At 37.7% G+C, this 144179-nt stretch overlaps 13 protein-coding genes across 17 annotated transcripts in view; 6 read left to right on the forward strand and 7 right to left on the reverse strand.

Moving 5' to 3' along the window:
* The window catches only part of LOC109162647, a 2601-nt gene extending 723 nt beyond the window's left edge, over positions 1-1878 (reverse strand). Inside the window, exons 1-5 of the mRNA XM_019311334.1 lie at positions 1282-1878; positions 718-1119; positions 557-628; positions 289-429; positions 1-180 (exon numbers count right to left, since the gene is read on the reverse strand). The exon at positions 1-180 is cut by the window's left edge and continues 723 nt beyond it. Coding sequence (XP_019166879.1) covers positions 1-180; positions 289-429; positions 557-628; positions 718-1119; positions 1282-1878 — 1392 coding nt within the window. The remainder of the gene's footprint in view (positions 181-288; positions 430-556; positions 629-717; positions 1120-1281) is intronic.
* A 7542-nt stretch (positions 1879-9420) lies between these two features.
* On the forward strand, positions 9421-10653 carry LOC109162648 (putative F-box protein At1g47790). The gene has a single exon (XM_019311335.1). The coding sequence runs from the start codon at positions 9421-9423 to the stop codon at positions 10651-10653; it is 1233 nt and encodes a 410-aa protein (XP_019166880.1).
* Positions 10654-32361: 21708 nt separating this feature from the next.
* On the forward strand, positions 32362-33286 carry LOC109162649 (uncharacterized mitochondrial protein AtMg00810-like). The gene is made up of 2 exons (XM_019311336.1): positions 32362-33127; positions 33201-33286. The coding sequence occupies exons 1-2, from the start codon at positions 32362-32364 to the stop codon at positions 33284-33286; spliced, it is 852 nt and encodes a 283-aa protein (XP_019166881.1).
* A 503-nt stretch (positions 33287-33789) lies between these two features.
* LOC109162650 lies at positions 33790-35640 on the forward strand. Its single transcript, XM_019311337.1, has one exon. It carries the CDS (start codon positions 33790-33792, stop codon positions 35638-35640), a length of 1851 nt encoding a protein of 616 aa, XP_019166882.1.
* Positions 35641-51285: 15645 nt separating this feature from the next.
* On the forward strand, positions 51286-58973 carry LOC109162616 (senescence/dehydration-associated protein At4g35985, chloroplastic-like). Its single transcript, XM_019311300.1, has 5 exons — positions 51286-51937; positions 54423-54550; positions 56444-56610; positions 57695-57779; positions 58698-58973. The coding sequence occupies exons 1-5, from the start codon at positions 51365-51367 to the stop codon at positions 58855-58857; spliced, it is 1113 nt and encodes a 370-aa protein (XP_019166845.1). The 5' UTR covers positions 51286-51364; the 3' UTR covers positions 58858-58973.
* Positions 58974-60308: 1335 nt separating this feature from the next.
* On the reverse strand, positions 60309-61004 carry LOC109162651 (uncharacterized mitochondrial protein AtMg00810-like). Its single transcript, XM_019311338.1, has one exon. It carries the CDS (start codon positions 61002-61004, stop codon positions 60309-60311), a length of 696 nt encoding a protein of 231 aa, XP_019166883.1.
* Positions 61005-72826: 11822 nt separating this feature from the next.
* On the forward strand, positions 72827-73600 carry LOC109162652. Its single transcript, XM_019311339.1, has one exon. It carries the CDS (start codon positions 72827-72829, stop codon positions 73598-73600), a length of 774 nt encoding a protein of 257 aa, XP_019166884.1.
* Positions 73601-75631: 2031 nt separating this feature from the next.
* On the reverse strand, positions 75632-76203 carry LOC109162654. The gene is made up of 3 exons (XM_019311340.1): positions 76162-76203; positions 76063-76108; positions 75632-75906 (listed from the first exon to the last, which is right to left on the reverse strand). The coding sequence occupies exons 1-3, from the start codon at positions 76201-76203 to the stop codon at positions 75632-75634; spliced, it is 363 nt and encodes a 120-aa protein (XP_019166885.1).
* An 8932-nt stretch (positions 76204-85135) lies between these two features.
* Positions 85136-90599, reverse strand: LOC109162835 (probable methyltransferase PMT25). 2 transcript variants are annotated; one of them, XM_019311535.1, is made up of 10 exons: positions 90493-90531; positions 88883-89843; positions 88644-88793; positions 87812-88082; positions 87617-87727; positions 87359-87533; positions 86376-86648; positions 85761-85955; positions 85314-85666; positions 85136-85283 (listed from the first exon to the last, which is right to left on the reverse strand). In XM_019311535.1, the coding sequence occupies exons 2-9, from the start codon at positions 89795-89797 to the stop codon at positions 85438-85440; spliced, it is 2319 nt and encodes a 772-aa protein (XP_019167080.1). In that variant the 5' UTR covers positions 89798-89843; positions 90493-90531; the 3' UTR covers positions 85136-85283; positions 85314-85437. The 2 variants fall into 2 exon arrangements, with proteins under 2 accessions (XP_019167080.1, XP_019167079.1); XM_019311534.1 differs by having other exon boundaries at positions 85136-85666; positions 88883-89810; positions 90493-90599.
* LOC109162655 (uncharacterized mitochondrial protein AtMg00810-like) lies at positions 90101-98432 on the reverse strand. The gene is made up of 2 exons (XM_019311341.1): positions 97186-98432; positions 90101-90149 (listed from the first exon to the last, which is right to left on the reverse strand). Exons 1-2 carry the CDS (start codon positions 98430-98432, stop codon positions 90101-90103), a joined length of 1296 nt encoding a protein of 431 aa, XP_019166886.1.
* Positions 98433-100178: 1746 nt separating this feature from the next.
* LOC109162656 lies at positions 100179-101054 on the reverse strand. Its single transcript, XM_019311342.1, has one exon. The coding sequence runs from the start codon at positions 101052-101054 to the stop codon at positions 100179-100181; it is 876 nt and encodes a 291-aa protein (XP_019166887.1).
* An 11955-nt stretch (positions 101055-113009) lies between these two features.
* Positions 113010-113720, reverse strand: LOC109162657. The gene has a single exon (XM_019311343.1). The coding sequence runs from the start codon at positions 113718-113720 to the stop codon at positions 113010-113012; it is 711 nt and encodes a 236-aa protein (XP_019166888.1).
* A 19837-nt stretch (positions 113721-133557) lies between these two features.
* LOC109162618 (gamma-glutamylcyclotransferase 2-3) lies at positions 133558-141006 on the forward strand. 4 transcript variants are annotated; one of them, XM_019311305.1, is made up of 7 exons: positions 133558-133935; positions 135689-135742; positions 137507-137563; positions 137657-137697; positions 137793-137864; positions 139494-139573; positions 140885-141006. In XM_019311305.1, the coding sequence occupies exons 1-7, from the start codon at positions 133756-133758 to the stop codon at positions 140959-140961; spliced, it is 561 nt and encodes a 186-aa protein (XP_019166850.1). In that variant the 5' UTR covers positions 133558-133755; the 3' UTR covers positions 140962-141006. The 4 variants fall into 4 exon arrangements, with proteins under 4 accessions (XP_019166850.1, XP_019166851.1, XP_019166848.1 ...); XM_019311306.1 differs by having other exon boundaries at positions 133560-133935; positions 140888-141006; XM_019311303.1 differs by having other exon boundaries at positions 133562-133941.
* Positions 141007-144179: the final 3173 nt, after the last annotated feature.

Raw genomic sequence — 144179 nt, forward strand, 5'->3', positions numbered from 1 at the left:
GTCTGGGGTGGTGCTCAACTCCCCTTGGCATCTATAGCCATCTTTAACCGTATATTGTCCCCTGATATCCCCTTTCCAAAACCAGTCATCCTTGAAATTAATACTCACAGGGATTTGTAATATTAATTCAGCATCCCTGGGATCAAACAACTGAGAAACCAACTCATGGCTCCATCTCCCCTGATCATGATTCAACAGATCAGCTACCATGAGATCCAGGTGTTGGGCAACTAGATCAGTTAGCACAAACGGATTCTGGGTGTCAGGCAACTACGGGTGTGACCATACCTTGGTTGTTCTACCATTACCAATCCTGCGCCTGCAACCACTGCGAATCAGGTTCTGACTTACCATAATGCTCCTCCATACATAACTCGGATTACCACCCAAGGAGGCCTCATAGAAGGTAGTATCACGATAATATCTTGCCTTAAAAATTCGGGCCATTAAGGAATCCGGATTGGTTAAAAGTCGCCAACACTGCTTCCCTAATAATGCCAAATTAAATTCATGCAGCTTCTTAAAACCCATACCACCATGCTTCTTAGGCACACACATCCTTTCCCAGGCCATCCAATGTATCCCATCCACTATGGTACTCTTTCCCCACCAATATCTGTTCATCAATCTTTCCAAAGAAGCACATAACGATACAGGCAACAGAAATATACTCATAGTGTACGTAGGCATTGCCTGAGCAACGCTTTTAAGTAATACCTCTTTACCTGCCATAGAAAGCAGCCTCTTATTCCACGAACCAAATCTTTGTCTCCGTTTCTTCTCCACATAGGAAAAAAAAAATTTCATGTTCCTACCAACAACTGAGGGGAGCCCCAAATATTTTCCAAAATCCTCCGCCTGCTCTACCCCTAAACCCATGGCAATAGCATCCCTATCTAACAACGCAGTATTTCGACTGAAAGAAATGTTAGACTTATGAAAGTTGACAGATTGGCCCGAGTATTGCTCATATACTTCCAAACAACGTTTCACCTCCATAGTTTCCTGCATGTTAGCCTTGAAGAACAGTAGGCTGTCATCTGCAAAGAAGAGATGAGAGATGGGAGGGGCCCCACGTGCCACCCTGCAGCCATGGATCTGTCCTTTAGCCTGGGCATCCTGCAACAATAATGACAAGCCTTCCGCACAAATGATAAAAAGGTAGGGTGAAAGTGGATCACCCTACCTTAGACCCCTCGTGGGCAAGATCTCCTCACTTGGTTTCCCATTGACCAGGACCCTATACCTGACTGTCCGCACACATAACATGATTAAATTAACCCTTTTAGCATCAAAACCAAGCCCCAACAACATACGTTCCACAAACCTCCATTCCATTCGGTCATAAGCTTTGGCCTTGTCTAGCTTCAGGGCTGCCCAACCCACTTGGCCCAACTGTTTCCTTCTCAGATAGTGACCTACCTCAGATGCAATAAGGATGTTATCCGAAATAAGCCTACTTGGAAGAAAAGCACTATGCGACTCTGAGACAATACCATCCAATAGTGGTTTCATACGGTTATCTATCATCTTAGCCATTACTTTATACACAACATTGCATAAAGCAATAGGCCTCAAATCAGTAACTAACTCAGGGGCAGCCTTTTTCGGGATCAGAACAATATTGGCATCATTCAATTCGGGGGGAAAAGAAGATTGAGATAAACATGCAAGAACAAAATCAGTAAATTCCTTACCAATGAGATCCCAGAGAGACTGATAGAACTCCGGATTCATTCCATCCGGTCCTGGCGATTTGTCTTTACCCATGGCGAACAAAGCATGTTTCACTTCAGCAGGCTCGAAAGGGCGAAGCAAGTCATGATTCTGAGCACGAGTGACACGGGGAGATAAGGTATCCACTTCAAAAGTACCCATGTCTCCATTTGTCTGAAAAATCTGCTTATAATACTCCGTCACTAAAGAAACAAGCCCAACACCCTCCTTCCATACCCCATTCCCATCATTAAGCCTCACAATGGAGTTTTTTCGTTTACGGTGCGTGGCATACTGATGAAAGAACTTCGTGTTCCGATCCGTCCCTTGCAGCCAGTGTTGATTTCTACTTTCCCATTCGTACAATAATTCTGCGTTAAAATTCTATTCTAATATTATAAAATAGTGTAATATAATCTATATCTATACTATATATAAAAACAAAATCTTTAAATTTTAACTTCCCGCCCAATTCCTAAAAAATCTCTCTTCATAATAAAATATATTGATTTCTACTTTCCCATTCGTACAATAATTCTGCGTTAAAATTTTATTCTAATATTATAAAATAGTGTAATACAATCTATATATATACTATATACAAAAACAAAATCCTTAAATTTTAACTTCCCGCCCAATTCCTAAAAAATCTCTCTTCATAATAAAATATATTGATTTCTACTTTCCCATTCGTACAATAATTCTGCGTTAAAATTCTATTCTAATATTATAAAATAGTGTAATACAATCTATATCTATACTATATATAAAATTAAAATCCTTAAATTTTAACTTCCCGCCCAATTCCTAAAAAATCTCTCTTTCTAATAAAATATATTCATTTCTACAATAATTCTGGGTTAAAATTTTATTGTAATATTATAAAATTGTGTAATACTATTCCTATTCTAATCTATATCTATTTTATATATCAGTGTTGCAAAAATCGTGTCGCTGGCCGCGGCGAGGAAGGCCGGAATCGGCCTCCTCAGTGGCCGCCTCGCCAGCTGAACCGGCCTTTAATTTTTATTTTTTTTTAAGTTGTAAAGTGTCAAAAGTTCGGCAAGGCATAACTTTTGACTCCGTTGTCCGTTTTGGACAAATGTTTTTTTGAAATCGCGTATTTTTTCGAGATCTATCCACCGCAAACTGCCGTAGGCGGTTTGGCCCTCCAATTTCTAAAAAAAAAAATACTTTATTAAAGAGTTTCTAAGAAAAAACTATGAGAACCTTATGTTTTATTAATGAATTTTTAAAATTTTTAATTAAACAATTGTCCCGTGCATTATTTAATAATCTTTCTTTATAATTGGTCAAATTATTTAATTATGGTAAATTTGGGAATAATTAATGATGGTAATAGAAATCCTAGTAGAATATAGAATTGAACAATATTTAATTATTGTTATATTATTATTGTGACTCACGGAATAAAAGAGTTAATGCCATTTTTTGTCCTAGACTTATTGGGGCATTGACACTTTTCATCCTCCATAATAAAATTGCCACTTAGTAGCCACTGTTATTGATCGTTGGACAGTTTTGATCCTCTGTCAATGACGCCGTTTGTTGACCGTGAATTAGAAGGGTTTTTCTGTCTTTTTATGTTCTAATCCTTGTATTTCTCCATCCCTTGGTCATTGCTACATCCATTTCTTCAAACTGAGGTTATCCGCTTCAGTCCTTTCTAACATTAAGAAACCATCTTCACCCAACTAACAATCACGAATTTTACATTTGACATCAATCTCAAGATAATGGAAACAAGTGCAGTTGGAATAGAAAGGGCGTTAGTCCATGCCTGTGGAAATTTTTTCGAGCATACAACATAACTAGCAAAGTCAGGAATATCACCCAACCCCTCCCTTAACCTTTCTGCATCAACTATAATAGGTATGCCCCTACTCTTTGCCTCCTGCACTACAATCAAAGCAGTCTCATGCAGCCTTCCATCTAAGTAGACAATATTTACTCCAAGCGCTGAAGACAATTTTGATTTGGGTATGTAGACCCTCAGATATCATGGGTGGATATCCTGGAGTGAAAATGCACGTGCGAGTTTTTTTTTTTTTTTGGTTGTCAACAATGACATATGTGAATGGTGAGTTTCCTCCTTTGGACACCACCATAAAAGATGTATCAACACCATCCCTTTCAAGCTCATCAAGTATTCTTTCGTCATGCGAGTCATCAGCAACCTTAGATATGATCCTTGGATTAAGACCAAGACGAATTTTATCATCCGGGTTTTATCAAAGCATTGCCAGTGTTACCACCTCCTTGAACCTCAAAGCTGGTGCTCCGAATTTTATCATCCGGGTTGGGGAATGACGCTACAGCAGCCAGGAAGTCAACACCGGCCATTCCAACACCTCAGACAATGCAATTTTTGGGGAGTGGCGGATTCCACATTTTCTGCTTGAAACTTCAATGAATTTCAGGTAGAATAACAGAGTTTTTGAGGTTGTGCACCAAGTAGTTGTGGTCAGAGAGAGAGAGAGAGAGAGAGAGATGGGAAGGATATTTGTGGTCAATATGGAAGGGAGGACTTACAGGTGCAAATTCTACATCACGCCATCTACCACTACAACTGCTATTTACCATAGGAGGGTTCGCCGACCTGCTGCCCTCTCTGCTTCGCCGAAACCAAAAACCACCGGTGAAAGCCCCAACCTCGCCGGATCTGTTGCTGCACCGCCAGATCTGCCTTACTGGTCCGTCGCCGGAAGGAGTTACTGCCTCGTATGCTCGCCGCCGTACCCACAACTCGCCGGAGAAGAACCTCGCTGCTACTCACTACCGACGGTTACTACTTAGCCGCCAAGTCTCGCCATCTCGCCTCACAGGAGTCATAGCAGCGCTGGTCTAAACAAGATTAGAAGAATAAAACATAAAAAGACAGAAAAGCCCTTCTAACTCACGGTCAACAAACGGCTTCATTGACGGAGGATCAAAACTGTCCAACGACCAATAACAGTGTCTACTAAGTGGCAATTTTTATTATGTAGGATGAAAAATGTCAATGCCTCAATAAGTCTAGGACCAAAAATGACATTAACTCCGGAATACAATACAAGAATATTTAATTATGATTATATTATTATTGTGCCTCACGACCATTATATACTAACAGTACTTGAAAAGAAACTAATAATAATAATATAATAATAATAATATAAGTGGTAATAATAATATCTACAAGTAATTAAGTGTTAATAATAATAGTAAGAATATTAACGTAAGAGTTGTAACATAGAATAAATTGTAATAATTAATAACTATAGTCTAGGATTAAATTTGGAATTGTCAGGAAAGATAAACGACCTCTGGTGAAATTAACTCTTAAATAATTATATATCGATTTAAGTATTCTTAATATATTACAACAATTACATTCCGTGCATCGCACGGGTGAAAATACTAGTAATTATTAATAATAGCCTTGTTTTGACAAATTCAACAAAATTTTAACAAATCCACCATTTTAACATTTTGTTTTTAATCAAAACACCAAAAATATTATTTAATAACTCAGCAATTTTCTCCAAACTGCTAAAAACTAAAACTACAAATATACATTTTGAGTTAATGTTTCCCAAACACCCCTAATAAAAAATTTAAAAAAAAAAACTAAAATAAGAAGCAATTAAACTAAGACTTCTTAAATAAGAGCCTTTTGGCTTTCTCAATACTGGCCTACATTGATGGACAAGAGGAGCAATATAGAGGAGCTCAAGAGCTCATCTTTCCCAACATTTTTGATGTGATCCCACATCATTTACAAAGGGGACGGGCTCCCCTTTGTCTTAAGTAAATAATTTGACCAATACAATGAGTTTTGGCGGAAAAATGTTAGAAGAATGATTTTACTTTTAATTATAACTAGTATTTTCACCCGTGCGATGCACGGAATGGAATTGTTGTAATATATTAAGAATATTTAAATCGATATATAATTATTTAAGAGTTAATTTCACCAGAGGTCGTTTATCTTTCTTGACAATTCCAAATTTAATCCTAGACTATATTTATTAATTATTACTCCCTCCGTCCCATTTTGTTTGTCTGGTTCGGTTAACGAGGCTTGACTGAAGCTATTTTTACTTCAATTTTTAATAATATTAAGTTTATTTTTAATATATAAAATTTATATATTTAGAAACTACATTAAAAGTACTATTAAACATAAAAAATCAAATTTAAAAATAATTAAAAATTACTAAAGAAAATAAGCAACGAAGAAAGAGTTGGATTGACCAATGAATAGTTAACAGGACAGGCAAAATGGGACAGAGGGAGTACAATTTATTCTATGTTACTACTCTTACGTTAATATTCTTACTATTATTATTAACACTTAATTACTTTTAGATATTATTATTACCACTTATATTATTATTATTATTATATTATTATTATTATTATTATTATTATTATTATTATTATTATTATTATTATTATTATTATTATTATTATTATTATTATTATTATTATTATTAGTTTCTTTTCAAGTACTGTTAGTATATAATGGTCGTGAGGCACAATAACAATATAACCATAATTAAATATTCTTGTATTGTATTCCGGAGTTAATGTCATTTTTGGTCCTAGACTTATTGAGGCATTGACACTTTTCATCCTCCATAATAAAAATTGTCACTCAGTAGACACTGTTATTGGTCGTTGGACAGTTTTGATCCTCCGTCAATGAAGCCGTTTGTTGACCGTGAATTAGAAGGGATTTTCTGTCTTTTTATGTCTTATTCTTCTAATCTTGTTTAGACCAGCGCTGCTGTGACTCCTGTGAGGCGAGATGGCGAGACTTGGCGGCTAAGTAGTAACCGTCGGTAGTGAGTAGCAGCGAGGTTCTTCTCCGGCGAGTTGTGGGTACGGCGGCGAGCATACGAGGCAGTAACTCCTTCCGGCGACGGACCAGTAAGGCAGATCTGGCGGTGCAGCAACAGATCCGGCGAGGTTGGGGCCTTCACCGGTGGTTTTTGGTTCCGGCGAAGCAGAGAGGGCAGCAGGTCGGCGAACCCTCCTATGGTAAATAGCAGTTGTAGTGGTAGATGGCGTGATGTAGAATTTGCACCTGTAAGTCCTCCCTTCCATATTGACCACAAATATCCTTCCCATCTCTCTCTCTTTGACCACAACTACTTGGTGCACAACCTCAAAAACTCTGTTATTCTCCCTGAAATTCATTGAAGTTTCATGTTGAAAATGTGGAATCCGCCGCTCCCCAAAAATCGCATTGTCTGAGGTGTTGGAATGGCCGGTGTTGACTTCCTGACTGCTGTAGCTTCATTCCCCAACCCGGATGATAAAATTCGGAGCACCAGCTTTGAGGTTCAAGGAGGTGGTAACACTGGCAATGCTTTGATAAAACCCGGATGATAAAATTCGTCTTGGTCTTAATCCAAGGATCATATCTAAGGTTGCTGATGACTCGGGATGGTGTTGATACATCTTTTATGGTGGTGTCCAAAGGAGGAAACTCACCATTCACATATGTCATTGTTGACAACCAAAAAAAAAAAAAAAAAAAAAAAAAAAACTCGCACGTGCATTTTCACTCCAGGATATCCACCCATGATATCTGAGGGTCTACATACCCAAATCAAAATTGTCTTCAGCGCTTGGAGTAAATATTGTCTACTTAGATGGAAGGCTGCATGAGACTGCTTTGATTGTAGTGCAGGAGGCAAAGAGTAGGGGCATACCTATTATAGTTGATGCAGAAAGGTTAAGGGAGGGGTTGGGTGATATTCCTGACTTTGCTAGTTATGTTGTATGCTCGACAAAATTTCCACAGGCATGGACTAACGCCCTTTCTATTCCAACTGCACTTGTTTCCATTATCTTGAGATTGATGTCAAATGTAAAATTCGTGATTGTTAGTTGGGTGAAGATGGTTTCTTAATGTTAGAAAGGACTGAAGCGGATAACCTCAGTTTGAAGAAATGGATGTAGCAGTGACCAATGGATGGAGAAATATAAGGATTAGAACATAAAAAGACAGAAAAACCCTTCTAATTCACAGTCAACAAACGGCGTCATTGACGGAGGATCAAAATTGTCCAACAATCAATAACAGTGGCTACTAAGTGGCAATTTTTATTATGGAGGATGAAAAGTGTCAATGCCCCAATAAGTCTAGGACCAAAAATGTCATTAACTCTTGTATTCCGTGAGTCACAATAATAATATAACAATAATTAAATATTCTTCAGTTCTATATTCTTTTAGGATTTCTATTACCATCATTAATTATTCCCAAATTTATCATAATTAAATAATTTGACCAATTATAAAGAAAGATTATTAAATAATGCACGGGACAATTGTTTAATTAAAATTTTTAAAAATTCATTAATAAAACATAAGGTTCTCATAGTTTTTTCTTAGAAACTCTTTAATAAAGTATTTTTTTTTAGAAATTGGTGGGCCAAACCGCCTACGGCAGTTTGCGGTGGATAGATCTCGAAAAAATACGCGATTTCAAAAAAATATTTGTCCAAAACGGACAACACTTTACAACTTAAAAAAAAATAAAAATTAAAGGCCGGTTCAGCCGGCGAGGCGGCCGCTGAGGAGGCCGATTCCGGCCTTCCTCGCCGCGACCAATGACACGATTATTGCAACACCGATATATAAAATAGATATAGATTAGAATACGAATAGTATTACACAATTTTATAATATTACAATAAAATTTTAACCCAGAATTATTGTAGAAATTAATATATTTTATTAGGAAGAGAGATTTTTTAGGAATTGGGCGGGAAGTTAAAATTTCAGGATTTTTTTTTATATATAGTATAGATTGTATTACACTATTTTATAATATTAGAATAGAATTTAAACGCAGAATTATTGTACGAATGGGAAAGTAGAAATCAATATATTTTATTAGGAAGAGAGATTTTTTAAGAATTGGGCGGGAAGTTAAAATTTCACGATTTTGTTTATATATATATATATATATATATATATATATATATATATATATATATATATATATATATATATATATATTGTCCTATTGTATTACGAATAGGAATTCTAGTGTAGAATTATAGTACGAATAGGAAAGTAGGAAATAATATATTCTATTAGGAGTTGTATTACACTATTTTATAATATTAGAATATAAATTTTAACCTAGAATTATAGTAAGAATAGGAAAGTGGAAAACAATATATTTTATTAGAAAGGGATATTTGTTAGAAATTGGACGGAAAGTTAAATTCATGATTTTTTTTTATATATAGTATAGAAGTATAGATAGTATAGTTTTAGTGGTTAATTTGGACTTTTTCCTAAAAAAGTTTTTTAAAAAATAATTGGATAGCGCGCAATAAGTTGCCCAAATTAAAGAATATACGTTGAAGGCTAGTCATTTTCATATCTTATCGTTTTTAAACATACCCATTAATTAGAAAGTCTTAAATTTATAGATTACAACTAACATTAGCTGTATCGGAATGAATAGGAGTAGGGATCTGATAGTTTTAGTTTAAGTATAACTCAAATCTGAGACGACAGCCTTTAGCAAGGTACCTTAAAACCTTAAAAACTCCATGCATCCTCCATCTAGCTAGCTAGAACGAGGATACTCAAAATTAACCGTACCCACCACCCTAAAACTCCTGCAAATTAACCTCGTAGGATACAATGAGCGCATCGGAGAAGACGACAACGATGGGTGTTTCAAAGCTACCTTTTCTTTTTCTCCCCAAAGACATTCTCGTGGAGATTCTCTCCAAGCTTCCTGCTAAATCCCTAGTACGACTCAGGTGCGTTTCTAAATTCTTTTCCGCTCTCATAGCTGATCATGGCTTTGGCGTTCTGCATCGCAGCTTGTCCTTGAAGCTTCCCAATAGGGCGGGCATCCTCATTGTTATCATACCTCGAACGCCCTACCACTCCCGTTCCACCCCTGTGTTTTACACCATAAATTTCAGCGAAAAAAACCCTCAGCAGCTCCAAGCCAACCGTGCCCGCTACTTGGACGGTCAACCCTATGTAGTAGACCATCTACGCTCTTCCTCTGACGGCCTGGTTTGTCTGCACAAAAACAACAGCTACGTTGACGTTTGCAACGTTAGTACCGGACAGCGTATTTCCCTCCCAAGAATCCCATTCCACGTCGAATCTCCATGTGCACTATTAGGGTTCGATTCAGAATCTAAAAGATACAAAGTTTTGATGTCAGCCTCAACTTCTATTGATCGAGTAAACGGCAGGAGGGATGGAACCATCTTTTTCAAGTATAAGCATTGGGTTTTGACGGTGGGAGTGGATAAATCGTGGAGGGAGATCAATAACAACAACAGCAATTCCCACCTCCTTTACACCTTTGATGGCTATCGCTGCGCTAACTATTGGGCTAGCTTTTGGGCTAACTATTCCGATACCAGTGTCTACATTGATGGCGTTATCTATTCCTATAAGTGCAATTGGCTGACTAAAGTTCACCCTCTTAGCTTTGGTATAGTGGCATTTGAAGTCGGGTCTGAGAGTTTTTTTGAGATACCTCTTCCAAATGAAATTTCATTACAGTATTATTATACACATGCATTTGGGTTGCTACAAGTTGATGGAGGTCGACTGGCTATTGTTCTTGTTTTCGAAATAAGCTCATCCTACATGGGTGTTTGGACTTGGGAGAAATTTAAGAAATGTTGGGAGAAAATTATTACTATCATTCCATATAGAATCGACGAAGTTAGAGCCCTGCGCTTCACTACCAATCATGCTGGGGAGATTGTGTTGTTATCTATAAACAGTAAACAACTTTCCATATTGGTTTATAACTTGAAAAGTAAGGTTTGGAGAAAATTTGATGTAGGTGGAGTTGAAGAATTTCCAATTTTTTGCCATAGTGATGTTAGAATGTACAGGACTATGGACAATATGTTTTCCTTGGAGTAATAAGATTGTGTTGTTATCTATAAACAGTAAACAACTTTCCATTTTGATTTATAACTTGAAAAGTAAGGTTTGGAGAAAATTTGATGTAGGTGGAGTTGAAGAATTTCCAATTTTTTGCCATAGTGATGTTAGAATGTACAAGACTATGGACAATATGTTTTCCTTGAGTAATAAGATTTAACAGAATGCTATGTTTGAATTATATATGCATGTTTGAATTATATATGCATGTGAGAAAAGTAGGTTTAATTTGGAGTTGACGAGTAAGGGGAGTCTGATTTGGGATCATCGATGATAGGAGTTCGTTTTCGTTGTAAAGATTGGGCAAAATGACAACTTCAATTTAAGGCAAAACTTGCTAATGAGAGAGGGAGGGCTTAATTTGGTGAAAGACAAAATTAAAGATTTAACTATCTTAATTATTAACCCTGTTTAGTAGTGCTGCGCTTATTTTAAAGTTTTGATTTAACTATCTTAATTATTAACCCTGTTTAGTAGTGCTGCGCTTATTTTAAAGTTTATAATTTATTTTAAGTTACAAATTAAATAAAAATTAAACTTTGAGAAGGTTTCCTTTTTATATATTAGCATGTTATGGAGTAATATAATTTTAAATTTTAAATATGAATGTGATTAGTAAGTTCACTATGAATATCTAACTTTAGATGGCAAACGTACCCCTTCCAAAGACTATTAGAATCTAAGTCTTAGTTTATTCAAATCTAAGGGTTTGAATGCCTAGTTAAAATTCTATTGATTTTTTTTTTCTTTGCCGAAGAACTAGTTTTTGGATTATTAAAAAAAAAAATGTAATTGAGCAGCACACAAGTGATTAGCGATGACAAATGCGGATCAGATTGCTTAAGGGTGTTTGATAGAAAATTACCGCGGTGCATAATCGATTATGCACTGGGCATCAAACGACGTCGTTTTATTTAATGAAAAGAAACAGAATCCGTTTCGCGCCGTTCCGTAAAAAATAACTCTGTTCTTCAATTTCATTTTGTATACACTGCAGTTTCAGTTCAACACAACTACAGTTTCATTTCGATATACTACAGTTTCATTTCGATATAACTACAGTTTCATTCAATATTTATACACTCAAATATGTGAAAATGTTATTTAATTTTATTTTATATACACTATAGTTTCATTAAAACACAACTACATGATCATTTCGATATAATTACAGCTTCATTGTACAATATACACTCAAATATGTGAAATGTTATTCAGTTTCATTTTATATATACTGTAGTTTCATTTCACCACAACTACAACATCATTTTGATATAACTGCACTTTCATTTGATAATATAAAAATAATACGTGAGGCAGTGTCGGTTTAGATACACTGTAGTGTCACTCCGTTAACACTAACAGCGCGCTGTTTTGATGCGCGGTGCATAATCGATTATGCACCGCGCGGTGCATAATCGATTATGCACCGCGATCCACGATATAACAATTGGTGTTTGATAAATAGTTGTTAACTGATTGGATTAGTGGATTTTACTACTTGATTTCACTAGATCAGGGTGCGGCATGAAGAGTCAGTTATAGTTCATGGTACAGGATGACACTTTAGCCAAATATGTTGGGTAAATTAGTTGTTAGCTGATAGCTTATTACATACAAAATAAGCTTATCGAAAAAGCTACTTTGAGCAGCTTTTTGAATTTTAGTGTTTTGGAGCAATAAATTGACCAAACACTCATATTTGTTGTTTATAGACTAACTATTATACCAAACATAACCTAAGTGTTTTGGAGTAAGATTTAATCTATTTGAGTGTTTTTCTTTTTGTAAAGTTTAATTGTTTGAATTTTTATGTTAGTAAAATTAAGAATTTGTAAGTGTTGCTTTTATTGTTGTAAGATAAGATTTAAACTGTACTGTTGGAGTGTTTTCATCTAGACTGTTTGAGTATTTTTGTTGGATTAAGATTTATAGTTTGAATGCTTTGCCAAACACCTTGTGCTCATATGGCACTTATGTGGCTCTCCTTGAAAAAAGATTACAGGATCAAACCCTTTCGGCTCTAGTACTTTAAGAAAGTATAGAATAGATACTATGTTTGAGTGCTTTTTAAATGATTTTTATAAAATCAATTAACTATACTGCATGCCCTTCTATAAAATCAGCTAATTGTGCTGCAACTATGCTGCATGGTAAATTATATCGTGCACCGCGGTGCATAATTGATTATACATCGAACTTCAAAACGACATCATTTTGTTTAATGAAATGAAACGGCACCCGTTCCGCAAAAAGTAACTCTGTTATTCAGTTTCATTTTGAATACACTGCAGTTTCAGTCCAACACAACTACAATTTCATTCGATATTTATACACTCAAATATGTGAAAATGTTATTTAATTTTATTTTATGTACACTATAGTTTCATTAAAACACAACTTCATGATCATTTTGATATAACTACAACTTCATTGCACTATATACACGCAAATATGTGAAATGTTATTCAGTTTCATTTTATATAAACTGCAGTTTCATTTCACCACAACTACAGTATCATTTTGATATAACTGCAGTTTCATTTGATAATATATAAAATAATACGTGAGGCAGTGTCGATTTAGATACATTGTACATAGTGTCAGTTTAGATACACAGTAGTTTCAGTTGATAATTAACACACCAAAAAATACGCGCTCCGTTAACAGTAACGGCGCACTGTTTCTTTACTTAAAGAAATGGCGTCGTTTTGACCACGGTGCACGTGCACCGCAGTCCACGATATAACGACGGATGTTGCATGCCCATCCAACTAACTTAATTGAGATTGACAAATAATAAAAATAAATAAATTGAATGTTGTTATAGTTTGGCCTATCAACTAGCTCAGTTCTCACGTGATGTTTGCACGGTAACTCGCCCGGAGGTTCATATATATGTATGCGTGTATACGTAAAGAAGAGAAAAAGGAGGAGAAGAAGAAGAACACCAAATGTAGGGCACAACAATATGTGTGTCATTTCATTAGCCTTCACTCCATTATATAAGGTTTCATACAACCTTTCACATACTCAACATCAATACATGATTAAAGGCTAGGCTATTGAAATGTCTAATGGTTTAATGGCCACTAATAAAATATTTATAATAAATGTTTGATTTTGCGGAGTTAGCCGCGAATATAATATAATCCCACTTTCTTTGACGGACTCCTTTTATCACTTCTCAAAGAAATTCAAGCATTAGGAATCTCAGCCCTTTATAGCTCGCTATATATCGGCAAATTATGTTGTGGAAACGTGGGCACGATTTCATATTCATAATTTTTATACTATAGATTCATAATTATAGAGCTATATGTTCATAATTTTCGATGTTCATATTCACAATTGTTGAACTCTGTTTTCACAAATCACAGAACTATATGTTCATAATTTGATAACTATACAGTTTAGAAATTATGAATCTATAGTACAGATATTATGAACTTGTAGTATAAAAATTATGAATCTACTGTATAGAAATTATGAATTTACTGTATTTAAATTATGAATTTACGGTTTAAAAATTATGAATCTAAAGTATAAATTTTATGAATCTACAATATAGAAATTATGAATTTATAGTATAGAAATTATGAATATGGAATCGTGTCCACCTTGCAAGGTGAGCACGATTCCACAGCATAACGTTCCCTATATATCTTACCACTTCATCTTTGTTGACAAGTTTGTCAAATTCTAGACAAAAGGGGATCATCAAGTCAAACAAGGATTAGGAATTCAATTCCTAATCTAAATAGGATTAGCAACCCTATTCCCATTCAATCAATAACTCTCGGCTTATAAAAGAAGATGCATCACAACTCCTCTTCTTACGCTTTCAGCACCTAATCGTGAGCACGAGAGTAATTGAGAGAGATACCCAAATCCCCTTGAAAAGTAGTACAAGTGTTTAGGTCTCAATAGCTTGATAGGAAATCATATTGTGTAATCCCCGTTCCCTAAACCAAGTGTACTTTAAATATTGAGCTTTTAGTGGATTTAGGCTAATTCTCAATTTGAGAAGTGCCTCGCAGATTAGGGCTGTTTGCCCGAAACTGCGTTATAAATATTTGTGTCACTACGTCTGTTTCAACGTTACCGAATTCAAACATCTATATTAATTTCAATTGGTATCAGAGCGGGTCTGCTCAAGTTACCAGCAGGATCCAAATGGAGTTCCCAAGAGAAGGTCTTTCAAACAATAGACCCCCAGCTCTACTTGGCACAAACTTCTCCTACTGGAAAGCTCGAATGCAGATATACATTCTAGCACAAGGAGAAGGCGTCTGGAATGCAATAGAAAACGAATGGAAAACTCCAGTTGATGATAAAGGGAATGCAAAACCTAGAACTGATTGGAGCGAAGAAGAGAAAACCGAATATGATTTCAACTCAAAAGCTATGAATGCAATATATGGGGCAGTAAGCGAAGACACTTTTAAACTAATTGCATCAACACGCATAGCCAAAATTGCGTGGAGTATATTGTGCGATCATCATGAAGGAAACACAACTGTAAGACAATCGAAGCTTCAGATGATACAAACCGAATTTGAAAACCTGAAAATGGGGGAGGAAGAAAGCATCACCCAATTCAGTGCCAGAGTCTTAAGTATATCTGGAGACGCATTCAACTTAGGCGAACCTATACCCGAACATAGGATCGTCAAAAAGGTTCTACGCTCACTACCGGGAAGATTCCAAATGAAAGTCACCGCTATTCAAGAGCATAAAGATCTGAATATATACAGAATAAGTGACCTAATCGGAAATCTTCAAACCTATGAACTGGAGATGCTATAAGGTCAGAAAAAGAATGGTAAAGGAATAGCATTACAGTCCAGACAAGAAGAGAACTCAGAAACTGATTCAGAAACCATGAAACAGTCAATTGCACTACTAACAAAGAATTTTAACCGAGTTCTCAAGAAGTTTAACAAGTCCAGAAATAAAAACTTCTCAAACAACCCGGTAAATTCTACAAATAAAAAACCATCCAATCCAAAGAGAAGAGATAATACAATTACTGAAGGAATACAATGCTATGAATGCAAAGGCTTTGGACACATTCAATCAGAATGTGCTACATACTTGAAAAGGAAAAATAAAACATATATAACAACTCTGAGCGATGACTCAGATAGTGAAGAAGATGATAACAACACGAACTTCGTAGCATTCACTGCTAGTCATGAAGACAACAATAGTGATGACATGCAAGAGTTACTAGAGGCATACTCTCAACTAAATGCCAAATGGGAGCAAATCATCAAGAAAAACTTGGAACTCATGGAAGATAATCACTATTTAAAGAATGAAAAAGAGCGAATAGAGAAACAGTACAAAGAAGCCCAGAACGAACTCCTAGACCTCAAGAACAGAGAAACAAAACTGCTACAAGAAATTAAGGAGCTTATCAAAAGACCCGGGACTCCAAGCACGGACACCAGTGAGAATAACCAACCTGAAATACAGGAGGTGTCGCAACAGCACTTCCGACATCGAAGAAGAATAAGGTGCTACTATTGTCACAAACTAGGACAGATCAAAGCACATTGCTACAAAAGACAAAACGACTATTACTACAGACAAAACAACAGGGTATGGTCACCACACAACAGAAATAATAGCAAGAAAATCTGGGTAAGGAAAGACCAAAATGTTGCATACACTTCCAAAACAAACAAGGAGCAAGATATATGGTATTTTGACAGTGGATGTTCCAGGCATATGACTGGAAATCCAGAAAATTTAGAGAACATACACTATAAAGATGAAGGATATGTTACCTTCGGAGATGGAGGAAAAGGGAAAATCGTTGCAAATGGAATCCTGAATGTACATGGACTACCAAAACTGTCAAAAGTCTTCCTAGTGCAGGGGTTAAAAGCAAACCTGATTAGTATAAGTCAACTATGTGAAGATGAACTTAAAGTGGAATTCACAAAAAATAGTTGCAATGTTCTCAATCATAATCATGAATGTGTTATGATCGGAAGAAAATCCACAAATAAATGCTACACATGGGACGGTGATCTATCTTGCCTACAGACAACTATCAATCAAACACAACTATGGCACCAACGGATGGGCCACATAAACTTTCATGACATGAAAAAGGGTTTAAAGAAGGGAGTCTATGGAGGAGTTCCAACACTTGACATAGATGATAGCAAAAAATGTGATGCATGCCTTGAAAACAAGATAACCCGAACAGCCCATAAGAAGACCTCAGGATTATACACTTCTAGAATCTTAGAACTACTTCACATGGACTTGTTTGGACCAACTCAGACAGAAAGCATAGGGGGAAAAAGATATGTCTATGTAACAGTTGATGACTACTCAAGATTCACATGGGTAAACTTTCTTAGAGAAAAATCAGAAGCATTTGAAACATTCAAAACCCTCATCATCAAAATTCAGAATGAAAAAGAAGGAAGAATAGGAAACATTATTCGCCTAAGAAGTGATCATGGAAGAGAGTTCGAGAATTCAAAATTCAAAGAATACTGTACAGAAAATGGAATTCATCATGAGTTCTCCGCACCAAAAACACCCCAACAAAAGGGGGTAGTTGAACGAAAGAATCGAACCATCCAAGAAATGGCAAGAGTCCTCTTAAATCACAAAAGGCTTCCATCAAAATTCTGGGCAGAAGCAGTTAACACAGCATGCTACCTGATAAACCGAGTATTCATTCGAAAAGAAATCAACATGACACCATATCAAATCTGGAAAGGAAGAACACCAAATTTAAAACACACACATGTGTTTGGAAGCAAATGCTATATTCTAAAAGATAGAGAACCATTGGGAAAGTTTGATATCAAAGGAGATGAAGGGATCTTTCTAGGATACTCCTCAAACAGCCGGGCATACCGAGTATATAACCTTAGGACAAACACTGTCATGGAGTCCATCAATGTTGTGGTCAATGACACAACAGAAGATTTTCCCAAAGATGATGAAGAGATAACTGGTGTTGAAACAGCAGTTCCAACATCACACAATCAGAAATCAGAACCAGAAACATTAGAAAAAGAAGAAGCTGTAGACCTTGAAGAAAAAAAAAGAAATCCATACCACTGATGAAACCAGGGTACAGAAGAATCATCCAATAGAGAACATCATAGGAGGACTAAATGAAGGAATCAGGACCAGAGGAAAGAAACGAGACTATCAAAAAAATGGAAGAAGGAGACTATGACTATTGCTACACCTCAAAAATTGAACCCAAAAACATCACAGAAGCCCTAAAAGATGAATTTTGGGTAGAAGCCATGCAAGAAGAATTACAGCAATTCAACAGACACAATGTCTGGGAGCTAGTCCCCAAACCGGAACATGCTAATATCATAGGGACAAAATGGATTTACAAAAATAAAACGGATGAACAAGGAAACTGTAAACGCGAAAAACTTGAATTGTATATGTTCAAAATTCAAAGTATCGGTTACAAGTAGTATCAAGTATATATCAAACGGGAAGGGGTACAATCTCTGTATAGGAGAAGTCCTCTGATTCTCTACTACAAATATACCTATTGGAAGTGTGCCAAATTTGGAATATGCCAAATTAGAAGTGTGCCGAGTTCAGAGTATGCTGAACTTGAAGTAGTTCCTTGTTCCTTGTTGGAGGTGTGCCGAGTTCAGAGTATGCTGAACTTGAAGTATGCCGAGTTCAAAGTATGTTGAACTGGAAGTATGCCGAGTTCAAAGTATGTTGAACTGGAAGTATGCCGAGTTCGGGAGTATGCCGAACTGGAAGTATGCCGAGTTCGGGAGTATACCGAACTGGAAGTAGTTCCTTGCTGAAGGGCCTCCGGAGTTATGTAGCTTGTTCTTCAATGAAGGGCTAATATGCAGCTTGATCTTCAAGGAAGGGCTTCCGGTGTTCAAATGGCGTATTCCTCAGCGCAATATACGCAGTATATATAACTGCGGGCGTGTTCCAGATGAGATCCTGGCGAGATTTCGGCAGAGCTTCGATGTGCAGATTTCCAGAGCTCCCATTCTTGAAAATAAAACCACTATTTATAGTGGTGAGGGTGAGAGAAAATCTCCAACCAACTCTTAATTCCTTATTTAATTTAATTTCTTTAATTAAATTAAGGAATGTATCGGGACACCATTGCGTCCAGGTTCATGATTTCATTAAATTTCCAAATAATATCAAATATTCAAATTCCTCAAAATTATATAATCCACATATAATTTTAGTGGGCCAAGACCAAGTCAAGCCCGCTAATTATGCAGTCCAATTGATTCAATAGCCGTCTGGTCCAACTCGATTAAATATTTCGTCATCTCGGGCCGAACAATCCAACATCCAATTACATTTAATTAAGTAATTAAACTAATTAATTATTCAATGGGCCATTTCATTAACCCAATTAAATAAATATTAGTCCAATTACCTCAATTAAAGTAATTAATTTAGCAACCAATTATCCACCACGGTCCAACAATATTATTTAAATTTTCAATGCTTACAAATTGCCCCCTCGAGACTTGCTTGACGTGCCTTAGATGCAAAGGGAAGAAAGTCTCGAAATTAACCGTTGTCCGGATGCCCATATTTACCAATTGCAACCCAACAATGACATTTTGACCACAATGGCCCAACAAGCACCGTATCCAAAAGCCCAATTTGCTACAATATTGTTAAAGGCCCATTTCATTTTTGAGAAAATTCTACCCGAACTGCAATTCTGATTTTAAGCCAAAAAAAAAAAAAAAAAAAAAAAGTCTCTTCCCGTAACTTGAAATTTGGACCTCAGCGATGTTTGCAAGCTTTCGTGTTCCTTCTCTTACGCACAGATTTACCAGCTGCTCACAACCCATAAATTAGTTTTAGAATCCTCATCACATTATAGTTTGCACCACACGGTTCACAATCCGATTTGGATTAACCAACAGAATCTGAGTCCTAAGCACATCCAAACTCATACAGATTTCAGAACTCTGCACCTATAAATAGCTCTCAGGAATTTACAATTTCTCCACACCAAGAACTAAAGCTGCCTGCAACTGATCTCCACTTTAGCTGCAATCCCGTTCACCAGTGATAAGGTAATTTTAACCTTTGCACTAGACTATTTTCTTGTTTTTTTCTTCATTTCCTTTTGACAGGAGGGAAAGAAGGGACCAACATATGTGCGGCATTGAGTAGGAAGCGCCTGGAAATTTCCTGAGGTGTATTTCACCTTCGTTTGAACTCACCGCAGCCTGGAAGTTTTCCGGAATGGTTTGGTTTTGCACCGTCAGTCGGAGATGAAAGCCATTGGGTACTCCGGGCACGTGCTCCGGCGAGTTTCCGTCGGTTCATCGACGGAGAAGATGGAACCACTATGGGAGTTGCTATTCATAGAGGAGGCTCTGGAATTGAAAGGCTCATACTTTGCTTTTGGTGTATTCCAGGAGTTTGCCGTGCACCGTGGGCCCGTGGCCGGAGGACCGATTGCTTGGAGAAGTAGGGTGTCGCTAGTGAATTTGACGGAGAAGAAAGCTCGTTGAGGTTCCGCCGTGCTCACCAACAGAGGTACCAAAAGAGCGAGAGCTTTTCGCTGGAGCTTTCGCTTCTGCTTTGCATTTAAATAGAGACTCATTATGTGCTTGCCTCCGTACTTAACCATTGAGTCTTCATATTCTCAAAAACCATGAGTCTTCATGGGGACATGTGCAGATGTGCTCTGCCTTTTTTGGTTTTAACGTGTCTGCTGGGGATTTTTATTTATTGCGTGTGTCAGTGTAGAATCACGCCTCTTGCTTCTTTTAATACTCCACTTGAGCATGTATGTATAATATATACACATACACCGTCCACATATATGAAGTTGTCCAAGACTCCAAGTGTAGTTGCTTGCATTTGCATGTAGTTTAGGTATGCATATAGTATGCCACGTGTGGTTGCCTATGATATATAACATATATACATATATTATATAATATATTCAATTCATACAAGGTTTCTTTGGGCAGTGTGTATGAAGTATGAACACATTACACACATATACGCAGCATGTGTTTTGCTTTGCACTGGTCCATCTGATAATATATATATATAATTATATATACATATATCTTTGGCTTCCACCTTGCAACTCATATATATGCATGCACATAATATATTTTAGTAACGTACGTGCCCATATGTACATAATCCATGTTTGCTTCTTATATTTTGTGTGTATCACGTACATAATATATATATATATATATATATATATATATATATATATATATATATATATATATATATATATATACACATAGCATAATTAATGTTTGCTTGTGAATACCATATATAACATATGTAGCATAGGCATTTTGCGGCAATATATATATATATATATATTATTTTTGGCACTGACCTCAAAATTGTCTTATATTTTTGGACTTGGCCTCTTGGTTCTTAATGCAGATTCATACATCGCAAACGATTTTTGAACAATGGTAGTGTTTGGGGAAACTGTGGGAGCCGATCAGAAGAGAAGGCTCAAAGTATCAAGCGATGAGACTGAAACAAAAAGCATGTCGTTCATCGTTTACCCACCAATGACGCCAAGAACCCTCCTTGCCCCAACACTGCCTTATCGAGTGGAAGAATGGACCCGTAATGCCGAACACCAGCCATCCAAAACATGGGTTCTAAAAACCGGGCTAGGTCATACAGAATACTCAGACCCACTCCCGACCCTAGGGAGACGGATCCTTAGGGGTGAGGCTTCATGGAACCAACATCCCATCTTCAGAGCCGAGTTCAGCTTCACACCGGGATATTGGGAATGGACTGAGACTATACTCAGTATGCACCGTGAGCTCCTGGAGGCCGTGACGATCTACGATGGCATATACGCCTCGTTGTTCACCTACGACCGCTCGACGCATATCATCCAAGCGTTCTGCGAAGCGTGGTGCCCTATGACCAATACACTGCTTACATCCCTCGGTGAGCTCTCAATCTCACTTTGGGATGTGCATGTGCTCTGTGGTCTACCAATATCTGGCGACATCTATGACGAGTATGTCCCAACCGCCTCAGAATTAACGGGGGAAGACGCCAACCCTAACTCCACTCCTCAAAGTTGTAAGTACTTGTTCCAAGCATATTGCTACATTAGTGACCGAAATAGGCAACGAGGGAGTCGTCGTGAAAGAAACAATAACGACCGTTCAGTTCACATTGTTGACTGAATAGAATTTTGGAGTAGAAGACCGCCAGTTTATGACAGACCAATGCCAAGGAAAGAGGACAAGAAGAAAACTCGCCCAAGGAACACCCAAAATCCAAATGGCAAGATCCCAGCATTCAAGGGATGGACTAAAACGACCAAAGCACCCTTTGCCGAGCTTGGAATTCCCCCTGAACATGAAAATGAAACTCACTTAGCGGCATTCTTGAGTTGCTGGCTGTGCGTATTCGTGCTCCCCATTAAAATGACGCGAGTCATTCGCTTTCAGACATTCAAAATGGCTTGCTTAATGGCGACAGGCAGAACATTGAACCTTGGGATCCCCGTGCTTGCGAGCATCTACACCGGATTGAACGTGATATCCCAATCTAATACCCCGGGGCTAGCCAATAGTCGTTTCCCCATTCACTATGTGTATGGATGGTTGTCGCTTTATTTCGACACTCATTTCGCAAAAGACCACATGTCAGCTTCTCCGTTAATGATCGCTTACTCGGGGGAAGGTGGTGCGAGATATTACGGACCAGTGGAGGCTCGTCGCAAGATTTTCAAAGCTGACAGTGCCAACTGGCTTTGCACGACACGCCACTTAACTAAGGATCTTCACTTCCTTGATGACGGGAATGCCCACGACACCGATGACGATTACTTCATGTGTCTCCGTTCTAACTACCTCGTATTACGATGGACAGATACATGTCTCGCCGAGCCTTACACTCCCCATCGGTTTAGCCGACAATTTGGGTACTATCAGGATGGCAGTTCTGGCATATTGGGCAATGACGAACGTGAATTCACACTTTCGGAGGGTTTCCAACGTTGGCGCCACTTTACACTTAGGGGCTCAGGGTCGCGAGTGACATTCCCCGCGACTCGAGTCACTGTCACTATGAAAAAGTACTTCTCGCGGAGTTACAAGGATTGGTGGGCCCAAGTCCATGGGGACTACCTTGAGCGCAGCATTAACGATTTAGTTCCTGAGTATCCAGCTGATATGCAGCATGAAGTCGGTACCTCCCAGAAAGGCAAACGTCCAGTCCAAGAAAGTAAACCGTCACCCAAGAAGAGAAAGGAAAACATTATTCCACGAAAGGAAGTTGATGTGATACGACAGGACTCGGATGATGAAGATAGCCGCGACCACCACTGGAAACGGCGACGAGACAGACGTTCGCCTTCCCCAGTGGAGGTAAACCACTGTTCTCGCTTATCCCACTTATTATTGATAGCGTTTAGTTTACCCCCCTTTTACTTCTTGATAGGAAAATGTGGCGATACCCGCTAGGGGAGGAGCTGAGTCATCGAATCAAGGAGGGGCTGCAAGCAATCTTGGAGAAAGCGGACACTCAAACAATGCCTCAGCATCGAACACGCTCCAGTCAGGGAATTCCTTCGACGAGCCACGCGTAAGTCAGCAAGATAGAACCGAGGTCTTTGATGGAAAAGACCTCGTACTGGAAGAATTTAAGGTAGTCGTCATAAATGTCTGGAACAAGCTTCGCAAAAAGCTGGACGAAACCTCGGTAGAGCACGTTTCATCTTTGCAAGAGAACTTTACGGATGCTTTTGCAAACCTCCGGAAGTTAGACCTTGACATCTCCCCTTTAGAAACACGGGTTGAAGAGATTTTCACAAAAGCTCAAGCCTTTGATAACCTAAGGTCCACAATTTCTGACAAAACATCAAGCGAGTCCCAGTCTTTATCTTCGGCGAAGGATGAGCTCAAGAATGCAGAAGACGAGTTTAAGAGACTCAAGAAAGATCTATTGGGCCAACATAAGATGCTTAAGACTGCAAAAGATCGGGAAGAGGAACTGGAGAAAGAACTGAAGTTAGTTCGCGCCAAGGTGGAGGAATGCGACACTGCGGTTGCCAAAACGACGGACGACCTGGGCAACGTCAAGACTGCCATTTTGGAGGCTAAGGCTGAGGTCACTCGTATTAAGGAACTAATTGTACTGACGCCAGAGGATGAAGCGAGACTAAAGGAGGCAAAGAGAGGCTTAGAAGCATGCAAAGACGATATGCTTAGCTTTAGGCTTTTTTGTTGACTGATGCTCTTTGTCCTTTAGTTTCTCTTTTTGATTGCAAGAACTTTTGTAATTTCATTCTAACTTTTGATAACTAAACGTTTCTCGTTTGTACGCTGGTCTTCTAGCAATAACATCTTTACTTTGATTTATTGGATGATTGTCTTGATACAACATTCTTGCAACATGAGTTGGATTTGTTTTGTTATGACTGAACTTAGATAATTTGATTTCTAAGCTGCCTACGTACTCCTATCAAGGAGATCAAGTCAAACGTAGTTCAAATGATTTTTTTTTTTTACAAAGTAGAGCCGTTCACAGTTTAGACTCATGCGGGCCAGGAGCGTCTATGATTTGAGCCCACCCATAGACAAAGCGAGATGCATTAGCAGTTTAACCACGTGCTGCATATTTGGTGGATGAGTCGTTCATCATATTTCCACGACTTGTGTTGACACCCCAAGTTTAAGGGTGGTAAAGCTTTAGGAACCTTCCATTGATTGGACCGATCTTCAAACCATCTTCACTAATCAACTTGTAAGCCCCACCGGTGTAAACTTCTAGAATCACGTAGGGACCATCCCACCTTGAAGTGAACTTGTGACCAGTTTTTCTCATGACGATGATGGGCCTGCGAACAGCTAGGACCTTGTCCCCAATTTGAAAGGAACGGGTCCTTACCCTTTTGTTAAAAGCTCTAGACATGCGAGCTTGATAGCACTCCAGGCTTTGTTGCGCTTGCAGCCGTTTCTCATCCAAGGCTTCTAACTCAGCCAAGCGTAGCTTAGCATTTTCTTCATCAGTAAGACCCTCCTGTATAGCCAACCTTAAGGAAGGTATTTGACGTTCTAGAGGCAGGACCGCTTCTATACCATACACCAAAGAGTATGGAGTGCTTTGAGTAGGTGTGCGGTATGTGGTTCTATACGCCCACAAAGCTTCTTCCATTCTGTCATGCCAGTCTCTTTTCGATTTGGAGACCACTTTCTTCAACAAATTGCATTGGGTCTTGTTAAAAGCTTCAGCAAGTCCATTTGCAGCTGCATAGTAAGCTGATGAGTTTCGCTGCTTAAAGTCAAAAAGCTTGCAGATCTTGTCCATCAACTTGTTGTCAAAGGGCTTCCCGTTATCTGTTAAGATATATCGCGGGATACCAAATCGATAGACGATGTGGACACGGAGAAAGTCTGCAACATTTTCTTTCTTCACCTCCTTCAATGCCACGGCTTCCGCCCACTTTGAAAAGTAATCGGTGGCAGCTAGTATGTAGGCATGCCCTGCAGATGACTTAGGCGTAATTGGGCCAACCACATCAAGTCCCCAAGCATCAAATGGCCAAGATGCAACTGTTGGGTGCAGAGGTTCTGGTGGTTGATGGATAAAGTTTGCATGATATTGACAAGCTTGGCACCTTCGAGCATAGTCTATGCAATCCTTCACCATTGTAGGCCAATAATATCCCATTCGCTTAATGTGGAAATGTAACTTGGGACCGGATTGATGTGCACCGCAAACCCCAGAATGAGCTTCTTGCATAGCTTGTAAAGCTTCCTCTTCCCCTAGACATCGGAGAAATATTCCATCAAAGGAACGACGATACAATGTTTCTTTATAGTAGATGAAGCGAGGAGTTCGACGCTTTACATCCACCCTTTTACGGGGATCTTCAGGTAACTTTCCATCAGTGAGGTAGTCAATTAACAGTTGCCTCCAGTCGTCTTTGCCTATATCATACACTGAGGCAGTAGGGAGTTCAACGGTTTCATCAACTGAGCCGTCTTCATTAAAGATTGGTGGAACCACCCACCTTTGACATACTTGTATTCGGGCTGCAGGATGAGCAATAGTTGAAGCCAATGCGGCTAAGGCGTCAGCTTGCTTGTTTTCTTTCCTCGGTACATGTTCAATTGTGACGTCCCCTAACCATTGCATGAGTATCTTGGCATAGTTGTTATATGGGACTAACTCCGCCTTTTTCACTTCATATAGACCCAATACTTGGTTTATGATCAACTTTGAATCTCCATAAATGTTAATTCTTAGTTGCTTCATGTCAGCCGCTATTTCGAGCCCAAGTATCAATGCTTGATACTCAGCAACGTTGTTTGAACATTGCTCGGTCAAGGTGAATGAATATGGCAACACCTCGCCTTCTGGAGTGACGAAGACAACTCCAGCACCTGCCCCTTCTCTATGCGAAGCTCCATCAAAGTACATTTTCCATGGGGGTAGGACTTCAATGACAAGCACATCTTCATCAGGCAAATCGTCAGACAACTCCCATTCAGCAGGTATTGGATGGTCTGCTAAGAAATCGGCTAAGGTTTGCCCCTTGACAGACTTCTGCGGCACATAGATGATTTCAAATTGTTGGAACAATAAGTACCACCTTGCAAGGCGGTCAGAGAGCACGACCTTCGCCATAACATACTTCACCGGGTTCGCTTTGGAAACAAGCCGGATTGTATGAGCCTCAAAGTAGTGCTTAAGTTTTTTGATGGCGAACACAAGTGCCAAACATAGCTTTTCAATTGGGGAGTACTTTAACTCGTTCGGGGTCATCATTCTACTAAGATAGTAGAGAGCATTCTCCTTCCCTTTGTCATTTTCTTGAGCAAGCAAGGCGCCCACAGAACAATCTTGGGCGGAGATATAAAGGATCAGCGGGCGACCATGGGCAGGAGCGGTTAGCACAGGCGGCTTCATCAAGTATGACTTGATACTCTCAAATGCGCTCTTGCATGCCTCGTCCCATATGAACGGGATGCCCTTTTTCATCAACCGACTAAAAGGTTGACATCTTCCTGCTAGGTTTGATATGAACCTTCGGATGTAAGCCAACTTCCCTTGTAAGCTTTTAAGCTCATGAAGGTTTCTCGGCTCAGGCATCTTCATTATGGCGTCAATTTTGGCTTGTTCAATCTCGATGCCCCTGTGTCGAACAGTAAACCCGAGGAACTTTCCAGCAGCAACCCCAAAAGCACATTTCAGGGGGTTCATTTTCAGTTGAAACTTTCGTAGGCGGTCGAAGACTTGCCTTAAATGCGCCAAGTGATTTGTGCGCAATTTCGACTTCACAACCAGGTCGTCTACGTAGCATTCGACCATTTTATGGAGCATATCATCAAATATTGTCTGCATAGCCCTTTGGTATGTAGCACCTGCATTTTTCAAACCAAAGGGCATTACTTTGTAACAGTAGATGCCTTTCGGCGTTCGGAATGCAGTTAAGTCTTCATCTTCCGGCGCCATGCGGATTTGATTGTAGCCGGAGGAGCCATCCATGAATGACAGGATCTCATGCCCAGTCACGGCATCTATCATTAACTCCGTGATAGGAAGCGGGAAGTCATCTTTCGGGCATGCCAGATTGAGGTCCCGAAAATCTACGCAGACGCGGATCTGGCCATTCTTCTTGCGCACGGGCACAATACTGGATATCCAGGTTGGATATTTAACTTCACGAATGAAGCCAGCCTCAATAAGCTTATTAACTTCTGTTTCAACTTCTTTTAATTCGTCCACCGCGGCTCGTACCCCTTCTTCTAACTCATGGGGTGCCTCTTCCGCATCTTCTCCCTCAATCGGGGTTTCATCACATAACGTGATATGGAACGACGATGCCACCTCTCCCTGAGTGGTTGGTGGTACGTCATCACTTGAGCCTACGCTTTCCTCATTCTCTTCTTTATATACACGAGTGTGTACAATGGTCTTCGGTTGGACTTTCAACACTTCACCACATGAAACGTGAATATATGTTTCTCGTCTCATCCGAGAAGGAATCATGCTTCTAAGCCTTTTGGGAGGCTCCACTTCAGCAGGAACATTGGCACTGTCTTTAATAACTTGGACAACTCCAAGTCGATCATGCATTAACTTTCTCTTTAGGGCTTTAGGACTTGACCCAAGTCTATCAAAGACGGAGCGTCGAGAGTTCACCATACCGATTCGGTCGAAGACTGACTTCTTTTTGTCTTGCCCATTATCATTGGTAGGAGTGAGGTTTGGGTCATACTCGCTTCCCTCCGCGGAGATACAATTACTTGTAGCCCTGTTTATAAGAATTCGCACTGGTTTAGAGGGAACATAGCCCAACCCTTTGCGCGTTTGAGGTTCTTGGTGATTTGGTTTGCCTTTACCACCGGCTTCTGGGATAAGCTTTCCCAACTTCTGTGGCTCGTTGGGGTTATAGCCAGCCTTGGCTAGAAGCTTATAAGCGTTAGGGTCAAAACCCTCGGTACGTTTGGCGGGGAATATTTGGCCCACTTTATCACCACATTTCTCTTCGGATGAGTTTGCTGCATTTGTTTTGAGCGTATCAATCCTTGCAAGCGGGAAGATGAGTTTTGTGTTGTGTTGATCTCTCTCTACAACTTGTTTTCCCTTTGACTTTGATTGGGAAGGTGGATCGTCATTGCTTTCCTCAATATCTTCAACAATAACTTTCCTTTTAATGTAGAACTTTGCATCCGCAAAGTAAGACTCAGCCTCTGTGAAAGGGCTTTCATCGGCGACAACCTTTTCAACTATGCCGTTCCTTTCAAACATAAGGCATTGATGCCAAGACGAGGGTACCACCCCATTTTCATGTATCCACGGCCTTCCAAGTAACAAGTTATAAGATGTCCTCGCATCTATGACATGGCAGAGGACACCTGAACTTAGGCTCCCAATTCTTAAGTCAAGTCTGATGATGCCGATTGCTCTTTGCCCTCCCTGGTTGAAGCCTTGTATCATTAGACGACTTTGGGCAAGCTCATCTGTAGATATACCAAGGTCCTTCACAGCTCGGAGGGATAGGATGTTGACAGCTGAGCCTTGATCAACCATAATTCTTTTGAGTTTTTGCCCACGGGTGTAGCCTTCAACAAATAATGGGCGATTGTGTGGCGTGCCTCCAAGTAACAAGTCTTCATCCTTGAAGGTAATTTCTGTGGAGTAGGAAGTAGCCTTATGCATTAACACTTCCTCATCCTCGATGTGTTTAGGAGATGAACATTCACCTCCATCTTCTGGCTTGTCATTTGTATTTAGGCAGGAGCTAGAAGTGCCTGCCCCTTGAAGATCAAATCCTTTTGGCATATATTGAGCCAAAGAAACTGGTGCTCGTGGTTGCTTGACATGCCCCTTCGTCTTTGATTTGCGGGCATGAGTACTTTTTGAGGTTTTCTCAACCCAACTTTTCACTATGTGCTTTTGATGCTTCACAGGCTCGAATTTCTTCTTTCTATGAGTGACAATCACCCATTTACCTTCGGATGCGTTATCATTCCGCTGCGGTTCTGAACTTTGACCGACAGCGTGCTTAACAATGAAGGGGAGTGGACGCTTCCGTTGTTTCCCATCTTCCTTTTCAGTACACAGCGGAGCGAACCGTCCGGGTGTAATCGAGATTTGATTTGAGCTCGCTTTGGCATCGGCAAGCTCGATTTTTCCATCTCTGGCCAGTGCCATTACTTTATCTTTGAAGATAAAACACTTCTCAATCGGATGACCAAGAAGACGATGATACTTGCAATAATATGGGTCATCCACCCTTGTAGCTTCATCGGGACGTTTCATTTCAGGCAACTCAATGAGCCTAAGTTTGAGTAGCTCATCAAACATGGGAGATACATCGGAATCCATGAAAGGATAAGTCTTCTCCTGCCTTTCTTCAATTGTCGGCCTTCTACCACCCCTTGACGGGCCAGAAAATGATCTTGACCTAGGCCTTTCAGTTGCCTTAGTGAAGACTGTCATAGGAGTAGCCTTCACATTCATCACTTCTTTCTTTTCCTGCTTTGGAAAAGGTTTGTTCCACTTTTTAACTTCTTGTTTTCCAGGTGCATTGGAGGAGCTAGGCAAGTTCAATATGTTGTGCCCTCCGCTGGCTTCGATGCTCAATTCCATGTCATGAGCACGACTGGATAACTCCTCAAAGGACTTTGGCTTAATCCCTTGTAGGATATAGGAGAGTTCAAAGTGCATTCCTTGGATGCACATCTCAATTGCAGAACTTTGGGATATTCTTTCTTTGCAATTCAGGCATAGTTCCCTCCACCTTTCGATGTAGGTACCGGCGCATTCACCCTTCCATTGGCGAGTAGTAGTGAGTTCCAAGAAGCTGACCGTTCTCCTTGTGCTATAGAAACGAGTTAAGAACTCACGTTCCATATCATGCCAGCTATCAATGCAGCCGGGCGCGAGGTCAGTGTACCAATCAAACGCAGTTCCCTTTAATGAACGGACAAACTGCTTTACCAACAGATCGCCATAAGTCCCTGCATCATTGCATGTTTCCACAAAGTGGGCAATGTGCTGTTGGGGATTTCCCTTGCCATCGAATTGCTGGAACTTAGGAGGTTGATAGCCGTAGGGCATCTTCAACTCCTCAATTCTTTGTGTGTAGGGCTTAGCATAGGAATATGAAGGTTGGCCTTCATCCAACTTGCCTTTGATGGCCCCCATTATGTAGTCCTTCAACTGATCCACCGGTATCATGCCTTCGGTAACTGGAATAGTTTTCTCAGTTACAGGTAAGTGGGAAGCAGCTTCTCCTACCACATGGCTAACATGAGGTGGTGGTGATTGCTGACCAACCTCTTCTTGCCCTTCAGGTTGCTTTCCTGGAGCACGGCTTCCTTGCTCCTCCATGATGCTTCCTACCCTATTATCGAGGGTGTTAAGCCGTTTCTCTTGATTTTGGAGAGTGACAGCCATTCCTTCCAGAGACTTAGCAATTCTAGCTAATTGCTCCTCCACAGACTCTGTGTTTATCGCCATGGCCGGCATGACATTGTAGACATGCGACCACTCAGGTGCAGCCTTCCATAATGGATGTGGCGGAGTTACGGGGGAAGTGCTCCCGCTACTAGCGTTCCCTTGCATAGAAGTTGGACTACCACCATCGGTAGCTCCCTTGGGAGAGGGTGGACTTCCAGCAAAAGCAATTGCCTTTGAGGCAGCAGGGGCCTTGTCGAGCCTTCGAACCACACGTCGTGCCATGGACTGAGGTTCAGGCACTTGGACCCCCAAATCCTTTGCGCGGTTCCTTGTCAGCGGACCTTACGTTTTCTGGGTTGTGCCAGGGCTAGCTACAGGCGTAGACTTGGACTTGGTAGCTTGGGCATAGGTCCTCCTGAACATGGGATTGTTCGATGCCATTTGATGCGCAGGTAGAGGTATAGTAGTAGAGAGATGAGAGGCAGAGCTGTCCCACTAGGCGTGCCAAAATATGTAAACGCGAAAAACTTGAATTGTATATGTTCAAAATTCAAGGTATCGGTTACAAGTAGTATCAAGTATATATCAAACGGGAAGGGGTACAATCTCTGTATAGGAGAAGTCCTCTGATTCTCTACTACAAATATACCTATTGGAAGTGTGCCAAATTTGGAATATGCCAAATTAGAAGTGTGCCAAGTTCAGAGTATGCTGAACTTGAAGTAGTTCCTTGTTCCTTGTTGGAGGTGTGCCGAGTTCAGAGTATGCTGAACTTGAAGTATGCCGAGTTCAAAGTATGTTGAACTGGAAGTATGCCGAGTTCAAAGTATGTTGAACTGGAAGTATGCCGAGTTCGGGAGTATGCCGAACTGGAAGTATGCCGAGTTCGGGAGTATACCGAACTGGAAGTAGTTCCTTGCTGAAGGGCCTCCGGAGTTATGTAGCTTGTTCTTCAATGAAGGGCTAATATGCAGCTTGATCTTCAAGGAAGGGCTTCCGGTGTTCAAATGGCGTATTCCTCAACGCAATATACGCAGTATATATAACTGCGGGCGTGTTCCAGATGAGATCCTGGCGAGATTTCGGCAGAGCTTCGATGTGCAGATTTCCAGAGCTCCCATTCTTGAAAATAAAACCACTATTTATAGTGGTGAGGATGAGAGAAAATCTCCAACCAACTCTTAATTCCTTATTTAATTTAATTTCTTTAATTAAATTAAGGAATGTATCGGGACACCATTGCGTCCAGGTTCATGATTTCATTAAATTTCCAAATAATATCAAATATTCAAATTCCTCAAAATTATATAATCCACATATAATTTTAGTGGGCCAAGACCAAGTCAAGCCCGCTAATTATGCAGTCCAATTGATTCAATAGCCGTCTGGTCCAACTCGATTAAATATTTCGTCATCTCGGGCCGAACAATCCAACATCCAATTACATTTAATTAAGTAATTAAACTAATTAATTATTCAATGGGCCATTTCATTAACCCAATTAAATAAATATTAGTCCAATTACCTCAATTAAAGTAATTAATTTAGCAACCAATTATCCACTACGGTCCAACAATATTATTTAAATTTTCAAACATCATACGTAACAAAGCCCGACTAGTAGCTCAAGGATACACTCAAGTAGAAGGAACAGACTTCGAGGAAACATTCGCCCTAGTAGCCAGAATTGAATCAATTCGGCTACTCATAGCAGTAGCTTGCATACTCAAAATAAAACTCTACCAAATGGATGTGAAAACTGCATTTCTGAATGGATATCTAAAAGAAGAGGTTTATGTTGCCCAACCAAAAGGATTTGAAGACCCCCATTTTCCACAAAGTGTTTTTAAACTCAACAAAGCACTATACGGTCTAAAACAAGCACCACGGGCTTGGTACGAACGCCTCACTGATTTCCTAGTCAAAAAGGGTTACACAAGAGGCAGCGTGGACAAAACCCTATTCGTCAAACAACTTGGTCAAAACATAGTCATTGCCCAAATCTATGTTGATGACATAGTATTTGGCTCAACACTCGAGGACCACAAAGACCAATTCATCATCAACATGGAAGGAGAATTTGAGATGAGCATGGTTGGGGAATTAACCTACTTTCTTGGTCTACAAATCAGACAACTAGACAATGGAATCTTTATTTCTCAAAGCAAATATGCCAAAAATTTAGTCAAGAGATTCGGTCTAGAAGAAAGCAAAGTTGTCAGAACACCTGTTCCAACAACAGAGAGAATATCAAGGGATACAGAGGAAAAACCGGTTGAACAAACCCTGTATCGAAGCATGATAGGAGGGTTACTGTATCTAACCGCTAGCAGACCAGATCTAAGCTTTGCAGTAGGAATTTGTGCAAGATACCAAGCAAATCCAACCGAGCAACATTTAAAAGCGGTCAAAAGAATCATTAAATACGTAAAAGGGACATCTGATCTAGGAATATGGTATTCATTTGACACCAATCATCATCTCTCAGCTTATTGTGATGCTGATTGGGCAGGTAACATAGATGATAGAAAAAGTACGTCAGGAGGATGTTTTTTCCTAGGTACTAATCTAGTATCTTGGATCAGCAAGAAACAAAGCTCTATTTCCCTATCAACAGCAGAGGCCGAATATATTGCAGCAGGAAGCTGTTGCACACAACTACTTTGGATGAAACAGATGCTAGAAGACTATGGAATGCAACAGTCAACCATGACAATCCACTGTGACAATAAGAGCGCAATAGATATTTCAAAAAATCCAGTCCAACACTCAAGGACAAAACACATAAACATCAGACATCATTTCATAAGGGAATTAGTTGAAGATGAAATCATCAGTCTTACTCACATAAGTACAGAAAGACAACTAGCAGATATTTTAACCAAAGCGCTAGATAGGAATAGATACACAAAATTAAGGGCTGAAATGGGCCTGTGTATCCTATAATACTCACCAATTAAAACAAATAACACATGGGCCCAATCCACAAAACAAGTCCATCAACCCATAACCGGCCCATGTCTTACCATCACTCCGCCCCTTCACAAAAGCTCAAACCCGAATCCATACCTCAAAAGCCCCAAATCCAAAACAGAGTCATCACTCTCACCCGATTCCACTCAACCTCCACCTAAGAAATCACCATCCATCCTCAACCTTCATACAACAGTAACCATGGTGAGAACCATAAATCAGAGAATAGGAAAGTTACCTCGAAGAGGAACAACCAACAGCACCTCAAAACACACCGGCACTGGAGAATCATCGAACCCTGTGTGTGTCGAAGAAGAGGATTCCGCCAACATTGCGATGGACCCTGTTCCGATAGCCAGAGTACCGTTCGGAAAATCACAAGAACAGAACACCAATTCACCAGGTAACCAAAATCTTCCCCTAATTGATCCTGTTGAACAACCTGAATGCATGCCCATTGCGGCTGACTTTGGGGACAATCGAATTGTCGACCCAAACAACCTTGTAGTGCAACTTAGGTTTGCCATAAATCGCGGTTGGGAACCCGATTTAGGTTCTTATGTCAGCTCCGTAGAAGAGGCAAACTCCGAGGAGACAAACCGTTCCCCCACACCACAGAACGAAGAACACACCACACCCATTGAATCACCCATTGAATCCCCTGTTCCAATTTCTCCAGTAAATGAAAACCCTAGAAAAAGGAAGAAACCCGACCCGTTTGAAGGAGCTGATCCTAGGGCAAAAAGGCCAAACGACTTCCCAATACGGGTAGTTCCTCCTCAACGAAAGCCAAACATCCCATCTATGCCCTCAACAAGCAAGAAATCAAGAAGGATAGCAACAGAGGATGAACCAGACTGGTCACCACATGAAGAAAATGAAAGCCTTATTAGAGTAAAGACCCGAGCCCAAATGAAATCCCAGGTACCTGCCAGAAAAGATAAACAACAAAAGAAAACACCTAAACTGTCTAAAAAGGAAAAAGGGAAACAGAAGGCAGTTACTAATGCTGACATGTCAAACCTGCCAAAACCCCACAGTACAGTCTTTTTGAAAAAAGAATCAGCAAGTCTACTGAAAAGAATAGTGGGAAGAAAGATTATAAGCCAAAAACTGCTTGACATAAGAAAGCTAGAAAACCAAGAACAGATTCAAGATATCTTAGTCACAAACCAGCTTCTTGGAACAGTGACTAATATTGAGCCCTATGAAGCAAAGATAGTACAAGAGTTCTACTGTAATCTTACAAAAACCATCTCTACACCTAGCAGTCCTATGTATGGAAAGGCATACTTGAGAGGTAAATTTTATAAATTCACACCAGACACTATCAACAAGTACCTAGGAACCCCAGAAGCAGAACAAAACATGGAGATAAATAATGAGGAAATTGCACACGAACTCACAGCTGGAAATGTCATCTTTGAAAAGAACAAGATCAAGGCAGCATCTCTTACAAGCAAATATGCAGTCCTCCAGAAAATAGCACTTGCCAACTGGATGCCCTCTCTACATGAATCTACTGTGAAATGGACCCTAGCTGAGTTACTGTACAAGATAGGGAAAGGGATTCAATCAAATATGGGTAACATTATTCACTCTCAAATCATAAACCTAGCAGAGGACACCAAATCCAACACCTCCCTGATTTTTCCAAACCTCATCTTTGCCATCCTGACAGAACAATGTCTCAAAACACATGGTCCAAAAATCAGTGTCAAGAACATCAACACCACTATCAAGCTGAGAAAGGGGAACCATCAAAATGATCTAAAAACCACAGCTCCAAAAGAAAATCCACTAGCCTCCAAGACATTGATCAAATATTTTGAAAGAAGACTAACAGAGTTAGAAATCTTAGAAAAAGAACTCCTAAGAAAACATATGAACATCAAGGAAGAAAAAGCAGAGATATCAGAATGGCTAACAGTTCTAAAAGATGATGATGAAGAAAAACAAGAAGAAGAACAAGGATCAGAAGAAGGAAGCCAGGAACACTCTCAAGACAAGGATGTTGAAACTTCTGTTTCAACATCAGAAAACAGACCTTAAACCTTTTAGCAAAAAAGGGGGAGACAATGTGGAAGCAATGGCATCAGCAGACTGAACAGTCCCCTTATTTTTGTGAACAGTCCCCTTATTTTTGGTCTTTTATTTTTGTTTCTCCTTGGTTCAGGCAAATCTGTTACTATGAAACACAAGGAAGTTTTTTTTGGTAAAGCAGGCAGGCAGACAGAAGCTGAAACAGAACAAGTCCTTTTATCTCTATTTCTGTTTGGTTCAGACAAATGACACTATGAAAAAAAAAAAAGGCAAACTTCTTTTGTGAAAGCCTAGCATATTATTTATGCAACCCCAGTCTTTGGCATCAACTCAAATCATTTCCCTGAAGACAAGAATCCAAAACCATCAACCAAAATAACCCCACAAATTAAGGGGGAGAAAAATTGCTTAGACAACCCATGAGAATAATCAAAATTGAAGAAGAGATCCACAAATTAAGGGGGAGACAAATCACACGTGGCAACTCTTGAGAAGATTCCAGATGGATCAATATTTTTGCTAAAATTTGACAAAGGGGGAGATTGTTGACAAGTTTGTCAAATTCTAGACAAAAGGGGATCATCAAGTCAAACAAGGATTAGGAATTCAATTCCTAATCTAAATAGGATTAGCAACCCTATTCCCATTCAATCAATAACTCTCGGCTTATAAAAGAAGATGCATCACAATTCCTCTTCTTACGCTTTCAGCACCTAATCGTGAGCACGAGAGTAATTGAGAGAGATACCCAAATCCCCTTGAAAAGTAGTACAAGTGTTTAGGTCTCAATAGCTTGATAGGAAATCATATTGTGTAATCCCCGTTCCCTAAACCAAGTGTACTTTAAATATTCAGCTTTTAGTGGATTTAGGCAAATTCTCAATTTGAGAAGTGCCTCGCAGATTAGGGCTGTTTGCCCGAAACTGCGTTATAAATATTTGTGTCACTACGTCTGTTTCAACGTTACCGAATTCAAACATCTATATTAATTTCAATCTTTGTTCCAAAATAACATTCAAAGATTTCGTCAGAACTTTCGCTTCCTATCCAATTCAACCATTTCTTGCTAAGTTATGAATTTTTCTCGACATTATATTGTTTTTGCGAGTATTCTTGCAACTTTCCTAGCTACAATATTAGTATAGATAGAGATACTACTGACGAGAGCACTAGTAGTGGATTGAAACCCGGATTTGGAATGGTGGGGTGATTCATCATGAGTCTCTTGTTCATTCTTGATTTATTCTATCAAATTTTTATGACTGTTTCTTTGCTTATATTTAAGGAAACTATGATAGCCATTTTCTTTCTCTGAATAATTAAATTGAAAAAAAAAGTACTATTTCAGAGAATGGAGTTGCCAACTATATATATGAGCATCGCATCCCTCTTTGCTCAAATCCATCAAACAGTAAATGAGACTAACACATAAAGAGAGAAGAATGTTAATTATATTATATTGTGCATATATACTCAGAATCAAGAAATTAAAAGAGTTCTGAGTTGCTGGGCTGAAAAAAAAAATGATATTGAAGTTTTTAAATTTTAGTCATAATACAATACTTTTTTTACAGTAAAATACAATACTTGTTGTTGTTATTATTATTATTATCTTTATTACTGTCCAATGAATTTGTAGGTGAAATTGCCTCACTATGCAAGGTTGAAAAAAGTTCATGGTCAGGTATTTTTAGCCAGTCATGTTTCTGAAAGTAACATGGTTGTCATTTAATATATATATATATATATATATATATATATATATATATATATATATATATATATATATATATATATATATATATATATATGTGTGTGTGTGTTGGAATTGTTAATCTGCTCTTTTCCCACTCCGGTTGCTTGTCCATGGACTCAAAATGACCTTGCTCTTTTGGCATAGATTGCGCTGAAGTTTGAGGCTGTATTCTGGATTTCTAAACAAGTGTTATTCCGACTTCTTGAAATTTTAAATTTGGAAGTTTGAACAATGTAATGAATGCACATACATTTTAGAACATATTTATAATTTATAATTTATAATTTATAATAATAATAATAATAATAATAATAATAATAATAATAATAATAATAATAATATATAGCAATAATTTTTTTATTTAAATTTTAGAATTTGGAGTTTTAAACTTTTGTTTTAGATTATTTAGACTCATTATTTGACTTTAAATTTTTACATTACTGTTTGTTTAATAATTTTAAAATATAAAAAGTTAGTCGATTCAAAAATAAGGTTGCATCACAAAATCTTTAAAATATAAAGAAGGCACTATTAATTTATGATAAGCTCTCAGCCAATTTATATAAGAATCGTCAAAACATATAATTATTGATGTAAAACTAACCAAGTGGATAAAATGGATTATTTTATTCAAATATTTTTATCTAAAAGCTAAAAGAAGCCGAAGAGTCATTGGTTTGATACTTTGATCACAGGACTTCACATTTCGAGATAGTCTTTGCCCGGAATTTGATTGAACCCTTTCGCTACCAGTCGAGCCTTATAACACTCAATGGTGCCATCGGACTTCCTTTTGACGCGAATGACCCACTTGCAGCCGATGACGTTCATGTCGTGCCGGGGTGGGACCAGCTTCCAAGTTTGATTGTGCAAAAGGGAGTTAAATTCCACGTCCATGGCACTGTGCCAATGTGGAAGCTTGACTGCTTGTGAGTGGCACATTGGCTTGTCATCATCGACAGAAGCTACCATTGTTGTCGGCTGTCGACTATCGGCGTTGAGTGTTGGTATTGGTACGCATCTCCATTGCATGTGTGCGGGTGGTGGAGCATTGACGCCAGCGTGTACCTGTTGTCGTTGAGGAAGTGGATGGGTAAAAGGAGGATGTTGCAGCCTTCGCTGTTGATGAAGACGTAGGGATAGCGGGCTGGTGAGTAGCATGGTGGTCACCAGGTGATTGCAGTGGGCTTGGTAGCAGCGGTGGAGCTTCAAGCGGTTGTGCGGAATGACGCACTTGGGCGCATGTCCAAGGCAGGGAAGGAACAAGAGTCATGGAGGGCACTTAAGGAGTCTTCGAGAATGGGAAAACCCCTTTATTGAAGCGAACATGTCGCGCAATATAAACTCACCCGAAGGCCCTATCTAAACACTTGTAACCACTGAAAGAATCTAGGTATCCCAGAAAGACACAGGAGGTAGAGCAGTAGTCCATTTTGTGAGTATTATAAGGCCGTAAACACGAGAAGCACTCACATCCGAACACTCGTAACATTTTATAATTAGGGGATTTATGAAAGAGATGGGAGTATGGACTAATACCTTTGAGGAAGTTGACCGTGGGCTAATAAAGCGAGCCCGGTTTCAACCATATGACGATGTCTGCGTTGCACACAACCGCTTTGCTCGTGCGTGTGGGGACATGACTGTTTGTGTGAGATCCCTGCAGCGGTGAATACCAAGTGCACTTTGCGATATTCAACCCATGTCAGATTGTATGCACTTAATAGGCCAGGAAAATTGTTTTTCCAGTAAAGCACGAAACATAGTATTCTGTATGGAGATAGAATGAACGATGCATTTCACCAAAAGACAAAGGAGGCTTAAATAGCCAATAATACAACAGAACCACCTAAGTTTATGAGTTGTTAACAGACTTATTCTAATCCTACAACTAGGAGGGACTAGTTTATATAGTAGAGTAATCATATTATGTCTTCTTACGCCCCCGCAAGATGGTGGATCCAACAGAGTAATGCTGCGAAAATTGCGCCTAGGCGCTAGGTGCTCGGCCTCCTATACTAGGCGCATTAGGCGCCCTAGGCGGTCCCCAGGCGCCTAGCGATTTTTTCAACATTGCATCAGAGACACCCAGCTTGGAGCGAAAGCCTTCATAAGAGCGGCGTGGAAAAGACTCAACGGCCACATTCGCAAGAGCATGATATTCGGCTTTGGTAGAAGATCGTGCAACCGCTTTCGGACGAACCAAACGCCAAGAAATAATGTTAGCACCCAAATACACAACATACCTAGGCGGTCCCCAGGCGCCTAGCGATTTTTTCAACATTGCATCATAGACACCCAGCTTGGAGCGAAAGCCTTCATAAGAGCGGCGTGGAAAAGACTCAACGGCCACATTCGCAAGAGCATGATATTCGGCTTTGGTAGAAGATCGTGCAACCGCTTTCGGACGAACCAAACGCCAAGAAATAATGTTAGCACCCAAATACACAACATACCCAGTCGTTGACTTTCCTCCATCATGAACGCCACCCCAACTTGCATCTGAAAAGGCAGCGAGAGTCAGACTCGACCCGCGACGCAAAAACAGGTCGTGGCACACGGTGCCCTTGAGATAGCGTAACACACGTTTCACCCATGCCAATGTACCAAGGTTGGGGCATTCAAGAACTGCGACAAACGGTTGACAATGAAGCCAACATCAGGTCTAGTGATAGAGAGGTATTGCAAAAGGCCCATAGCACGATGGCACAGAGCGCCATCCGCCAAGCCTGAACCATCATTACTATGTAGCTCAGTAGCAGACCTAGGGGTGGAAATCGACTTAGCATCCTGCATGTGAAATTCTTTAAGAATATCCATAATATACTGAGCTTGAGAGAGAAAAATACCCGCGGGAGTGGGAACTAGCTCAACATCGAGAAAGTGACGCAAAGGACCGAGATCCTTGAGAGAAAATTGTGCTGCCAAGGATTTAACAAACTGAGTCAAGAACGCCGGTGAACTCCCTGTCAGTATTATATCATCCACGTACACCATAAAATATGCCATAACGTCATCAGATTGATAGATAACGAGAGAATAATCTGCACGCGATTTCCTGAATTCAAAAGAAATTAAGAATGTCGATAATGCCATATACCAGGCACGGGGAGCCTGTTTGAGACCGTAAATGGACTTCTTCAAATGATACACATGAGTCGGTCGTAGTGGATCACAAAATCTCGGGGGCTGTTTCATATAAACCTCTTCCGTAAACGTTCCATTCAAGAATGCATTATTTACGTCCAGTTGCCGTAACGGCCAATTTCGTGCCAACGCAATAGATAGCACAATCCATATCATTGCAGGTTTAGCAACTGGACTGAAGGTATCAACATAGTCCTTGCCATGTTCCTGTAAATACCCTTTCGCCACTAATCTGGCTTTATACCGATCAATAGTCCCATCCGTTTTCCGTTTAATGCGGAACACCCATTTACACCCAATTGGAGGTTGAGACCCAAGGGGGACAATGTAACACCCCACTTTTCTTAAACTTATTTAACAAACTAAAACCAAATTAAGTTTAACCAAGCAGCGGAAAAGAAACAACTAAAAGATTTAAGAGAGGTGTCACCGCCCAAGGTGACTGCACAGGCTACAAAAGGGATCTAAGAGTCAAGCTCAAAAGTAACTACAACCAAGTAACTAGGGGATGAAACCCCAGTGTCCAGCACCAAACAAAAAGGATAGTCAACTACAACCCATAAAAACAAATAAGAGTTTAGACTACAAGCTATCTAGCTAAACTAACCTAACTCGTGCTCTCATTCCTACGAACTGGGCAAACCTGAAAGGGGTTAACAAACAACAAGTATCAAATAAAACCTGTTAGCACGAAGCTAAGTATAACGCCACTCAACCCTGTAAAGTAATACAATATATGCTTTGGAAAACAGAAGTTTCACATACTTGAAACAATCAACTTAAAGCACTTAAATCATACTTTGACGTTAGCTTCTAGATGCTTGCAACCTAAATAATAAATAGGCATGCTTACAACAAATAACTCTTCACAATCTCTCTTATAACAAAACTCAGCTTTCTCAAGTACTCAACAATTTCATGCTTTCTCATACAACTCATAAGGCAAGCTCAATCTATCAAATACTAATCATGCAATCTCGTGCAAGTCATATAACTCATGAACTAACTCGAGCTACTAATCATGCAATCTCGTGCAAGTCATATATCATAAGCAAACTCATACTACTAATCATGCAATCTAGTGCAAGACATATAATAAGCAATCTCGTGCTACTACTCATGCAATCTCGTGCAAGATATATAATAAGCAATCTCGTGCAAGATATATGACTCGAAAGATGATGTTATAGTAAGTATAGATACACATAACACTCTTTCAAAAAGAATACTTTTCTGTGGAGATTTCTTGTTGTCATAAATGACTTTCTTTGCTCTTCTTTTCTTTGAGTCTCAAATCTCAATGACTCGCTTTCTTTCTCTTGAGTCTCTTGACTCGCTTTCTTTCTCTTGAGTCTATTGACTCGCTTTCTCTTTACTCGTGGGCAAGGCAGAACTTCACCAAAATGTGAATGAACCCATTGGGCACGGCGTCTAGCTGGCCAATCTCTCATCCCGCCCACAGAACCAATCTCGTGGTTCCAAAACTCATACTCTGTGGAATCAGGTATCGAATTATCAGTGTACACACCCCCTGACCAGGATTCCAAGCCTAGCGGGCAGTTTCCAACCTCGTAACGTGGGAATATGCCGCGTTACATGATATTGGAGCGCAATGTCCATTGCTTTCTATTTTACTCGTAAAGGACATAGTCCAAACGGGTCCTCCAAAAATACTATTTTCCTCACTATATATATATATATATATATATATATATATATATATATATATATATATATATATATATATATATATATATCACTCATGCAACACTTTTCTTATGCAAAGATGCACATAACTTCTCAACTCGATCTCAAATGGCAAGATAATGACTCTCCGAAGGGGATATGAGATTTTAGAAAATAATACTTAGGCTCAAATTCGCCACTAATGCACTTTTAAAACATGGAATGCTCAAAGATGCCATTTACTGTAAAACATGCTTCTAACTTCCATCCACTGTGAAACTCAATAATTTCATAAATCATGCTTGAAATTCACAATTTGATTAATCTTCTCTATAAACACTTAGCAATTAGTTGACATGCTATTGGAACTCAAAAATACTCAAGGGAAATCATTTACTGCAAATTAACTTTCAAGATATGCAAACTTGCACATTTCATGGCAATAATAACTTGGCAATAAACTTAGTAATTCATAGTATACACTTTAGGCATGCTTTTCTATCAAAGTTTTACACATTGTGTTCATGCTTTTCTATTTATCAACCAAAAGATAACATACTCAACAAATGAATAATCTAAGTCTGTTGCCTCACTTTGCTATTCACTGTAATTAACTTCTGCAACAATTCCCTTTTTAAAAGCTAACACAAATAGCTCAAAACTTAACCAAATTCAACGAAATCAAAGCCAAAACGTGCGTCAAGACGGCCCCGAGTTACTGAGCCACAAGGGCCCGCGACACCTCGTCTGAAACGAAACGTAGCTGAGCCACAAGGGCCCGGCCACTGCACAAAGAAAACTCAACGGGGCTAGGGCGGGGCTCAACTAGGCCCGCCGCACCAAACCGCCTAAAACGCGGCTCTAGGCAACGACCCTCTCCTAGGGCCGGTCTACCAAGGTGCTAGCTAACGGTCTCCTTGGTGAGCCGTTGGCTAAGGCCGTTAGACTTACTGGTGCACAATGTCTGTGCACCAGAGGTCTTCTTCTCATCTGCAAAACATCTCAGGCAAATTCTAACTCATCCAAACCATCAACAACACATCATAAACCAACAATAAATCACTTAATAGCTCAAACACTTCAAATATCTAGCATATCTACTCATTTATACATCAACAAAAGACTTGATTGAATAGAGGAAGATCGGAAAACTTACTGTGAATTCTTCTTTGATTTTGCAGAGCTTGGGTTTGGCAGCCAAAGATGGGAATCAGGAGAAAAATGAGAGGATACTATTCCTTTTATATGGGTTCAAAACCCTAGGAGGATTTCATATGATTGGTGGATGGCAAAAGTGTAAAAAGGATTGGCTAAAAGGTTGCATCAGATAACATTTGGAGTAGTGTGGTCCACCATGCTCCATGAACCAAAGTTAGAATTGCTATTTAAAATAGTTTGGGGTTGAAAAAGGAATTTTCCCAAAATGATTTCTAGATGAACACTTGGTTTAGGCTTCTCAGAATTCTCCCGGTTTCACTCGGATAGATTTCTCAGTTCAAAACTTGGTACGCAAAGTACCCGAGAATCTAGGATATTGGCTTTAGATCAAGTCTTGGTGTTGAATTTATTTAAAAGTGGTTCAAAATACTTTATTCAACACCGATTTATTCGCAAAAATTTTTATGGAGTGAAAAAGGACTATTTTGAAATTTCTTAAAACCGAATTTATAAAATTAAATTTTGGGTTGTCACAGACAAGCTCCCACGTATCGTTTCTGAGTAACGCCTGAAACTCTTCTGTCATTGCATTACGCCAATAGGGCGACCGTTGCGCTTGGCTCACAGTGGTCGGCTCCAACAGAGGAGTTAACGTATGTGTAGACGTGAGATTAATAAACATAGAATTATAATATTTATGATTGGGTTTTTTATTGCGCTGTGACGGTCTGTTTACTAGAGGTTGTGCGACCTCATCAGCTTGGTTTAGAGTAGTGTGGGCGGCTATGGGACAGACCCAGTGGACTCAGACGAAGCCGGCGGTAGGATTGCAAATTTGCAGCTGGCTGGGAGGCAGTTTCTTGCGTCAAAGAAGCAGTTGGCTGGGAAGAGTAATTTGGCGACGGGATTTCTGTAGAGGTAGTGTGTGATGCCGGGACAGCAGTTGGTTGGAAAGTGGACTGTGGCGTCGGATTGTTTGTAGCTGGTTGGAGAAATGAAGTATTCGGTGCTGAAACACCAACTAGCGTGGGAATTTTTGCAGATGGCCGAAGAGAGACAGTTTGGGACGTCAAAACCTAGAGAAGCCTGGGAGGAGGATTAACATATGGAAATTTATGCTGCATGGGAATTAATGGCACCTGGAGAATTTTGAGTGGAGGAGCTAATGGTGGTTGACTGAATGGGCGTTAATGTAGTAGTAGGTGAAAATGTAGAGGCTTCGTAAATTTGGTATCGAATTACCTATTTATTTTGTGCAGCGACTACTTTAGCTGGGGAGTTACGTGTCCGTAATTCCATATCAGTGCCTGGAAAGAAAACTCACTGGGTACAAATCGAACATGACGCGACAAATAAACACGACTCATAACACAATCTAGACATTTAAAAGCAGATTGAGTAGTGGTGTAACCCAAAAATATGCACGGTTTGGACCTGGGTTGTATCTTTGAACTGGTACAAGGCCGTAACCACGGGTAGCATAGGCACCCAAATGGTTTTAGTTTAGCGTACTTTGGCGTTATACCGAACAACGCATGCAGAGGCGTTGAACCATTGAGTATAGGAGTAGACAGGCGATTAATAAGATAAGCTGCTGTTTGAAACGTGTGTGACCAAAACTCTAAAGGCATAGAGGCATGATGTAACAAAGCTAATCCCGTATCGACAATGTGTCGATGACGGCGCTCGGACACTCCATTGTGTTCAGGCGTATGCGGGGGACTAGTAAAATGAGATATGCCACATGAGTTTAACAATGGTTTTAACTTTAGAAACTTGCCCCCATTGTCTGAGAATAGAGTGACAATTTTGTGTTTGAATTTATTTTCAACCAGATTTTTAAAGTGACAAAACATGGAATACATATCAGATTTTTTGACTAGGGGAAATAACCAGATATATTTGGTAAAATGGTCTACAAAAATCACATAATAATTAAAACCATCAACTGACTTTTGATTAGTACACCAAACATCAGAGACAATAATTCAAGTGGTCTTGTGCTGGTCATGAAATTATTAAAAAATGGCAAATTGTGACTTTTGTTACTTAGGAAAGACTTACAATGGAAATCAGGGTTAGGCCGGAGGGAAATATTGACACTTCTGAGCACATTAGCAAGTGTTTTATTGGATGGGTGACCTAGAGTGTGATGCCAACTTGTAAGAGAAGACTTAATAGCGACATTTATTTGTGGTGGAAATGAAAGTGGAGCATTGTACACATAATGCACGTTCCTCCCTCGCAGAAGTAGCGCCCCTGTGGATTGATCCTTCCCGAAAAAAAATGTGTATAAAAAAAATTCAACAGAAACGTGGTTAGACTTGCAAAGTTTAGAAATAGAGACAAGGTTTCTTTGTAATTGGGGAACACAGAGAACATTAGACAAGGATAAACCACGCTTAGACGTAGGGAGGATGGTTTGACCAGTATGAGATATTGATAGGGACGTACCATCACCTAGATGAATCTCGTCTAGCCCACCGTATTCAGTAACAGAGTGTAGCATTATGGGTTTGAAGTGGTGTGATGGAATGCACCAGAATCAAACAACCAAGGTTGTTGATGATGAGCAGTAGAATGGGATGTATCAAGAGCCATGGTTGTATTCACCACTGGTTTGGTGCCAAACCTTGCTTCTAGGGAGACATTATTATCTCGTAGGAAGCATTGCCGACACTCACGGGTCTCATGACCCACAAGATTACAGAATTTACACATTATATTCCGACGTTGTTGGTTGAAATTCCGGGAATGAGGAGACTGCCCATTATTTCCTCGATTTGATTTAGGACCGTTCCGACCAGAATTTGAAATCCATATTGGTTTTGTGTTGCATTTACCGTAGCAACTATAAATTGTCTCGCAAAATCCTTCTTTCGTTGTTGCCTTTCAAATTCAACAAGCACGTCTTTCAATTTGGAGAAAGTAATGTGTTCCGATCACACACACAGGGCAGGAACAACGTGATCATACTCCTCATTTAGTTGAGTGAGAATATGAACAACCAGGTCTTGCTCACTAATTGGATGTTGAGCAAGTACCAGCGATTCGACAATGGTGAACATTTCATCAACATACTCTTCAACGGGGCGACCATTTTGGGGATTGGAAGCTAGCTTAGTTTTGAGAGACACAATGCGAGCTGGTGAGGAACTAGCAAAGGTGGTCGTTAAACGGTCCCATGCAGCTGCCGAGGATACTGCCGATGAGATCAACGGTTGAATTGTAACACCCCAGATTTTCAAGACATTTTAAGCTTATATAATAAAGGTGATATCTCATTACATCCCAAAGTATATCATAAGTGTACGGGGTGCTATGCCACACCTGGGCTAGAGAACCAGGTGCACAGGCTGTCTAACTAATATCGATTGAAACACAATGCATAATATGGCACGCAGGCCGAAAGGGAAACTACTCTACTTCTACGCTCCAGTTCTAGCGCGCTCCAGTGCTCTAGTCCTCTGTACCTGAAAGCCAAATATATCTGTTCAGCCAGAGATGCTGGTAACCCACTCCAACGCGTTGAAATACAATACATATAGAGATATATATAGATATACGAAAACCATTTTGAGCATGAAGATATATCCTACGAACTCTAGCTTTTAAAACCGGGAATGACTCGACAGATAAGGTCAGACACAAGCAACAGTTATAACGAGCATATGCAGTTCACAACAGACAAGGCAGATAAGGCAAAGCATAAACAATGATCATAACCCAACATGAACAATCCCCAATATAAACCCCATAGTCACATCCCCCAAGACACTCGTAATCACAACTCGTCCATGTCACAACACATAACACACTTTGTTGGCGCCACAGGACCAATCGCATGCCCATACATGAGGGTCAGCGCATATAGCTCTGACACGGCCCCGCAGCACCCTGCCCCGTATCGCAACACGGAGGGGTCGATCGCAACCGACCGATGAACCGCAGCTCATCATAGTGTTTGATCGCAACCAAACAGTGGACCGCAGCCCAAGAGAATGTCATCTGACCGCAGCCAGGAAAAAGGACGAACCGCAGCTCGTATAGAAACGTTTGATCGCAACCAAACGGTGGACCGCAGCCCAAGAGTATCAATCTGACCGCAGCCAGCTTCTGAACCGCAGCTCAGGATAACCAATCCGATCGCAACCGAATTGGGGTAACACACACATAACACATAGCAAGCACATGCAACCCACATTACACATTAGGAAGGGGGAGAAAACGTATAACAAAGCCTATGCGTGATCCATCACTTACTAAGAATAGTCCTAAGGGGTTCATACTTCTTCCACCTAGGTCAACGGGATACCAATTCAACTAGCATGCAATATAATAGACTCATAAACCTACGAACGGTACCCGAAACATCAAACTAGACATAGGCACGATAAACGGAGTCCGTTGGGACACCACGGGGAACGGGGAACATCAAACGGGGAAGCCGGGATCCCGGGTGGGATGAATTCCCAGCGGGTAGCCGGTGGGTGGGGGGCCACCCGCCGGCTGCCCGCCGGTTTTACTGTTCCGGGCAGCGGGTCGCCGGCGGGCAGCTGCCCGCCCGCCGGCCACCCGCTGCCAGGCGGTGATTCTCGGCACCGGGTAGGTGGCGGGTCCCCTACCCCCCACTGACTCTTTTTCATCAATTGCGCCCCGGGAACCGTTGTGGAACCCGAAACCATGCTTAGACGCTTTACAACGCAATTAACGACAACACGTAGACAATTAACGGATCAATTACGAGAAACGAACGACACATAACCTATCATACTTTTCTAAATATAATCAACACCCAAACATGCGATTTCCCCACCCGATAATCCAAGAATAAGATCATACGATACAACCTAGGGTTCTAATCACTTTTATATCAACAAGAATACGGTTCGTCTTCTAATTGCAAGATTCGGTAAGAATAACACATAAACATCAAGAGCATCACATAATTATCAAGAACAACGCATAATCATCAAGAACTCCATATAATTACCAAGAACACTATAATTATCAAGAATCTCCCAATATCAAGATTATCAAGATCCCCCATGGGATCATCACATCAATTACCAATAATAATCATCATAACTTGCCAATACACAATAATATGGGGAAACCCTAAGGGGGAATTATAACTATGAAAATAGGTTTTGTTGAGACATGGGTTACCCCTTAGCCTTAATTAATTCCTTGGCTATGAAGGATCTTTCTTTAAGCTTCCTTGCTTTCTTGATTTCTCCTAAGGGGATTCTTGGAGCTCTTTTGGGGTGGTGGGGCGTTATTTTTTGTGGGAAGTTCTAGGTGCCTCCTAAGTCCCCTATTTATATATTTAGGAGTCCTAATTAGGAACTAATATTATAGGCTCGCTAATTCTATTCCTTTTGGAACTAAGGATTGGGTTTAGGGGTTGGGTTTATATATGAGGGCCCAAGGACTATGGTGGGCCTTTTTCCCTAATTAATCATTATGATTCATTCTTTCTCTTGGGCTATTGATTAATTAATTAAATGGTTTTAGGGTCCGTAACACGGTGTGTTACATGAATCGTGTCGGAACAGCTCCCTAAAATAACATTTAGGATCGTTTGATCTTCTCTAAACCAAGTGGTGTAAGCAGGGTTGATTTCTTTCCGAGCAGCGTCAGAGAACTGAGTAGGGGCCTAGGTTGTGCCATCAATATAGCCAAGTAACTCCAAGCCAATGAGAGAAGCTTGAATTTGTCTTTTCCAAACTTGGAAGTTGGAGGATGTTAACTGAATAGGAAAATTAGTGGGAGCATTGAGTTGGATGACATGAGTGTCTGAGGAAGAAGCCATGGGAATAGAAGAGAGAAAAAAAATGATAATTTATTCTCGCTAGAGTATGGCTCTGGATACCATATGGAGATAGTGTTAGTGTTTTATTTTTTGAGGAAAACCCCAACATATAATTGACAATATTATTATGGCAAATTAAGATAGGGTTTAGCTTGGTGTCTGACCGTCTTTGAAGACTCAAGAAGACTGATGGATCAGTACAAACATCAGAAGCATCTCTGGGTCAAGCCGTTAAAGTTCTGTTTAAGGAAAGTTACTATAAGCTGAGACGCGTTTTTTTTTTTTTTAGAATATTCTAGAAAGAATATCAGCGGATCATGTCCTTAGGTATGGATGAAATCTCCTTAAAGATTCAAGATTATTCTTCTACAAGTCATACATTTTACAACCAGAGTTATATATGGAGAGAGGCCAAGTCAAGAAGAATATATACACATATACTTTCAGAAGTTAGGGTTGCATTGATTGAAGCTGCAGCTCATATTCTAAATGATACACATCTCTGGTTTTATGTCTCTTCTCAAGACCTAAAGTTCATGATGCTTACGAAGATGAACTTGAGAAGAATCAACACTGCTTAACCTGTGGACGTGAAGATCACTCAGTTGTGGAAACAACATAGGACTGCGTCAGTGAAGCGGACTACATCAGAGTTAGCTCTCCATTGAAGAGATATTTCATTGGATTTCTGAATGCATGGCTCTCCGACTTCAAGAATCCACTAAACCTTTGTAGACTGGGTACATACCTTGTGTGAGGCACTTGGGTGAGATCATTTCTCTCTACCTTTGTACACTGGATTCTGAGTTAATGGATTGGACGCATTGGTGATCGTCTCCCAGATGTAGATACACACTGTATCGAACTGGGTAAACAAACATATGTGTTGATTTACTTTTTGCTTTGATCTTCCATTTTATGCTATATCTGTATATCTATCTGAATGATTGTCTGATCATAAGTCTGATTCAATCAGTTCTCTATCCAATTGGCAAAAAAGTAAATCGAATATCTTAGATTAAGAGAATATGTTAAATTACAAATAGAATAAACTATGCATTTCACCAAAAGACAGAAGCTTAAATAGCCAAAAAAATATAACAGAACCACCTAAGTCTATGAGCTGTTAACAGACTTATTTTAATTGTACAAATTAGGAGGAACGACGAACGAGTCTTATAAAGTAATCATATTATGCCTTCTTATTCGGTACTGTCATTTTACGTGAAACGAGGCAAGGTTGATTTTTGATAACTTTTCAGAAATTTACACCCCAATTTTCAAACACTTTTTCCGATCAGAACAAAAATTTAACTTTGAAAATTTTGCAACCGAAAGTAATTATGCTTTAATGGCTACTTAACCATGAAGAACAGAATAAAGCGGCAGAAAATAAATAAATAAATAAATAACCGGCAGAAGGAATAATAGAATCCAACAATAACCAGCACAACTCTTTCTGGAAGCCATTATCATAGCTTCAAGATTCCATCTTTTTATCCGATATGTATACTGTTTTCTTTTTTTTTTTTAGTGAATAAGGATATTTGATGTCAAGTTTAGAGTTCCAATCAAAATACATCCACAATCGCTACTTATAAATATGTTTTGGATGAAGTCTAACTTGTGATCTTAATCGATGAAAAATCACTAAGAGATAATAATTTTCAAATTATGTGTCTACAATTGACATATTTTGCATCTGCAACTGCACATTTTATGTTCTGCTGCAAGTACAACATATTATGTTTTGTGATTACAATGCACATAAATGGTTAACTACAAGTACAAAATATAACCTTCCATGTAAGAGTTCAACTTGGTACCATTGAATCCCAAGGTCCTTGGTAGAATTTTCATATTTTTATATGAGTTATTAAAATTTAGGTAAAACACTCGCAGTCTAAGATGGTAACTTGTACCCATTGGATTCATGTAAGCATTAAAAGGTTACATGTATAACAATGAGTGAAAACTTATCACTTTTTGAAGGGAAATTTGAAAAGATATCATATTTTATTTCTTTTTCTAAAAATCTAATCTTGTCCAAAAAAAAAAAAAGGTATATATGCTTACAAAATATGAGGGATGAATTCGAATTTATGCCCTTCCATCATCCATCAATAATTCTAGCTAGCCTGAAAAACCACTGAAGAAGCTAAGTAAAGAACATGAACTGTTTTAGGCCTAAGACACCCAAAACCCCCCAAATGCCTCAGGTACCAATAACCCAACAAGAAAGCAGCAGCCGGGCTGTAACGCATGAACTTCTCCTGAGCATCCCGGGATCCAAGGTCCATCTCGTGGACGCCGGCGAAGCCATAGAGCTAGCCAGCGGCGTCTTCACGGTATGGCGAATAGCGGAAGACGGCGTGTCGGTGGCCACCACCGTGAAAGTGGGCGACGATGTGCAGTGGCCGCTGACGAGAGACGAGCCGGTGGTTAAGCTCGCTGCTCTCAACTACCTGTTCACCATTCCGGTGGTGAGAGACGGCAACAGTTTGAGCTATGGGGTGACGTTCTCGTCGGAGGGGGAGTACTTGAGGTCTCTGGATTCGTTCCTGAAAGAACACTGCCTGTTTTCGAGCTCGAAGACGGATAGGAAGAAAGGTAGTAGTGTTGAGTGGAAAGAATTCGCGCCCAGGGTTGATGACTACAACAATTTTTTGGCGAAGGCTATCGCGGGCGGAACGGGTCAGATTGTCAAGGGGATTTTCATATGTAGCAATGCTTATGCTAATCAGGTATTAATTCTCTCATCTCTGATCTTCTGCATGTGTTACCCCAATGTGTTCTTAAATTATTAAGTACACTAGTTTTTCTGTTCAATATCTTGAATTGTTTCATTCTGTAAATCTCCTGTTTAGTTGGAAGGAGAGAATAATTAGAAAAAATAACATAATTTATAACGGTAGGGTTATATAGTACAATCTTTATAATATAATGTATAAAATAAGTAATGAAGAAAATAAACCTATATGAAGAGTATAACTTTCATTTACAGTTGTTAGTTTTTAGAGATATAAGATAGGAAGGGAAAGATAGAGACAGCTATCAGCTGCCTTTGCCTTCACCTTTCCTTTTCATCGTTAGTCCGCTACACTATAATTTGCCAACCTTGATAAAGGTAGATCTTGTATTTAAGATTAGGGGTGGGTATTTTGGAATTTGGTTGGATTTTTTCAATTTCGGTATTTCAGTATTAAAAAAATGATACCATTCAATTTAACATTATAATTCGGTTCGTTTTGAAAAAGTTCGGTTTCGATTCGGAATTGGTTTGATTCGATAATCGGTTCAGTTTAAGAACCCCAAATTTTAATATATATTTCCTAATTTTACCAACACACAGCAAACAATACATATTCACATAATCCAAATCCAAAGTCTAAACATTATATAACAAAATAGCAATCAAAAGTTCAAACACACTACTAAGTACTAATTAAGTACTAATTACCAAACATCAGTTGGCTTTTATGCACAACCAACTCTTCGATCGGTCGTCCCACTTGGAATATTTTAATGACAAGATGAATAATCATATATCTGTATAGTTAATATTTGGAGAACAAGTGTCAAGTACTATATAGTTAATTTTTGGACACAATCCGTCATTGCTAGAGCACTAGAATATTATTTTTCAGGAAAATATATTCCAGTACTAGAAAATAATTCTAGTGCACTAGAAATCAAAATTATAATGATGTTAATGCACATTAATTTCATAGAAAGATGAAACTAAGGAAAATACTGGATATTGTAAGAATAACTCAAGTTAGATATAATTGTGATGTAAAGAACAATTGCGGCAAATAATAAAAGTGCGAAGTAGAGAACAAGCCATAAAGAAACCAAATAAAAAATTTAAGTTAGATACTAATGAGAATAAGAACTTAACGGTGGGGCCGGCATCGACAGACTTGGATTTACATTTACTTTTTATTATTATTATTATTGTTGTTGTTGTTGCCCACCACTATTTAAGATATTCATTAAGAAAGGTAGTAATAGTACGTGATGTCATCAAATTAAACTATAAATCACTACTACTTTAAAGATCAATTTTTCACTCTACTTTCTATTTCTTAAAACCAATCTATTGCTAAACGTAGTTATGCTCATGAAAGAAGTCTCTTAACGAACTTGTTTGATATTATTTTTATAAACTGTTACGTTCTAAGTATCGTATCAAAATTATTTAAGAAAAAGAACATTTTTTTAATTGCCTACGTACACTTGAATGTTTGTACTAGACACAATGTGTGTATGTACGCTTTTGTTTGGGGAACTATGGGATCATCATTATCAAGTTGATACAAAAGGAAACATGTGTATTTATTTATTAAAGTACATATTGTGATTGCTTTTGATATAATTAAATACTCATTTGTTGTTTAGAGTGTGTTTGGAAACTAGGAAAATGAATTTTGAAAAATGAGTTATTTTTAAGAAAATATATTCCTTTTCAATGTTTGGTTAATTTCTAGAAAATTGTCTTGGTATATTTTGTTCATTTAATGAGTAGAATTGTATAATTAAACATTTTAATTATTTTATTTAGAATATGAAAATATTTATAATAATATTAAAAATAATATTATTAATTAAAAATTGAAAAAAAAAAAAAAAAAAAAAAAAAAAAAACCTCTTGTTTCCGACAGAAATCAGAGCTGTTCTGGTTGCCGCTGTGGAAACCAGAGCCGTGATTTCTGGCCAAAACCAAACCTATGGTTTCCGCCGGAAATAATTGTTGTCAACCTATGAAAATGACTTTCGCCAAATTTTGACGGAAGTCATTTTTCTCAAAAATAACCTCATTTTCTCAAGTCAACGGAAAATGATTTCTGTGGACTTGATTTTTCAGACACATACATCTAAACATTGGAAACTTAAAAAATGATTTCTGTTGACTTGATTTTCCAGACACATCCAAACTTTAGAAACTCAAAAGATTTTCAAAAATAATTTTCCTTATTTCCAAACACACCCTTCAATAAAATCAAGAAATAATATGGAATAATTAAATATGTAATACTAAAATTATTTGCACGTAGAATTAACAGGACAGAGGGTGAACATTTTATTAAATTTTAACAAAGGAGTAATTTGTTCAAATGAATTGCAATAATAAATTATGTGCACAGTATATACTTATGAATATTTGTTATGAATTACTTTTTATTTTAAAGGATGAATTACTTATTTAGTTGAACAAAAATAAAATAGGTATATAAAGGAGGAGAAACAATTTTGAGTCCAGCTGGACAGGAGAAAAGTTGTGTCAATGCAATTGAAAGGAAAAGCAGTGTGAACGGTGCTGCCAAGAAAAGTGCCGTCAACAATTCTCTGAAACGGTATCTTAATTATAACTAATCATTTTTATAATATTTTTTTTAAAAAAAAAAACATTTTATTTTTATTTAACAATGAAATTTAAATTCTTACATTATATTTTCCCACAAAATTACAATTCATTTCTCTTCTAATACCATCCTTCAAACTAAACGCCTGGTAACTTTTTAAATTATAAAATATGCAATAAAGAAAAAGTGGTTTTACTCTTCTAATTATTTGTATCTTGTTATTTTGGTCTCTAGATTTCTAATCAGGTGAAAACTAACATTAACTTGTAAACTGCGAACTTGTGAAGGATTGTATTGCAACTACTATATAATTGCACTACTACAACTTCCAGGCATGCCTGAAGGGTCTTGCAGTGCAATCGTATCTGAGTGTAGTGCAATTATGTAATAAGTACGATGTAATTCTTCACAAGTTCGTAATTCGCAGATTAAGATTCATTACACCTAATTAGGTACCTTTGTCTCTAATTGTCAAATGATGCAAATAATATTACTATCTGTTTTTATGTTTCTTTTCCAATTTTATTTTTTTTTTACGTATGTGGTATGTTAAAATATTTATTTTTAATACTTTAAAAAAATTTTACTCATCATAAGTTTAAAACAGTTTCAATTTTCGAACTTTCTCTCACATACATACCAATATGTAAGAAGGTAAAATCACACCAACTTATGTTTGGTGATATATTGTTAGATTTTTCTTATTTTCTTATATTAGTGCCATCAAATTAATTACTAGGTGTCTGAAATTTTCAACACTAGCTAGACATAAGAAATTTGATTTTGAAATGCAAAGTCTTCTTATTATGTAGCCTAATATGCAGAAATCGTTCTTTCAACATAAGTGTTTTTTTTTTTTTTTAACACACTTTGATATGTCACAAAAATTGAATTTTTTGGTAGTGACAATTAAATAAAAGTTTGTAACACGTCAAAATGCTAAAAGAACTATAAAGGCCCGTTTGATTCGTGGAAAATATTTGAGAAGAAATGGAATTGAAATTTCATGTAAAATAAATTACCAAGAAGATGGGTTCCATTGTTTGGTTGGTAGAATAAAAAAAGAAATGGCAGAGAATATATATATATATATATATATATATATATATATATGTATATGTATATATATATATATATATATATATATATATATATATATATATATAGATTGTTTGGTTGTGTTTAAAAAGGTAATGAATAATCCAACATAGTAGTTTAAATGGCAAATGAGCTCTATTCGTGTGTGAGAATTTCAAGATAACCAGAGTTTTTCCTTTGGGCCATTTACACCAAAATAAAAAAATAAAAATAAAAAAAGGTAATAAATAATAATCGAATATAAAGATAATCAATATACCTCTAAAAAGATGAATTAATAACTTGAACTTTGCTATTTATACCCTAGTCTGGTCATGTTAATCTTTTTCCCAAGCCCTCTGGAAAACAAAAAACCACTCCTTTGCTTAGAATTTATTTTTCTCAACTTTGAGAAATGAATTCCATGAACCAAACAACATAAAACTACATTTTCCTCAACTCTTAGGAAAATACCAAACACGGTGGAGTCAAGACCGCACATGCTTAGCTTAATGGTTCAATAGATAGTATTTGAGAGAAAAGACCAAAGTTTGAATCTCGGCGACGGCAGTAAGGGACTTCTGCTCAAAGTGGATTGTTCCCTTGTGCGCACCTTGTCATTGGGTCACCGTAATTTACATCCTTCCAAATGATGTTCTATTGGGTCAGGGTTTGGGGGTCCTTGGAGTTGGGGATCCGGGAGAAGAAGAAGGATGTGGAGACAAAAGAAAATGTGATTTGTGTGTGTGGTAATTAAAGTCAAATTAGAGCAGTAGAAGTTTGAATATTTTTTGTTGAATTGTGCAGTGCAAGGAAGCTGTCCCAAATGACAGAAAAGATGAGCAAAGCTATGCTTGATGGTGTAGGGGTAGCCACTGGATCAATCATGGGTCCCATGGTTAGGTCCCAAGCTGGAAAGAAGTTTTTGTCTATGGTTCCAGGAGAGGTCCTCTTAGCCTCACTTGATGCTGTTAGTAAGTAATTAATCAATGTATCTTATACTTTTACTGGAATTTTATTGTGCCATCATAATAAAATAACCACTCTCAGTATAGTTTGTTTGGTCAATGACATAGAAAAATATACAACAATTCTAATTAAACAATATGTTTTTTAAAAAATTATTTTTTAGTTTTTAAGTTATATTGGTAAGTGTAATTTTAGTCTTCAATTGGCATGTATTCAGTTATTATACAAATGTTATACTTAATTAATCATTAAAGTAATTATTTTCATTCGCTAGCTAGGGTTGAAAATAATCATTTTGGTAATTAATTAATGGATACATTTGTAATGACATGTCAATTAGATACACTTGTCTTATAACACAGGTTAGAAGAATAGAAGTGTTCGTTTTTTGGGTGAAAGCCAGAACTAATTTTTTAAGACATAAATAAATACTAATGTTATGCCCCACAAATTATATCGGGTTCAATTTAGGGTTTGTTTGAAAAGTATTAAAATAATATCTGAAAAATGAGTCATTTTTCAGAAAATATTTTTTTTTCTGTGTTTTGTTGCACAGTAGAAAATTATTTTTGTATGTTTAGTTCATTTTCAGAAAAATGAGTAGAATTATATAATTAAACATTGTAAATATTTTATTTAAAATATAAAAATATTTATAATAACATTAAAAATAATATTATTTATTATTTTAAAAAAAACTGCTTTTCACCGAAAACCTTGTTCTGAGTGTTGCAGAAAATGACTTCCGCCAAAATGACTAGATTTTCCCCAGTCAATGAAAATTGTTTTCCGTTGACTGAATTTTTCAATTGCATCCAAACACAGGAAATTCGGAAAATGATTTCCCGAGTTTCCAAACACAATCTTAAGGAGTTTGGTAATTCTTGAAAATTTGTGATCCTTTAATCTAAGTTAGTTAAGGTGAAAGTAACTATTATATATTGTAATGTTGGACATGTTTAAATTGATTACTCTTCATCAAAACTAATATAATTACGTTAGATATTCATTTTATACCAATTCTTTAAATTAATTTTTCATTTATTAAATTATACAAAAAGTCTTACTTGTTTCAATTTGGAATTGTAGACAAGGTTTTGGATGCAGCTGAAGCTGCTGAGAGACAGGCATTTTCTGCTACTTCTGGTGCTGTGACTAAAATGGTGTCTCAAAGGTATTATTGCTACTTTTACATGCACTTATTTTGCATAGGAGTAACTTGAAATTTAGTAAATTTATTTCTCAATCAACCTCTTGAATATAATTAACTATAAGTCAAATTGAGTATTTGCATATTCATGATAAATCAATTATTAGTAAAGAATTAATGAATCAGTTATTTATGTATTATAACTTTACTCGCCATTTTTTTAATATTTTATTATTGTGAAATGCATATTAGTTGTTCTGTCTCATTTTACGTGTGTTGTTTACTATCATGGGTTAAACTAACTCAATTTTTAATGTAATTTTTAAATATATAAATTTTATATGTAAATATTTTAATACTAAACTTAATGTTAAATTGAATTCAAAATAACGAAATTCAGTCAAGTCTCGTTAACTGAACCAGATGTGTTAATGCTCAATTTAGTCCTCGGCTATAGTGCTTATTTATTTATTTATTTATTTAACCCTAGACAATTTTTTGTGCTTAAATAGGTCCTTGACTTCGATGATTTTACCTAATTGAGTCCTCGGCTGTTAGAATCAAGGATTAAATCGATAAAAGCCATTATAGTCGATGACTAAATTAAGTAAAACTATTAGAGTTGAAGACTAACTTGTGTAAAACTACTATAGTTGACTGAATTGAGTAATAGAGGTGAAATTACCAAACTATCTTCACAAAGGACTCAAATGGATAAAATTATCAAAGTTGATGGGTGATCTAGCTAATTAAGCACAAAAAGTCATTTAAAACTAAATCGATAAAAATCATTATAGTTGATGACTAAATTTGGTACTAATTTAAATCAGACACAAAAAATGGGACTAAATGATTAGTAAAGAAAATCACTTTTTTTTTACCTAATTAATTAACTCGTCAGACTATTTATGAAATGTATAATATATGGTGTGTTGGTGATAGGTTTGGGGAGAACGCAGGGGAAGCAACACAAGATGCACTTGCAACTGCAGGCCACACTGTAGGCACCGCTTGGAATGTCTTCAAAATACGAAAAGCCATCACCCCTGGTTCATCTGTCACTTCTGGAGTGCGAAATGCTGCAAAAAATAGTAGAAGATAAACAACAAAATTAAACCACTAAACCTTAACCTTTTAAAACATCGAAAAACTATGGTTTGTGTTGGTTATTGTATGGTTTATTCATTCTACCTCTATTATGAATGATACCTTTTTTTTTTTTTAAAGAATGTTTGATTCACTAACATCTCAAGAGCAAGGGGACATTGGTAATTAGTGTAGGAATAAGGGTCAAATAGGCCACTCAATTACACATCAACGTACAATTAGATCATCGAACTCAAAAAAGATACAATTAGGTTCCTGAACAAGACAAAATCATGCAATTAGGTCCAAACTTATTTTTAAAATCGGTAACCGTCATTTTAGATAAACAGGTCATTTTGGACCTAATTGCATGATTTTGTGTTGTTCAGAGACCCAATTGCATCTTTTTTGAATTTGATGGCCTAATTGCACTTTGGTGTGCAGTTCGGTGACCTATTTGACCCTTATTGCATTAGAGTATTTTATATGTTACTACCACAATCATAATTATAAGTTGAAAAAAAAAAGATTAATACGATGAGAATATAATTGTGTTGTATTGATTGATCAATCTGAGAGTACAGAGAGCGAATATATAGATACTAGATAGAATCCTAGTCTAACACGAATAAGGTAGTCCCAGTCTAATGAGTTAATTCTAGCAATGGTCCTCTGACTATACTGATTTTTCAAAATTAGTCATCGACTTTTAATTTGGACACTTTAGGTCCCTTGACTTTCAATTTCTTTCCAATTGAGACCCTTTCGTCAGAATACGATTAATTAGACTTTAAATGAAGGGGTAAACTCGTCCTTTCACCTGCCTATGTATTATTCTTCGTATTTCTCCCTTCGTATTTCGTTGTTATACCTTGTAAACATCTTAATAATGGAGAAACGCACGCATGAGCAGTCAATAAATGGGGAACGGCGAGGAACATTCTAGGACTTCGACTGAGATTATCTTCATATATATCGCTTATACAAGGGAGAAATATGAAGAATAATACATAGGCAGGTGAAAGGACGAGTTTACCCCTTCATTTCAAGTTCAATTAATTGTATTCTAGCGAAATGACCTCAATTGGAAAGAAATTGAAAGTCAAGGGACCTAAAGTGTCCAAATTAAAAGTCGAGGTCTAATTTTGGAAAATCAATATAGTCAGAGGACCATTACTGGAATTAACTCCAGTCTAATACTAATAATATAGTCCTAATACTCCTCCTCAAGCACAAGCTAGGTTGGCTAGCCAAAACATTGAGCTTGCGACGGAGTAAATTAAAATGTAAGGACGAAAGAGGTTTAGTAAAAATGTCTGCTATCTGATCTTTGGTAGAAATAAAATGAACTTGCAACTCCTTCTTTGCTACTTTGTCACAAACAAAGTGATAGTCGATCTCAATGTGCTTCGTGCGAGCATGAAACACCGGATTAGCACATAAATAAGTGGCTCCAAGGTTGTCACACTAGAGCTTAGGCGCAGAAGATGGTGCAAAATCAATTTCCTTCATCAGAGAAACAAGCCAAGTAACTTCTGCAGAAACATCAGCCAGCCCTTTGTACTCAGCTTCAGTTGAGGAACGAGCCACAGTGCGCTGTTTTCGACATACACATGAAACAAGATTGCTCGCCAGAAACACAGCGAAACCACTAGTTGACTTTCGGTCATCCGGATTGCCGGCCCAATCCGAATCAGAATATGCATGAATATCCAGAGAGGTAGAAGAGGAAATATTGAGACCAAGATTGAGTATCCCATTCACATACCGTAAAACTCTCTTCAGAGCCGCCCAGTCCGCCGTAGTAGGAGAGTGCATGTGCCGACACAAACGATTAACAGAATAAGAGAGATCAGGACAGGTTACCGTAAGATATTGCAGAGCACCTGCAAGGCTGCGGTACTGAGTGGGGTCAGCATATGGAACCTCATCACCTGTCACGGCTTTTGTGGTGGAAACTGGCGTGGCACCGGGCTTGCAATCCACCATACCTGCTCGCTTGAGAATATCCTTCATATACCGTTGCTGAGACAGAAGCATGCCTCCAGACACCGGAACAGTCTCAATACCCAAAAAAAAAAAAGGCATACCCATATCACGGATTTTAAATTCAAGAGCCAATTTGTCAATAAGAGCAGCCACATGAGTTGAATCAAAACCCATAACCAAGAGGTCATCCACATAAACCAAAAAATAAATTAAAATTGAATATTTCCACGTGAGTAAATAAACAAAGAGACATCGGTTTTGGAAGGCGAGAAGCCCACAGAAACCAGAAAATCATGCAAACGTGTGAACCATGCACGAGGGGCTTGTTTGAGACCATACAGAGAACGTTGAGTAGACAGTAGACACACATGCCCAGGCATAGATTTGTCCTCATAGCCAGGCGGCTAGCGCATATAAACTGTCTCAGCCAAGTTGTCATTCAAAAAAGCATTGTGGATATCCAACTGTCGAATAGTCCATCCACGAGAAACTGCTAAAGATAAGAGAAGACGTATCGTAGTCGGTTTAACCACGGGACTGAAAGTCTCAAAGAAGTCCTCACCAGACACCTGATTAAAACCCTTGGCAACTAATCGAGCCTTGTGACGCTCAATTGAACCATCAGCTTTCCTTTTGGTTCTAAACACCCACTTGCAACCAACCACATTCATACCTGATTTATAAGGAACAAGTTGCCATGTATTGTTATGTACCAGGGCATTAAATTCCAAGTCCATTGCATCACGCCACTCAGAATATTTGACCGCTTGAGAGTAGCACGTGGGCTAAATAGTAACATCAGCAGACAGTGTGACATGATCATGTGGCCCCGTGCTCCGTGTAGCCATACCGTGAGACCGAGCACGAGTTGGTGAAACGGGATAACGAGACCGACCGCGCGGACGCCCACGCGGTCGAGCAGTCGACTGGTCCGTGACAGTCCGCTCGGACTCGGCCACGGTCTCGGGACTGGGCTGGCTGGGCACGGCAGCAGGTGCAGTTAGCGGTTCAGCAAGCGGCTTGGCACTGTGGTCATGCGACCGGACCGCATCATCATTGGCAAAAATAGGTACAAGACCCACGGTTCCGGGATCGATGTGACAACCTGCGAATCAACACGAGCAACAAACGGAAAAACAGTCTCATCGAATCGCACATGGCGACAGATATAAACCTTGTTAGTGTTAGTGTCCAAACAACGATAGCCACGAAAAGACGGAGGATATCCAAGAAAGACACAAGGAGAAGAACGAAATTGTAGTTTGTTGCGGTTATATGGACGCAAGCTGGGGAAGCATAGACACCCAAATACCCGGAGATAGGAATAGGACGGAGGGGAACGATGTAATAGATAATGTGGAGATTTATCAGACAAGACACAAGTGGGCATTTTATTAATCAGGTACACAGCGGTTTCAAACGCATAATCCCAGAAACGAGACGGGACAGATGTCTGGGCCATTAAGGCAAGACCTGTCTCAACCACATGCCGATGCTTGCGCTCCACCCTCCCGTTTTGCTCATGAGTATACACACAGGATTGCATGTGACGAATACCAAGAAATGCCAAAGTGGAGCCAAGCTTTTTATACTCTCCCCCTAAATCAGATTGAAAAGAAAGAATTTTGCGGGAAAAGGATCTTTCAACAAGTGACCGAAACTTATCAAATATGGTATATAACTCAGATTTAGCACGCATGGGATAATACCACATATATCTAGTGTAATCATCCACCAACAAAACAAAATATTTAAAACCATTCGCAGAGATTAATGGCGCAGGGCCCCAATGGAGCAAGGCCCCAAATATCATAATATATTAATTCTAAAGGTTGCGTACTAGTGGTTACAACACGAGATAAAGGAAAGCGAGATGATTTTCGCAATTGACAAGACAAACAAATATTGGGAAGATCATTGGAATTAAAAGTACTAAGAGACGAAGACCCTAAAATTTGGCGCAGAACCCGGGAGTGAGGGTGCCCGAGACGCATGTGCCAAACAAAAGACGACCGTGCGTCAACAAAAGCAGCTGGAGCTGGACGCGAAGTAGGCCAGGAATAGAGACCCCCTGATGCATGCCTTTTAAACAGAATTTTCCTGGTGATAGTGTCCTTCACAAAAAAACACGAAGGGTGAAATTCAAAGAAAACATTATTATCTTTAGCAAAACGCTGAACAGATAATAACGAAGAAGATAAACCAGGGGCATGCAAGACATCACTCATCCTAAAGGACCTAGAATCAGTAGCTAACGAAGCGGAACCAACATTAACAATTGGCAAACATGTACCACTGCCGACTCGGAGTGTCTTCGGACCATCATAACCTGTCGCAGATGTCAGCAAGGAAGAATCAAGGGTGACATGATTCATAGCACCAGTGTCCGGAAACCACTGATGAGGGCCATCTGCAGAACCATCATCACCAGAAACAGCCACATGTGCCTGAGGAGCCGGGGAATCAGGCGCAAAACGCTGCCAACAGGAAATAGCAGAGTGACCTTACTTGCTACAAATCTGACATTGAGGACCCGAACCAGATTGCCCCCGGCCACGACCATGGTTCCCTAGACCACGGCCTCCTCCTCCACGCTGTTGAGAACCACCGCCCCAGCCACCGTGACCTCCACGGTTGACAGCCATAGCGGCCAGTGCACCAATAGGGACGCCATCATCGGAGCAGATCCACTCTTGCGATACTAGAAAGTCCGCTACCTCCATTAGCGGAACAGGAGCTCCACGCGCCAGGGTCGCAACCAATGTCCGAAACTCAGGGCGTAGACTACAGAAGACATATAAATTTTGGTCGTCTAACTCAACCTGACGACGACGAGAGCCAACTCATCAACCAACATCTGCGCACGGCCAAGATAGTCGGAGATAGAAGAATCACATTGCCTTAGCACTTGTAGCTCGCCGAGTAGCCGTAGGGCCCGAGACCGCCTCGATGAGCCTAGGGTTTGCTCAATGGTCTGCCATAACTGCCGTGATGTGTTTCGGCCGACAGCGAGGTGCAGAGTCTCCTCGGACAAGGACAGATAAGCATCGAAAGGATGGCATTGTCCTGTCGCCGCCAAGAAGTTTGTCGTGCCGAGAGGTCCGTAGCCTCCGCGCCGGAGCTGTCGGCAGTCTAGGTGGTCGCCGAGACAGTCGTCGGAAACAGCACGGTGCCACCAATAAAACCAAGAAGCCCTTGTCCTTCGAGGAACGGTAGCATCTGAGTTCTCCAGAATAAATAATTCCGGGAAGTTAATTTCAGGGGGACGAAGTGATTAGAGCCGTCAAAATGGGCTTAGCCCGGCGGGCTTTCCCGCCCCGCCCGCCAAAAGGGCGGGGCGGGCTGGCGGGTAGCCCGCCAGCCCGCCTTTTTTTTTTTTTTTTTTTTTTTTTTTAGTTTTTAAGTTTATATATATATATATATATATATATATATATATATATATATATATATATATATATATATATATATATGTTACTGTAAATCTGTGTATATATATATATAACTATATATTAGTTATATATATATATACACAGATTTACAGTAACACTGTAAATCTGTGTGTGTATATATATATAACTAACTAATATATATATATATATATATATATATATATATATATATATATATATATATATATATATATATATATATAATATAAATAATAGGGATAATTATACTTACCCGGTTACCCCTATTGGTGTCATTGTTGTCATGTTTTGATGAACGAATTTATGTTATTTTCTTATGAATAAGTGTTTTAAGTAGATAGCAATTAAGTTATTAACATAATCACATTAGAGTTTAGATTTTAGAGACACATCACACATGATTAAAAAAAAAAAAAAAGAAGAGGCGGGCTTTGGCGGGGCCTGTGGGCCTAAGGCGGGGCGGGGCGGGCTGCCCCTACCTAGGCCCGTATTATTGGCGGGCTTTTTAGCCCGCCCCGCCAAAAGGCGAGCCAGCCCGCTTTGACAGCTCTAGAAGTGATGTGCCGAGGAAAGACTATTACTGGCGGACACCGGAGGAACGTCGGTAACGGTCCGTTCAGAAGATCCAAGAACAGAGTCGTCATCACAGAGGGTTTCCATGAGGGAAAACCTGGATAACTAATACCAGATGAGAATATAATTGTGTTGTATTGATTCATCAATCTGAGAGTACAGGGAGCGAATATATAGATACTAGATAGAATCCTAGTCTAACACGAATAAGGTAGTCCCAGTCTAATACTAATAGTATAGTCCTAATAAATGCGTCTTATAGATAAAACTATTCTTATAATTTCAAAAGTATGTGGAGATGGTATTCGAATTTTACTTATCTTGTTTTACCTCACTTTGTTACATAACCTACATTGAATTATATCAAAAGTCGGTTCAATGTAAATACAATAAGGTTCTTCAAAAATATTGAGTGACCAAAAGAGTTAAATGTTTCAAAAATTCCAAGACATACCATGCATATACTTTTCATTCATAATCTAATAGACTAAATACCAATTTTAGTCCCACGAGTATTAGCACAATGATAGTTTTGGTCCACATGTTTAATTCCTATCAAAACTCATCCCACAACTATTATTTTACTACCAAAGTGTTGGGTAATATGGTTGAAAATCCCAAAAATAATAATAATCCTACGGAAAGATTAATATTATATGGGAAAACAGAAAATTGGGAAGGAAAAGGTTGAGTGTTTGGGTATAGGTTTAGCACGAGTTCGAACACAAAGTTCTTTTCCTTAAAACCTTATTTGCTACCTCCCACAAGTGCTAGGAGCGTTGTAGCCTAGGTTTCCCAGGATAAAACGTGCTACGATTCCTTGTTTAAGCACCTAAACAAGGAACCCGGAAAACAAAGCAAAGCTTAGAACACTGGTTGGCTAAAAGAAGAGAGTAGAAGCAGAGTTTTGAGATGAAAAGCTACTGGATTCCTTTGTTTCTCACTATGTGTAAAATGCTACTGCTCTACCTCTCTTTATATAGGAATGTTGGAAGGGATAGCATTCAACATGGCCATTAAATTGGTGTTAAAACCAATTGTGTAACACCTGTAACGGTCACCACTAAGTAGGATTAAACTCATAATTTAAAAAGTGGAATTAAAACAGTATTAATTCCGTAACAGATGAGTTTAATCTTCTGCACTTTCGAGTTTCAGACCGTTGGGGTGCACGAGAGTACACACTCTCGTGCTGTGGTACACCACGAGAGTATCGTGCTATGGTGCAATACGAGAGTACACTCTCGTGCTCTCTGTAGCACGAGAGTGGTATTCTCGGTTTCAGTGACTATAACAGATGGAAAATGATACCGAAGTTAGGCATAACTTAGCCCGCAAGGCCAGCCTATTTCCGGACGACATTCGTGGCCGCAGGTGCCGGCGCACGCGAGCTTGATTTCAAGCCTTTTCGATGTCCTCTAGTTGGATTTTGATTTGCACCCCCCCCCCCCCCCCCCCGCGCGAGAGAGCCTCTATGCTATACAATTCTACAAGCTTGAAAAGAGCTCATGTATATAAGGGGGGCAAATCTTGTTTCCAAACCAATGTGGGACAAAGTCCTACATTTTCCCTTCATTTCCCAACTTAAATGGGTCTACTTTGAGAATCAATATCTCATTCACTCATTACCCGTTTTGAGCGTACAATATATCAATCTCTTCGTCTCACTACGAAGAACCCGAATCCACTTTGACCCGACCCAAATCGGAAGTGGACCCCACTGATAATTGTACCACAAAATAGCCACTTAATATGCCATTTTAAGCTAATTTTTCCAACACAAAGTTCATCACTCCGGTCACCGGAGAGATTAGAACATGCCGGATTCTTAAAATAGTAAGGGTATTTTTGTCACTTTGACTATTTTCTAAATTGCCATTAAACCTATTGGCCAAGACCATATCTATATCAGAGTGAATTTTGTTAAATGTATGGTGATGTTTATTATGCGAATTTTGTTCTAGTGTTCATGTTTATTATGTGAATTTTGTTCTTTGATGTTAGAATTTTGTTCTGCTTCCTGATGGCATATCTGTGTATTTTCTTGTAAGAAAAAATCTATACCAAATACCAATTGCTCAAACTGCACAAACAAACCATTACATTTGCCATTGATCTTGTCATCATTCATTTGGTTTTCTGTACAACCTGCTAGCGTATTGGGGTCCAAGGAAGGTGATTCATCAATGCATCTTGTAAAATCATCTAATTTAGCTGACTCAAATGCAATGTTAGGAGGAGTACTGCTCTCTATTTTAACACTGGTTGTCTCTGATCACATAAAATTAACGAATAATGGGGTCGCAATTAATATATTTCGCTAGTCGTAATAGTTTGATTAGGTTTCTTTTGCATTTGCAGATCAGGTTTAATTACAAGGCATTGGCCAATATTAGGTTTAATGGCAATTTAGGAAATAGTTTGATTTTAATTACAAAGTGAAAAAAATATCCGTATTATTTTAAGAATCCGGCGTGTCGTAACCTCTCCGGTGACTGGAGTGATGAACTTTGGTAGTAAAATAATAGTTGTGGGATGAATTTTGGTAGGAATTAAACATGTGGACCAAAAATGTCGTTTTGCTAATACTCGTGGGACTAAAATTGGTATTTACTCTAATCTAATATGTGTCCTGAAATGGTCCAAGCAAAACTTATAAATTTCCTCCATTTAGGGAAAGATTGTGTGCGGCGTAACTGCGTAAGCATGCAGGGCGAGGCTTGGATCACCGTTCACGCACGCCACTAGGCACGTTCGGGCGATCGCCGCTTGTCTCCTGATCCGTTTTAAATTTTAAAATTTTCTCGCCGCTCGCCATCTATAAATTAGACGTGAAGGGGGACCCATTTCATGCTTCCTTATCCTGCATACTCGAGAGTTTCCCAAGCACAATTGTTTGCGGAGATTCCCTCAACGCCCTTCCGTCTTTTCCGTCTTCGGTGCACATCACCAATAAGCGCTTCATCCCGAGCTATTTACTATTTTCTAAGTTAATTTCAAAGAACACACTCACCCATTTAGCTTCTCCATTCTAAAATGTCTTCCCCTAACCTTAAGGAGAAGACACGTCGGACTACAATAGCCAGAACGCCTCGGTTAAGGACTACGAGGATAGGGTTGAGGTTGGGTCCTTCTCAATCTCCTCCTACGACTCGACCATCCGAGAGATCGACGACTTCTCGGTAACCAGGCGGAGTCGGCAGAAGCCCACGAGGGACGTCTCGAGCAACGTCTTTCTACCCCGCCGTCATCCGACCAAGAAGTGGGGCCCTCTGGCCGAGAAACCTTCTCCCGGGTTCCTTATGAATCGTTTCCTTTTTCTTCCTGACCTCACATTTCTTATACTCTTCAAACTTCATCCCGGGCTACCGCGACCCGCCCAGTCACCTCTTTTTCTGGTGGCACGTTTCTTCAGATTCATGTTCCCACTCTTGTTAGTGGGAAGCACATGTACCTTAGCAACGAGGCCATAGAATAACATTTCCCACTTCTCACCTATACTTAGCTTGAGGAGATATCCTCACCCTTAACCGGTAGTGTAAATTTTGACACCAGGCGAATCTTGGGAAATATTATTGAGCGACATCGGGGGGATTGGGTCAGGATCCATCTCGACTCGCTTAAAGCCCAACTCACTTTCCCGTTCTCCATTTTTCTTCTCTCATTCCTAAGTTCTATGAGGTTCACCCCAGCCAGTTTTGTCCGAACACCCATCGCATTTAGGCGTGCTTTCCCAGATCTGTGCCCGACATGAGACACCGTGCATCATAAAACTATTTCGTTTTTTTTTTTTTTTTTTTTTTTTTTTTTAGTTCTAGCCCTACATTCCAAGCACCAGGGGGGTTTTGTAATGGTTCAATCTCGGGGCCACCATTGCAGCATAAGCCACCTACCGGACAATAATAAAGGTCGAAGAACCAGATACTATCCGTTAAGTATCCTTGAAGTCTTCCGCTCCGCTATATCTGGCCTTTTCAATTTTAGAAACATACCTTCCCGACCAGGTCTCGGGCCTTGACATCTTCCGCCGCAAAGATTTCCTTGGAATTCTATGACTATAGAATTTTTCGATCTCCCGAGGACTATGCCGCGGCCAACCTTCAGAGGCAAAGATATGACTTAGAGATCTAGATATCTCTGTGTAATGATCTACTGATCTTTATTGTGGATATTATCCATTGCAAAAGCCTTGCTTGGGCTTCCGGTTTAGGGAGCATTATGTTTTTTATCCGATCTATGGATCATTAACGAGGACGCTTATCCCCCAAGGCCTCTGGTCGGGTTAGGTCCATTGACCAGTCCTTTTGCCGATATAACGGTCTAGGATAAATGGCGCTTCTCCTCTGCCCTTGTTCCGGCTTTACGGTCTTGGACCATCCTTCAGGCTTCACTACTCTGCCTTTACACACGAGTGATCATAAGAAATTGATACATTAGATTGAAATTGTTATACGATTACAAAACACTATCCAGTCGGGGAATCCCTACCCGACTAGTTACATGAATACCAATTACACTTCAAAAATTACAATACTGGTTGATCGCAATCGTTATGCGTTGGACCCGTGTCCAGCATGCTTGCTGGACACGGGTAACAGTACCGTTAGGCACTGTTATCTCCCTTTTTTTTTTTTTTTTTAATTTCAGACCGCTTCGTTATAGGAGTATATGTTCATAATTTTATTACTATATTATTAATAACTGTACATTCATAACTCCATAATTGTACGTTCATAACTCTATAACTGTACATTCATAACTCCATAACTGTACATTCATAACTCCATAACTGTACATTCATAACTCTATAATTGTACATTCATAATTTTCGAAGCTCTATGTTCACAATTTTAGAGCTCTATGTTCATAATTTTATCACTATATGTTCATAATTGTAAGTTCATAATGTTAGAGCTCTTTGTTCATAATTCGATCAATAACTGTACATTCATAATTCCATAATTGTAGATTCATAATCTCATAACTGTAGATTCATAACTCCATAACTATAGATTCATAACTCTATAACTGTACATTCATAATCTTCGAAGCTCTATATTCACAATTTTAAAGCTCCATGGTCATAATTTTATCACTATATATGTTCATAATTGTAAGTTCATAATGTTAGAGCTCTGTGTTCATAATTTCATAATTGCATAACTGTACATTCATAACGGCATAACTGTACATTCATAACGGCATAACTGTACATTCGTAATCCAAAAAAAAAAAAATAACGCCGTTAACGGCAAAACGCGCGCGAATTTTTTTTTTTTAACTAAATGACGCGTTTTTTTTTAAAAACGACGTCGTTTTGGGCCCGTGTCCACAATTCACTGTGGACACGGGTCCAGGGCATAATTTGCCGGTTGATCGGGGCTATTGCCGATCAACTTTTAACCGCTTATTACAAGAAAAACATCTACTGATAAAAGTGCACTAGATGCTCGGAATTCTAGATCTGATCCACTAGCCTTCCCGTCGTAGTATCCAATTTGTATGTTTTGGGCCAAATCACAGTCGCAATTTGCCTGAGGTGTTGCCATTACGGTTCAGGTCGTGTGAGTTATGGGAGTTGCTGGATCTTGAACGAGCCATTCTTTCAAATGCTTAGCTTGCTTGAGATTTTGATCTCCTTCTCTCAACGAGAGCACCACAGACCGAGGCCACGACGCATTTCGAAACCTAGGCCCGCACCTAGGTCAAAAAAAATATAAATAATGATAAAGAAGAAGATAAAAAAACTTACCAGACACAAGAGTTTAACAAGGACTGATGAAGGAGTGATCAAAATTACTTTACGTAGGTTTATATTATGGAGGTGGTATAAAATAAAAACGAAAAGACTATATTTGAAAATATTGTGAGGAGAAGAAAATATTTGCAAAAATAAAGAATATATATATATTTGTAAAGAGAATCCCAGATTCCATATTATAAGGATTAAATTCCTAAGTTATTTAGGAATCTTTTTTTTGAAAGGTACTTAGGAATCTTTAATACAGAATCTTGATACAATTATTATTGCTAAGCCAAGTCAAACACCATCATAGACTCGGGAGTAGGGGTGGTGACAGAATAATGGGACAAGCACCCGACCCGCAACTGCCCCAAAGAAGCCAAAGGTCACATAACAGAAGCATTTACTAAGCATCAGCCTATTCAAGACAGGACATAATGTAGAGTTGTTCATCCATTACTATGGTTAATAAATATAAATTGGCTCCTCATTATTAGGGGATCGTTACATAGGAAACTCTTCATTCAGAAGAGGACACACTCAATACTTGTACACAGACTCTAGCAATACAAGTACTACGCTTAATTTATTTCTTTCCAAAATACATTCCGGTGACATATTTACCGTCACTTTCCAAAGCCGCATTGTGAGACTTGAAATTTCATCAAATGGATGTTAAAATCGCTTTCTTAAATGGCGAGTTAGATGAAGAAATCTATATAGAACACCTCAACGTTTTGTGGTTTTAGGCCCAGGAAAAAAGTCTGTAAATTTGTGAAATTGTTGTATGGTTTGAAACAAGTGCCTAAACAATGGCACGAAAAGTGTGATCATTTAACGGTGACTAAATGAGTTTAATATAAACGAAAGTGACAAGTGTGTCTATGTAAATGACACGATAGACGGTTATGACATTCTTTATTTATATGTGGATGATATACTCATCATTGGTACCAACAATCAAATGATCGAACTATCAAAAAACATGTTAAATTTGATATTTGGCATAAAGGATATGGGTTTAATACGTGGATTTTTAATCTTTAAGATTAAAACCATATCATTAGAAGACCCGATGATTTCTTGTTAAGCCAACAATTCTATGCTAAATCCTTATTGCTTTTTGGACGTCGACACATTATCCAAAGTAGATACATTTCTTTTTTGGAAAGTTTCTTGAAAGTCGCATAAAATCAAATTTATGGACAAGTTACAAGCAACTATTGGACGACATAAATACTTGTTGTCAAATTCAAGCAAATTATTTTAATGACAAGCGTGGGAGATTCGAATTTGTTTCTCTCTAAATAGAAGAAATACCAATGAAAAGAGACGGATCGGAGAAGATACATTAGTTAAAATCAAGCATTCAAATTAAAAGTTCTATACGCCATTCATATATCAAGTTCTCAAGAGACTTAAAGCTCAAAGACGATCTAGATCTTTAGTCTCTTAGTTGAGAAATCATTCAATATTTCAACCTTTCTATTTATTTTGTTATTAATTTCTACAAAAGAGTAGATAGAGGCCGGGGCGAGTAGTAGGAATTGTTCTAATATAAAATCTTAAGTACACTAAAAATAAATATTTATCAATTGTACATTTTACAAGGTGGATCATGTGATCCACGGTATAATTTCATTAATTTGTCAACGACATACCATGTTATCAACTTTTGAAGTTAGTGGGAGTAGTGGGTGTGTCAGCAAGACAAGTCAATAATTCTATATATCTTACTCTTTACTTTTTAAAGTGATAATTAATTGTGAATTTTATGAACAATTCACTTGTTTTTATATTTTTTTTTCCTCAATTAATACATATTGCATGATGAAAAAAATTATTTGAACAATTCACGTGTGTCCTTTATTAATCGGATGTAAAAAAACAAAATTATAAATTGTCTATTACCCATGTATACATACAAGATTAAAATTGGAAGTACATATAAAAACAACCATAACATTAACGCATTCAACAAAAAGTGAAAACCCATCATTCTTGGCCCCACATAACCGTTACGCAACGGAACCATGCCCGGCAACAAAATTCAATTCAATAATTCAAATATATCTGAAAAGAATGTTAAACGAAAGCAAAAGCTTTCCCATTCCCCATCTTTTTACCAAACAATTAATTTCATTTTCTTTATTATTTTTTCTTCTTGTAATTAAACTGTGCATATATTACGACGTGACAAAACTGAAAACTGATTCCCCATCGGACATTCATTCTCCTTTCCTTTCATAATGGGTTCTTGCTTTAGTAAATGCAAACCCAAAAACTCATATCTTGGAGAAGTGGAAGAAGACGGCGGCGAGCATGTAAAGCAGCAAGCAATATCTCCGGCGGCGGTGGAGAAACCGGTGTCTCCGTCGCCTTCCTCCGCCTCCCTCACATCCCTCTCCTCATCTTCCTGCTCCTCCGCCGCCTCAAACAGCAGCTATTCTCTCTCCTCCAGAGATCGCTCCTTTTCGAACGAGTTTCTGAGGTCTTGCGCCAAGGAGAACCAACATGTGATTCACATGAAACCCAACAAGGGAAACCTCGAAAGGACAAGCAGCCTTCGACCATTTTCGTTGTCGTCCCCGAACGCCGTGGCGATGAAACCATCGAGTCCTCGAAGGCAAGTCGGCGGCGGCGGGTCGACCCCAAAGAAAAGGCCCCGTTCTAATTCCCCGACCATGGTTCGGCAAAAGAGCTTCAGAAAAGATAATCCCCAGAGTGTGATGAACACTTCCCCCGCCGCTTGCCATTTTCCAAATAGAGCCCTCAGGTCGCCTTCTCCAAGCAGGAGGTTCTCGGCGGATGGGCAGGTTAAAATGGACATTTCACCTTTCAGACACGGCGGTGCTTTTAACGGCGTCGGAAAACACAACTTCAAGCCCGCAAGTCCCAACTGTCAGCCGCGGACGAAGGGTAATATAGTAAATTCAAAGAGGGATGGAGAAGTGCAATCAAGCCAGGAAATGGAGGACATCTATAATCCTCTCATTGCATTGGATTGTTTCATTTTCCTGTGAATTTTTATAGAAAACTTTTAGGTATATTATTTTTTCTCTCATTCTCTCTTTATTTTTATTTTTTTTTTACATTTTTTAAATTGTGTAGGAGTGAAATTACAACTTAGTGTTATGTTAGTGATAAGCAACTTGAAGGTTGCTATATAGGGACAGGGACTCGGAGGTTTTTGGCTTTAGGAAACAAAATACTCTCGAGCGTTGAGGTGAGGATAAGATTGGAATATCCAGCCTTGAATGTCCATTTTTGTATTTTTACCTTCAATGTTGGGAAGAACATTGTCATCTACATAAGATGAAAAGGGGGTTGCATTGATTAATGTTGTATTTTGTAAATCCCTGTCTCTTGGGATGAGACATTATGTATAATGGTATATTTTATACTTTCTAAATTTAATGATTTATTCCCATGTAGTATGTAGTAATAATTGTCTGTGGAGCACGAACAATGATGCCTAATTGCCTAGCATATGCATGTATTCAATAGTAAATTAGTCTTCATTATATATTAAACTATCAAATTTTCTAGCAAAAAAAAAAAAAAAAAGTCACGCCCGTATAAATAACTTAGGGTGTGTTTAATTCATGAATTTACATACTATGAATAGGAATAAAAATTATAGTTAGTTAGTGTTTGGTTAACAAACAACTTTTTAAAACTCAACTATGAATTTGATTATCCCTTTAGTTAAAAACCTCATTCTATTTCTTCATTAAAAACAAATATCAATTCATCTTATTGATAATATGATTTTTAAGTTTGGATTAATGCTTTTAGATTTTTTTTTTAATTTTTTTTTTTTTCATATTGGTACTTTGGATGTCATTATATTAGGATCAATTGTATTTGATTTTTTGTTTTTTTGTATTTTTAAAACCTTTATTACCATTATAGGGTCATACATAACAAAACATCAATATTGGTAATTGTTCCAATTCCATTCTACTACCAAACATGCAAATACTTTCACCAAAACTCATTACAATTATATCGAGTATATATTTGATTCACATTCCGATTTCGATTCTGATTCCCATGTGCGAACCAAACACACCCTTAGTCTTCATTATATATTAAACTCTCAAATTTTCTAGAGAGAGAGAAAGAGTAGAGATTAATTTGGTTAACAACTTTTTAAAACTCAACTATAAATTTGATTACCCCTTCAATAAAAAACTTGATACAATTCCCTAATTAAAAACAAGTATCATTTCATCAATATGATTTTTAAGTTTGGATTAATGCTTTTAGATTTTTGTTTTGATTTTTTTATTCAAGTTGGTGCTTTGGACATCATTATATTATAATCAATTGTCTTTGATTTTTTGTTTTTGTATTTTTAAAACTTTTATTCCCATTATAGGGTTATACATAACCAAACATCAATATTGGTAATCATTCCAATTCCATTTAATTACCAAACATGCAAAATACTTTCACCAAAACTCATTACAATTATAAGTATTTGATTCACATTCCGATTCCGATTCCCACGTGCGAACCAAACACACCCTTAGCTTAGTTAATTCTTTGCATTTATATGAACAGATACTACATTGTAACAGAGTAAGTAGTACTAAAAAAAATAGTTTCATTTTATTGAATATTTTAATTCTTTTGTATTTAACCTTTATTTATTTTAAGTACGGTAAACATTCAAATTTTTTAACCTCAAAGTACTGTAGATGGAGGGGGGCAATGGGACTTCTATTAAAGTTTGGGGGAGTTTTTTCCACTTTTGGTCCCTTGACTTTACTTGTGCTGACAAATGTGATTCATGGTTTTTATTTCAGTCAAAATTAGTGCATAACTTCAATTTCTTTTCCACATTTGGCCCCATCCGACCAAGAATCCTGCCAACCCACCAGAAATTTACACATCTCTTGTTTTTCTAAGGGTAAATTAGTCTTTTCTTGCCATGTAAAATAATAAAAACTAAGAGATATTTAATTGCTTCATTGTTGTCTTTGCTCGGCGGCGGCCTCTGAGCTTTGAACTTTTTGCAGAACGTCGTGTGGCTATTCAGAGCCTCTTCACTGCCAATATGCTGCTCCGACCTCGCGCACAACCCGCATATCCATCGCCCTTGGTTCCGCTCTCGGACCTTCGCTACGTACGCCTCCGTGCACTCTTCCGTCAGTCCGCAGCACTCGCATTTCGCGAACAACATCACTTCGTTCATCTTCGCCGTCGTCGCTGTCATCGCCGCTTCGTTTCCCTGCGCTGCCGCCTCCTTCCTCATCATCATCGTCTTCGCAGTCATTCTCGGTGAATTCCAAATCCAAACCGCTCTTCCGAAATTTACGCACTGCATAACAGCACAGAGTATTCAAAACTCAAACACAAAATCAGAATCCTCTGATAAATTCCACGAATCAAATATATATCCCGTAAACCTACACTATAAACTTCTCAAATCTACATGCAAGTTTACACTATATCTGCAAAATTACATTATACATACATTTAGCAGACAATCTGGAGAGAATTGCAGCAACGATCCTCGTTTTCTGTTTGAAAGTTATCTTTTTTTCTCCCACTCGCCTTCTTCTTCATCTTCAACAATCTCGTCGCCGATGATCAGGAGCTTGAAGATCATATACATTTCAGAGAGCCCTGTATGGCTTCTTGCGATGACTCTACTCCACCGAATAAAGCTTTTTTCTATCACCGCCGTCGAGCAGACGCAAATATCAGTTAGCAGAGAAGCTTCGGGAAGAAACTGGCAGTGACATTGATTTATAGGATGAGGATGGAGGTTTAAATAAATAAATAATAGGAAGCAACTTTAATTTGACGAGAATGAAGCAATTAAATATTTCTTAGTTTTTACTACGTATTATTTTACAAGGGCAAGAAAAGACTAATTTACCCTTAGAAAAATAAGAGATGTGCAAATTTCCGGTGGGTTGGCCGGATTCTTGGTCGATGGGACCAAATGTGGAAAAGAAATTGAAGTTAGGCACTAATTTTGTCTGAAATAAAAGTCATGAATCACATTTGTCAGCACAAGTAAAGTCAAGTGACCAAAAGTGGAAAAAACTCAAGTTTGGGGTGATCCTTGGATTCCTAATATTTCTTTACCTTTAATTTTATTCAAACTCCAGTGATTGATCAACTCAAAGACATCAAAGTGTAGGCCCTCTTGAACATTCAGAAGACTGACTGGGAGCTTGACATTCTAAAAGATGTTTTTATTGAGGACGATGTACACTAGATTATGAAGATTCCTGTGGCAGAGAGCAGAGTGGATGATAGAATCATCTGGATAGGGGATGCCAAGGGTATGTTCACTGGCAGAGGGCATGCATCTTCTTACGGGAATGGACAGCTGTTAAATATCGTGATCAATCTCCTAACTCTGCAGAAACTCAGACAGAATACAGGACGAGGTCCCCTACCGGTTGGCTAAAGATTAATGTTGATGCAGCGTTGGACTCTAGTAGCCGCACAATGGGATTGGGAATCCTGATCAAAGATTCTACGGGTGACTTCCTGGCAGCTAGAGATCGAGATGCCCTGGAAAGGTTTATTTGAGCCAGGAGAAGCCGAAGCCCTCACTGTCAGGGAAGCTTTAAAGTGGTTGAAGCAGCTCAGATTCGACAAGCTCCTAATTGAGACTCACTGTGCCCAGATTATCAATGCTCTGCATAATATTCATCTATTCTCATCTTTTGATATTAAGGAACTAGCTAGAGACTTTACTGATCTTAACTTTGCTTTTGTCAAACGATCTGCGAATAGGGTTGGCTATGCACTAGCTAGAGAAGCTCTCTCGAAGTCAGATTGTGTTTCCTTCTATTTTTCATCTACTGAACTTTGATCTTTATTAATATATTTTGTTTTTACTTTTCAAAAAAAAATTATAAATTATTATATATTGATTAAAAATTATTTTAATTTTTTTCCCTTGATAATTGTTAGAGTTAATTACCGTTTTGGTCCCTCGGCTATGGTGAAAGTACCAAATTGGTCCTCGACTTTTATTTTTGACAGATTAAGTCCTCAAGTATTGATTTTGTGTCCAATATGGTCTTCCATCAGTTTGGGTGTTAAATGGCCGTCTACTTTGAGGGCATAATAGTCCTTCTATTCTTTCCCGCATTTCCCACCATACGTTAGTTATATATGCCCTCTTCCCGGTGTCTTCCAACTTGCGAACCCTAATTTCATCTTCTCTGCAACAAATTACTCACCTATTTCGTACAATCCTTCGTATTCAACAGCGATACCGCATTAATTATCATGCACTCTGTCGTCAATACCGATAGCAAGTGGACTCAGAATTCATCAAGAAGTTGTTCAACGGCGATTTCCATTTGTCAGTGTAGCCAATCGTTGCAGCTTCGAACGCCGTGGACGAACGACAATCCGAGCAGGAGGTTTTGGGTTTGTACGAAGGATAGGGTTAGTAAAGTCACTCTCCCTTGTAATTATTTGATTCCTTTTTTTTTTTTTTGTTTTTTTTTTATGAAGAGGTTTTTGGTTCAGGGAATGAGTGTTGGTGGGTATGGATTTCTGAGATGCTATGACCCACCAATGTGTTCAAGATCAAAGGCAATAATCCCTGGATTGTTACAGAGGTTAAATTGGAATGAGGAAGAAATTGAAAGGCTACAAACAAAAATAAGAGGTACTAATACTACTACTAGGGATAAGAATTCTAAATTGAATTGTTCATGTAGAGTTGTGATGGTTTGGTTTATGTTGTCAAATTAATCCTGGTTGTGATTTTCTATTATTTTAATTGTACATGTGATGGTGGTGTAGAAGTGGTGAAAATGCTCTCTCATGCTTAGGCAATTGAAAAGAGCTATAAATGTACTACAATGGTGTTTGTAATGAAAAATTATCTCATGGTGTTTGCTTGTTTAATGAAATGGTGTTTGCTTGTTTTATGAATTTGATAGATTATATGAAACAACAAAAAGGGGAAAGCAAATTCATTCACAAATAAACAAATCAAATAAAATATTTTTGATTACCAAATCACCACGAGGTTTGGTTATTAGTTTTGTTTGTTTGCCACAAAATTACAAGATTTGGTACAAAATAAACCATAAGTCATTGTCCACAACTTCAGATCTGTCATTCTAAGTCAATTGGAGAGGACTTGTCATTTTTGAACTTCATAATGTTGGAAGACCTTGTCATGTATTTTCTTGGCACCTTAGTTCTTGACTTAGTGATTCCAAGTGACTTTTGTCCCCTTGATTTGGGCAAAGGTTGAACATTTATGCTTGTGCTTTCTTTTTATTAGGCATGACAACGGGGCGGGGCGGGGCGGGGAGTGTACTCCCCGTCCCCGCGACCCTGTCCCCATCCCCATCCCTTGCCAAACTGAATAGCATACACCTTCAATGCATCTTTGAACTCCACTTTATTACTAAATGTTCTACCCATCCATAGTGGAGATGGTAATTGAGGAATATGCCTAACAGGAATAGGAAATTCAACCCCTCCCCCCTCTGCCTCTTTAGCCCCATCATTTGACAGATTTACTGCATCATCATTCTAGACTGTCTTACCTTGTTTTTCAGCCTCAACATTTGTAGGAATTCCAACCTCTCCATACTCAACTGGGGATCAACATGCTTCACAAAGTCTTGGTCATCAGCCTTGTCATTTTCATATTCACTTCCCCCAAACTCCTCTAACTCATCATTTGAAAAATCCCCTTCTTCCCAATTAGACCCATCTGAACTATCCCCAACTCCTTCTCCATCAGTATCTGCATCTGCATCATCCCCACTCACCCCTAGAATAACCAAAATCTCTACTACTTTAGGTCTTACCACATTATTTACTAAGTTCCATGTCTCCAAATCAGTAACCAGCTCAATTACTTTTTTTATAAATTATGCTATAAGAGTTGTACTATACAATATTTTGATAAAAAAATATCCATGTCATTCTAACTTCCATTATCTTTTCCAACTATATATTGTTGACATGCATATGCATCCATCATATATTTTCTTATCTTTTTCAATGGTAATAATATATAGACATTATATATTGGAGTACTATATAAGTCATTTCCTAAAATGTAAATATCAAATTTATATATAAAAATAGTTTACATTATTATTATTATTATTATTATTATTATTATTATTATTATTATTATTATACAAGAATATAAATATCTAAAATCAAAATAAATCTAAGATTTTAATATAGAGTATTAATATTGTGCATATATCGATTTTTGTGAATCGCGCATAGAAAATACTTGTCAATTTATATGTTTACATATTTTACATTAATTTTTTATTATAATATATATACTAAAATTAATTTCTTGTTTTTAAAAAGAAAAAATATTAATACTAAGTATAGAATTTGAGATTTTATTATTGATATTTAATATTCACCCCTACTTTGCTTGATTATTAACTTTAAATTATTCTTCCATCTCTAAATTTACTTGTTTTTTTTGAAAGATAAAGTTGCAATATATTAATGAATGAAAGCAACAATAGAGTCAGGAGGGACAAAGTCCCAGTACAGCGGGTTTGCCTGATCAAAGGCAGCTACAGCTAGAGTATGAGCTTGAATATTTAAAGCTCTAGAAACAAAATTAACGGAACAATAACTAAATGTAGCCATGGACGTTCTACACTGATCAATAATGATTCCAACGTAAGACCGGACTGGCACGTGTTGAAATCAAGCTGTTACGAAGCTCCAAGCAATCCGTGAATAAGTCTACCGTCACCACATTTCGATCCTTAAGCCCAGAAAGAACTTCCTTACAAGCCCAGAACTCCGACATGAGAGGCGAGAAGCATACGGGAAGTTGCCCATTGCAAGCCGCCAAGAAGCGACCATCGTGAGCCATCCACTAGCACCGCTCCATACGTAGTTGATCCCGTGGCGAGTCTGAAGCCCGCATCCAGGTAATCATCAATCTTGAATCATTCTTACATCTCTTGAAAATATTTTCTAAAGTTAAAATCATTCAAATAAATAGTAGTCAATTAATTATTTAAAATGACAAGAAATTAAATCGTTTAATTAGTACAAAAATAATTAGGACAAACAAAGTTTTAAATACTAAGTATGTGCGTAAGTGTGTGCATTTTATGTGTTATCCCAAATCCTAGCAAAATGTATTGAGTGAGAAGCATTTTAGAAAGTTTTTTTTTATCAAAATAGAACATTCTAAGTCATTATGAACATTATTAAAATATTTTTAGAAGTTAAATTTCTTACCTTGTATTAGGGAAATCATGTCCATTCACTAATGAGATGACGACTATATATATACATGTTAAATATGCATAGTTTTTAATAAATAGTTAAGTTAGTTTTTAGATTTAAGTTCGAGTATTTATCACTTTTTTTTTAAGCAAACCACGAACTTTATTTCACCACCAAAAAGAGGCCCAAGGCCTTACAAGACACGCCATAGGCCCAAAAGTGACCTATGGCTCAAAGAGGCATAAAGCCTTTATACACAAGGACCAAAATGGTCTAAAACTCACAAGGTCCATAATGGCCTAAAACTACAAGGACCAAATGGTCTAACCACATAAAAGCCATAATGGCCTAAAGAATATCAATATGCAACAAACCAAAATAAAAGGCCAAGCGGCCTAAACCCAACACACAATGAATTTCCAACACACAATGAATTTCACCTATCAAGGTGAACCTCCCTTATACCTCCATAGAATCCATCATCAAAAGGACATTGAATTTCATTTTCCATAGTGGAATCTATTCCATGCATTATTAAGCTCCACTTAATAAGCTTTGCTTATCTAATGCACCACCATGGTCAATGGGAATTAAATTCCCTTTCTCGGCCCAACAGAATCGCCCAGCCCCTGGCCCATACGGCCAAAACCCAACAAACCGGCCCAAGGGCCACACGAATAGCCCACACATCAAGATGCCCCAAGAAATAATTCAATTAGCTCTCAGTCTCATCCGGCTTATTCTCCCAAGCCCATTCGGCTTCCTACCATCATCTAGCCCAACTGGCCCACAGGCCCATTCGGTCATCATCCAGCTCTTGGCCCATTCATAATCTAACCAAAGCCCAGTCTCTTAGGCCCCTTCGGATTCCACCATACCTGCCCAGATTATTATTTCGGCTTCATGTTCATGAATGACCCTCTCAAGCCTATTTAATTTCAAGAGCCCGACTAATCTCCAAGAGCCCATATAATATTGTCAAGCAAAATAATAAGGCTTATTCTCAGGCCCCTACTATTAATGCCATACGCCCCATCAAACAATCGGCCCATCAACTCAAGCCCAAGGTCTCCTTAAAATCCTGAACCCCAACTCCAGGCCCAATACTGGATATTCCATGCTCTCGGTAAGCCACTAGACCAGGCCCAGAGCTTCTCACCAAAATTCATCACCTAAATTTCAATGGCCATTCGGCCAAGCCATGCAGTCCACAACTGCCCCATTATATCCAAGCATGAATTATCATTTTCCATGGTAGAATCAAATCCATGGCACCATTAAAGCTTCACTTTAAAGATGCAAAGTCAAGCTTACCCAAGAGTCCACCCTCCATGGTGGACCTCCTTATGCCTCCCCTTCATCCTGATTCAAAGACCTTAGAATTCCATTCCACAAGATTTGGTTCAAGATGCACTGCCCACATTTGCCTTCCTAATTGCTTTATACTAAAGCCTTTATACATCCCTTCTATAAGCCTGCCCCAACAGCATTCCATTTGGCAGCACCATTCCTCCACCATAGGGCCTCAGAATGATGCTGCAAAACTGAGCCATGCTTCTCATTATTCACTCATAAACACCAGGCTCCTATATATCCATCAGCTTCTCATCTTCTGCAAAGCCCCTTGCAATACCATTCCAACTCTGACTCTGATCTGCAAGCAGCTAAGTCATGCAGATTCATTTCCCATAGAAGGATCTTCTACATGGCAGCCCTATCATATCCTTCACTTTAAAATTAAAGCTTCAGAAAGGGACTGCAGCATACAACTGCACCTAAGGCCTAAGGGGCTGCATTCAGATCTCTTCCAAGACTCAAGGTTGCCTTTGCACTCATCAGCTCAGTAACATAACCATCAGCCTTCCATTCTGCTCCATATGCTTTCATTTCCCATGGTGAGATCAAACATATGTCAGCACCAATCCTCCACCTTAGAGGCTTTAGAGTGATGCTGCACAGAAGCTCAGACCACACCCTCATAGCTATTCTCAAGTCTCAGCCTTCATCATCTGTTCCTCTATGAGTCCACCATTGAGACTGCCACTTATCAGAACCATCCTTATTCTCTGCTCATTGTATCAAGACACACATCACTTCATTTCCCATGGAGAGTATTTATCACTTGATTTGAAGCGTACTATCCATTATTTTATTATATAAATCTTAATATCAAATATTTTAACTAATATTTATTATTTTATAAATTAATAAAAAATTTGTAATACAAGTAATGTTAATAGCTAATAAGAATATTCTCACACACAATTTGTTAGGTATTAAAGTTCAAATTCTTATTTTTGCTTTGTGGGATCTAATTTTTTCAAATATGTGTAAAAAATTGAGTATGTGTAGGAATTTTTTTTTTTTTTTTAACTAAGTAGTTATCAATGCCTACAAATTACCAAATTATTGTCCTTTTTTATGGTCAATAAAATTTCCATATAAATCACATTTTACCCTAAAATTATGTATACAAGTTATTATAAGGTAGCCATCGTGGGTTGCAAAATGCTATGGGGTATAAATCATATTCTCTAATTGCCTCTCCACACGATGTAATATATATTACCTCTCAAAAATTCAGGGGATTAACCTCTACAAATATTGCTCGAGTGGTTAGGAATCTACCCAACTATTTGGAAAGGTCATAACAAGGTTATTGGTACTGACAAACTTATGTAACACAAATTTATGAACTATAGTATAAAGTGAATGAGGTGCTGGTGACACTAAGATGAATGATTCGGTTTGTATACGATATAGAAAGTTTTTAAAACAAATTTGTGAAATGTACCTAAAAAAAGGAATTTATAGCTAGATTGAAAGAAAATCTAAAAAGTTATATGTTCTAATTTATGTTCTGTTTGTTTTTTTTTTTTTTTCTAATAAGTATATGCATTGTACTTCACTAGTTGTATGACTCAAGATGGTACAAGCAAAAAGATTAAGAAGCCACTAGGGTTCAAACTATGGACCTACAAGATCAGATGCTAGGATAGCAATCAGCTAGTAAACACACAAATACAATCTAGATATATATATATAAATGTTAGACCAAATAAATCTCCCGAAGAATGAATTAGGATTTATTATGCAAGTGCATACAAATATTTTGTAGAATTATTGAATATTTAATAAAATAAATACCTTATAATAATAACCAGGACTATGTGGTCCAATGGTACTCGGGTTGGACTTCCATTTGGAAGATTGTGAGTTCAAGCCTCAGTAGAGGCGTTATTAGCTCTTTGTGTTTCAGTAGGTTGAATAGAGCGGAGTAATAACTTGTGCTGTCCAATTTGATTATTATTCAAGTTTACTTGCCAGCTGAGAGAAAGTAAACACACAAGTATCAATAAAGGAAAAATGCTTTAAAGTCTTTAAACTTTACTCGAGAAGTCAATTGGATCTTAAATTTTCAAAAATTACAATTAAACTCATAAACATGTTATTTTGAAGCAATGAAACCTACAAACCTGTTGGTGACCTGTAATTGCAAGTTAACTAAGGTTCCATCGAACCCCTTCAAACGGTCGTGGGTCGCTTAGTCACCTTCTCCAATGTTAGAGAAGGCGACCAACTGGTCGTCTTCGCTGGTCACATTTGGAGAAGGCGACCAAGTACCAACAGATTTGTGGGTTTCATTGCTTCAAAACAATATGTTTGTGAGTTTAATTGCAACTTTTGAAAGTTTAAGAGCCTAATTGACTTCTTGAATAAAGTTTAGGGGTTTATTTGATACTTTTTCTCATTAAAAAAATAAAAGAAAAAATAAAGGTATTATGAGTAGTGAATAATAAAAGATGTGAATATGTGTGTGTATGTGAGAGAGAGAGAGAGAAATTTGGATAAAATGAGAACTTATGTATAGGAGAGAACTAAGAACCAACTAGACTACTAGAGTCATTCATCTTGGAAGATATAACAATTTAAAACGAGGGATGATAGAGTGTATCCCCTAATACATATAAGTGTAAATTGTATACTTTTTACAATTTATGATTTAATTTTTTTTCCTGGTTATGGTTTCTTTTTAAATTTGATTCAAAAATTTATTTGAGTTTAGTAATTATGGTTTGTCTTTAGAGTCCAATTAGCAACAATAGAAACTGCTCTAACAATATCATTAATTATGTAATAGTTAGGGTTCACCTTTTAAAAGGTCACATGATATCGGTATCCAATTCAAATTCAAATAATAATAATTAAAAAAACACTTATAACATCCAATTCCTGATATCTGAAAGAATTTAAAAAATAAAAACAAATACTAAACTCATTGCATGGTAGAAAAAATAAATCATATAAAGTATATAATTGTCATCATACTCTTAGCAATCAAGGCATTACTGCCTTCTTCCATTCATATTTATACTTCAAAAGCAACTCCAACAGATTAAGGCTACAGCGTGCAAAATGAACATAAAACATTCTCTAAACTGGAAACAATTATACCCATGAAATAATAATAATAATAATAATAATAATAATAATAATAATAATAATAATTTATCATGTGTAAGTGTGAATCTACTAAACATGCATCCTCAATAATTATGAAGTGGAAATGCAGTATACCTAACTTGAAGATGATTAGCCTTTGTTGGCAATCAACAAGCAGTGTAACTACTAACTATGCAATAGCCGACATTATAGTCTCTGTCTGTGTTGGGCGCCATTGCGTCTTCTCTACACAAAGCAATCCTTCGTCATCCTTTGAGAAAGTAAATTTCACTTTCCAGTGTAGCGATCGAGCCATTTTCTCCAGTTCAAGTATCATTTCAGAATTGTCCCGGACGATCAGTTTCCCTTTCGGCCTCAGAATCCGGTCCACTTCAGCAATAACGCCCTCAAGGCTGCACCTGTTTTTCGAAAGAGTGTTCCCGTGTCACTTAACCCCCCAGTGGAGTAATGTTTATGAGCAAGTTTTAGAGGCGGGAGTGCGAAAAATCTTACCTTTCCTTCATCTCGGAGAAAAGATGATCAGCGTGGAGAAGATCGTATGTTCTAGGGTATGTGCTGAAAGATTCACACCAGTCGTGATACATCCCGAACAAACCACGCTCGAATATTACGGGAAGTGTGTCGGGTGAATGGATTGGAACTATGTTCATAACCCAGATTTTCAAGTCTTTGAGTGCTGCAGCAAATCTGCAACGAGAATAAATTTTTCAGCGGCTAAAGGTGGCAGTTTTCTTATCATAAAATGAAAAATGTAATCGCCAGAAACAAGTTAATACCTCCAATGGTCCTCCGAGTATTAGCGATTTACCAGCTGTGGTCATCCGAGTTTTGAATAACCTCCAATGGTCCTCCATGTTTTAAGAAATAACCCGTGATCCTTTTAGGACATCTCGTGGTCATTTTAAACTCGGATTTTTTTAAGGATTAGGACCACGGGTGGTTATTTTTTAAAACATGGAGGACCATTGGAGGTCATTTAAAACTCGGGTGACCACAGCTGGTAAATCGCTAATACTCGGAAGACCATGGGAGATATTAAGTCCGCCAGAAACTATAGAAAGAATGACACATCCAAGAAAGAAAGCAAAATAAAGAATAATAACTTACCCTCCATACACAGCTTTCATGTCCATGACATTCCTCACTGACGACCAGTCAATATCAAAACCTTTCAGATATGACCTCGACACAACGTTTTTCCAATGATCATAGTCAGCAGTGAAATCTTCGGGAGCTGATTTACCATAAACTCCTTGTTCGGAACTTTTTAACCAATAAGGTGGTTTCTCCAACCTCTTTGGCCATACCTCAGGCCACCGTGATCCACGTTTTGAACCTCCTGTTGGAATTTTGTGCATACATGCCTGGAGCTTCACATTCCTGAACAAAATAAATAAATAAAAATAAACACATTTTCCAAGCAGAACGACTTTTCAATAGATCAATAAAATATTTATCATTGTAGGAAGGAAGGGATGTTAATGGAAAGAGGATATTTTCCTTCAAAACAGATGTTTTGGCAGCAAATGAACCCTGAGCACTGAAGATGGTGTTTTTTATGCTTAGCACAATGTAAATAACAAACAAATAGATAACCGTTTAGAAGCCGCTAAAAAATTATGTGCATTTCAGAACAAGACATCATGAAAATTTAAATATAAGTAGTTTCTTATGACTTGACTGACCATATCTCAAGAGGGATCAAAAAGAAAATAATGCAGAAAAACATTTTTTTTCAATGTCAATGATTTTCAAATAACCAATGCAATTCTGCACTTTTCATGTCTTACTTAACAGACCTGTACAAGAATTCGTTGCAGTATAAAATCAACGAAATCATTTTTTGCAACAAAATGATTATATTTATCATGGCAGCAGATACCCAGGGTAGTTTTAGTAGATCCCGTGAGTTTCCTAATGTTTTTACAAATCCAACAAGATTCCTCGCTCTTGCGGCTCTTCTTTCCGGTTGCAATTTTCTATATGTAAATTTATAATGCACCTTCGACTGCTTTTCTACACTTCTTAATGCTAGTTTGTGATAGATGGATATATCACTAATAAGTATGCAATGTTTAACAGAACTGTACCAGGCAGCATCGGGATCATCAGCCTCTTTGCAGATCGGTGGCTCATTTTCTGCTCTTCCATCATAGCAATCATTCGAAGTTGGCTTTCTAAAGATCGCAGCACCTACTTCATTCAACTTGTCTTGCTTTATTACCACTAGCTCCCAGCACATTGACTTTGTCAGCTCAGACATAGCTGCACAAAAATCAGAGAACGGGGCATCAGACCCTGACTCGCTAGTGAACGGATAAAAATTTTATCAAGTAATTAGCAATCACCTTTCCAAATGCCAGCGTTTTCAGGGTCGTTACGATATACTGGAGTTGCAGACCATACAAAGTACCCACCGGGCCGCAAGACACGATTCAATTCTAACAGAAGCTTACCACCTGCAATTTACTAAGACGTTAACCATCAGTACATTGATATACATAAGTGATATAACAGCGAATGGGCCCAGCTGAAAGCTTCACCTTCGATATGCCATGGAACTCTACAGCGTGCACAATGGACAACATCGAACACCTTGCTGGGGAAGGGTAGTCTTTTTGTACCCATAACAGCTGATATAGCGGGAATACCCCTTTCTAGGGCAAACTGCACTTGTGCCTCGTGCTCATCCTTTGGAGCAAGGGATATTGCAAGTACATCTCTCTCAAAAAGGTATCCTCCAAAACTCGCCACTCCACAGCCAACATCCAATATTACACGAGTTCTTTTTCCCCATGCAATTTTAGGAAGAGACTGCATTGCCAGAAAAAACACCAGTTTCAAGAATTGAACCAGAAAATATCCATCAACAATACTCTATAGTCTATAATACAAAGATCCACATTAATCGAAACATGTTGCAAATGTTCGCAAAAATAATCATAGGTTAAGTAACTAGGAGCTTCAAAAATTTATTTTCTGACCCAGAAAACAGGATACACAAAGACAACACTGCCAAACATTTTCTGCCTAAATTTAAAATTCTGGTAGCAATGTGTCTATAGCATTGAGAAAAAATATAGCTTCATTGAGGAATCAATGCAATGCATACCACTTTCTAGTAGAAAACTCCACCAAGTAGAAGTAATGATGAGTGTAAAAATCTTACTCTTGTATAGCAAGGAAAAAGATGAAAAATAAACTTTTTCCAATACAATTATTAATAAATTATCTAAAGCTCACACATTGTAACTAAAGAAACTATTCACTATTACAGGAATAAGAAAAACAATTGATACTAAGTGGTGAAGGTAGAAAAAGAGATAAAGAAATAAATAATAAAAACATAGCACATTGGAGCTTGAAAGAACTAACATTTTGGACAAAATCAATATAGTGGAGAGCTCCATTCTTGAACTGAGTACCACCACCTGGAAAAGTAAGATATTCACCAGTAACTTTGACCCAATTTTGATGCCCTTTGACCTTGGCAAGCTTGGCGTGAGGTACATTAGAGTACCATATCTGAAAAATGAGCAAACGTTCTGGGTCATTAAATAAACAAAATTGCAATCAAAGAAGAAAACCAAGTAGAACATTGCATGAAACTATACCTGTTCCCTGCTCTTAGGCCATTTGATGGGCTGCTTGTATCCTTCGGGCAGTGGAACAAGACATGATGGAGCTTCTTCTGGACAGTGCCTCTCACGATGTTCATAGTGCATTGTAGTTGGAAGCTTGCGTATGGCTTGTAAATTATCTAAGCAAGGAATATAATCCGGTCCAGCACTGGTATTACACAGCCTCCACTTATGGCCATTATTACCCATCGACAGTACAGATTCTTGTGATTCCTTCTCTTTTTCAGATTCAGCAGCTTGAGTTGACCAAGGGCCATTCTGAATAGTAGTTTCCTTCAAAATCTCAGACTGATCTCCTGATGGAAAAACTTCATCTCCATTCTGGTTGATTACAAGGTTATCTTCCTTGTCACTTCCAGACTTATCATCTGAACCTTCATCTTGCTTAGTCTCAACATTATCTTCATCCTCTTGCTTTGAATTTTCTTCACTGCCCTCTGTGTGCTCAGAATTAACTGTATCCTCTCCACTGTTGTCTTCAGACTCGTTTATACTTTCTTGTGCTTGATCAAAGCCATCAGAATTTGACTTTTCGACTTCATTATCCAAATCCCCACTCACATGACTTGATTCTTCATCATTTGAACTCGTATCTTCACCATTGGTGTTTGAACTGGACTCAGCATCAGAATTGTTCTCAGTCTCCCCGTCCGTTTGTGAATCATCTAAACTAAGTGCAAATCTGCCCTTAATACTCTTGGTTCCTTTCAATTTGACCTCATTCACTGTATCTAAAGAAGAAAACTCCATGTCCTGAACAGGAATAGTATACGATGACATCAACATCCAAATCCCAATCATACAGAACCCAAGCAAAGTCAGGATAGTAACTGTTGAATAACATTTGGATCTCCCTCCATTGGTCCGGGAGATATTCCCAGAAGCCATTAGCCTTGAACTTCTGAAACAAGAAATATTAATAAATCTCCTGAAACTGAGATAGATAATATGAATACATGAGTTGAGAAAAACAAAGATTCGATTCAAAATTAGAACCAGAGTTATTGTTAATATATCATCTAAGCAAGCTTATAAATGGTCCTCCAGTATGAAGAAATGAAATTAATGCTAATTAAAGAACAGAATCTGTCATCAAGAATTGTTACTCGCAGAACAACACACAAGTTAACTTCAATGGATCAAACAGAAACAGCATTCTTTAAGCTGACATCAAGATTTGTAACTTGCAGATTAACATTGCATTGCATTTAAATTAGAAAGCATAATCTCTTCACTTGCACTGTGCACATAAAGCAAAAATCATATAATCATAAAAAAGGTAAAAAATAAAGTTAAATACCGATTCAATTCCCCCTTTTCTCTACACTAGAGAATCAGAACAAAATAAACCTCTAAAAACAGATCCCTCCCCAACCCAAAAATAACCCATCCAGATCATAATAAATTACACAACTATCTTCTAGATTTTAAACTTTTTTGTGCAAAAACTGGGCAAAGAAGCTAACTTTCCAGATCAAACAAGAACACTAGAAAGGAATATAAAAAGCAGAGCATCGGCAAGCAATAACTGAACTGAACAATGTATACACTGTACTTTGATGCACAGATAGTATAGAATGTACCTTGGAAAATGGGTGAAAGGAATTTGTGGAAACAAGTCTAGTCTAGTCTAGTGTTTGAAGTTCATTTTGTGAAGAGACCAAAATATGATGGGAGTCTATTAATATTAAGTAGGGAATGGAGTGTGGGGTTGGGGTTGGAAATCGAAATCATTGCCGACACTCGCTCAAAGGCAAGTGGGAATCCGATATTGCGATTTGCGCGCCTGTCACCCTTTAACTTCAATTCGTCTACTGTGTTTCTACTCCCTATTCTCTAATCTCTAAAACAAATCCCAATAAATTCTCCAATTAGTTGGAAAATGTTTTTTTTTTTGGAATCATATCATATATCCCATTTTACTTAACATGTGACTCGTGTTTCAGTTTTTTTCTTTAGCATTTTCTTTTAATTGTTAATAAAAAGTTTATTAGTATTTTTTATTTAATTTTTAAATATATACATTTTATATATTAACATTAAATTAAATATTACTTCGTACTAGCCAAGGACCAGGCTCTTCCAAATGAAAAGTCGTGAGTTCAATTCTCAGTGGGAGCGATATTGACTCTTTGTGCTTTGTAGGTTGAGAAAATAATTATGAATATATATTACTCTCTTATCTGTCCTACTTAGTATTCATTGGTCAAACCCACTCTTTCTTTTTGTTTATTTTCTTTATTATTTTTTATTTATTTTTAAATTTGATTTTTTGTGTTTAATATTATTTTTAGTGTAGTTTCTAAATATATAAATTTTGTATACTAATACTAAACTTAATATTATAAAAAAAAAATTGAATTAAAAATAACTTCACTCAAACCTTGTTAATCGAACAAGACATATAAAATGGAACGGAAGGAATACATTGTAACAGAGTCAGTAGTACTCAAAAAAAATAGGAATAAGGTTCAAATTGGCCACTGAACGTAACCTGAAAGTGCAATTAGACCACTAAACGAAAAAAAAAAAAAAAAAAAGTGCAATTAGGCCACTGAACACTCAAAAAAGTGCAATTATCCCACTGAACACTCCAAATGTATGCAATTTCACCGGATAGCAGGTTACCATCAATTTTATCAGGTTAACAGCTTACGTGGCAGCTGAGTTGGCATTTTTAATAATTTTTAATAAATATTTAAAAAATTAAAAAATTTACTAAAAATTTAAAAAATTTTAAAAATTTACTACAAAAAGAAATTAAAAATTTACTACAAATTTTTTTTTAAAATTAATTTTTAAAAAAATTTATTATTAAAAATTATTTTAAAAAATATTAAAAATGCCAACTCAGCTGCCACGTAAGCAGGTAAACTGCTAGAATTGATGGTAACCTGCTATCAGGTGAAATTGCATACATTTGGAGTGTTCAGTGACTTAATTACACTTTTTTTTTCGTTCAGTAGCCTAATTACATTTTCATGTTACGTTCAGTGGCCAATTTGGACCTTATTCTAAAAAAAAATATTACTAAAAAAGTTAAAATTGTAGATAATTTAAATCAAGTCTCGCTTACAAAATCACACACATAAAATGATATAGAAAAAATAACATCTTTACCAAGTTAGAAGATATCAAATAAACAAATTTAATTTGTATGTAAATGTGAGGACAAAGAGAAAATTTTTATAGTAATTTACCATATGGTATTGTCCCTTGATCTACTTTTTATTTTCGTATCACCCATGAGAGAACCCACTAATGTATTAGAATACTGAATACAAAGTAGAAAATCTCTTGTTGCTAATGTCAGCCACAAAATTACAAAGCATTCAAATATGAACTCTTCTGCTTTATCATAGACTTATGCTTCAAAATTATTTGATTTGAATTTTTTTGCCTTAATTTTTTTAAGAATATAAAATATATATGATTTCCAAATGCAATTGAAAAGCATCATCAAAAGTTATTATATACCATTCTTTTCTAACATAATAATTTCCAATTTCAAGAATAGTTAATAAAAACATATAGCATGAGTGTTAAACTATCACCCTTATTTAACAAACACGTCAATCTCTTTACATATTCAATCTAATGGAATCATTTTTGCAGGAACAATTCTTCTAATTCTTCTTTTTCCTTTTCCCTCTAAGATTATTTAATAATGTTAACAATTATATATATATATATATATATATATATATATATATATATATATATATATATATATATATATATATATATATATATATATAGAGAGAGAGAGAGAGAGAGAGAGAGATCAAATGCGGTAATAAGATTCAGGTGCGGAGATGGGGTTTAATCTCAACCCTTGATCTAATCAAAATCAACAACTCAGATTAAACACAGATTAAAAAAATGTAGTGGCAATTTGGTCTTTTTGCATCTAGGTCAAATTTAAGGTGTGTGGTTTCTGTGCTGTGTGCTTAAGGTGCGTCAGTTGTTGAAACTTAAGGTGCGTCGGCCTAAAGCTTTAGGTGCGTGGTTTTCCTTCTTAAAGTGCGCCATTTTTTACAATTTTCTTCTTTAACTTTTTTTTTTTTTTTTTTTTTTTTTTTTTTTTGCAGTCCCAAAACACAACCACTATCATTTTCTAATAATGTTTCAGATATGTTAATGGATATTGACAAAGTAACATAGAAGAGAATAGATGAGCGCCAGTAGCAGATCCTGAGTTTGTAACAACGCTTTTTTTTTTCATTGATCTGAGCAGTTGATCTAGATTTGACCAACGGCTCAGATCTAACCTCATCTTTCACCTGAGAGATACTTCGTACCAGAACCAACCTGTCATTTTGTTATTATAATTGATTATGTGTCATTTTTATCATTTTTATTTATATTTACTAAAATTATTATACATCTAAACATGTTTCAGATCATGGGTTTATAACAACGCATTTTTTTATTTTCAAAAAAAAAAAACATTTTTTTTTAAAAATTCATTGATTTGAGCCGTTGATCTAAATTTGATCAAGCCCCTCTTAATTTTTTTTAAAAAAATTATTATGCATATATTAAATGAACTCAAAATATATGTATTAAAGCCCAAATTCATTAATTGAAAGTAAATAAATGAAATAATCAAATTTATCATTATTCTTTATTAATTAGCTTTTTATTTTTGGTCAAGATTTCAATAATGAAGAGCATTAAGTATCTAATTTAATTTCATTACTCTTTAAATTTGAGGTATATTTGTTTTAGTTTTATTAATTGATTAATTAATTGATAACTTATTATGTCGAGTAATCCTTCACGTCGTTGAGTTCAGGGAGCCAACTCTCCAGCTTGCTGTCATGGCTGAGGATAACAACACCAATTTTCAGACCGCACAGTATTTCCAACTCCTTGCTTTTCTTGATGATGCAAACCGCCCTCCTCTCATAACACAACTTTAGGATGTAAATTTGCTAAGTTAAATGATTAGTTTTGAAATTTATAAAAATTAATAATAATTATTTATTTCGCAATATTGATTTTGGTTTTCATCTCTTAAATTTTGAAATATATATTCAATTAATCCGTAAAATAGATATCTATTTATTATAAAAAAAATTTGTTGTTGACCAAACAATTGACAACTTCTTATTTGATAAAATAGTGACAACGCATATTTAAATAAATGTAAATACTTTTAGCAAAAATTACAATTTTCATCCCTAAGTTATAGGGTAATTGTAGAATTCGTACATAATTGTTGGTCGTGCTCACTTTTTGTCCATAAGCTATAATTGACGTCGCAAATTTCATCCTTTTAATAATAGGTTGTGCTCAATCTTTGTCCCTAAATTATACTAACATTGCAAATTTCGTCCCTAATGTTTTGTTAGTAAAGGAACGAAATTTGCAACATCAATTACGGAGTATATCTTAGGGACAAAAAGTGAGAACGACCAACAATTAGAGACGAATTCTACAATTATTGAGTTAATTCCAGCAATGGTCCTCCGACTATATTGATTTTCCAAATTAGTCCCCGACTTTTAATTTGAACACTTTACGTCCCTTGACTTTCAATTTATTTCCAATTGAGGTCCTTTCGTCAGATTACGGTAAAGTGGACTTTAAATGAAAGGTTAAAGTAGTCATTTCATCTACCTAATGTATAGTTCTTCGTATTTATTCCTTGTATACGTGACTTCGGACATCAGATTCACTTAATTGCTTAATCCCTAATGAAATTTTGTTCTTCGAGCAGATTTTGGGATTAAGCAATTAAGTGAATCTAATATTCGAAGTAGCGCATACAAGGGAGAAATACGAAGAATTATACATTAGGCATATGAAATGACTACTTTACCCTTTCATTTAAAGTCCAATTTACCGTAATCTGACGAAAGGACCTCAATTGGAGAGAAATTGAAAGTCAAGGGACGTAAAGTGTCCAAATTAAAAGTCGATGACTAATTTTGGAAATTAATATAGTCGGAGGACCATTGCTGGAATTAACTCTACAATTGTCATATAACTTAGTGATAAAAATTATAATTTTCCTTATTTTTTACTATTATATATATGTCGTGTTAAGTGAAAAATTCGAAAGTAATGTTTGACAACCTTAACAATCATACTCATGTAATTATATATTTCATATATTATTGCACATAGTATAAATAAAAATAATTATCAATAATAATCGGCATAATCATGTAGGGTATATATAATGATATTTTATGGTTGGTACTATTACCGACTAACATGATAAATTTCTTCTATAAATTTGATCCCCTAACCTAGACTTTCTGACTCCGCCGCGCCCATGCCTGAGAGATACTTCGCCCCAGAACCGACCCGTCATTTTGTTATTATAATTGAGATTATGTGTCATTTTTATTTATATTTACTACAAAAATTATTATATACATCTAAACATTTCTTCATTAAAAATCTCGATTACAATCATCTTAAAGAAAAAATCACTATTTCAACTGAATTTCATATGAACAAAGCAGCAAGTTTCGTCTCTCTAAGATCAGATATGATCATTGTTAATTTGCATAAGGATATCTAAAAAAAATTAAACTCCATACATTAATCATGTATTGGACAATAATTCTTTTCTTTGGAATAAAACCAAGTATTATTTATTATTCTTTTCTTACATTAGACATTTATCTAGTAACATAAAACACATTGTTACGATCAGTAATAACTAATAACCCAACAGGGTAGCTCAAATGGAAAATGAGCTTTCTTTATGGGGGAGAATTCTGGGATAACTTGGGTTTGATTCCCACAAGTGACAATTCCCTTTGGGTCAGCTTTTGTTTCTCTCGGAGCGAACCGGGTGGACCTGAATCGTTAAACGGACAGAGAAAGACCCGGACCACAATGTGTGGTTGTGACACCAACAAAAATACAATTAGACGCTGTAAAAATTAAATTTTAAAATATTTTTATAAATAGATAAAAATTATTATGTGCATGATGAATCACAATTTAATTCAATCATAAAGTATAATGGTGATTGCTTGGCAGCCAATTATGACAGCATGCAATGCAGTAGATGAGAGGACCACCGACGATGGCAGCGTCGGTGCTTGTCAGATCAATTAACATGTACCATATGCGTCAACATTACGAGGAAAGCAACATATCGTCTGATTTAATGCTATATGCTAGGTTCACATTTAACCTTATTCATTATTATGGGAATTAATCATAAGTGTGCTTCTACTTTTCTTTTCTATTTTATAGTTTTCCCACTTTGTTTATTCTTAGAGGACCAATGACCTAGTGATGTAGTAGCATGAAGTGACTCTTTCAAATGGGAGGTTATAGGTTTGAATTCCAGTGGAACGATACTTTTTGTATTTTAATAAGTTAAGAAAATAGTTATGAACAAATACTACATTGTAACTGAGTCAGTAGTACTAAAAAAAAAAAAAAAAAAAAAAAAAAAAAAAAAAAAAAAAAAAACCTTATACTTAGAGGTCAAATGAGAAATGGGATCACTCTCTCTAAATCTTTATGGTTTTTTTTTTTTTTTGTTTTTTTTTGTTTTTTTTATATTGTACTTTGTAGGGAATATTTTATATTTTATATTTCATGATTTTCACTACTAAAAGTTATCAGATTTGAATTCACGAAAAAGTAATGAAACTTGAGGATTTTTAGACAGAAACACATCTTTGTTTGACTATGAGAATAATTTAAGAAAAATAACGGGTTGAGATTTTCTATCCATCATAAAAATAGATGAAATAATCAATAATCAACAAACACTTCAATGGCTTGTCATATCCAAATTTTGATAGTTTGAATTTTTTCGTACACTAATAGGTAGATTTTTTTTAAAAGTAAAAACTTTGTTAGAATGTTTTCTATTATGTAGGGAGGATGAGGATACGATATATCTGAATGAATAATAATGAGTCTGTACAGGAGTATATATAGTAGTGAATAGTAAACCTATTACAAGACGAATACTAATAATAATAGGTAACGAACACTAATTACTAATAATAATAGGTAACGAACACTAATGATGATAGAGTCCTAATACTCCCCCTCAAGCACAAGGTGGACTAGCAACAACATTGAGCTTGCCACATAGAGTAGAGAAACGCGGACCAGGGAGAGCTTTAGTGAACACATCAGCGAGCTGATCCTTTGTGGAAATGAAGCTAACCTGCAACTCCTTCTTCGCCACTTTGTCACGAACAAAGTGGTAATCAATTTCCACATGCTTCGTACGAGCATGGAACACCGGGTTGGAACAGAGATAAGTCGCACCCAAATTATCACACCAGAGAGTGGGAGGAGCAGCCAATGACACTCCAAGCTCGTGCAACAGAGAAACCAACCAGGTGACCTCCGCAGACACATCAGCCAGAGCCTTGTATTCAGCCTCTGTAGACGAACGAGCAACCGTGCGTTGCTTCCGACAAGACCAGGAAATCAGATTGCCACCAAGAAAAACCGCAAAACCACTAGTAGACTTCCTGTCAGCTGGATCACCAGCCCAGTCCGAATCCGAAAAGGCATGAACCGCAACAGAGGAGGAAGGACGAATAAAAATACCAAAGTGCAGAGTTCCTTTTACATACCGCAGAACACGCTTGAGCATAGCCCAATGCTCAGTGGTTGGAGAGTGCATATGCTGACAGACCCGATTCACGGCAAAAGAGAGATCCGGACGAGTAACAGTAAGATACTGTAGAGCCCCAGCAAGACTGCGATACTGCGTGGGATCCGCATAGGGAACCACAGAATCAGAAGAAGGTCGGGACACAGGAACCGGAGTAGCCAATGGTTTACAGTCCACCATACCTGCACGGCTCAAAATATCTCGCATGTATCGCTGCTGAGAAAGAAACAAACCACCATCCTTGGAGACCGTCTCAATGCCAAGAAAAAAAGACGGAGCACCCATGTCACGAATCTTAAACTCCGAGGCTAAGTCAGTAAGAAGCCGAGTAACACACGAAGCATCAGACCCCATAACAAGGATATCATCAACATAGACAAGCAAATATAAACAAATAGAGGCACGAGTATAGATAAATAAAGAAACATCAGTCTTGGAGGGTGAAAAACCAACCGACACCAAGAAAGCATGCAACCTATTGAACCACGCTCGAGGAGCCTGCTTAAGACCATAGAGTGACCTCTGTAACAAACACACATCATCCGGCCGTGACTGGTCTTCATAACCGGGCGGCTGTCTCATGTAAACTGTCTCTGCAAGATTACCATTGAGGAAGGCGTTGTGAACATCCAACTGCCGAATGACCCAACCGCGAGAAACGGCTAAAGAGAGAAGAAGCCGCACGGTGGTGGGTTTGACAACAGGACTGAAAGTCTCAAAAAAGTCTTGCCCAGCGACTTGATTGAAACCCTTTGCGACCAATCGAGCCTTGTGCTGCTCAATCGTGCCATCGGCCTTGCGCTTCGTTCTGAACACCCATTTGCACCCCACAACGTTCATGCCAGGTGTACGACTAACCAGACGCCAAGTGTGATTCTGGAGCAAGGCATTAAACTCAAGATCCATGGCCTCACACTACTCCGGATACCGAACTGCCTGAGAATAACAAGTCGGTTCAGGAACAGTCATAAGAGCCACATGCTGCGTCGGTCCTTGAGAACGGGTTGCCATGACATGAGACCGAGGCTGAACAGGCTTCGCCGTACGGCGGCCTCGCTTGGGCGCAGTAGGAGCACCCGAGACCGCCCCTTCCGGAGCCGTAGCAGTCACGGTGCGAGAATCTGAACCAGCTGCGGCAGTCCCGGAATCCGCGTCCAACTCTGGATGAGGATCAGGTCCAGTGGGACAAACATCGGAGCCAACACCAACCCGAACGGCACCAACAACCCACGGCTTAACCGGGCGAGAGCTAGAGACCTGAGAAGGCATAGAAGAAGCAAACGGATATACGGTCTCATCAAACCGTACATGACGACAAATGAATACCTTGTTAGTAGTAGGATCTAAACAACGATAGCCACGAAACGAAGACGGATAACCAAGAAACACACACGGGGATGACCGATACTGCAACTTGTTACGATTGTACGGGCGCAACAGAGGATAACAGAGACAGCCAAACACACGTAAGAAGGAATAAGAAGGATTAGAATGATGCAAACGATAATGAGGACTGACATTGTCTAGAACTCGAGTAGGCATTTTATTGATGAGATAGACCGCAGTCTCAAAGGCATAATCCCAATATCGCTGTGGAACCGAAGCCTGAGCCAAGAAAGCCAGACTCGTTTCCACAACGTGACGATGCCGACGCTCAACTCTACCATTCTGCTCATGGGTATAGGCACAAGATTGCCTATGATTGATACCCAAAGAGACAAAAGTACGGTGCAACCGTTTATACTCTCCCCCTAAATCAGATTGTATAGAGACAATCTTACGACCATATGAACGCTCAACTAGTGACCGAAACTGCTCGAAGATAGCATACACATCAGTTTTTAATCGCATAGGATAAAACCATACATAGTGTGTGTAGTCATCAACAAACAAAACAAAATAACGAAAACCACTGACAGAAAGAAAAGGCGCTGGGCCCCAAATATCAGTATAAATAAGCTCTAAAACATGCGACGTAGTAGTATTGACACGAGGCAAGGGAAACCGAGATGATTTCCCAAGCATACAAGCACGACATGACACCGAACTATTACTAAAACTAGAATCAATGGAACACGAATTCAAAATCTGTCGCAAGACACGAGGATGAGGGTGACCCAACCGACCATGCCAAACGTCAGAGGAGACACGCGAAGCCACTAACGCAGCGGGACTCGAACGAGAAACAGGCCAAGAATAGAGACCCCCCGAAGCCTGCCCTCTATACAGAACTTCCCTGGTTGAACGATCTTTCACAAAGAAACAATCAGGGTGAAATTCAAAGAATACATTATTATCACGGGCAAACCGTTGCACGGATAATAAAGACGCAGAAAGCCCAGGAACAAAAAGAACATCAGACAACCGAAACAGTGTTTTAGAAGAGGCTACCGAAGATGAACCAGTACCAATAATAGGTAAACACTTACCGTCACCAACACGAAGATGATCCAGACCGTTATAAGAGACCGTCAAGGACATTAAAGACGGATTTGGGGTGGCATGGTTCGACGCACCAGTGTCGGGAAACCATTGCTGAGTGCTAACCGAAGCCGCATCATCCACAGGAAACGCAACATGCGCTCTCGGCCCCGGAGCTCCATCGTACCGGCGAAAGCACGAAGCGGCCGAATGGCCCTCGCCGGAGCAGATCTAGCACTGGACAGCCCCGGCACCGCCACGACCACGGCCACGCCCTTTGCCGCGACCACGGCCGCGGTTGCCGCCTCCACGTTGCTGCCCGCCCGAACGACCTCCACCTCGCTGAGCCGCCATGGCGACCGGAGCAGCAGCAACATCACCAGCATCATCGGCACATATAAAAGCCTGCGAAACAAGAAAATCGGATAGCTCGGGCAGAGACACCGGAGCACCCCTTGTGAGCGACGCCACCAAAGGACGATATTCGGACCGCAAGCCTCGGAATATATACATATTCTGATCCTCTAGCGTCACCGGACGGCCGGCAAGCGCTAAATCCTCGATAAGCACCTGCGCACGGCCAAGATAGTCCGGGATCGAAGCATCCCCCTGCCGTAATCCTTGCAACTTGTCCACCAACCGGAGGGCACGAGCCCGTGTAGTCGAACCAAGAACCTGTTCGATTGCCAACCACAAATGCCGAGAAGTGGACTTACCGATTGCGAGGTGCATCATCTCGTTGGACAAGGATGAGATTAATAAGGAGAGCACGGCCTTATCTTGACGGAGCCATGCACTCCGAGCAGCGGAAGACGAAGCCGACGAAGGCACTGCAAGAACAGCTCCCTCGGCAGGCGGCACGGCAAGCGCGGTGATCGGCGGACATACCGAAGTACCATCGACAAAACCCAACAACCCTTGGCCATCCAAGAACGGAAGAAGCTGAGTACGCCAAAACAAAAAATTGCGGGATGTCAACTTGATGGAGACGAAGTGATGCGCCGAAGAGAAAGACACCCCCGACTGCAGCGGTGCAACAAGCGCGGCCTCGGAAACGGTCCGTTCAGAACTACCAACAGAGCCGTCATCAGATCTGAGGTGCGCCATTAGAGAGAGGAGAGAGAAACCTGCTGATACCAGATGAGGATACGATATATCTGAATGAATAATAATGAGTCTGTACAGGAGTATATATAGTAGTGAATAGTAAACCTATTACAAGACGAATACTAATAATAATAGGTAACGAACACTAATTACTAATAATAATAGGTAACGAACACTAATGATGATAGAGTCCTAATAGGGAGGACCGCGGTTCCAGTTCTGATTCCACAAATGGTCAAATCGAAACCTGAACCTTATAATAAGGTTTCGGTTCCGGTTCCGGTTCATGAACAGACGGTTCCGGTTGGAATCGCCGGTTCTAACCGGATTTATATATATATATATATATATATATAAGCTATGATTTTTAATTTTTTTCCGCTTTGGAATCGGAACCGGAATCGTACGGACGATTCGGTTTCGATTCCGGTTCAACAGTGCACGGTTCGATTCGAACCGTAGTCATGCCTACTATTATGTGTGCATAATGTATAAATGAGGTCTAGAAAGAGGCACAACTATTTATTTGTGCATTAAATTAGTGTATAGGTATGTTAATGAAGCCAACTCACTCGGTTTCAGGCTAGTCCTATTGGGTTGTGGGGCTTATTGATTTTTGTTTTGGTTGGACCGACTCAATTAACACTTTTTATATTTTTAAATTAACATACTAATTATTTTATTTTAATAAACAAACACATTTACGTTAATAAATATAAACTTCAACATCATTTAATCAATTCAAATTAGGTCTTCATTTTGAAAATTCAATTCAAAAAACATAAATGCAATGATGAACAGTACAATTAATTCAAGTTCCAACTCTCTAACATCCAAATCTCCACAAACAACAAACACACAGACCATAAAATCCACAATTCACATACCACAAATCCACAATCAACACTAGAGTTTAAAACGACAAACAATCAAACGTAAAACAATGGTTTTTCTATATGCAATTGTCAAATAAAAGAATAAATGTCCATTTATAGTAATTCAACGATTAAGTACAGAAATAAGTATATAAAAGAAATATATTAAATCTAAGGGCAAATTGTAATTTATGACTCTTTATAATATATATGTCAATTATCAATGTCACTCCTGAATTATTAGTGGTGTAAATATTGCCCCTCAATTTTCAAAACGGTACATATATTGCCTCTGCCGTAGTGTAAATGTTACATTGTTCTTTAATTTTCTTTCCGGTACGGTACAGGATGAGCAATATATATACTGTTTTGAAAATTAAGGGAAAACATTTACGCTACTAATAATTCATGAGTGACATTGATAATTAACATATTAGGAAGGAGCATAAATTACAATTTTTTTTAAATCTGAATAAAAGCTAATTAAGTAAACACTTAAAAACTAAATATTTAAGTACTCCGTAATTAAATATTTAAACCCTATCCAAATAAATCTAATTAAGTAATTAAACATTTAAAGAATGTACTAAAAAAACATTTAAAGAATGCTCATTGGAATTACTTGTTGGAGTGCTAAATTATATTGTTTAGTTGGAGAATGATTGAATGAAGAGTTGAGTAGTAGTGGTCAAGATTTTTTTCATTTTATTAAGTAATAATAATTAGTTTTACACATGCATTGTGCGAATAAGTTAATACCTACTGTTTATATTTGAATAAACTAGTTTTTTTACACGCTTTGCGCGAATGAGATAATGCCCAATGATTATTTTTAAATAAGTATTTCGAAGTATATCAATGCAATATTATATAGGAGATGTTTATGTATAGGTAAATAAATGTTGAAATTGTTTATTTAAATTGGTAATTTAAAGTATATAAATTCAAGATAATATATGAGAGATTGATTATAATTATCACTAAAATAAATGTTTGTAATTTTGTAATAACGCTAGTCTAAATACTTAGTCTTAAAGCGATAGTCTAAATAAATACTATTTTTGTTTTAAATTTATTTAATTCTTCTTAATTCTCTTTTGGGTAGCATTGTCATTGTTTTCATCTTCCGTACATGTCCTCTGTTTTTTTTTTCTTATTGGTAGTGTGTCATGTTCAATTAGGTTACTGGTAGCAGCATAGAGAGATTTATCATGCAATGAGATTATGGTGTAGGGAACTTTAGATTTTCATTGTTGTGTATATGACTGAGGTTTTAGTTGTAATATGAACTCTTTATCTTACAAACACATATTGATATTTAGTAGTGGTAGTTTTTCTCCTACATGTTTTATGTGTTGTGAGATGTGTGTCGTAGGTTATCATGTGAAAGTATTGAACAAAATATTAATATTTATTATATTTGTATAAAATACTTGGTAAATAAATATATATAACATGTTTTGTATTATAACTTTGATATTTTTTTTTTGAAATGATAACTTTGATATTTAATTACAAAATAATGTAAAACGAAGATAATGGACAATGTAGTGAATATAATAAATTAATAAATTTGAAGGTAAAGAATCTTTGAATTGTAGAAAATAAAGATAATGTAACTAATGAAATTATATTTCTTTTAAATTTTTTTATAATGAATAATTTTTTTTAAATAAAGCATTATAGACATCTAATTCTAAATTAATTAAATGTATACATATTATTTTTTGTTTTAGCTACTAATTTATTTAATTGAATAAGAGTAATAAAGTGTCGTACATACTATACTTTTCATCAACAATAATGAAATCAATGATTTTTTTTTTAATTTCCATTCCTTGTTGAGACAAATTGTTTTGAGAGTTTGTCAATGACAATTGCTACAATTGCTGTCAATAGAGGATGATAATAAATAATTCAAAATATATGGTTACAATAGGTATTGTTATAATGATATAGTAAAAATTAACTTACAAATTTCTTTAAAAATTTTCATGCATTGATAAAATTCTGATGTGTAAACTTGTTCAATTGGAGCCAGTAGGATGTTAACAGTGTCAATTTATTGGAAAATGGTCCTACCGTTTTAGAGTCCATGTGTAATTGTATTTATGATCAACAACTTTGTAGTTAGGCCGTGCAGCTCTGACAATGATGTAAGAACAATTTTGTCCAATAAATAAATATTAGTATAATATTTGTAAAGTAATGTACAATTGTACCATTCTAAAAAAAAAATACAAACGATATTAATAGCATAATGACCTAAATATATCATTCCAATAATGCAAAAGCATAATTGAAATATTAAGTTTTGTTCTAAATAATCAAAAGAAGATTAATTAACGTTAAAAAAAAAAAAAAAAAAAAAAAAAAAAAAAAAAAAACTTAACCTAAATTGGTTTTTATTTTTAAAAAAATTTCAAGAAAATCAAATGATTTTTAAAGTTCCTGATTTATAATCTTTGATGCTCAACTTTGAATGCTATGTATTTAGTCGGGTTAATTATTTGACTAAAGTTTATGTTAAATTTTATATTATATATATTTTTAATACATTTTAACATATTCATAATATATGTTTAACAATTATGCCAACTCTGATTGGGATGAGGTTCGAACCTAAGACCTTTCTTATATAAATTAATGAGTATGTTAAGAATAATAAATAGTTAACGGAATATTCTGTTACTAAAGTTTATACTAACGGAATTTAAGGTTATTTAAGAGGAGAAAATAATATAATAGAGGGTAAATAAGGAAAATCATTAAAAAATACTAAAATTAAAATAATATGAATCATTCATTTTAAGAAACAACCACTACTGACATTTTTTTATTCCAGTTAAAGGCCTAACATTATTGACTCTTATTTGTAGACTAGCTTTTTACGCGCATTGCGCGATTGGGATAATGCCCAATGTTTTTTTTTTAATAAGTACTTTAAAATATATCAAGGCAAGATTATATTGGAATTGTTCATGCATAGATAATTGAATGTTAAATTTGCGTATTTAAATAGGCAATTCTAAGTTTACAAATGCAAGATAATATAGTCAAGATTGATTATAATTTTCAATAAAATAATTGTATATGTATGGTTGAAACCAAATACGGGACATAAGGGAGGGAAAATAAAAATTAGGGCATAAAATATTAAATATATACTAATATTGAAGAGTTAAATGCTGATTGCTAAACAAGGACATTGCGAGATAGTTTCCCACTTCAATTTGTTGTGTGATTTGAATACTCTTTTTGTCAATAAATCTCCAAGTAGTTAATATGATTGGCTTAATTATATTTTTTTCTTTTTCTTTTTTTTTTTTAAAAACAATTATTATTATTATTATTATTATTATTATTATTATTATTATTATTATTATTATTATTATTATTATTATTATTATTATTATTATTATTATTATTATTATTATTATTATTATTATTATACCTTAGGTCATTTTACATGTTAATCTGAACAGTTTTTTTCAAATATCTTTTAGCAACCGTTGATATAATTCAATTCGCTTGTCAAATTCGCTAATATAATCCGTTAACGCTAACCGCTAACTGTTGATTGTTAAACATGGACATTGTGAGATAGTTCTCACTTTAATTTGTTGTGTGATTTGAATACTCTCTTTGTCAAAAAAAACCCTCAAGTAATTAATATGATTGACTTTATTAATTATATATATTTTTAATTTGGTATTAATAAAATACTTGGTAAATAAATATATAGCATTATTTTGTATTATAACTTTGATATTTAATTTAAAAATAGTGCACAAAAAAGATAACAGACAATGTAGTGAATATAATAAATTGATGAATTTGAATGTAAAGAATTTTTACATTGGAGAAATATAAAGACAATATAACTAATAAAATTATTTCTCTTAATTAATTTATTGATAATGAATAATTTTTTTTAATAAAGACATTGTAGGGACAATGTAGCGAATATAATCAATTGATGAATTTGAATGTAAAGAATTTTTATATTGGAGAAAAATAAATACAATATAACTAATGAAATTATTTCTCTTATTTAATTTATTGATAATGAATAATTTTTTTTGAATAAAGACATTGTAGACACCTAATTCTAAATTAAAGAAATGCATATGTATTATTTTCTGTTGTAGCTACTAAATTATTATTTAATTTAATAAGAGTAATTAAAATATAGTACTAATTATGCCAACTTGGATTGGGATGTGGTTCGAACCTAAGACCTTTCTTATTGAAATCAATGAGTAAAGTTAACGGTGAACTAACATAAATTTAACGGAAAAGATAATATTTAACGGAAAAGTTAACGGATAATCATATTCATTAAGGATAAATTAGGAAATTAAATGGAAAAATTAAAATCTGATAAATCTGAGCCATTCATTTGATTAAAAAATTTGACCGCCATTTTTTCTACCCATTATAGGCCTAACTCTCTTGGGCTCTTATTAGTATAGTAGATAGTAGATATATATTTGAAAGTATATCAGCGCAAGATTATATAGGAGAAGTTCATACATAGGTAATTGAATGTCGAATTTGTTTATTTAAATATGTACCTCAAAGTGTATGAATGCAAGATAATATAGGAAATTCATTATAATTGTCACTAAAATAAATGTTTGCAACTTTGTAAAATCGATAATCTAAATACTTGGTCTAAAAATGATATTCTAAATAATTAAATACTATTTTTGGTTTGAATTTTTCTAAGTATTCTTAATTCTCTTTTGAGTAACATTGTCATTGTCTTCATCTTCACTATTTGTCCTCCTCCTTTTTGTTGGTAGTGTGTTATTTACAATTGGGTTACTGTACGTTGGCAACATAGATGACAACGTCATGCAATGAGATTATAGTGTAAGAAGTTGTGGATTTTCCTTGTGTATATGACTAGGACCTTAGTTGTACTATGAACTCTTGATCTTGTAAGCGCATGTTGATATTTTACAGTGATAGTTTGTGTCCCCTACATATTTCATGTGGAAGTATTGAATAAAATATTACTCCCTCTGTCCCATTTTATCTGTCCTACACATTATTCATTGGTCAAACCAATTCTTTCTTCTTTGTTTATTTTCTTTAATATTCGTTACTTATTTTTAAACTAGTTTTTTACGCGCATTGCGCGATTGTGATAATGCCCAATGCTTTTTTGTTAAATAAGTACTTTAAAGTATATTAAGGCAAGATTATATTGAAATTGTTCATGCATAGATAATTGAAGGTTGAATTTGCGTATTTAAATAGGTAATTCTTCTCCCAAAGGTTGAGTCCCAACCCCAAGGGCCTCCCACACTCCGACCCGACAGAGCATTGTGGGAAGTTGTAAATCACGGTGACTTAATGGTTTCAGCAGACAGGGCCAAATGCTGATACGCACAAGGAATCTGCCCACTTTGGACATAATTCCCGCACTGCCGCCGCCGAGGTTCAAACCTTGGTCTCTTCTCCCAAATACTACCCACTAAACCATTGAGCTAAGCCCATGCGAGTTAAATAGGTAATTCTAAGTTTACAAATGCAAGATAATATAGTCAAGATTGATTATAATTGTCAATAAAATAATTGTATAGGTATAGTTGAAACCAAATACGGGACATAAGGGAGAACAAATAAAAATTAGGGCATAAAATATTAAATATATACTAATATTGTTTGAGGAGATTCCGACATTAGGATTTGTGGTTAAGTTCTATTAAGACTTTAATATTAGAATTAGATTAATGGTGTAGTTATAATTCTATATTAGACTTTAATATTAGAATTAGACTAACGGTGAATTAACGGAAAAGTTAAATAGATAATCATATAATTAAGGATAAATTAGAAAATCTTAAAAGAAAAAAATTAAAACCTGAACAATATGAACCATTCATTTGATTTAATAATTTGACGGTCATTTTTTCTACCCAATGTTAATAATTGAATAAATTCGCTGGTCAAATCTGCTAGTATAATCCGCTAACGCTAACCGCTGATTGTCAAACAAGGACATTGCGAGGTAGTTCTCACTTCAATTTGTTGTGTGATTTGAATACTCTCTTTGTCACAAAATCTCTCAAGTAGTTAATATGGTTGGCTTTATTAATTATATTTTTTTAATTTTTTCATGGTATTAATAAAATACTTGGTAAATAAATATATAGCATTATTTTGTATTATAACTTTGATATTTAATTAGAAAAATAGTGCACAAAAAAGATAATAGATAATGTAGTGAATATAATCAATTGATGAATTTGAATGTAAAAATTTTTACATTTGAAAAAAATAAAGACAATATAACTAATGAAAATATTTCTTTTAATTAATTTATTGATAATTAATAATTTTTTTTCACTGAATAAAGACATTGTAAGGACAATGTAGTGAATATAATCAATTAATAAATTTGAATATAAAGAATTTTTATATTGAAGAAAAATAAAGACAATATAACTAATAAAATTATTTCTCTTATTTAATTTATTGATAATGAATATTTTTTTTTTGAATAAAGGCATTGTGGACACATAATTCTAAATTAAAGAAATGCATATGTATTATTTTTTGTTGTAACTATTAAATTATTATTTATATATAATTTAATAAGAGTAAAATAGAGTACTAATTATGCCAACTTTGATTGGGATGAGGTTCGAACCTAAGACTTTTTTTTTTTATTTTATTGAAATCAATGAGTAAGTTAACGGTGAACTAACGGCAATTCTTAAAATTTTAACGGAATTAGTAACGTTGTGTGGGTATTTTAGGAAATTTTAGTGTAAAATTTAAATCTGATCAATCTTTTAATCAATCTGAGCCATTCATTTGATTAAAATCTATGACCGCCATTTTTTCTACCCATTATAGGCCTAACTCTCTTGGGCTCTTATTAGTATAGTAGATAGTAGATTTGATTTGTTATTGATACTGCTAATTACACGTAAGCAATATATAACAACACGAGACCAATTAAAGCAAGTAAATATCTTTATTGATCACGGTAAGACCCTAAGTACAATCTACTTGGTTGCCCTGAGTACCGACTGACTGCGGTCGGGATTCTCTAACAACAACCTATCGATCGTCCAAAAGTCCTCCACACTGTAGCTACTGTGGGCATTTATAGCCGCTGTGCCGGGGACAAGATTCCGGCTGCTCGGCATGTCTTCCACGTAACCACCACGTGTCATCTCCCCGGGTGCCCTGTCTGTCGCCATGAAGAGCCGCCACGCGTCCTTTCGCGTCCTTGTGCCAGCTCTTTCGTCGAAGGGCTACCGCTCGGTGGTCGACACCAGCGTTCGGGCAACTTCCGGCCGTTCCCGACCGGGATCTCTATGAAAAAAGCCCGACCTGCTACCTGCAAGGATCAAAAGAGAAAGACAAAGGCAAGTCGGTCGTGGCGGAGCTTATGTCGGTCGGGATACTCCCTACCAGTTATGTTTAATAGTACTTTAGTGTAGTTTCTAAATATATAAATTTTGTATAATAATACTAAACTTAATATTATGAAAAATTAGATTAAAAATAACTTCAGTTAAGCCTCGTTAACCCAACCAGACACATAAAATGGGACGGAGGGAGTAATATTTATTATATTTGTATAAGGTTCATGAGTAATACCTCTTGTTCTATTTTCATAACTTGTTTACTTGATAGTAACAACAATAACTCTACAGGTTGTTCAAATATTGATGCTGCAACATGTCCAGTTTCATCAATAATTTCCACATCCATTTTGCACATGTTCATTTTCAAGTCCATATTTTTAGAATGAGTAGGAATGAGTGTAGTACTTGATTGTGTGTGTGTGCGTGTTTTTTTTTTTTTTTTTAATTATTGAATTGATATTAACCTTCAAGTTAAATTGTTTTTCACTTTGTGCATACTTTTTTCTTTGTGCATAAACATTTTTTAAATAGTGACTACATCCTATATACCAAGTATTTTTATTGTGAAGGTTGATGTTGATTTTGCATGTAATCTAAGCAGGTTGAATATAGAAGATGAAATGAATTGTAAATTTATATTATTTCCAATATATTTAATGAATGCACAATAAGTATTTTACATACAGGATAAATGAATGAATCAATGGTGGCTATTTTAAATTTTTTTCATTTTCTAGGTTTGCCAAATTGATTGCAGCATTGTTGTAGTCTCGCATCTTTTCAATGCATCAAGTGTGTTACGATTGCCCTACATTGACAACTTTATTACTGAGGTTTAAATGTAACTACGTAAGATAATGATATAATTAACATTTACATATTATTATCAACATAAAAACATACTAGTCCTTTAGATGTTCTGCTCGGGGTTCATTTAGTTCAACCATTATTGTTGAATGAGTTATTGTGGACAAAGAAATCCATAGTTTAAGGAATATGATTAGATAAAATATTAAAAATTTGAACATTTTAAATATGATATAGTCCAAAGATATTACAAGGTAGCTTTCTACTTCAATTTATTGGGTTATTTGAATACTCTCTTTGTCAATAGATCTCCCAAGTAGTTAATATGATTGGCTTCAATCTATTATTTTTTTTTTCATGGTATTAATAAAATACTTGGTAAATAGATATATAACATTACTTTGTATTATAACTTTGATATTTAATTATAAGATAGTGTAAAAAGAAGATAATGAACAATGTAATGAATATCAATTGATGAATTTGAATATAAAGAATCTTTGCATTGGAGAAAATAAAGACAATATAACTAATGAAATTATTTCCCTTATTTAATTTATTGATAATCAATATTTTTTTAAAATAAAGGCATTGTAGACACATAATTCTAAATTAAAGAAAAGCATATGTATCATTTTTTTGTTGTAGCTACTGATGGATTTAATTAATCCGGGGTGGCCCGAATTATTAAACCCGGATAAGAACGTACTATAGAAATATATAAACGGGACGAAACGATGTCGTAAGGTCGCAAGGACCATAGGTCGTGAGGACCGTATATTATACTAAATGCCGTGAATAGGCTATTACAATGATTCGCTATTACAAAGTATGTAAGTAGGATAGATCGTAGATAGCATGCCCCTTGTTAGGACAAGGAGGGGGGTTTTGTTACAAGCCAAGTCCCCAACTGCCTCCCCCTAAAACAGGGGGTTAGTTGGATCTGGAGTTGACCGCACCCGGTCTTGCGACAGGGCAGCGCTATGGGGGCCGGGCCGAGCCCATCTGGAGCTCGGACCGGGCCCATGTGGAGGCCGGTCCGACCTCCTGGAGAGGCCAGTACGACCTCCAGCCGTGGCCCGTGCAAGGGCCACGTAGCGAGGCCTCGGCCGGGGCGGGTACGTGGCGCCGCCCCGGGACCCGTTCTTGCTCCGCGCCCTCGGGCCGGTTCAGGTCGATTCCCAATATATCCATCATCAGTCCCCCACTCTCTGAGCTGCGAGTAATTGTCAGTGAAGGAGAGTAGACGCTCCGGCCAACCCGCCAAAAATGTGACCCCGAGCTCCGGCGAGTCCACGGCGACCACTCACTCCGGCGAATTGTCCCGCCCCCTCCTGCTGACCCCATTGCCGAGCCGTAGGCCCGAGCACGGTACGCCCCTCCTTCTCCTTGGTCTATTTTATATTTCCACCCTGTTCCACTGTTATAGTGCCAGCACGGTGACGCCATCGTGATGTCGGCGCGACGACGAGAGACAGGCTGCGGCCTCGCGGCCCACGGCCGACCACCCGCGCCGGGGTCATGTCGACCCCGGCCTCAACCGACCTCCCGTGCCGACCTGTCACGCCGAGGTCGTGGCGACCTCGACCTCGGCCCAAGGCTGAGGTCCTCCCGCTTGTTTCCACGTTTTTTTTCCGAGCCTAAACACTCAGGCTCCCCCCTCGGGGTGATACGCGAGGTCCGACATCGTGTCCCCTTAGGGTGTGATAGCCGCTCCGTCCTGACTCGCTCGAGCCTAGGCACTCGGGCTCCTCCGTCGGGGTTGGTACACGAGGTCCGACATCGTGTCCCCTTAGGGTGTGATAGCCGCTCCGTCCTGGCTCGCTCGAGCCTAGGCACTCGGGCTCCTCCGTTGGGGTTGGTACGCGAGGTCCGACATCGTGTCCACTTAGGGTGTGATAGCCGCTCCGTCCTGGCTCGCTCGAGCCTAGGCACCCGGGCTCCTCCGTCGGGGTTGGTACGCGTGGTCTGGCCTCGTGCCCCCCTAGGGTGTGATAGCCGCTCTGTCCCGGCTCGAGCGAGCCTAGGCACTCGGGCTCTTCCGTCGGGGTTGGTACGCGAGATTCGGCCTCGTGCCCCCTTAGGGTACGTCAGCGCTCGAGCTAAGTCTTTCCGGACTACGCCACCGGGATCTTCCGTCGGGGTTGGTATGCGAGGTCGGACCTCGTGCCCCCCTAGGGTGCGCCTAACTGCTTGGGCCCAGTCCTGTCGGACCAAGCCACCGGGCTCCTCCGTCGGGGTTGGTACGCGAGGTTAGACCTCGTGCCCCCTTAGGGTACGCGTTAGCCGCTCGGGCCAAGTCCTTTCGAACTGTGCCACCAGGCTCTTCCGTCGGGGTTAGTACGGGAGGTCGGCCCTCGTGCCCCCTTAGGGTGCGTCCTCGGTCGGGGTTGGTACGCGATGTCGGACCTCGTGCCCCCTTAGGGTCCGCGGGGGGAAGACATGAGTGAGCACTCGTTCCCCCTTGTTTCATGATTTTTTTTAAGGGAGGAAACACGAATGAGAACCAACTTCGTAACAAGGGTCCTCCTCACAACGTATTTCCTAACATGAAACTTTATTCCGCTTATTGCCGTTCACTAAGACATTATTGGAGGAGGGGAATGGTCCTCCTCCTAGAATAGCAATGCCAAGATCCACCTCTTACGTGGCCGTCCTGGTGTGGACCTGGAGGTCATTCTGACCAATTTGGCGACACGCCTTTAAGTAGCAACTACGGCTCACCTTCTGGTCCTCTCGGGCGACCCCGACCCCGGTCGGTTCGAGAATTTGAGGCACATGTGTTCCATGGAAATCACGCACCTGAGGTCCTCTAGGGCGGGTCGGCCGAGAATGATGTTGTGGGCGCAGTTGATTTTGACGACTACGAACTTGAACTCTCACCTCCTGGTGTGAGGTGGGATGCCTATCTCCACCTCCAAAGTGATCGACCCCTTCGTCTCAATTGAGTCTCCCGTGAACCCAGACAGGGGGGTCCGTACTTGTTCTAGGTGCTCTCTTGAAAGTCCCAGCTGGGTGAATGTGTCGTAGTACATGACGTTCACCGAGCTACCCGTGTCTACGAGCACCCGGTGCACCACCATGTTGTTGATGTCTAGCTTGACTACCAGGGCGTCTCGGTGGGGGAGGGGGCTGTCTGGCAGGTCGGCGTCGGTGAACGTGATGGGCTCCCTTTTCGGTTTCTTCTCGTGGGGAGTTCGTGTGACCTCCCCCACGTACAAGCTTCTCGCCCACCTCTTTCGCTCGGCTGGCGAGTCCCTTTCCTCGGGCCCCCCGAAGATGACGTAGATGGTACGTTTCCTCGGGGGCTGGGAGTCCTCTGTCGTCTTCTCCTCCTCCTCAGAGTTGTGGTCGTGGTACCTCTTACGGGGTGCCGAGGTGGATGGCGCCTGGCCACCCCCCTTACTCCATACACTGCCTTGCTTCTGGCCTTGCGCCTGGCCGGGCTTCTTAATGAATTGGCCGAGGTAACCCATTTGGATGAGCTCCTCGATTTGTCTCTTTAGGAGGATGCATTCGTCTGTATCGTGTCCTTTCTGCCGGTAAAACCTGCAATACTTGTTGGGGTCCCCCCTCGCCGATATCTTCATGCACTCCTCCTTGGGGAATACCACGATTCCCTGGTCCTCTGCGTGCGCCAAGATGGTACCCACAAGTTGTGTCAGCGGGGTAAGATAGCGTGTGGGGTTCAGCCTGGGCCCCTCAGCGTACTCACATCGGTGTGGCCGTAGCGCCTTGCGCTCTTCCTGGGGCGCCTTGTCTCTCCGACCTCACCCCTCCTCATCCTCCTTCTTTCTCTTCTCGGTGACCTCGGCGTCGGCGAACCTTGCCGCCCGTTCCATCAGGTCGGTGTAGGTCCTGTGGGGGGGGGGGGGGGGGGGTACCGGATGAGGTCCTAGTGGAAGGCACCCGATCGCAAATTGTTCCTGAAAATCGGCATGGCTGACTTTCCGTCGAAGTTAGCAACCCCCATGGCCTCTTTCTTCAATTTGCTGAGGTACTCGGCTAATGACTCCGAGCTCTTCTGTTTCAGGTCCCATAGGTCAGCGATTTGCTTCTTCCTCTGTATGCAGGTGGAAAAGTGGGACAAGAATTGCCTGGTGAGGTCCGCAAAGGTGGAGATGGACCCCTCCGGAAGGGACCAAAACCAGTCATGCGCCTGCCCGTCCAGGGTGGCGAAGAACCCCTGGCACAGGATGGCGTCGGTAGCCCTAGTGATCATCATGGCGGCCCTATACCTGGTGAGGTGCGTCCGTGAGTCCGTAGTCCCCGCGTATGGTTTAATGGTGGGGAAACGGAAATTGTTGGGTAAGGGCTCCTCCATAATGGCGTTCACGAACAGGGTGGACAACACGTCTTGGGCCTCTGGGGAGCCTTCTTTCTCGTCAACCTTCTTCTGGAGCTCATCCATCCTCCTCCGGAGCTTTTCAACCTCTTCCCGATGGGAGCTCGGAGCTCGACCATTCGTCTCCCCTGATCGCTCGACCCGGGAGGCCTGCTCACGTCGCGGGAGGGGTCGGGGGACCATGCCTGCGGACCCTCGCGAGGCTGCCTTGTGCCGCGGCTGGGCGCGGGGCCCGTGGCTCGGCGACCTCCGAGTGACCGATTCTTGTCGCAGTGGCCGGCGGGAGCATGATTCCGCCGCGGGTGGCCCGTTGGCTGGCCTCGGACCCAGCCTGTCCCGGGCCGACACACGATCACCCAACCTCTCTAGGGCGGGCCTAGTTTGGGTTGGTGCCCTTCTATCGCAGCCGTGCTGGCGGTCTCGGCGGGAGTCTCCTCCTCCCCGCCTCTCTGTTGGCCGAGGCGAGTTGACCTCCCCTGTGTGGCGTGTGCCGGGGGCGGGAGTGCGCTCGGCCCGCCGCGCCCCCTGGAGAGAGGTGGAGGTGGCGCCGGCGCCCCTCGGGTGGCGCCTAGGTCGGCTTGTTCCTCTGCTCGAAGGCCCGCCGCATCACGCGCCAGCGCCGTGGAGGCTTGTTCGAAGACCGCCACCCCCTCCTGGATGAGTGCGCGAGCCGAAGCGGGGGTGACAGGGGGTGGTGGTGCACCACTGCTACGGTGGTTGGTGAGCTGGGCCCTCAGATCTCCCCCCTACCTGGCGGGGGCGGCTGGTTGGATGCTGGGGGCGAAAGTCCCGTCGGGACTGTTCCCGTTTGCGACGAGCTGGGTGACGCGAGAACCGCTGGTGTGGCGAGAGTTGGATCTCGACCTTGCCATGGTAGCTGATCGCGGTGGATCGAAGGATAAAGAACACGCTTGAGCTGGTACAGCAGCTCTCATCAAGAGCACCAATAATGGATTTAATTAACCCGGGGTGGCCCGAATTATTATACCCGGATAAGAACGTACTATAGAAATATATAAATGGGACGAAACGATGTTGTAAGGTCGCAAGGACCGTAGGTCGTGAGGACCATATATTATACCAAATGCCGTGAATAGGCTATCACAATGATTCGCTATTACAAAGTATGTAAGTAGGATAGATCATAGATAGCGTGTCCCTTGTTAGGACAAGGAGGGGGGCTTTTATACAAGCCAAGCCAAGCCCCCAACCGCCTCCCCCTAAAACAGGGGGTTAGTTGGATCTGGAGTTGACCGCGCCCGGTCTCGCGACCGGGCCGCGCTGTGGGGGCCGGGCCGAGCCCATATGGAGCTCGGACCGGGCCCATGTGGATGCCGGTCCGACCTCCTGGAGAGGCCAGTCCGACCTCCAGCCGTGGCCCGTGCAGGGGCCACATGGCGAGGCCTCGGCCGGGGCGGGTACGTGGCGCCGCCCCGGGACCCGTTCTTGCTCCGCGCCCTCGGGTCGGTTTGGGTCGATTCTCAATATATCCATCAGCTACTAATTTATTTAATTTAATAAGAGTAAAATAGAGTGAGGAACTTAATTATGCCAACTTTGATTGGGATATGGTTCGAACCTAAGATCTTATTAAAATGGAAGTAAGTTAATAATTAAGGATAAATTTGAAAATCTCAAGGAAAAAATTAAAATCTAAATAATTTGAACCATTCATTTTATTTAATAATTGGACGAACATTTTTTTCTACCCATTATAGACCTACTTTTATTGGTCTTATTAGTATAATAACTAGTTTTTTTTACGCGCATTGTGCGAATGAGATAATGCTCAATGATTATTTTTAAATAAGTACTATACTTCAAAGTATATCAATGCAATATTATATAGGAGATGTTCATGCATAGCAACATAGGTAATTGAATGTTGAATTTGTTTATTTAAATCGGTAATTCAAAGTATATAAATGCAAGATAATATATTAGAGATTGATTATAATTGTCACTAAAATAAATGTCTACAACTTTGTAATAACGTTAGTCTAAATACTCAGTCTAAAAGCGATAGTCTAAATCAATACTACTTTTGGTTTAAATTTGTCTAAGTCGTCTTAATTCTCTTTCGGGTGTATTGTCATTGTGTTCATCTTCAGTACATGTCCTCTATATTTTTTTTTATTGATAGTGTGTCATTTGTAATTGGGTTACTGGTGGTAGAGGGCATCATTATGCAATGAGATTATGGTGTAGGAAGTTTTAGATTTTTTTTTGGGTACATTAGAAAGTTTTAGATTTGCCTTGCTGTGTATATGACTGAGATCTTAGTTGTACTATGAACTCTTTATCTTACAAACGTCTGTTGATATTTGGTAGTTGGTAGTTTTTCCCCTACATGTTCCATGTATTGTGAGATATGTGTTGTAGATTAACATATAAAAGTATTGAACAAAATATTAATATTTATTATATTTGTATAAAATACTTGGTAAATAAATATATAACATATTTAGTATTATAACTTTAATATTTAATTACAAGATAATTTAAAAAGAAGACAATGGACACTGTAGTAAATATAATTAATTAATGAATTTGAAGGTAAGGAATCTTTGAATTGTAGAAAATAAAGATAATTTTTTTTATCTCTTTAAATAACTAATGAAATTATATGCCTTTTTAAATTTTTTATAATGAATATTTTTTTTTAAATAAAGACATTATACACATCTAATTCTAAATTAATTAAATGCATATTTACTTTTTTTTCTTTCTTTTTTTTGTTGTAGCTACTATTTTTTTTTTAAATTTTAATAAGAGTAATAAAGTGGCATATGATACCAACTGCCACGGACTCGTTTCCCCTTACGACGTCACGTGCAGCCCTAGCTATTTTTCCCTCCAAATAGCTAAGTCAGTCTCTCGTTCGACCCTCGGAAGTATGCTAAGTAAACAGTGAGATGGATAGAAAATAAGTAAGGCAAGAATATCGCAAAGTACTTGAAAGCTTCTAAGGGAACTTAGATTACTGAGCACTTGAACTTTTCTTGGATGGGTTACAAATGAGGCCCCTTAAGGGGTATTTATACACATTCAACCTCCTCAATGGACGGTGGAGATCGATTTGATCCTACGGCTAAGATTTCTTCTCTAGAATTCTCCATACTTTTCTATACAACCAAGAGGATTCCACAATGTTCTAGAATTTTCTAGAGCTTGTACATATCATCCCTTAGCTTGCAGAATAGTTTGGACGCATGTACATAACGCTAGAAGATGTAGGGAGCTCACATACTTTTCATCCACAACAATGAAGTCATTATTTTTTTTTTATTTCGATTCGTTGTTGAGACATTGTTTTAAGAGTTTGTCTATGACAATTACTACAATTACAGTTAATAGAAGATGATAATAAATAATAATTTTATATTGTATTTTTTAATACATTTTAACATATTCATAGTATATGTTTAATAATTATGTCAACTCTGATTGGGAAAAGGTTCGAACCCAAGACTTTTCTTATAGAAATTAAAAAGTTAAGAATAATAAATAGTTGACGGAATATTCCGTTATTAAGTTTATATATATATACTAACGAAATGTAGGGTTATTTAAGGAAAGAAAATAATATAATAGAAGGTAAATAAGAAAGAAAAAAAATACTAAAATCAAAATAATATGAACCATTGTTGGTTTCTTATTAGATTTGTAGATAATAAGTAGATTTTTTACCTTAAAAAAAAAGAAGTAGATTTTTTAATTTTACGCTATGATTAACATCCCTATTTGTGCAAGAATTTTTTAATATTATTTTCGGAAAATAATGATGGAAGCACATGATCAACCCACAAGTTAGTCACCAACTCACCACCGTGTTCCCAACTTCCCATAGCTTTAATTTGCTTCACACATGGGATCATCTTTTTTCCCCACGACACAAATGTTGTGATTTTTTCTCAATTTATTCCAACAAATAAAAATTCTCGAAAATTCAATTCGCGTATAAAATATACCAAGTGAATTATTTTAGGATTTAATTTGTGCGAGAAAGACCCTATACTGTAGTACAATTCAATTCCTTTAATTTGACTCAAATTAAAAATGGACCATACTAAAAATTACACCAACAACTTTAAATGCCAATTTTAATAATTTTTCCAACATACGAAATACCAATTTTAATAGAATTAACTGCAGCAAGCCTCAGTGGCACCCAGATTGGACTCTCATATGAGAGGTTGTGGTCTAATGGTATCCGGGTTGGACTTCTATTTGGAAGATTATGAGTTCAAGCCTCAGTGGAGGCGTTATTGGTTCTTTGTGTTTCAGTAGGTTGAGAAAGTATATGAACAGATACTACAATGTAATAGAGCCAGTAACTTTCAAAAAAAAAAAAAAAAAAAAAAAAAAAAAACTGCAGCAAGCCAAGCACCTTGTGCTCAAATGGCACCCAGATTGGACTCTCATATGAGAGGTTGTGGTCTAATGGTATCCGGGTTGGACTTCTATTTGGAAGATTATGAGTTCAAGCCTCAGTGGAGGCGTTATTGGTTCTTTGTGTTTCAGTAGGTTGAGAAAGTATATGAACAGATACTACAATGTAATAGAGCCAGTAACTTTCAAAAAAAAAAAAAACCGCAGCAAGCCAAGCACCTTGTGCTCAAATGGCACCCAGATTGGACTCTCATATGAGAGGTTGTGAGTTTGAGTCTCAATGGAAGCGTTTTGACTCTTTGTGCTTGATACTACATTGGAGGCATTTTTGACTCTTTGTGCTTCAGGATATTACATTGTAATAGAGTCAGTAGCATTCAAAAAAAAAAAAAAAAAATCACTAACCCTCTTTGATAAAATCAATATAAGTGTTAGGTTAATTAACTTTTTGTAACTCTAAAATGTTAAAATTTAAAAGGCAGTTCAAAGTAACTTTTTCAATTAGCTTTTTGAGAAAGGAAATTATACCAAACAGCTAATTTACCAAACACATTTTTACAATCAACTAATGTTATCAACTAACTATATCATCTAATTAATCCAATCAGCTAACAACCATTTATCAAATTGGGCCATATAAAATGAGTGCAATCTACAGAATACAAACTATACACGCACATCCAAGAACTTCAACCATACTCAACTTGAGTACTTGACAATATTAAAAACAAAAACACGAACTTCAACCGTACTCAACTTGAGTACTTGACAATATTAAAAACAAAAACACAAAAAGAAAAAAGAAAGTATTCAAGATCTTTAGCAACAAATTAAAGAAAAGAGACATGAAGAGGGATACTACCAAAGAACTTAAACTTGTCCTTTCTTAATGGAATCAGAGCTTGTGGATGTAAATTTTTTTTCTGTATCAACTTCAATACTATTTTGGATGTACATACTGCATTCTACTCGGTTGGAAAGAGGATATGATGAAAAATGTTGTCCGCCCAATTTTTTTTTTTTTGAGGAGTCATTTTCCGGTGAAATCGAGACGGAGTGATTTTCTGGTGAAATCGAGACGGATTGCGTCAATATGAAAATGCAATATTTATATTAAAAAATGTAATACTGCACAATAATATAAATAAAGTGTTTGATACTTATGTGAAAGTGTAATACTTTTGAGGAAAAAATGTAATACTTTTAAATCAAAATAATATAAAAGTATTATATTTTTCTTCAAAAGTATTACACATTTGCTTATAAGTAACAAACATTTTATTTCTGATTAGTATTATATTTTATAGTATAAGTATTATATTTTACGAGTACTCGACCCGTCTCACAGACAATGATCCGTGAGACGGTCTCATACAAGAGGTCCACATAGCTGTGTGGACCATAGTCCAAAACGACATCGTTTTGATGTTTAAAATAAAAGGAATAAGGTTCAAATTGGCCACTGAACGTAACCTGAAAATGCAATTAGGCCACTAAATGAAAAAAAAAATGTGCAATTAGGCCACTGAACACTCCAAAAATGTGCAATTTCACCTGATAGCAGGTTACCCTCAATTTTAGCAGGTTACCTGCTTACGTGGCAGTTGAGTTGGCATTTTAAATAATTTTTAATAAATTTTAATAATAAATTTTTATAAAAAAATTAAAAAAAATAAAAACGACTTTATTTTATTTTTTATTTAATTTTTTTCAATTTTTTTAAAAATTTATTATTAAAAATTATTAAAAATGCCAACTCAACTGCCACGTAAGCAGGTAACCTGCTAAAATTGATGGTAACCTGCTATCCAGTGAAATTGCATACGTTTGGAGAGTTCAGTGGCCTAATTGCATGTTTTTGAAGTGTTCAGTGGCCTAATTGCATTTTTTTTCGTTCAGTGGCCTAATTGCATTTTCAGGTTACGTTCAGTGGCCAATTTGAACCTTGTTCCAAAATAAAATTATTGTTGCGCGCGCATGTTAGAATAATGAACATTTTAGAGTAAGATAACATATTTTATGTGTTAGAATAATGTACTTTATGTGTTAGAATAATGTACTTTATATGTGTTAGAATAATAAAATTTCTAGGGTAAGATAATTTATTTTATGAGCTAAAATAATGTACTTTATATGTTAAAATAATGTATTTTATAAATAAAAATAATGTATAATGTACTTTATGTGTTAAAATAATAAAATTTCTAGATAACAAAATTTGGGGTTTAAGATACCATTTCCCCATTTCTCGTTTCTTGTTTCTCTAATTTCTCATTTTTTGTTTTCGTGCAATATAGATTACAACTATAAAATGAATAATTAAATACTTATTATATTAAAAAAATCAGTCAAAATATAAAATATTTGACAAAAATACAATTTAAAATTTAACTTTAAAAATTAGGATAAGTTTTTAATCATTAATTTTAAAAAATTCTTTAAAATAAAGAATTAACAATAAATAAAAAAAAAACTTGAATATAGGACTCACATAGATAATAAGTAGTTTGCTTTGCTGCTAGCCTGCTACTACTAGTTTTGAGTTTGCACTTTAATTTTGATTATATATATTAAATTGGGCCCTAAACCTTTACAATGCAGCACCAAGAGCATTCCTTTTCTACTTTTCAACTTTTTATATCTTCAATCGTTATGCTGTGGAACCGTGTTCATATTGCAAGGTGTATACGATTTTATGTTCATAATTACTGAACTATATATTTATAATTATAAAGATATATTTCATAATTTTTAAATTTCATATTCATAATTATTGAACTCTATATTCACAATTACAAAACTCTATGTTCATAATTACTGAACTGTATGTTTATAATTATAAAGCTATATATTTATAATTTTTGAACTTCATATTTACAAGTATTGAATCTCTATATTCATAATTACAGAACTATATGTTCATAATTATGTTCACAACCCTATGTTCATAATTATAAAATTATATGTTTATAATTTTTGAACTATATATTCATAATTATGAACAATGTTTTCAAAAAAATGAACAGTGTTTGATCCATGTCCACTTGGACTATATCTTTCCTTCGACACGGTTTTACAGCATAATTTGCCCTATATCTTTCCTTGGGCTAGCTAGCTTAATTCACTTATATATAATAATAATTATGTTGTAGAACTTGTAGTAGGGTCCTATGCACTAATGCACATGCCCTAACCACATGCTCAGAACTGACCTTGTTGGCAAGATTCTGTTTATATTAGAAACTGATCTAAGATAATAAAAAAAATATTTAAATAACAATTCACTCTTCTATAAGGCTTTCAGTATAATTGTCTCTATGGTAAATTGTTGGAAGCAGAACAAACTTAGAGTGCATTTAGAAACTCGAAAAATGACTTCTGAAAAATGCTAAAATCAAAAGAATTGAATACTTCAAAATTTTAATTATTTGATACTTTAGATAAAATCCTTTTGTGAATAGCATTCTTTCGATATATATATATATATATATATATATATATATATATATATATATATATATATATATATATATATATACACTAGCATTTTGTACGCGCGATGCGCGAAAACTTATGCCCAATATTAAAATATTTGTAAGTAACAAAATTTAAAAATTAGTTAAAATTATGTTTTGCAATTTCTTAAAGTAATGATATTTTTGAATTATCATATATTTGAATAATATAGTGATCAAATCAAAAAAAAATTATATTTTTATATAATAATAATTTACAAATAATACTAAGCTAACAATCACATATATGATATATTGATATGGATACACAAATAATATACATACAAATTATATATATATATGATACACATATATAATTTAACATTCATATAAATATTTAATTAAAATATAGTTTATAATTAAATTAATTGTTATATGATAATTTTAATAAAATGATAATTAAAAATAGGAAAAAGATATGATAGATGTAGGTGTATGGTAAAATTGGTAGATATATTAAAAACTAACGGTGTTATAACGGTGTAAGGGTGATTTTGTCCAATGCAAATGAATGTACAACAATTAAAGCAAAATGTATATATTTATTAACATATAAAAAGGGGACAAAAATCAAGGACATAACTTGTATTGACACTTATTATGTTTTTAGATATATATATATATATATATATATATATATATATATATATATATATATATATATATCTAAAAACATAATAAGTGTCAATACAAGTTAGGAACTGAAAAGGGGCTGAAAACCCAGGTGAAACAACCCAGCTAGGACGCTCCATTACTATGCCTCGCATCGACCCTATCCTCCCAAAGGAGGTCTTCAACATACGGCAGTTGGCGCTCGAGGAACTGCGTGCCCAGACCATGCGCCAAAGCGGCCGACGCAAGCTTGTGCGCAACTTTGTTACATTCTCTCTTTACATGTTTGAACTCTACCTCCTGAAAATTACTAATCTCCTTGACGCAGAGGCGCACGATGTTGCTTCCTATCCCAACTCTGCGAATCATCCTCAAGCAATTGATAATACTCAGCGAGTCGCTCTCCACTGTGATCTTCCCAGCTCCCCGCTTTGCCGCCATTCACATCCCCACAAGCATTGCCCAGGCTTCCGCTTCATCAATCGAACAGGATCCTATGTTGTGCGTGAACCCCTCGATCCACCGCCCAGACTGGTCCCGAAGCACTCCCCCACAGCCAGCTTTGTTGCTCGCCGCCTTAAAACAACCGTCAACGTTAAACTTCCACCACCCCATCGATGGCCGCGTCCACGTTGCAACGTCACCCCCGTTCTGGCTCACCACTCCCGGCCTCCACCTGTGCCTAAAAGCATCCCGGATATCGGGTTGTTGCCTCATGATCCAAGATTTATTTTGGTCCATACCCACGCTCTTACCCTCGCAAACCTTTTAGTTTCGCCACTTCCAGCACCACCACATCCCAATCCCGAACATCTCCGGTCAACCCTTTACAAATCCCAGGTCGCGCTCTGCATTCACATTGAGGGATAGCCAATTATCCCAATCCTTTGTCCGCAACATTGTAACAACAGCCTAGGGAAAAAAGTTCTCCCAAAAGCCTGCTATGTCTGCACACGTCCGGAAGATATGATCTAAGCTCTCCGATAAACCTGCACAAGAAAAGCACTGCGAATTATATGTGAACCCCCTCTTAACACGCTCCCTGTTAGTCATTAATTTCCCTTTCTTCACTAGCCACAAAAAGTGAATGATTCTGTTGGGAAGTTTGAGCTTCCATAGCCTTTGCCAATCCTTATCCATATTTCTGTGATTATCTCCTCTTATCGCATCGTACGTCGAACGAATGGAGAAGCGCCCGCTCATCTCCAACCCCCACCCCCAGTCGTCCTTTGCCTAGTCCTCCTCTAGTAAAACGAACGCATGCAAATGCATCCTCCATCCCTCATCTAAGACGTCGTCGATCAGCCCCCATCGCCACCCCGTTCCGCCTTCCCAGTAATCCGCGACACTTGTGTAAAGCTCCGGCAAACTAACCGGCCGTTTCATAAAATCGTATAGTCTATAGCCGTGTACCCAACGATCCATCTAGAACTTTGTGCCCCTCCCGTTCCTCACTATCCGCGTCAGACCCCTTTCTAGAGAATCGGACGCGTTACATATGCCTCGCCATGTATTTGATACACTATTGCTGGTGTTCACAAACCTCCGTTGATTCTCCACTCTGTACTTTGTCGCAAGAACTTTGGTCCAGAAGCTATCGCGTTCTGTGAGCATCCTCCACCCCAGTTTCGCCATAAACGCCTCATTTACATCCTGGAGTCTTCGCAAGCCTAATCCACCCTCCGCCTTCGACTTCGTTACTTCCTCCCAACTTACCAAACTGACCTTTCAATGCTCCTCGTTGCCTCCCCAGATGAACCGTCGGGTGATCGACTCCAGCCTCTAGCAGACCCCTTTAGGCAGAATGGCAGTCTGCATGGTATAAGTTGGGATGGCTTCTAGCACCGACTTGGCCAGCATAACTCTACCCGCGAACGAAAAAAGCTTGCCGCGCCATCCTTCCAGTCTCGTTGCAACCCTGTCAAGCAGGCCAGAAAACGTCGCATGTGTGACGCGTCCATGAATTGACTGGACTCCTAAATATCTGCCAAGGTCTGTCGTGGAAGGTACTTAAAGCATCAGAAATGGCATCCGCAACCGCTTGAGAGGTGTTATTCGAGAAGAGCACACTTGACTTCGCTAGGCTTATCTTCTGGCCAGAAGCTGCGCAGAAATCATCCATGCACTGTTTAATCACATTAACCTGGTCACTGTAGCTTCTGAAAAAAGAACCATATCGTCAGCAAAACACAGGTGTGACAGAATAGGCCCATCCTTTGCGAGGCGAACCCCTCTCCATCGACTTTCATCAACGGTTGCAAGAATACTTTGGCTTAGATGCTCCATACAAAGCACAAACAAGGCAAGCGATAAAGCATCTCCTTGCCGAATGCCCCTCCCCGGGCGGAACTGCGGTAGCCGGGCCCCATTCCACACTATCGACATAGACGTCGTCTGCACGCACTCCATAATGATGCGCGTCCAGTCCTCGTTAAAACCTGAATCCAAAAGAGTGCTATTAATAAACTTCCAAGATAGGTGATTGTACACCTTTTCGAAATCAATTTTGATCGCCATAAGGCCCATTTTTCCCTTTTTTTTTTTGACTCGCATGGAGTGCATGACAATGTGTATATTTTATTTTATATTTTATTATTTTTATTATCCTACTAAACATTTGACCATCTTCCTGGATGCCCTGTTTTCCTGATTTCATTTCCAGACGTGTCGGGTATTGTATTTAAAAATAATTTTTTAAATTTATTTTAATAAGTTCAAATAAAATAATTATTTTCAATAAAATAAATAGAATAATTATTTTATTGTCAAGCACCTTGTGCTCAGATGGCATGTAGTGACCTCTCTCATGTTGGAGGCGTTGACTTTTTTGTGCTTCATTAGGTTGAGAAAGTATGTTTGAACAGATACTACAATGTAATAGAGTCAGTAGCATTCAAAAAAAATTAATTTTTTTTTAAAACAGCCCTGCCAGAGACGAAAGAGACCCTTCGTCTCTATGACCGGCCCTTCATCTCCGTGGCTAGCCGGAGACGAAGGGTCCCCTTTCGTCTCCATGGCTCGGTGGAGACCGCCTCGTCTCCATGACCTCCGACCAGCCATGGAGGCTTTTTTTTTTTTTTTTTTTTTTTTTTTTCAAAATACTTATAATTATTTTATTTGAAATTATTAAAATAAAATTTAAAAAAATTATTTTTTTAAACAAAAAAATATTGTATTATTTTTAAATATAGTGACCGGCACGTTAAGAAATAAAATCAAGAAAATATGGCATCCAGACAGAGGATCAAATGCTAAGTACGATAATAAAAATAATAAATTAAATTATAAAATAAAATATTATAACATGGCAACCCAAACCTGCTGTTAACCTGCTAAAAATATTAATTGCACTTTTTTTCCATGTTCATAGAAGAATTTGAGACTTATTCAAGTTCGATAGCTTAATTGTTATCCACAAATAGTTTATTGGCTTATTTGTACATTTTCCCTTATATACATGTGGGCAATACTCTAGGTTGAGGAAAAACCTTAAACCCCAACTTTTGTTATCAAAGCCAATAAGGCAATAACATGTTTACACTACAAAAATGGTAACTAGTAGAACAAAACATAAACATTACTATTATTGGAAGTGTCAAATACATGATGAGCAAAAGCATAAGCACGACAAATGCTAGAATAGTAAGGCAATATCTATAATGTACATACACTTTACATGACCTGAAAAAATCTTGGGCGACTGATAGATTTAATTAACGCGGGTGGTCCGAATTATCAAACCCTATAAATAAACAATAAAAACAATACGGTAAATGGCGAAGTAACGAGATAAAAATATGAAAAAGACAATGATGTATGTTGATGGGGTATGGACACCGGCCCAAGAAGAGCAAGCCCAAAAGGTGAAGTCCAAAAGCATGGAAGAGCCTAGAACGAGTAAGGCACGGCCCAGTGGGTGAAAGTTTGGACCAGCGGCAGGGTCCGACAGAGGCCTGGACCGAGTCCAGGAGGCGGCCCAGGCCCAGGGCAGAGTGAGGACTCGGCGAGAGCCGTTGCGCGGCATTTAAAGGGCTCGACCAGTGAGCCGTTTAGAGGCCCAAAAGAGCCGTTGGCCGGCCCGGTAACGGCACCCAACGGCCTTAAAGCATAATTAGCACTTAAGGACCTTTTAATGTGTTTTTAACTCGGTTTAATGGAGGGCCTACTATATAAAGGCCCCTCCATGGATGAAAAGGTGGGGCGGAGACCCAGATAATAGAGAGAGACACCATTTTCCTATTTCCGTTTATTACTTTCCATTTTTAGAGCTTTTTATTGAAAGGTGAATCCACCGACCAAGGTTGTGTTGGACCTCCCTAGGCCCAAAAATCCTAAAACCAACATATCTCACGGAAACAAATCTTATATTGATGTATGTTGCAAGATGATTACAATGGATTGTGTGTAATGCTATTTCAATGGATTGATGATTAGACAATACTCAATAGAGATGAAGATGTCTTAATGGGACAATCATCCTAATATTTATACTTGAAACTCCCTAACCGTCCTCCTAAAAAGGAGGAAGCCGTTGCAACAACCTTGGACCGTGCCTGGCCTTGGACCCCACCGAAGCCCCCCAGCCGAGGCAAATTATATCATGCACCAGGGCTCACAATGCATTGTGCGCCCTGGCCAAAACGACGTCGTTTTGTATCTATTTTTTTTATTTAGAAATTTTGTTTCCCTTTTCTGCCATTAACTTCTAAAAAAAAAAAATCCGCTGTTTCGAATGCACATAATTGTATAGTAGAATACACATAAACTTATAACATAATACACATAATCTAATATAATACATAATACACATAAACTCTTAACAGAATACACATAAACTCTTAACATAATACACATAAACTCTTAACATAAAAACGACGTCGTTTTGGGCAGGGTGCACAATGCATTGTGCGCCTTGGTGCACGATATAACGATTGCCTAGTTGAGGCCCAGGCCGAACACGGCCTGGGGCCCAAGCAAAGGCCCAGGCGGGGCACGGCCTAGATGGCCTAGGCCAAGTGCGAGGCCCTGCTCTAGGGCCCCAAGTTCGCCTGAATCTTCCTTGCTCCACTCCACCGAGTCGATTTACCGACTTTACTCCGTGTCCACCCCCAATATATCCATCACCAGTCCCCCACTCTCCGAGCTACGAGAAGTCGTTAGTGAGAGAGAGTAAATCCAAGCCGAGTTCCAACCCGATCTCTCAAAATTTTCCATTCCATTTATCTTCCTTGTTTTGTTTTCAAGGTACCACCTCTCCGAGTTGGGACCTCGCCTTGGCATGGGCTCTCCACGGTCGAGACCCAACCCCACGCTTCAAAGTGGCCGAGCTCGAACTCGAAATGGATTGACCCCGTGGGGCCTGTGTGGTCGAGCTCCCCGAAGCCACCTTGGACCTCAATGAGTAGAGTTAGGTTGTAGATCGTCTGTGTACTTGGCACTATTTGATATTGGATGAAGAACTTAGCTTTTCTCATCATTGCTTGAACTTGTATCTATCCTTAGCTTTTTGCTTCGCTATCTCAACGAACCTTCCACATCCTTGGTCGAGCCCTTACTCGATGAAGGGGGGAGAGACTAGGGCTGTTAACGAACCGAACATAAACGAACGGAGGTTGTTCGTGTTCGTTTGTTAAGGTTTTTGAAAATCTTGTTCGTGTTCGTTTGTTAAGCGTTCATTAGTGTTTGTTAACGTTCGCGAACGTGTTCGTTAACATTAACGAACACATTCGCGAACTTGTTTGTTCACGTTCATAAACACGTCCGTGAATGCTTAATAACTAAACATATGAACATGTTCATGATCATAATTCGTTCGTGGATAAGAAATAATATATGTTCACGAAAAATAACCTAACATGTAACACAACTACAAGGAGAATACGAACAAATATTAAACGAACACAAAGGAGCTTGTTCACGAACATTATTAAACGAATTCTAAACGAGTTTGTTCGCAAACATTATTAAACGAACACAAACGAGCTTGTTCACGATCTCTTAGCAAACAAGCTTACATTGTTCAGACTCTGTCCGTTTATATACCGAACTCTAAATTTTGTTTATTAATGTTCGTTTACCTTAATAAACGAACATAAACGAATGCTTACCGAACACGAACACGAGTAGTGTACCGAAAGCTCAGTTCGCTAAAACCCCTAGGAAAGACGAGCCGTGGCTGACCCCCCACTTAGTTGGTCTCCACCGAGCCTAGCTCGGCTTACCTATGTCGAGCACTACTCGACCTACCTTGTCGAGCCCCAATTCGGTTTACCCCGTGAGGATTTTTCTTCTCAGGGAGGTCGGACCTCCTGCAAGGGAATCTCCACCACGAACGGCCTTAGGACAGAAATTGTCTCCATGCCCCAACACCCCACATAGAAAACAGAAAGTTGGAAGCTGTTCGTAGCAAAAATCTACCTGGAACCACTCTCCATTATCCTTCTTTAGCTTCATACCTTTTTTGAGCGGCTTCGAGACATCGATCTCCACCCGTATGCGAAAGAAGACATGCATGGTTCCATCAAAGTTCTTTTCGTCCAACTTGACAACCCTACTGATGAAACCCCCGACTGCCTACAACACATCGTCAGATCGAAAACCTGTCGGAAGATTATGTATTTGAATCCAAAACTCAGCATACTCCAAGCATATAGAGTTTGGATCTTCCGCAAGGGGTAATGTAACACCCCTTAAAAACATGTTATTTAAAAGCCTTAAACATGCAGATAACTGAACTAAACAACAAACACGGCGGAAGACTGAAAGATAGATAGATAGACATAATCCGGAACACGGGGTGTTATGCCACGTTCACCAAAAGGATGAACGCACCGGCAACATCTGCAATGTTTACATCTAAACCCATTGTCTCAAAGTTCTATATCTAAGCTGGCACACAGGCCACAAAACGAAAGGGATAAGCTATTCTAGCAAGCACTAGACCGCGCACTCGTCTAGGCACCACCTGAAAGAACACAATAAAATATGGGACGACGCCCGGTAAGCGAATAATGCTGGTAACCCACCAATACATGTGAAATATCATACATAGATAAGATATAAGTTTGTAAAGCCATTTTCAAAACAGAATACATATATATAAGTCCAAAACCAAGAGTAATAGTCAACACAAGACTCAACACTCTCAACAAGAACACGGGAACACATCCCAAGACCACAAAGAACAACACGACTCACAAGAAGTCTCAAGGTATGATCTATCATCACACAATAGATCAAAACCCGACATGCATTACGCAAAGGAATAAGACTCACCCACGGCAACACATGCCGAGGCAACACTTGCTCATGTGACTACACACGTCACAAGAAGAGAATTCACAACAACGGCTACATAAGCCCTCGTGACATCACCCATCACGAGTTGATATGCCTTCCTTATGCCCGGTTCCAACCTTATGGCTACCCCCAACCTTGTATCTTCTTCCAACCATTACCTCCAGGACCCCTGTACACCAAGTCCAACCTTTTCCCTCCGAGGACCGTCGTCCCCATCCGCCGACAAACCGCCAACAAAACCACCGATTTCATAGTACACGAGGGTACCGTACACACACACGGCAACATATGCCACCCAAGAAATACGTGAACCCATCACTCAGGTCACAAACTCCATAATCGCGTCATGGCCACCACGAGGACCATTGCAATACCTTGGTGACTAGTGTCCCATACCACTAACCGTGCAATCCAGGTAAAGCCACACACACGTCACACCACAACACGAATCAATCAACGGATCACAACGAAGATATGAAACCATACTCAATCAAGGAATGGATCACAGTCCAACAACAACAACGATGAATAACACAAGTCATCATCAACAATAGGAAGGTAGAAACAACACACACGCTAGCATTTAAGCACCGAACTAGCATGTTTATCAAACGGGTAAACCAAACGTAGTTCCGAAGAACACACAAGACTCATCACGGTTCAACGAAACACAATGTTGAACACTTAGCACGATTCAAGACACCAAGACCTACATGGATACCTACCATATAGTTCTAGACATACGAAACATCAAGAAGACAGTCAAATGGTTCCACGAAAGAACATCGGGAAGTCAAAAGACCAAATACCGAGTCAAAATAATCACGGGGAACAAATCCCCGCCAATCACCACAGTGTACCCCGCGGGTGGACCCACGGGTAGACCCCTACCCGCGGTTCCGCCCGCGGGTACCAACCCACGAAGCCTTTGTACCCCGCGGGTAGGCGGTGGGTAGACCGCCTGCCCGCCGTTCCGCCCGCGGGTACGTAACCCTGTACAAAATAATCTCTTCGGGGATTTTTCTCTCCAAACTCAAATTCAAGTCCAAAACATGCCAAATCTCACCAAATACAACAAAATGACTTGAATCAAAGGAATAGCCAAGCAATGGCATACAAGAACCCTAAACACAAGCTCTAGATATGCATTTTCACAAGACAATGCGTAAACACTCACATTTCATAGCAAAACACATGTAGAATCCAAGAAATCATCATATAGGTAAGCAAAAATAGATTTTGTAGAGCATGGGTTACCTCTTGTAGACTAAAGACTTCACTTTACACCTCAACAAGCTCCTCTCAAGGCTCACCTTCCAAACCCACTTCAAGAACATACCAAAAGATCATAAAGATCCTATCTTTAAGAAAAGACACCTAAGATAAAACCAACAACACACGATGAACTTAGATCTTACCCTCCTAGATGCCCAAATATATGAAAGGTTGAATCTTGGAAGCAACTCTTGAAGTTTTGGCAAGGCTCCAACTTGGCTTGGAAGAAAAGCTACCCACCTTTTTAGAGAGAAGGTGGAACTAGATTTTTAGAAAGTGTAAGGAAAGAATGAAGGTGGTCTACTAGGTTAGGTTACAATACTAACACCAAGTGAAAGGTCAAGAATACCCTTACTAACATAAGGAAGTGTAAGCAACAAGGGAACTCCTTACAAAGCTCAATGTACAACTTTGACTTTGGGGTTGACTAGTCAATTACTAGTCCCCAACTATTAAATTTCAGGAATTTAAGGAATTAAATTACAAATTGAAATAGGATTAATTACTTAATTAATCCCTTAATTGAATTTGGATTTCGGGGTGTCACAGGTAACCCGTTTGAGGATAAGAAGACTATGCTAAAAAGCCCAGGAGCCATCTTCAATTATACATGATATATCATCCTCATCATAGAAACGAAACAAATACCGTCGCCCTTGTAACTCCTTTGCATTCATCCTGAACGCCAGCATCCAGATCAATGCCAAAGTATCCTTGAAGAAGAGGAACTTCATCGGTTTGTCTGTCACTAACCGGCCAACAGCATAGTATTCGTTTTCTCCACCCACCGAGCCTAGCGAAACGTTCCGGATGTGGTGAACGGCATCTTCATCTTCAAGAACGGCTAAGGATAAAGTAGTCATCGAGTTCATAACACTCTCAAATTCCATTGACAAAACAGCAAAGCAGAAAACGGACAAAATCACAACGAAGAGAGACTCACACTTGGAGAAGAAAATACTCGCAAAAGAGAGCTAGAGAGAAAGAGTTAATTCGACACAAAATTAGTTAAACGGAAAGGATTAGCTTTCACAATTATTTGTATTCAAATAGAATATGAGTGTTATATAGCTCTTTGTTTACGCTGGCAGTGTAACAGAACGATACGCTTCCCACAATTTTTAATGGGAAGTCCATACGACACCTTAAATACTGCATATTTAATCTCTATGGGAAAAGCAGAATAGTGTTTACTATGCCGTAATAAATCCTAAAACTTTTGGTTTTTAATCTTCATTTTCTGGACGGTGTTCACGCTCCAATTAATTTTTTTAACGACCAAGACGCGAAATGCAGCCATTAATTTTTTTTTTTTTTTTACAGCCAATACGTGAAACACCGTCTTTTCTAATGGGCGAGAACTTTTCTTTTTTTAAAAAATTTTTATTTACCAAAAGCTTGTGATTTTTATTTTATTTTATTATTATTATTATAGTAGAGGACTAGATCAGAGGATGTAAAAGTTTATTCCTAATGGTCCTGTTTGGTAAAAAATTGGCCTATAGGTCAAAGGAAAGGGAAATACCCAAACTACTAATCGCCTTCATTGAAGCTTGAAACTATCACCTCTCACTTAGTGGAGTAACCAGATACTATTGGACCACAAGGTCCTTGGTATATTTTTGGCTTATTTGGCATATTTGATCACTATTAATTATTTGATTTAGTTAAAATATCAATATAAATGTTTGATTAATTAGCTTTTTGCAACTCCAAAAGGCTAAAATTCAAAAAACTACTCTAAATAACTTTATCAATTGACTTTTTGAGAAAAGAAATTATATCAAACAGCTAATTTACTAGACATTTTATTTTACAATCTGTTAATGTTATCAACTATTTATACCCTCTAATTAACACAATCAGCTATCATCTAATATTACATTATATATTGACTTGACCCGTCGGTGAGGCAGTTTCACATAAGTGTTACCCCAATCTTTATATAGTCTGATAAAGCATAAAACACAATTTTACAAAGTTAGAATTTCCCACGTTCCACGTAGTACGTACACACCATTCTCCATTTGTGCCACTCTCACTGGCTGAGTCGTGGCCAATGAATAGCCTTCCTACATTCCAATTTCCAATTCGAGTCTCCCTCTCTAGTCTCCTCACCTCTCTCAAGTCTCAAATTGGGTTAGCGATCAGTCTCGGGGAGCGCCAGGACCCAGGAGGGATTTGGTGATGGTGATGTGGGTGTTCGGATACGGGTCGCTAATATGGAAACCGGGTTTCCATTACGACGATTGCCTCGTGGGTTTCATAAAGGGCTATCGCCGCGTCTTCTACCAAGGCAGTACCGATCACAGAGGAACTCCTGAATTCCCGGGTCGAACGGTCACATTGGAGCCTGCAGATGGGGAGGTTTGCGTGAGTTCAAGCTTTTGTTTCGCTCTATTTTTTCAGAATTTCAAAAAAAAAATTGTTTTTCTGTCGTGATGATAATTAAGCTGCATCAGTCTATGGTGCAGTGGATAATGCGATTGAATAATGTAATCAGTACAGAAGATTCACAATTTGATCAAAATTCCTATAGTTTTGAGCATATTTGTGGAAAGATGATGTTATGGAATATAATACTGACGTATGATAGTATGAAGGTGAAAAATTAGCAAAGTTGTGTGCTTTGATTTGTTTTGTTCCAGTTTTTGGTACCTAAAAGAGAATACATTAGGGATAGTATTCCATAATTTGGGCAATTTAAGGAATGGAAAAGGAATAAATAGTGCAGTAGAAAAAAGAAGTCAATCACTAAGCTCAAATTGACTTATTGGAGCTTAATAGCAGGTGAAAAACCTTTTTCTCAAGAAGTTATATGGTTGAGGACCCAAGACTTTTCAAACAAGCCTAGTTCAGTATGGTCCAGTTGGGCACTTGGACCAAACAAACACACATGGCTTTTTATGGGTTTACCATTTCAATTAGTCTTTGAAAAGCTCTTTTTTTTTTTTTTTTTTTTTTTTTTTTTATTATTATTTTTTTTTTTATGATAAGTTTCTTGAAATATCTTATGGACATAAGCTCAAAACAACTTCCAAATGCTATAAAATCTTTTCATAAACCTCTCTAGCTACAATAAAAAAAAAATCATCATAAGCTCTTATAGCAGTAGGTAGCCTTTATAAGTGTTTTAACTGCTTCTGGAAAGATGTATCAGCAGATCTTTTCATAAACCTCTCTAATCACTATAAAAGATCATCATAAGCACTTATATCTGTAGATAGCCTTTATAAGTGTTTTAACTGCCTAAAAACATACATAAATATTTATAGTAGGAGATAAGTTGAAGTCAAGCTCATCCATTGGCCTTAATCCCCAATAGGATAAAGCAGAATTTGAAACAAGAAGGTATTGCAGGTGAGCTGTGTTCTTTTAACCTAAAGTAAGATAAATGTGAATTTAGATATTCTTCTACCCATCTTCAGTGTTCAGTCTGATGATGGTGTTAGTAGTGTTTCCTGAAAAATCAGGTTGGTGATTCCTTATTTTTATTTTTCAAAATTTTAAGGGCTAGTTTCAGAAATTGTGGTTAAAATGACTGATGTGGGATAGTTTACTCTTAAATGTTCCTTGCAACCATCCGCATCAGCGACCCACAAATTAGTTTTTACCCAGAATTAACTTTGGCCACAATTGTAAGTTGTAACAATAGTCAAAATCTTGGCTAAAATTGTCAAAAAAAAAAAAGGATTGGTTCATTGGCCAAAATTATGACACTTTGCAATGGTTTGATTTTTTATTTTTAAAATTTGTACTATTGTGTATTCATTTTTTTTCATGATGCAATTGGCCCCATTTTATATTATTGTGTATTACTAAAATAAAACTATGCTTATATCCTTGAGCTTCAAAATCTGACCGAAGTTCAATTATACTGATTTCTAAATGCAATAAACATTCTATATTCCGTGATAATTTTTCATAATCTAATACCACTGTTATTTGGTGTATATGAATATGAATTTCTTTATTTCAGATGCTACACTGCACATCCTTATGTATTAATTATACCATTTTCCATGCTTTATGCTTTGGTTATATAAAGGGTTTTTTTTTTTTTTTTTTCCCCTTCTTCTGATGGTAACCTACTCATTCTCAATATGGTATTTTTTTTCAGTGGGGTATTGCCTACAAGATAACTAAAAAGGAAGATCAAGAAGTAGCGATAACGGTATGTCTTTGCATTCTAAAAACTGTTGTTTATTTTAGTTTTTATTTTCAGTCATCTTAATGTGCAAGTCAGTGCGAATTGCTTGTGATTTTCTTCTTTATTTCATATTAAGCTTTTCAGAGATGTATATGTTACTCTCAAATATGCAATTGTTCATCACCTTTTTTATGGTGTTATATAGCTTCATAGGAATACAATTGTTAAGTTGTTAGAAAGCTATCTTCTAACTTGGATCTTTTGCTCTCAAGTCTCAACCTCTTCCTGGGATTGTTATTCAAATAAATGTTGTTTCTTTTGGTGCGATTTACTAAGTGCATTGTGATTAAGATATAGTCTTTTCAAATCCTGGTATTCAAGTTAAGGCTATACCAGGGTTACTTTTCTCTAATATTTGTCTAGGTTTATCATGTCATAGTGACTACCTTGTGCTATTGATTGGTGTTTCACCAACACAAAACACAACCTATATAAAAGATTATAAGTATATTATATAACAAATAAAAAAACATAACCACTAAGAAAGAAGAAGAAAGCGGAAGGAAAAAGAAAAAAGAACAACCAAGAAGAAAGAAGGTTACTTGGGAGTGGCGGCGATAGGTGGTGATTGGCGGTGGAAGTCGAAGGTGAGGCAAGGAGCGGGGAGTCAGCGTTTCAGGCTCTCAGCTACGTATTAGTAGGGTTTTTAATTGACCAAAATTTTTTTTATTTATTTTTAAATAAAACCCGGGTCGGACCCGGGTTTTGTGTACCGGGTTAGGCATCCAAGATGCCTAGGTGATGCTTGAGCTCGTATCACCCATTTCAACTTAGGCAAGCTCGTTACCGGATGCCAAGGCGTCACCTAGACGAGGCCTTAACAACAATGTTATGATTAGATGAAGAAAGTAAAGTAGAATCAAACTGATGAAAGATGACTAAAAGGAGTATACTCCATTCGCTTCTCAGTAAAGAACTAATGATTTCTTTCGCTAGTCTCTTAATATAGTCATGCTATATCTTCAGCCTCTCTGAGGAATTCACAAGGTTCTTATACCTTTGAGTGACGTCTTCTTTTGTAGTGCCTCCTCTGAAAATTGGTTTAATTTATGCTAGCGTTTCTAATTTTTAATTATATCAGTTGCAACTGGGTTGCTTACAAGAAATATGTTTTCTTGCATAATCGAAATAGAACTGCACATCTACACTAAACGTTGTCATGGTTGTAGTAGGCGCTAGGCGCTAGTCGGGCGCCCGGGCAGCGCCTAGCGCCTAGGTGGAATCTAGGTGGGCGCAAAAAAAATAGTGGAGTTTGCCAATTTTAAAGAGGTTGTTTTCAACATTCAATCAAATAACACATCCAAATAAATGAAATAATGATAATTCTTAAGTTATAACATCAAAACAATATTAAAAAAATAAAAATACTCAAATACTTCAATCATCCAAAGACTCAAAGTATCAAACTAGTCTACGGACGGTTGGACCAGACGACATCGGACGAAATTGACCAACTAGGCCGATTTTGACCAATTTCGCCGCCTAGCAGTTAAAGCGGAACGGCCATGGGCGCCTAGGCCCTGCCTAGGCCGATTTCGCCGCCTAGCAGTTAAAGCGGAACGGCCATGGGCGCCTCGGCCCTGCCTAGGCCGATTTTTACAACAGTGAACGTTGTTCTAGGAGTTGAATATGTATTAGTATTTATCCCTTTACTACAATATTTAGCTTTGATGAACTTCACTATGCATAATGACAACTGTTTTTTCTGTTTTCTTTGGATGCATTCAGTATCTTGAAGTGAGGGAAAAGCAGTATGACAAGAAGGCCTATTTGGATCTTTTCACTGTAAGACTAAAGAAGATTGCACTTTTTTTGTTTTTTTCTTTATGTACTACTAGTAAATTTTAATCTCAGAACATTGTACTAACTTGTATTCAGGATTTAAAAGCTTCAACTCCAGCCGTTTCTGATGTACTGGTGTAAGTTGTTAAAAGGTGCTATCAGCTATGGATTGCATGATTTTACATGGTTTATTGCTTATGTTTCACCTCCGAAAACTGATCTCACTATTTAGATATGTAGCATCTCCGGACAAGACAATCAACAAAAATTACTTGGGGCCTGCATCAATTGAAGAAATTGCCAGGTATTTTTGTAATTTCTACACTATATACATTATGAAGCATGTTTTTCAGTGAGACTGTCTTTAATCAACTTTTCTGGGTGTATATTCGAAATTTCCCAACATGATTTGGTATAATCTGTTTGTTAAAATTTTAAGTATTCATTACCATTTACCAATGTGATTTTATTTTGGTTCATTAAAGAATAGCCATAGCATCTTTAATTTATTGAAGTACATTATGAAGCATGTTTCTTAAGCTGTGATAATTCTCTTTTCACTGAACTATATACTTAGGAATTCTGTTATAGAATTAATAGTTTTAGGTTAATAAGTTCCATTTGTTGTCATTGTCCTAACTTAATTACGAGTGAGCTTAGATACACACACACACACACACACACTCTGTCTTGTTGGCATGAATGCCTAATAGTATTGGTTTTGATTCTAATAAATAATGTGATTAATGATTTGTTAAATGTGATAGGTTATTCACTCCACTTAAGAAACCTTCAGTTTCTAAGTAGATCATTTTTATTCAGATACTTTAGTAGATAACCTAATTTTGTGTTTTGAAGTATGGATGTTGATTTTCCTTGTGTTAAGCTCAATTGTATATCCAAAATAACCTTTTAAAATGCGAAAATGATTTTTGAGTAAAATTGAAACTCCATTTTTCAGTTTTAAAATTTCCTTAACGCTCAGCATAGTTTTGGTCACTTTGGTTGTTGAGCGAAGTGTGTAGTTAAACCTCCATCTGTTTCTCTTATTTTATTCCTACATTTGAAACACCTCGGTTTTATTGCCCTTCTTTGTACACTTGTTTTTCAAGATGACACTAAAACGTGTATTGTATCTAAATTATTGTTCTTCTGAGAAATTTGGTTGTGTAAGAGAAGGAGGTCCTAAAATCCGATTCATAGCTATTTGGAAAATTGTGAGTATCCTAATCAACAAAGGATTTGTGTGTGTTTTAGATGCTATATCTTGTTTGGTAAAATAGTTAGCCTATAGGCCAATTTTGGCTTATTTGACCACTATTAGCTTTTTTGATTTGGTTAAAATATCAATGTTTGGTTAATTAGCTTTTTGTAATTCCAAAATGCTAAAATTCAAAAAGCTGCTCAAAACAATTTTTTCAATTAGCTTTTTGAGAAAGGAAATTATACCAAACAGCTATCAGCTAATAGCTAATTTACCAAACACCTTTCTACAATCAGCTAATGTTATCAACTAGTTATACCCTCTAATTAACCCAATTAGCTAACAACTATCAGCTATCAGACATTTACCAAACAGGGCATGTGGACTAGGCCATCTATGGACTAAACCACCTTAAATTATGATGCCCACTTTCCTTGGTATACCAAATTGTTTCATTGCTATATTGCATTGCTTGAATTTATCTACTTTGATCATATAGGGTTGAAAAGTAGATTCACTCTGAGAATTAACTTTATCACTGGAGGAACTTAGGTACTTAGCTGCTTGTTTAACAATGTAGCCACAAGCCAACAACAGTTTGATTTCAAACATTAAGGAGAACAATAGAACATAACATAGTATCTGACCCTTTAACATTGACTGCTAACTGCTAAGATTGTGAGTTACCTGCAAATCAAATGTGTTCTAAACTTGTGTTCTATCATGCAGTCAAATCGTTCGTGCTGAAGGGCCTTCTGGACCGAACAGAGATTACCTTTTTCAACTTGAGAAAGCGCTCGGTCTGATAGGTAAGGTGTTCACTCACCATTCATCCCTCCATTTCTATACTTTTACACCTTTTTAGCAAATTCTGTAGTGTACCATGCTCAGTAATCATAATGTACATTTTCACTAAAACTGAAAGGCAAGTGGAAATAATGGAGGGCATTTAATATAAAGTTTATATGAAATGTGAAATTGAATAATCACCAACTATAACACAAATGGTCTCTATGATTCTAATGCTAAAATGTTCATTAACTATAACACAACTATTCAAAAGTTATAGCCCGAATGCTTACAAACTGGAAAGTGAACTAGTGCTAAATGTTCAATTATGGTATTTTAAAATTGGAAAATACTTTTCCTAAAAAAAAAAAAAATTGGAAAATAATTAGGGGGTGCGCTTAGTGTGTTAGGAGTATTGTTTAAAATTGGAAAATACCCATGAACCAAATGTTGCCTAAGTGTGTTAGGAGTATTGAATGTATAAGTATTTTATTTCGAATTTTTAGTCAAATGAATTATTAAATAACAACTTTTGCTGGACAGCCCAAAATATAGTTTGGAGGATAGTTTATTAGTTTTTAATGGACAGGCCAGTAAATTAATGCATTTAATTTTATTTTTTAAATTTTTCTTTTCTTTTCTTTAGGGGAGCTCATAGCACTTTTTAATCACTTCATATTTCTTATTTTTATTTCTTGCCATTTTTTCCTGTCTTATGTTTGGGTGGTATGGTTTACATCCCCCATCTCATGTTATGTATTTGATTTACCTAACAAAATTTTACTGAAATCATTTATAGGAAAAATTACATTTTAGCCCTTCAGTTATACACATGGTACTGACTTAGTTCTTGAATAATTTTATGCGCGACCATATTTAACCCTTAAGTTATGCACGAATTGGCAATTTTAGTCCATTGAGGAATATTTCTGTCACTAATATGTTGCTTAATAAAATAGTTAATTTGGTCATTCAGAGACTAAAATCACCACTTTGTGCATAACTTAGGGGTTAAAAATGATTATGCATATAACTCAATATGTACCATGAGTATAACTGGATGACCAAAAATGTAAAATTGTTTAATTTATAATTTAATATTTTTTTATAATATTAAGCTAAGTATTAATATATAAAATTTATATATTTAGAAATTACATCAAAATTACTATTAAACACAAATTTAAATTTAAAAAAAAAAGAAATATTAAAGAAAATAAGAAAGGAAAAAAGAGCAATGGATAATAAAATAATAAATATGAGAATAAAATGGAATAGATAGAGTTGAATATTGTGTGTAAATTTTGTGATGTTCCATTGTTTGATTAAAGTAGGGTGTGAAGACAAACACGTTACTGACCTCGCTAAGGAGGTGCGACGCATCATTGGGGAGACAATTCCAATCTGAGTGGCTAGTGGCCCGGCCAGGAAAGACTTTCTTGAGCCTTATAGTTATGGATATGGAAAAGACCAAAACTAAAACATAATTACTTGTGCCTAATATTCTCAGCATGTGTAATTACTTCTCAATTTATTTCTTGACGCCAACACTTCATAAATAATTTAAAGACATATTTGACCATTTCTTTTCCTTAAAAAATATTCACTTCAAGTGATTGTTTGATATACTTCTAAAAAATCAAATTTGGTCTGGCTTTGAGGTGCCAAATGAGCTTGTAGATTTTTTTCTTTTTTAATTAAATAAACCACACACCCATATATATACTAATAAAAAAAATAAAATCATTTAAGTAAATTGAACTATTAAAACTTTTAGATAAGGTAAAATAAAAAATAATTAAAGTCAAACCGACCGATGTTCGATGTGAACAGGGAAATTAGTTGTCTTAATTAAAGTCAAACTGACCAATGATGTGTAGACAATGACAAGAAGCGATGAGGGTAGCTGGACTAAACCTCAACATGGTTTTCTCAAAATGAATGTGGATGCGGCTATAAACAAGGCAGTGAAAGGATGGGTTTTGGATGTGTTATACGCGATGAAACTGGTTAGTTTAATTATTGCTTCGAAGGAAATTCAGTGGATCGGATTATTCACTCCAAGAGAAGCCGAGGCAGTTGCGATCTGGGAAGCCCTAAATTGGATAAAAGAATTACATAAGCTGGATAAAAGAATTACATTTAGAGAGGGTGCATGTGGAAACTGATTCTCTCAAAGTGGTTCAAAGCTTAAAACACAATCAAGGGGAGTCTAATTTTAGCTTAGTAATCAAGGATATAAATAATCTACTGAGTTGTTTTTCTCATGTATTTTTATCGTTTTCAAAACGGTCAGCGAATCGGGCAGCTCATCCGGTAGTTAAGCAGTCCGTTTCTACGTTTGATTGTGCGGAGTAATTTTCTAACCCTCTCTTCTATCTTTGTAATGTGTTGTCTTCGAACCTTTATTAATCTATGGTTTATTTTAAAAAATAAATAAATAAAAAGAACCCTACCTATTTATAGGCTCCTATATATCTTTTAGCTCATTTCCGTTATTAAGTTTTGTTTTTTAAGTACTACAAGTAGAAACTTAGTGCCAGTAGATCACAAGATCCTTTGCCAGTTATTACTATTTATCATTGATTATTTCAATCATTAATTCATTAGTCTAAGGAATGGTCCAAACAAGCCATCATTTTGGCAAGTTGCCAGAAATCAAGAGACGATGCATGCGTGATATGCATATACGACTCTTTAGTCATGAACTGTATCACGCAATCACATATACATACAACTCTGTACGTAATCTATATGTATATATTCACGTATATGTATTATAAGTTCTACTATATGTGCTCTCAAATTCTATTCCCTCACTTTACTTCATGACATGACAAACAAAGATTGACTATTTTTATCATGTGGGTCCCAAAGAATGTGTTTACATCAAAAATTTGTAAGAGAACGTAAAAATTGAGAGTAAGAAATGAGAGTGCATGTAATATTTTTCATGTATTATACATTCATGCATATGATCTGTACCGTAGATTCAATTCAATGATTGAATAATGCTTACCATCCAAAGATGAATGAGCGTCTTTGTCCAAAAACTCAAATGCCTTCTTTCAAACAATGTTTCTAGCAAATCGGAATTTCTCTGGATCTAACATCACACAATTTTATTTTATTTTTTTTAAAAAAACATACATTTTTTTTTACCATGATTAAGAAAGAGAATGTGAGAGAAAAAAAAATTGTGTGATGTTTCTCTAGCAAATCGGAATCTCTCTTAATAAGTAATTGAGTTTTACCGTGAGTAAATTGGTATTCCGATCCATTGTTTTTGTTTCCTCTTCCCTTGCTTTCCACCTTCTTATCTAAAATCGTCAACAAGAAGTGAATTTTAATTTTTTTAAAATGACAATTTAGGTAAACTTTTGGTAATCCATCAAGATTGTAGAAAATTTTGATAATCTTGTGGGATGGGTTTACCTTGGCACTCCCTAAGGCGAAAGTAATAATGCAATAGAGAACGTGAAAAACAACCAAAGCGAAGATGAAAATGTGCAATTGATGGATACCATTGGAGGAGACAAGATGCACTTTTCCTTGAAGAGAGATGGAGGGAGAGAGAGAAGTGATTATATATATATATATATATATATATATATATATATATATATATGTATGTATATATATATATATATAATAATAATAATAATAATAATAATAATAATAATAATAATAATAATAATAATGGCTGGTGGTGGAGGAGGTAAATCGCTGAAGAAAACATTGACATGGGTGATCGCAATGGTGTGTTTTGTTTTGGTTGCAATTTCAATTGTGATTGAGTACATCATCCATCTCATAACCAATACCATTTTCTATGAGATGGATGATAATAGGAATAAGGTTCAAAATTGACCATTGTACTTTTTTGGAGTGTTCATGGCCTAATTGTACTTTTTTGGAGTGTCCATGACCTAATTGCATTTTCGTTCAGTGGTCTGATTGCATCTTCAGTTAAGTTTAGTGGCCAATTTGGACCTTATTCCATGATAATATGAAGAATAGTAGCATACATGGCAAAACCAATAACATTTCCTATGAGATGGATGATAATATGAAGAACAGTAGCATATATGGCAAAACAAATAACCTTTCCTATGAGATGGATGATAATATGAACAGTATCATATTTGGCAAAACCAATAACCTTTCCTATAAAATGGATGATGTACTCAATTACAATCGAAACCGCAACCAAAACAAAACACATCACTGCGATCGCCCATGTCGGTGTTCTCTCACACCACCCGCCATCTTTTATGTATATATCAAAACAGATTGGTCAGTGGAATGAAAAGGGCTTGAAATTGTAAAGGAGATGATTTAGTGCGAGAGGGAATTGAAAGCAAATTGATGAGTGAATGTTTTGTTGGTGATCAAAATGGGAACAGTTATATATATAGTATAAGTAGGATAATTGATACTGCTAATTATACGCAAGCAATATAAAATACCCGAGACCGTTTAAAGCAAATAAAAGACTTTATTGATCACGGTAAAGGCCCTAAGTACAATCTACTTGGTTGCCCTGAGTACCGACTGAGTGCGGTCGGGATTCTCTAACAACAACCTATCGATCGTCCAAAAGTCCTCTACACTGTAGCTACTGTG

This window comes from Ipomoea nil, unplaced genomic scaffold (genome assembly GCF_001879475.1).
Source record: "Ipomoea nil cultivar Tokyo-kokei standard unplaced genomic scaffold, Asagao_1.1 scaffold2957, whole genome shotgun sequence".
In the NCBI taxonomy this organism is placed as follows: Eukaryota; Viridiplantae; Streptophyta; class Magnoliopsida; order Solanales; family Convolvulaceae; genus Ipomoea; species Ipomoea nil.

Bases quoted from the DNA above. Each gene is read 5' to 3' on its own strand.
- LOC109162648 (XM_019311335.1), top strand. From the start codon at position 9,421: ATGGGTGTTTCAAAGCTACCTTTTCTTTTTCTCCCCAAAGACATTCTC.
- LOC109162655 (XM_019311341.1), bottom strand. From the start codon at position 98,432: ATGGATCTTGAGTTTAATGCCTTGCTCCAGAATCACACTTGGCGTCTG. The intron at 90,150-97,185 runs GTGTGATAATTT...TTATGTGCACAG, and splicing joins GCTGCTCCTCCCACTCTCTG to TGCAAGTGAAGAGATTATGC.
- LOC109162657 (XM_019311343.1), bottom strand. From the start codon at position 113,720: ATGAAGATATCGGCGAGGGGGGACCCCAACAAGTATTGCAGGTTTTAC.
- LOC109162650 (XM_019311337.1), top strand. From the start codon at position 33,790: ATGGTGAGAACCATAAATCAGAGAATAGGAAAGTTACCTCGAAGAGGA.
- LOC109162835 (XM_019311534.1), bottom strand. From the start codon at position 89,797: ATGGCTTCTGGGAATATCTCCCGGACCAATGGAGGGAGATCCAAATGT. The intron at 88,794-88,882 runs GTATAGTTTCAT...CTCATTTTTCAG, and splicing joins GGCCTAAGAGCAGGGAACAG to ATATGGTACTCTAATGTACC. The intron at 86,649-87,358 runs GTACAGTTCTGT...TATTTTGTTCAG, and splicing joins GATGATCCCGATGCTGCCTG to GAATGTGAAGCTCCAGGCAT.
- LOC109162616 (XM_019311300.1), top strand. From the start codon at position 51,365: ATGAACTGTTTTAGGCCTAAGACACCCAAAACCCCCCAAATGCCTCAG. The intron at 51,938-54,422 runs GTATTAATTCTC...AAAATAAAATAG, and splicing joins GCAATGCTTATGCTAATCAG to GTATATAAAGGAGGAGAAAC. The intron at 54,551-56,443 runs GTATCTTAATTA...TGAATTGTGCAG, and splicing joins GTCAACAATTCTCTGAAACG to TGCAAGGAAGCTGTCCCAAA.
- LOC109162654 (XM_019311340.1), bottom strand. From the start codon at position 76,203: ATGTATATGATCTTCAAGCTCCTGATCATCGGCGACGAGATT. The intron at 76,109-76,161 runs GTTGAAGATGAA...ACTTTCAAACAG, and splicing joins TGATCATCGGCGACGAGATT to AAAACGAGGATCGTTGCTGC. The intron at 75,907-76,062 runs GTATGTATAATG...GCTGTTATGCAG, and splicing joins CTCCAGATTGTCTGCTAAAT to TGCGTAAATTTCGGAAGAGC.
- LOC109162652 (XM_019311339.1), top strand. From the start codon at position 72,827: ATGGGTTCTTGCTTTAGTAAATGCAAACCCAAAAACTCATATCTTGGA.
- LOC109162618 (XM_019311303.1), top strand. From the start codon at position 133,756: ATGGTGATGTGGGTGTTCGGATACGGGTCGCTAATATGGAAACCGGGT. The intron at 135,743-137,506 runs GTATGTCTTTGC...GGATGCATTCAG, and splicing joins ATCAAGAAGTAGCGATAACG to TATCTTGAAGTGAGGGAAAA. The intron at 137,698-137,792 runs GTAAGTTGTTAA...CTCACTATTTAG, and splicing joins GCCGTTTCTGATGTACTGGT to ATATGTAGCATCTCCGGACA.
- LOC109162651 (XM_019311338.1), bottom strand. From the start codon at position 61,004: ATGGGTTTTGATTCAACTCATGTGGCTGCTCTTATTGACAAATTGGCT.
- LOC109162656 (XM_019311342.1), bottom strand. From the start codon at position 101,054: ATGGCGCACCTCAGATCTGATGACGGCTCTGTTGGTAGTTCTGAACGG.
- LOC109162649 (XM_019311336.1), top strand. From the start codon at position 32,362: ATGGATGTGAAAACTGCATTTCTGAATGGATATCTAAAAGAAGAGGTT. The intron at 33,128-33,200 runs GTAACATAGATG...ATCTTGGATCAG, and splicing joins TTGTGATGCTGATTGGGCAG to CAAGAAACAAAGCTCTATTT.